This window comes from Scardinius erythrophthalmus (genome assembly GCF_964197995.2).
Source record: "Scardinius erythrophthalmus genome assembly, chromosome: 14".
Taxonomy (NCBI): domain Eukaryota; kingdom Metazoa; phylum Chordata; class Actinopteri; order Cypriniformes; family Leuciscidae; genus Scardinius; species Scardinius erythrophthalmus.
Genome location: NC_138234.1, coordinates 4293271 through 4437449, shown reverse-complemented (window position 1 = coordinate 4437449; position 144179 = coordinate 4293271). Strand labels below are relative to the sequence as shown.

General features: G+C 39.7%; 4 protein-coding genes across 11 annotated transcripts; all 4 read right to left on the bottom strand.

The window, feature by feature from the left end:
- Positions 1-74477: 74477 nt before the first annotated feature.
- LOC308701473 (uncharacterized protein) lies at positions 74478-88935 on the bottom strand. Of its 3 annotated transcripts, none has more exons than XM_081383788.1 (7): positions 88885-88935; positions 88294-88341; positions 87684-87924; positions 83902-84768; positions 79474-79521; positions 78412-78652; positions 74478-75568 (listed from the first exon to the last, which is right to left on the bottom strand). In XM_081383788.1, exons 3-5 carry the CDS (start codon positions 87730-87732, stop codon positions 79490-79492), a joined length of 948 nt encoding a protein of 315 aa, XP_081239914.1. In that variant the 5' UTR covers positions 87733-87924; positions 88294-88341; positions 88885-88935; the 3' UTR covers positions 74478-75568; positions 78412-78652; positions 79474-79489. The 3 variants fall into 3 exon arrangements, with proteins under 3 accessions (XP_081239914.1, XP_081239915.1, XP_081239916.1); XM_081383789.1 differs by having other exon boundaries at positions 88692-88902; XM_081383790.1 differs by lacking the exons at positions 74478-75568; positions 78412-78652; positions 79474-79521 and having other exon boundaries at positions 83825-84768.
- Positions 88936-97580: 8645 nt separating this feature from the next.
- Positions 97581-101721, bottom strand: LOC308701470 (uncharacterized protein). Its single transcript, XM_081383784.1, has 4 exons — positions 101650-101721; positions 99841-100701; positions 98681-99379; positions 97581-98399 (listed from the first exon to the last, which is right to left on the bottom strand). The coding sequence occupies exons 2-4, from the start codon at positions 99971-99973 to the stop codon at positions 97777-97779; spliced, it is 1455 nt and encodes a 484-aa protein (XP_081239910.1). The 5' UTR covers positions 99974-100701; positions 101650-101721; the 3' UTR covers positions 97581-97776.
- Positions 101722-102137: 416 nt separating this feature from the next.
- LOC308701479 (uncharacterized protein) lies at positions 102138-117044 on the bottom strand. Of its 5 annotated transcripts, XM_081383798.1 has the most exons (6): positions 116951-117001; positions 116822-116863; positions 114775-114960; positions 104617-106030; positions 104000-104095; positions 102138-103637 (listed from the first exon to the last, which is right to left on the bottom strand). In XM_081383798.1, the coding sequence occupies exons 3-4, from the start codon at positions 114821-114823 to the stop codon at positions 105486-105488; spliced, it is 594 nt and encodes a 197-aa protein (XP_081239924.1). In that variant the 5' UTR covers positions 114824-114960; positions 116822-116863; positions 116951-117001; the 3' UTR covers positions 102138-103637; positions 104000-104095; positions 104617-105485. The 5 variants fall into 5 exon arrangements, with proteins under 5 accessions (XP_081239924.1, XP_081239923.1, XP_081239922.1 ...); XM_081383797.1 differs by lacking the exon at positions 116822-116863 and having other exon boundaries at positions 116976-117025; XM_081383796.1 differs by having other exon boundaries at positions 116822-116997.
- A 275-nt stretch (positions 117045-117319) lies between these two features.
- LOC308701471 (uncharacterized protein) lies at positions 117320-124067 on the bottom strand. 2 transcript variants are annotated; one of them, XM_081383786.1, is made up of 4 exons: positions 123915-124067; positions 121991-122050; positions 121790-121918; positions 117320-119951 (listed from the first exon to the last, which is right to left on the bottom strand). In XM_081383786.1, the coding sequence occupies exons 3-4, from the start codon at positions 121836-121838 to the stop codon at positions 118828-118830; spliced, it is 1173 nt and encodes a 390-aa protein (XP_081239912.1). In that variant the 5' UTR covers positions 121839-121918; positions 121991-122050; positions 123915-124067; the 3' UTR covers positions 117320-118827. The 2 variants fall into 2 exon arrangements, with proteins under 2 accessions (XP_081239912.1, XP_081239911.1); XM_081383785.1 differs by having other exon boundaries at positions 121991-122093; positions 123915-124061.
- Between the last annotated feature and the right edge of the window lie 20112 nt (positions 124068-144179).

Genomic DNA, 144179 nt, shown 5'->3' with positions numbered 1-144179 from the left:
GGTTCATTCTCGTGTTACGCATCACGTTTGGGCTTCTGCAAGAACCAATGAGGTTCATTCTCGTGTTACGCAGCACGTTTGAGCTTCTGCAAGAACCAATGAGGTTCATTCTCGTGTTACGCAGCACGTTTGAGCTTCAGCAAGAACCAATGAGGTTCATTCTCGTGTTACGCAGCACGTTTGGGCTTCTGCAAGAACCAATGAGGTTCATTCTCGTGTTACGCAGCACGTTTGGGCTTCTGCAAGAACCAATGAGGTTCATTCTCGTGTTACGCAGCACGTTTGGGCTTCAGCAAGAACCAATGAGGTTCATTCTCGTGTTACGCAGCACGTTTGAGCTTCTGCAAGAACCAATGAGGTTCATTCTTGTGTTACGCAGCACGTTTGAGCTTCTGCAAGAACCAATGAGGTTCATTCTCGTGTTACGCAGCACGTTTGGGCTTCAGCAAGAACCAATGAGGTTCATTCTCATGTTACGCAGCACGTTTGGGCTTCAGCAAGAACCAATGAGGTTCATTCTCGTGTTACGCAGCACGTTTGAGCTTCTGCAAGAACCAATGAGGTTCATTCTTGTGTTACGCAGCACGTTTGGGCTTCAGCAAGAACCAATGAGGTTCATTCTCGTGTTACGCAGCACGTTTGAGCTTCTGCAAGAACCAATGAGGTTCATTCTTGTGTTACGCAGCACGTTTGGGCTTCAGCAAGAACCAATGAGGTTCATTCTCGTGTTACGCAGCACGTTTGAGCTTCTGCAAGAACCAATGAGGTTCATTCTTGTGTTACGCAGCACGTTTGAGCTTCTGCAAGAACCAATGAGGTTCATTCTCGTGTTACGCAGCACGTTTGGGCTTCAGCAAGAACCAATGAGGTTCATTCTCGTGTTACGCAGCACGTTTGGGCTTCAGCAAGAACCAATGAGGTTCATTCTCGTGTTACGCAGCACGTTTGAGCTTCTGCAAGAACCAATGAGGTTCATTCTTGTGTTACGCAGCACGTTTGGGCTTCAGCAAGAACCAATGAGGTTCATTCTCGTGTTACGCAGCACGTTTGGGCTTCTGCAAGAACCAATGAGGTTCATTCTCGTGTTACGCAGCACGTTTGAGCTTCTGCAAGAACCAATGAGGTTCATTCTTGTGTTACGCAGCACGTTTGAGCTTCTGCAAGAACCAATGAGGTTCATTCTCGTGTTACGCAGCACGTTTGAGCTTCTGCAAGAACCAATGAGGTTCATTCTCGTGTTACGCAGCACGTTTGAGCTTCTGCAAGAACCAATGAGGTTCATTCTCGTGTTATGCAGCACGTTTGAGCTTCAGCAAGAACCAGTAGAAGAAGCCTCACTAATGAAGAATCAGGAATAAACACCAACCTCTTTGTTCTTCAGTGTGTTTCATTCTGCAGTGTTCTGGATCTCTCATGTTCTCACTGTCCTTCAATAAACTCTGTATTTGCAGATTTCAGCTCTTCCTGATGGTTTGATGCTCGTCTTCACTTGTAGCTGATGGGAATATTCCAGCATGTATTGGTGAATTGCAGTGAGCATTAGTAAAAGAATGATAAAAATCTGCCAAAATCAGTTAGTGGGTTTGTTTTTATAACAATTTACATATTTTAAGTATTTATGTTCACCTTTCCATCTAGTAAAGTAACTTAAGTAAACGAATTGCAAAGTGTTTTATACTAATTCACAAACTATCTCGTTTTATTTCTAAGAATTTCATCCACATATTTAAATTCTTACATTAATCTTACCTCTCATTAATATATAGGCAAATGAAAAAACAATGAAAAAATACCAAATGTAAACAATGTAAGAATAAAAATGAAAGAATAAATAGAAATAAAATTGTACAAATTTGCAAGAACCACTAAATAAATCACCAACAAGACAACTTTTTTGGTTTATTGTCTTAGTTTTTGTGTTTTATGTGAAACATGGTTTATCACAGATGAATGAAATAAACGCTGTTAAGAAACTTACCTATATCTTGCAGATGTCACAACAGCTGATCGTGTCGTTTGCTCAAATCTGTTGACAATAAAATGAGCTTAATGTGTGAATTTACAGATCTGAAGACATCAGCATAATGAATGAGGAGAAAACAGGATCTATTGACATGAAATAAAGAGGCTTTTCAGCTGCTCTGATAATAGCGATGAGCCATAGACTATCAATACTCATTCAACAAGCCATTCAGGATCAGCAGATCATCTCACTTTATTATAAGTATTTGCTGCTAGAAACAGATTGTTTGAGTCAGAATATCTGCTGAAAAAGCCTATACAAGTGCTCTAATATTAGATTATAGATAAAAAAGCAGCAATACACTTACTTCGGACTTCGCTAGAATCCTACCGTTTTGTATGTGAAGAGAAATACATATAATAAAAACTTCTTCTTTGAGTGTTTTAGTCAGCAGACAAAAATAGCGACGAACCCGATGAAAACCATCAGGAAATGTCACCGTAAAATGATATTTAAACTGTATAAAGAGTATTTTAGAATTACGTGAAATAGCGTGAACAGTTTACCTCAGAAGTCTCGACAGTGACGGAGCGCGCGCGTGATGACGTCATCACCGCAAGGCGAAATCACTAGCAGATTATATATATATAAAATACACAGACAGCATGTTTCTAGGAGACATTGACATTCTGAAACACAGTTGTACTAATAAATTTAAAATTTTAAGAATATAGCCTAAGCTGGAATCATAAAAGCTAAATTGTGGCCCAGTGTATTTAGAAATATTAAACAGGAATAAAGCTTGGTGTATTTGTGAAGCATACTGTTTAAATAATAAAATAAAAGAGGTTACATTACATACAAATTGTACAAAGTATATATCCAGCTAAAAGTGTGTTAGAGAGGTTTAATTTAGAAATTGATTATTTATGTAATTTTTATTCAATAGAAATCATATTAGAATGATTTCTGGAAGATCATGTGACATTGAAGAATGGAGTAATGATGCTGAAAATTCAGCTTTCATCTGAGGAATAAATTAAAATATTTGAAGTTGGAATATTTCATAATATTACCTTTTACTGTATATTAAATATATAAATGCACCCTTGTTGAACAAGAGACGTTCAAAAAACAAAAATCTTACATCACAAACACAAGGGCGGAAGAGGTCTTGAAAATATTTTTCTCTACAAAACGGGGTCTGGCAGAAAAAGTTTGGGAACCACTGCTATAGACTATCAATACTCATGAAACAAGCCATTCAGGATCAGCAGCAGATCATCTAACTTTATTAGAAGTATTTGCTTGTAGAATAAATGCTGAAAGCCTATAAAAGTGCTCTAGTATTACTATTATTTCTCAAATGAAGTAATATGAAGACAGACACTAATGTCACCCATCTTTATCAATCACTGTTATTTGTTCATATGAATATAAATTTAACATAACAATTAAGAAATTAGTTCGCTAGCATCTTACTGTTTAGTTTGTAAAGAGAAACAGACAAAACTTAAAAACTTCTTTAAATGTTTTAGATAGCAGAAACACAAATAGCGGCAAATCCGAAGAAAACCATTCAGATTTTTATTTTATTATTTGATTTAAACTGTGTAAAGAGAACTGCTCACCTCAGAAGACTAGACACTGAGGACGCTTCTCATTTCTTATTTGTGAATCCTCGTTTCCTTCCCTCGTGTCTCAGCTCCACCCCAGTAGGACGCGAGGGAAGGATGCAAGGATATAAATTGAGGACGGAGAAATCAAAGAAAATCTTTTTTGTATATTGGAATATTCTTGATCACTCGAGCGTCACTTCAACGCTTCATCAGCGGCGCTCAAAGGATCTGCTCTTGTGTTGTTAAAGTTTGGTTATTTAAGAACTGTATCAATAATAATAATAAAGCAAGATGCCCTGTTAAAATATGTGTGATATATGGTTTATTTAAACTGCAAAGGTAAAGCATGAATATAAATGATTGTGACAGATGTGAAGGAGGAGAAGAATTTATACGTGCGTCAGGTTTCTGGCCAAGAAACACTTCCACATAAGAGACACCTGTGCATCCTCGCTCATAACTCCTCATTCCTCGCGGCGCAATTACAGGATTGAGATGTCCTTCAAGATGGCTGAATTCCATCGGTTTCCGGGTCACATGCTGGAGGACGGAGGAGTGAGGAAACGAGGAAGCATCAATTTGAGTATTGAGACGCACCCTGACTGAAGGAAGAGTGCGCTAGTGATGACGTCATCGCCGTGAGACGAAATCAAAGGCAGATTATCAAAAACGTGCAAAACATCAATAAAACCAAAAATATGGGTATTTCATGGATTTTATATGTAACAAATAAAAAAAAATGCATTTCTACATTTATATATATTTATAAATAACTTTTATGATGTCAGTTAAATGTCAGTTGCAAACCTGCATTACAGTATATCTTTACATCTGTTTTCTAAACACACGACAAGAGGAAGAACTAGTTAATTTAAAAACAACAACCAAGAACAAGTTAAAAGAAGATGAAGATGATCTACTTGCTGTGATTGTTTTTTGTGTGACTGTGTAGATGAGATAACTGAGTGAAGCTCTTCCCACATGCAGTGCAGTGATACGGTTTCTCTCCAGTGTGGATCCTCTCGTGTGTTTTCAGGTTTACCGAATGACTGAATCTCTTGTCGCAGTGTGAACACTTGTAAGGTTTCTCTCCAGTGTGGATCCTCTGGTGCAGTTTTAAATGTTCAGCTCTAATAAAAGTCTTCTCACACTCAAAGCACATGTGATTTCTTACACCAGTGTGTATTTTCTGATGAACTTTTAAATCCTGCAGACGTGAAAACCTCTTTCCACACAAAGAACATGAATGTGGTTTCTCCTGTGAATGAACTGTCAGGTGTCTCTTCAGGCCTGTAGCCCTCAAAAATGTTTTACCACATTGATCACATTCGTGCAGTTTCTCTCCAGTGTGGATGTTCATGTGAGACTTAAGGCTTCCTTTTTGTGTGAAACTCTTCCCACACTGCTCACATGTGAACGGTTTCTCTCCAGTGTGGATCCTCATGTGAACCTTGAGATTCTGTTTGCGTGTGAAACTATTTCCACACTGACGGCAAGTGAAACATTTCTTGTCTCTTCTTTTCAGTAAAGAAATACTTTCAGTCTGTGAGCGAGTTTTAGCTCCAGTTTTGACCTGATGATGTTTCTCCTCCTCTTCACTCTCCTCATTCTCCAGCATCACGTCTGAAATGACAGTAAAAAAAAGTTATATTTTAAATAATCATCAAAAATCAGAGAGAATTGTGGCATCTGCAGTCAGGAGACGTCATAAGCGTTCCTGCTGCAAGGGCTGCACGATATATCGTTTTAGCATCGATATCGCAATAGTCACATCGCGAGATGTGCAATGTCAAGTATAGGGATTGTAGTTTGTTAGTGATCCACAGCCGGTTCAGAACACATGTGATACGCGGATTGACTGCAATTATTTATTTTATTTTATTACAGGGACAGTGCATATTAATAAACATTTGTGTCAATATGCCAGAGTTAGCCAGAAGGCTATTTTCATCTGCAGCCCCTCGACAGATGGTAAAAGTCACCCTAAAAAGAGAATAAAATGACATATACACATAACAATATAAAGATTACAATACAGTTAGTAAAAAATACTATTATGTTAAAATGTAAAAGTCGAAACACAGCAAACCAACAATCAAACAAACATCACACAAAAACATGACACATACACACACACAAGGCAAGAAGCCAGCAGTGGGCAGCGAGAGCAGGTCTAGAAGTAAGTTCATGTTGACAGCTCTGATAATCAATGAGCCATTTCTTTAACTGGATCTTAAATGTACTATATGTGTTTAATTTCTGATGGTTAAGGGGGTGAGGTTCCACTCAGTAGCAGCTCGCACAGAAAAAGCAGTTTGACCAAATACACTTTTCCTAAAGGGAATGATGAAGACACTCTGTCTTAATCATTTCAGTTAATCTAGAGCAGGGGTCGGCAACCTTTTTGTCATAAAGTGCCATTTTTAAGTTTCCGAGTTCATCACTGTGCCACAACACACACATAGCCTATATATATATATATATACACACACACACACACACACACACACACACACTTATATAAATACACAAACAAATGGCTTAAACAGAAATAGTACAGAAATTTAAATATTTCTCTTGAAATTTGTTTTAGATTAAGATAGACAATTTAATAGTATTTATAACTCCTAACTAGAGATGCACCGATTACAATTTTCTAGGCTGATTCCGATTTCCGATTTTTCATTGAGTTTGACCTGCCGATACCGATTTTTTAGCCGATTCCGATTTAATTTTTTCTAACCACTTTACAGCACACACAAATATTTATTTTCTATATATATATATATTTTTTTTTTAATAAAATACCATATCCTTTTACCCAAACTGAATAATAAAAAACAAGTTTAAATGGGTAGATTTTATATAAATATTTTTGAGTCTTAAATTTCTTTTCTGACATAACCTAATCCAGTTCTTGTTAAAACACACTAGACATGCACATTCTGTGCATTTTGGGCACTTTTGTTTGGAATCATATTTATTTTGTCCATCAAAAGTGTGCTTTCACTTTAGCCCCTTTCACACTGCGCTTTGAACCCGGCAAATTGCCAGAGTGCCTTCTGTGTGAACGCAAACACGACCCGGGATTGGTGCCGGGTTGGGGACCAACATTGCCGTGTTCAGTCCCGGAACGTGCGCTGTGTGAACAAAAGCCGTAATAATGCCGTGTCGTAGTGATGACGCTGAAGTGCGGGATCATTCGCCAGCTGTGAAACGGTACTTAATGCGCAAGTTTATGATCGAATCAGAGAAAAAAATGCACAAGCGTGGTTTCTTGAGAGAGAGATCACAGCTCATAAGCAAACTTAAGACTTAAGAATCTCTGTGTGAAAGGGGCTATAAACTGAGTGTGAGCAGCGCAGACAAAATAGACTTGGCGTCGAAACCCCTGCTTCACTGCTGCTCACGCGCTGCTCCTGCTCCCGGTGTGAATTAACATGCAAGCCGAAAAAAATATGCGTGAAACGGCCGTAATTCTTTCATGTGCGTTCCGTGTGCACGTGTGATGCTGAGCGATGTTAATCATGGGGAGCCCGAGTGCATTTGACCGGCATAAAACTAGACTACTTTATCTGAATGAAATACATACACTTCTCTCGCATTTGTGTGCCAGCGATTAACCCTCCACGCGTGCCTTAGGTTGCCGACCCCTGATCTAGAGTGATGAATTGACACTCTATGAAGTTCAACCATCATAGAGTGAAAGTTTCTCATTTCAAGCACAAGAAGACTGGAACTCAAGCAGTATTTTCTGTGCGGGCAAGACAACAAGACTGGAACTCAAGCAGTATTTTCTGTGCGGGCAAGACAACAGGCAAACACCAAATTCAGTTCTCTTTCTCTTCATTTTCAGATTGAACGTGCACACAAAATTACGTCAAAATGCCTGTTGCGGCGAGTCTCCTTGTAAACACAGCCGGTTATGTGTTGTAAACAATTGTGAAAGAAAACGAATGTGTATCATTATATTGGATCCGCTAATTCTTCTTAAAGTAACAGCAGCCTAATATCAAACAACTAAAGAGAAAATTAATTTTGTAGCTTTAACCAAGATAAATTGAATTAATTATATTACATTTATACAGTGAAGTCTATGCAGTGTTATTTTACATTTGATTATTCAATATATATATACCTGAATAGTTAGATTCCCCTAAAACAACATAAAGCACTTCTTATCGTATTTATCTATGCTTTAATTTATGAATTATTTTATATGCAGATTCACTCCTCAACAAGTTCAACCCAATCAACCTAGAATGATTAATTTTTTACAACTAGAGCTACTCTAATCAGCTGGTGATCTGGTGGTAATTGTTTTCATATCCAGTGTTGGGGAAAGTTACTTTTAAAAGTACTGTATTACAATATTAACACTATTCATTACTTGTTTACTATTTCTCACCTGGGCTGGGCTTGCTTGTTTTTAATAACAAAAAAAAGTTCTATTTTTGTCAAACTTAAAGGCCCTTTCACACCAAGGGCCCTATTTTAACATTTTTCCAAAAAAGCGCCAAGCAACAAATCTAGCGACTTTTTGGACAAACTTTAGTAAGCTTCAAATGTTGCCAGTACTGTCCTGCGAGCGCAAGGTCTTTCTTTCTCTCTGCCGTCACTCTCTCTAGCTGCGTCTACTAGGGCTGACACTTTGAGAAAAATCTCATTCGAACGGATATCAAATATCAAGCAATGTATTAGAATATATTCGTATATCTACGAGTAAAATGTAAAATGAAGTTAACGAACAACCTCGATCCATCAGGAAACGCCACATGGTCGCTGAATTTCACTGCGCTTCATGAAGAGTTTTTCTTTTGCGTGAAGAAGCCGTTTGCCGGAGATGTGTTAAGAGATAGCGGAGTGCATTCATGATTAGGCGACCGGTATAATAATCCTCCTGGCGCCGGGTCTGAGTGAGTAATTTACTCTCTTACCTTTGCTCTTTGATTAACATTAATGACACTTTAAGACCAGCCGCTGCGGACAGAGACGCGATCTGACACGCGTCTCATTTTCTCACAAATCTCTACGTTCATTTAAGACTTTATGTAAATAATTTAAGACGGCTCTTATGAGGACACTCGACAAAACGGACATTTGGCATAATTTGTGTGTTATGGTTTGTTCAAGCACGAAAGAGAACTCGATACTAACACGCGTCTTTTCTGTGGGCTGTGTGTGTGTGTGTGTGTGTGTGTAATAGGCAGGAATTACAGCGCGGTCTCTTTAGTCTTGTCGTTATCTTCCATTTTCAAAACAAGCTGGCTATTGGCTATTATTCACTTGATCTGGTCATGGGCCTACGCTACAATACGTTTAGAGCGGCCGCTACTGGATGAGATGGCAAACAATAAAATAACGGTCTAATCATAGACTGTAAAAAATGCGCAAAACATGGCACTTTAAAAACCGGATAGTTTATTTATAGTTCGATTTCGGATATTTCACGTCACGTTTGAATGCATATTCGAATATCGAATAAAAAGTGACAGCCCTAGCGTCTACCCTGTTCAGTGGATGAGAGGAGAAGCGGCACATTCATCTAATGAGCGCACGGCTGCTGACAGACGTGAATGAGCAGTGTTTTTCCACAGATTATCACTTATCTGCTTCTCTTTTGTTTTATATTTAAAGAATTTAGTTTGACCATTTTAATTTCCATACTTTTCTTGTGCTTATCACTTGTAATACTCACTATCACAGAGTTTTAAAGGGCACCTTTTATGCAAAATTCACTTTTACATGGTGTTTGAACATAAATGTGTGTTGGCAGTGTGTGAGCAAAACCACCCTAGAATGATAAAAATCCACCCAGTAGTTTTTTTACTATCTCAATAAATCATAAGCACTGTCTCAGAACGCCCTGTTCTAGATTTCTCTCACTGTGACGTAGAAATGAGCTAAGCCCCACCGACGTGATTTGATTGACATCTGGTTTTGGCATAGACCCCGCCCTCGGTGATCTGCATCCTCCATTGTTTCAACGACAGCCGGTAATGTCTCCTAAGAAGTGTGTTGTGGGATGTAAGAATGGACATACTAGTCTTCACTGACATCAGAGCCACTGAAAACGCAGCGGATGGATTTTATTTATGAAGAAAAGGCACCACTTAAACTTCCTAAATACGAGATTAATTTTCTGACTGACTGTTTAGTGAACGAGGGTCAAAGTTAATCCTCAAGTGTGGATGATCGTTGCCTACAGTTCGCAATCCAACGTCACCTCCAGAAAAATTAAGTGTATTTTATGATTTTTTGAGCAAATAGTCATTTCAATCGATGTCAGCCAGTTCAACAACAACAGTCAAATGTCATTGTCGTCGTCATAGGATGTCTCAACAAACAACGTCAGACAGTTTTATGTCACGTAGGCATTTTTTTGCAGCATTTACAAATGTAAATAAATTAAGGTCTGCTCTATCTCCATAGACAGTAGGCTATATAAACGTCTATCTCCCTTTCCTTAAGAAATAAATAAAAAAATTAGTTTGTACTTCACAGTAGTGTGTGTGTGTGTGTGTAGTTTCAAAAAATTGCGCGAACGTTATCACAGTTCGTGTGTGTGTGTGTTGCACATCCATAATGGCAAAGGGGACGCGATTAAAACTTTGTAAGTACATAAATGTATCAAATAACTATTCCGAGACGTTTAGTCCATTCTCATTCGTGTTTATTCTGTGCCGGAGTCTCTTCATCATCTGGGTCCAGCAGCAGGGCGGGGATATGCAGCTCATTTACATTTAAAGTGGTACACGACAAAACAGCTCTTTTTAAAACAGGCCCCAAAAATGACATTTTCAAATGGTTATAATAAATTAACTGTGGCGTATTTTGTGCTGAAACTTCACAAATGCATTCTGGGGACACCCAAGACCAATATTACATCTTCTAAAAAGGGGCATAATAGGTGCCCTTTAATTCATCCAGTGTCCAAACTCTCTCAATTCAGATAATTTTACAGATAAAAATTTAGTCATGCACTATATACTCGTTATACTGTCTGACAATAATATATAGGAAATGAGAACAGCTTTATTGGACATTCGGCTATATCATATTATATTAAAATGCAGTATGTGAGCATGAATTTGGAGAGAAAACACATTAGGCTGGCAGAACACAAGTGTGACGTGACAACGTCATGAATATGCTAATTGACGTATGACGTCATCTAGTGACATTTAGCGACTTTCTGGGAAGGCTTTAGCTACTTTCCTTTGAAAATAGTTGGCAACACTGTTCTGATGTTGATTCAATGTGAATGTTTTTCAAATCTTGTTTCACTGACCATTTGATCAAAACAAGAAAATCAAAAAACAGTCGAGTTTCAGGTCCTATTTTGTACCCTGCACATACAAAGTGTCCCCTATATTATTTATTGGTTTAACTGTTTTTTCACAACTCTTTAAGTTTTTCCTCTACTACAAACACTAAATCTGATGAACTGCTTTATAACCTTAATGTTCTTCAGCCTCACTAATGAAGAAACAGGAATAAACACCAACCTCTTTGTTCTTCAGTGTGTTTCATTCTGCAGTGTTCTGGATCTCTCATGTTCTCACTGTCCTTCAATAAACTCTGTCTTTGCAGATTTCAGTTCTTCCTGATGGTTTGATGCTCGTCTTCACCTGTAGCTGATGGGAATATTCCAGCATTTATTGGTGAATTGCAGTGAGCATTAGTAAAAGAATGATAATTGCATTAAAAATCTGTCATCATCATAATGAATGAGGAGAAAACAGGATGTAAAAAAAAAAGCCTTGAATCACAATAAGTGTATTATGATTGTCAATTTGTGAATTAAACTGAATTTAGTGACAACATGTTAAACGTCTACATGGTACAATGACTGGTAGCTATACTGTTTTTTATTATTGCTTGACACAAATTTCTCGATTTCAATTCTAATCTTGTGATTTGATTCTGATGCTGATTCAATATCAATACGTTAATTTTTCTCAAGGAAAGAAATCTCACCTGATGCTGAGAGCCCTGTCAGCTGGTAGGCTATTATTATTAAATGTTACAAAAATAACATAATGTGGATTTTATTATATCAACAATTATATTTTACTTATATCATTCAAATAATATTTGAATGATATAAGTAAAAATATAATAAATATGTAAAAAAGTGCACATATTTGGCAAAATACTAATTTCTATAGTTAATTTTTCCAGCCAACTAACGTGCTATGGTAATTAAATGGCTTTCCTGAGGTAAATGTAAGGTTTCTTTTACCTTTCTGCGGTTGAAAAACACTTATTGATCGATTATGTATGAGGATAATGAGCTACAGTTCGGTAAGTTGTACTGTATCTTTCAACATACCTATAGTTCATTCGTGTTTATTTACTATTAACTGTTAGTAAAGAGTATAATCGGTTCACAAGCCGCTTGAACTGACGCGCTACTCCGATCTGTCACGTCACATTTATAAGCGCCAAAAAACGGTATTTATTGTTTGAGTTTCGTAATAAAATTGCTAGAATCTGAGAGCTGAGAGCTTGTCTGTCGGTGTCACTGTTTTTGCTTGATTTTTCTCTGCGTGAGAAAGTGTGAAAAGTGTCAATTGAGTGAGTCTTACGCTGGGTGAATGCGTGACAGTTGGCAGCAAAGACACTAACACCATCTTTATCATATCAACCATTATAATTTGTCTAGATAATCTAAATATAGTTCGATGTTCTAATACATTCATAACAATAAAGTAATTAGTTCACTAGCATCTTACCGGTTGATATGTGAACAGAATCGGACATAAGTGTTCTTCTCAGACACACAAATAGCGCCGAACCCGATGAAACCCTTTCAGAAATTACCCTGTAGAATGACATTTAAGCTGTGTAAAAAGGTCAATATGAAATATTACGCGAAATAGCGTGAATTGCTCATCTCAGAAGACTGACTGAAAGGGAGCTCGCGTCGCGAATGATGTCGTCATCGCCGTTGACTTTCAAAAACGCGCCAAATTCCGTTTAAAAAAACAAAAAAAAAAAAACAAAAAAAAAAACCTATAAACAAAATATCAAACAAAAATAAGGGCGTCTCATAGCTTTTAGATGGAACTAAAATTCTGGAATTATTTATTGTTGATGCAAGAATCAGTAAACAATAAAAACGGACAATAAAAGTATTTTACAAAGTAAAAGTAGCCTAAACGAACGAGACAGATCTCTCTCTTTATTGACTTACAAGATAGCAAAAGCATCTCAGGAGAAGTGAAGATGGCCATTGCAAACACACACACACACACACACACACACACACACACACACACACACACACACACACACACACACACATATATATATATATATTTATATATATATATATATACATATATATATATATACACATATATATATACACACACATACACACATAAATAAGAGATAGCTAATGAATTAATGAATTATTAAACTCATAATTAAGCATAATGAAATAATTTCAATCATGAGGCAAAATTATTTTGGCTACAAGAATAAAACTTTTCATTCACTAATAATTGCATACACTATTCATATTTATGTGCACATATGAACTTCTCACAAAAACTTAACGCCTAATTCACAAACCATGAATTTGTTCTTAACCTCGTTCTAATGTTGATGAATTCTGAGTATTCTAAATGAGAGAGGTTAGTAATTTACATAAAACACACCCACACCATGCCCATATAAGGGCTTTCCACACGCCCTTTTCGTCACTCTCAGCATGATGCTCTCTAAAGACGCGTTCTTGCTCGAGAGCAGAGCAAGATCCTCAAGCAATGCCAAGAGTGTCTTCCTCAAGACAAGTTCAAACCTTTTATACAGACATTACAGACCTTTGATTAGCCAGCTGTACATATACATCTTTATGCAGAGCTACCTCACAGCTTGAGCTATTTAAGACCTATATGTTTCAAATTTCATCTAAACATGTTATAAGGCCACCAATAGTATTTGATTTTTGCATGAGTGGTTTTAGTTGTTCCTATATTTCTTAGATACAGACAGTTGAGGTACTTTGCTCTAGTTTGTTTGCTCTTTGACTTTGAATACAAACTTCTTTTCTTTTACTTTAGCATTTTGCAAGTCAGCTACCGACACAATGTTATTTATTTAATGTGCAAATTCAAAGTGTCAAACAGTCTCATAAACTCATAAGAAACCAGCAAAAGATGTATGAATGAAGCCGATCAATAGGAAAAGTTTACGCGCTTGTTTAGCCTTTCGCTTAGCAGCATTCGAAGGATCTGTTCGCTTCGGCGCCATCATAATTCAAGTCAGTCAGCTGCAGAAAAATTGCAGTTTTGCATTTACGTACCCTATCTTGTCATACATTCAGACTTTGAAACAGTGACATGTTTTGGTTTTATTATAAGTGAGTGACAATTCAACTATATACAATGGTCAGAGAACCTTTGCGGCCCGTCTTGATTGGTGGACTAGCGTATGGGGGATTTTACGGTTATGGACGCCCCGCCCCAAAACCCGAGGCCATAGGCAATTGACCCTTCGCAGGGAGTTTGATTGACAGGCGATCTGACCAATAATAATCCGCCGAATCCGCCATTTTTGTCCGAAAAAGCAGTCAGGAGATTTAGTAGATTAACGTTGGAGGATTTGAACTTGAAAAAAGAAGTGTACCGACGTCTTTCCGCGGTTAAAACAACATTCCTTCTTATGTTCATTCATGTTTATTTGATGCTATAAATTAACTAGATGGAAGAGATGATCGGTTCACGAGCAGCTTTAACTCTAAAGGCTCTACAGCGATCTCTCAGACACATTAAAGATCCACAAAACGGTATTTATTGTTTAAATTTCTTTAAAAAATGACCAAATTTGAAAGGTGAGACTTTGTTTCATATCAACCGTGTGTGTGTGTCATCAGTTTCTCTGCTCCCCGATGTATTTTTCACTGTGAGAACATGGTGTGGCGTGAGAGGGGCGTGGCTTGTCGGACATAGCAACAGTAACTAAAGGGGGTGGGACTTTGGAAACGGTCAATTACCAACTCTGCCTAGGTAGCGCCGGCCCTGATCATAGCAAAGCATCTCAAGAGAATAAAAAAAGAAGGCCAGTTGCAAAGCAACATGATAGTATATCTTACATCTGCGTTTTCTAACTACACTATTGCTGGGTTTCCATCCAAACATGGAGCGAAACTTTTCAAAGTTAGAAAAAAAACAAATGCAAATAAGGTGCTTACAATCAATCAAGTTGTTAGAGCGGAGGACGATGATATTGGCAGCCTAGTGACCAACAGTAGATAAAACACCATCAGCGGAAACAACCGATTAGTCACATGGGTTTCATTTTTGCTACGTCACAATTTATTCAGCAAATGTGTTTCCATCTCCCATTATTCCCATTAACTCTTTTCTGCACACGTCAAACACCATCTCAAGAGAGCGTAACATTTTTTTAAAAATTAGTTTTTATTTTAAATGGGCAATTCCATCACTAGTTTCTTATGTGATGCTTCAAAATGGGCATAAAAACATGGAAACAGCAACTAAGTGGAAGAATAACTATTTGTTTTAAAAACAACAATAAAGGACAGCTCAAAGATAAATCTGTCTCTTTTAAAAGTGTTACAGAAAGAACCGTTTGTACATGGAAAAAAACTTTTACTTTTCCATATAAAATTTTAAACTAACTACTAGTGATACTTATTCAGTATAAGAAATGTAACAATTAATTTTACTTAAGATTAATTTATATCATGCAGCAAAATAAAATAACAGAATAAAACACAATGTTATTTGGGGAGGAACTCCATCTTTGATCTGAATCTCACAGTAGAAACTGCTGGACTTGAAGATGAACTTTATTCACTGCGACAAATTCAGATGATGTTTCTTTATCGTGTCACGTTTGGTGAGGATGAAGCTTCACACTTGAAAGTGCTGGATCTGAAGATGAACTACTTACTGTGATTGTTCTTTGTGTGACTGTGTAGAGAAGATGATTGAGTGAAACTCTTCCCACATGCAGTGCAGTGATACGGTTTCTCTCCAGTGTGGATCCTCTCGTGTATTTTCAGGTGTTCTGACCGACAGAATCTCTTATCGCAGTGTGAACACTTGTAAGGTTTCTCTCCAGTGTGGATCCTCTCATGATATTTCAAGCTTCCTGACTCACTGAATCTCTTGTCGCAGTGTGAACACTTGTAAGGTTTCTCTCCAGTGTGGATCCTCTCATGTGATTTCAAGTTTCGTGACTCACTGAATCTCTTGTCGCAGTGTGAACACTTGTAAGGTTTCTCTCCAGTGTGGATCCTCTGGTGCAGTTTTAAATGTTCATCTCTAATAAAAGTCTTCCCACACTCAAAGCACATGTGATTTCTTACACCAATGTGTATTTTCTGATGAACTTGTAAATTCTGCAGACGTGAAAAACTATTTCCACACAAAGAACATGAATGTGGTTTCTCCTGTGTATGAACTGTCAGGTGTCTCTTCAGGTTTGAAGCCCTCAAAAATGTTTTACCACATTGATCACATTCATGCAGTTTCTCTCCAGTGTGGATGTTCATGTGTGTCTTAAAGTTTCCTTTTTGTGTGAAACTCTTCCCACACTGATCACATGTGAACGGTTTCTCTCCAGTGTGGATCCTCATGTGAATCTTGAGATTCAGTTTGTGTGTGAAACTCTTTCCACACTGACGGCAAGTGAAACATTTCTTTTCTCTTCTTTTCAGTAAAGAAATACTTTCAGTCTGTGAGCGAGTTTTAGCTCCAGTTTTGACGTGATGTTCCTCCTCCTCCTCACTCTCTTCATTCTCCAGCATCACGTCTGAAATAATAGTTAAAAGTATCATGTTTCTGTAGCAAGGACTATTACATATATTAGACCAACTGCACAATTATCTAACATAATATTAACATTTTAAAACTATACAACAGTAATACAGTTCTGACAGTCTCTCAGATAAATAATACATTTATTTTAATAAAAACATTGTAATTACTTACTAATTTAAAATGAACAATTAATTAGCCACTGTAAATTTTTCACTCAACATTGCATCAATCAACAATTTCCTCTCTATAAAATGGTGACAACCAGGAAGTGACATCATTGGAACTCTTTCTAGAGTATGATGGGAAAATAATCTCAATCCATTGTAGTGTTGACTACATTCATAAACCCTGTTACCAAAGTTATGTGTATCAATATATGCGACTTAGGCCGGTGACACACTGGCTGCGTGGCGTGAGCGTGGCGTTCCTGTTGCGTGTCAGCTGCGTGGCGTTTTCCATGTCTTTGCACACCAGAAGCGTCTGACGCTGCTGCTGGTAGGTGACATATGATAAGCCTCATTGGTGATATATTTGACATATGGGGAGAGAGTTGTGGAAGGCCTATACTTCATGTTAAACATAAACATATAGCAGCAAAGACAATGTCGGCAGTGTTGACGGCAATATAGGCTACAGAATATTTCGTTCTGTATTGACAGGTGCAGTATTTGAAAATCAATAATATTTTTTGAAATTGCATTTATATTTGCATTTATGTCAAACCCTAGACACTTTCAAACATCAAAGTGACATTTATTAATATGTATTTGTGTCAAAATGTCATATAAACATCTTTTCCTATTCAATTTTGCTTGGAAACGCTTCCAAGACGCTTGCGTGTCGCGTGAAAAATAGGCGTCGGTTCTATTTCTAGCATGCACGCGTTTTCCACGCGGCTCAAGCCGCGCCTGAGACGCGCGTATCACGCAGGCAGTGTGCAAGCTCTAACCTGTTAACATGGGAGCCGAAATAAAAACGGACACGCCACGCAGCTGAGACGCTTACGCCACGCATCCAGTGTGTCACCGGCCTTAACCTTCGTTTCCATATCTTCTAGTTCTATTCAAAAGAACAAAATCATCACTTCCCGGGATTTCTAACAATGACTTTAATATTAATAAGATATTAACAGCCAAAAACATGTTAAAAACATGTCCAATTTCTGGGAATGACGTTGTAATAGATAAATGAAAGGTCTTTGGATTCAAGAATGAATACTTGTGGTTCATTATTATTAATTATTATATGGCTTGGTTGAATTCTAATGTAGAATGCGGTGTGTTATTTCTTGATAACAGACCACTGCGAAGTATAACACACCGTTGCCATGAAAAACAGCGCGTTGCTATGGACGCAGGATTCTAACCGTAGAGACGGAACAGACTATTTTCTTTAGCGGAAGCAATACAACCGTTTATACAAACTCCTTTTTAAATCAATATTTTGTCAAATTATTGATTTATTTGATGGGTAGCCATGTAATAAGCGGGATAATGCCCAAAAAAATGACCATATCGGCCGATATTATATCGTGCACCACTAAGTAAGTGATAATGTAGAGCGAGGCGGTTGTTATAGCGAATACAACCCCGACAGGCTGATCGCGGAGGGGTCTTGAATCAGCCTGAAGGGGTTGTATTCGCTATAACAACCGCCTCACTCTACATTATCGCTTACTTAGTGGTGTATGAAATAATATCGGCCGATATGGTCATTTTTTTTACACATCGGTATCGTTCCGATGTCAAAATAGGGCCGATAATCATTCCTGTGTATTTGACGTGTGAAGTTGAAGATGAAGTTGACGATGCTGACTCGCGATCTTCGCAGTAGTGAACGCACCTGAGAGAAATGCACATTTCATACGGATGACATAAGCACAGAACAGTCTGTTTTCTTTCGTTTTGAATTGTTCTGTTTAATAGTAGACATTTCAAGCTTTCTATATATGTCTCACGTCTGTGAGGCAATTAGGCTACCTTATACGCTGAGTTTCGGTTCATTTATGAGACGAGCTTCACGTGCCGGAGCCTCTGTGTCGTGATTAAATATTTTCTACTATGTTTACTTCTTATTTATCTATTTAAATCCAGGCAATTGGTTGATGAAACATTGATTAAAATTAAGATACAATTAATACAAAACGAAATTAAATTTAAAGACAGGCTTTGTGCTTTCTGTTTTAGGTCTCTGTGAAAGTTTTAAAGCAGTCTTTTAGTGCCGCTTTCAGAGCGCTCACGTCCGTAACGGAGAACTGTCCTGTCCGTAACATTGTTTTTTTCTTTTGTGAAATACATTTCTAAATAAATGCGACTTATAGTCCAGTGGGACTTATATGTTTTTTTTTACTTTTCGCTTTCAGAATTTTATGACTGACTCGTAGATATTCGAATATATTCGAATACATTGCTTGATATCTGATACCCGTTCGAATTAGATTTTTCTCAAAAGTGACAGCCCTAGTATCAGGCAGAATGTAGTTATATGGTCGTAATAGGAATTGCAAAGAACAGCAGTCATCTTGCCAAACAGTCCAGTTTGGCTCAATCCATATATTTGGCGACATAGTAGAAATTAAGCTAATGTCCTTCGGGCTATACACTAGGGCTGCAGCTATCGATTCTTTTTGTAATCGATTAATCTAGCACTTAATCGATCGATTAATCGGGTAATCGGATAAAAAAATTGTGTGTTTTTAAACAACCAAAACAAATAATGCATAACGAAAATTATGTGGCTGTAAAATGATCAAGCATTTGGCTTTAATTTAAAAAAAAAAAAAACAGAGGTATTTATTCCAACTCCAACATTTGGCTCCAAAACTAAGCCTATTTATTGCAATTTTTACCCATTTAGTGTTTATAAGTGCCAGTGCCAACAATTATATAACAATGTCAACTTACTGTAAAACAAGTATCTTCATTGCAGTTTGGTACGGCAGAAATACATACATTCATTTTCAATAGAACGCTGCATTTAGCTTGCATCACTTGCATTGTGGTGCATTTTAGGTGCATCAAAAAATCGAACGGATGCTTCAAATTGCATGCGTTGGAGACACCTACACATAGTGTAGCTTTGAAAAGGGGAATGTTTTATTGCAAATATGCATAGAAAAAGAACAGCATTTTGTTTTTCACTTAGGCTTACAAAAAATGCAATACAATATTTGTTCCTCCATCACGTCCCGGTGTATACAGTGAATGCATGCTGAAATTATTGTTGCGTGGCTACATAAAAGTTTAAACATATGTGATGCATTGCCGCAATTGGTCTGACTGGCGCGTGAGAGAGACGAGGGTGCATGCGTGTGTGTGTGTGAAGGGGTTCTTTTTTTTAGGCTATACTCTCTTGCAATTGAACGTGAATACGTTTACAAACATAAAAGCTAAACCTCACATCTAGTCAAACCGCATCACGACATCGCTACAAATACAGTATGGGATTAAACTCAGTGAGCATCAATAGGCTTAGGCTACGTTACCTTGTTTCAGCGACGCTTGGTGAAGCAGCAAATTTTAGACATTCTCTGCCGTTTATGGACATCTTTACTCTCCGTCTCCGCCATCGTGCCAACTAAATTCAAAATGTATCACACGCTATGGTGTGCTTCCTGAACATTGAACAACGGTCCGTCCGTGTGAAACAATCAGATCCCTGCGCGTATAGTGCGCGTCATAGGAATTTAACGAGGCTTCGAGGCAGAGTTTTTGCCTCGAGGAATTTTTGTAATCGAGTTAATCGAGTAACTCGATGAATCGTTTCAGCCCTACTATACACGTACACTTCCAGGCCGGGTCACTGGCCTATGCAGTATCGATCGGCCGCAGCTTGCTGTTACTACTGGCTCTCAAATAGTTACAAAAGAGCAGGAGAGAGTTCGACAAAAAAATGTCTAAGGGTTTAGTTTAACACAAAAGTTTACATAACCAAGATTTTCTTTATTTTCTTTTTTCTTTACTTCAAGTAAACACAACTGATGTTGACCACTGTGCTTTACATAACAAGGAAAGCATGAAAAGGAGAAACATCACAATTACACAATATAATCATACCCACATAAAACATTAAAATTAAGGAAATGCCAGTTCGAAGAGATATAACTTTAGTTTAAGTTTAAACTCATATAAGTCAACGATCTCAACGAGGAGGGGATGCTATTCCACAGCCTCGGACCGATAACAGCGAAAGCACGATCCCCTCTCGACTTTAATCGAGAATGTGGCAGGGACAAATTAAAATTACTAGAGGACCGTAGACATCTACCAGGCACATTCACAGTCAGAAGTTCGGAAAAATAAGAAGGTGCAAGACCATGTAACGATTTAAAAACAAGCAACAATAATTTCAAGTCAACCCTATAGCGCACCGGCAGCCAGTTAAGCGACAATAAAATTGGAGTGATATGTTCATGTCTGCGGACCCCAGTTAGGAATCTGGCAGCAGCGTTTTGGACCATTTGAAGCCTTATAATAGAAAACTTGGGTAATCCTGCATATAAGGAATTACAATAATCCAGGCGAGTCAGAACAAATGCGTATAGTTCTTTCAAGCTCTAATGATGATAAGAAAGACTTTACTCTGGATAGCAGCTTCAAGTGATAAAAACATGATTTAACTACTGTGTTTATATGTTTGTCAAGCTTAAGAGAGGAATCCAACGTAACTCCCAGACTCCTAACGGTAGGTTTAATATCACAAAATTGGTTCAAGATTCAACTTAAAGCAACAATTCGAACACAAAACAAAGCCGCTCTCTCCCGCCCGCCGCGCCATAACCAGGCCCTCTTTATGCCGGCGCATCCCATCAATTAAGCACAGGACCTGGCCTAGAATAGAAACAAGGCACGGAAATACATAACAGGAGAAATACATGCATTGCTGGATGTAACATGCACAGCTTGCTTTTACTCTAAAGTCTTGATGTATTGTCACCCTAGTAAACAAAACAGCCTATGTGGAGGTGGAAAAATATCTTCCTTGAGTGATAAGAAGAGTTTCGTTTCACCATTGAATGGATGAAAAGCATGCTAACAATTAAAATATCCACTGTAGCTGCAGCCCAACTTTATTCTAGCCTACACGTAGCACGTACACGTAGCAAGTGTTCAGCGTGTGTTGACGTGAACCATGGACATAATTGTGAAGAGAGACAGCGCACGACAGGTTGCATATTACTGTCTGTGTTCGCTGCGACTGTTCCCCTGCGTGCTTCAGTACCAAGTAGAGTATTCCCCTGAAAGAGCTTACATGGGTGTGAGTTGCATCTTTCTAAAGATGACATTCCACCCGTGTGTTTCTGGTTGCGGTCGTTTCCTGTCCTCACTGACGGCCACGATCACTGTCTCGCATGCCTGGGAAACATGTGAAACTCCGTTTGTGGGTGGTTCATGTTTTCGCACGGGAACATGACCACGTCGGCACGCCGGTTAACTCTTCTTTCTCCGGAAAGCTTGAGTCCCCTCTGTTGTTGGCCAGCCGCTGCTTGTGTGTAAAAGCACAGCTGCAGGTCTGCTCGACACTCTCGGAGGCCGTGGAGATCGGCGAGAGCTTCCGCCGGGTAAAACCCGACGGGTCTCTCACTCCTCAGCGTGTCGTGTGCCGTCGAGCTGCAGCGCAGGTTGTCACGGCAACCCAGCGCTCGCTCGGCGCTCTAGGTGCGCAATCTCCTTGTCTATTCTCCATTGTAGCGCCCTCCCTGGTGGCCACCAGGAGAGGTCTACTTCAGTAGAATGGCTTGGGTGATCTGAGAGCTGAGGGCTTCTCCTTCGGGGAACCAACCCCCTAGGGCCCCTCCCTCTCTAGCGCATCAAGTTGTGCAGCTTCTGGATGGGATTGCTGGTCCTTCAAAATTGGAGGAACCTAGCGTTTCATTCAGGGCTCCAGCTGAGGGCAGATGCCGATTGCTGCATCGGAGAGAGGGCCTGTTTTGTTCTGGAAATGAGGGTATGCTGAGTTCCCACTGTAATAGTGTGTGTGCTTATGCTGAATCAGATTCAGAACTCACAGCCATGCTATCCCGGGTTTTTCTCGGATGAGCATTGAAAACTTAGCAGTATGGAGCTATATTGGTGCCAAAATATGGAACGCCAAAAGTGACAAATTCTGCATAAGTTTTCACCTCTCTCGCTACCCTCGATGGTGGGGTGGCTGTGCCTCTGGCGAGCCACCTCTGCCCTGCATGCGAGGCCAAGGCACTCTTATTGCAAGAGGGTAGTTCTGAGCCGGAGTTGAGCTGCGCTTGTCGACTGACCGTGTTCAAGTCACAGCGCAGGCCCTCGGCCAGACGATGTCCACCTTTGTGGTCCAGAAGCGCCCCCTGGCTGTCCTTGCAGAGGTGCGAGACGTCGTCAAAGTACGCTTTCTCGATGCTCCCATCTCACAAGGTGGCCTTTTCGGCGACACTGTTGAGAATTGGCCCAGCAGTTCTCCGCAGTCAGCAGCAGACTAAAGCGCTTCCCCCGACGTACCACCAGAGTGCCTCGTGGGCTACCCCTCAGTCTACTCGTTGCCAAGGGTGTCATCCCCTGCAAAAAAACCCACTTCGGCACTACGGTGTCGGCTGCAGGAGGATGACACCGCCCGTCTCAGCCACTGTTTAAGTGGTCGGTGAAACAATCACCCCTGAGATGGGTGACCCAGAGATGGGTGGAGCTCTCTCTCCCGGTGGAGGGCCGGGGAACGAATCTTTTGAGTCAAAATTCTGTTCCACCATTGGAGTCACAGTGGTACCTAAATTATCAACAAAAAAAGAAAAGAAAAAAAGGAGCAGTTCTTCTATCCCTGGGTCTGAGGAGGGCCAGGAGAGCAGAGGGAGGAGAGAATCCTCACCACTCTCATCCGCCTCTTCTATCGCCAGCAGGCAACAGTGTGCGGTTCGAGAACGCAAACAAGCCGCCTCCTGCACCTCCTGCCTCGTGGAACCAGGTAAGTGTTGCACAGCACACTCAGACTCCGCTACAGGCCGCCTCCCAGAGAGAGCCTCCCGAGCCGAGCCCCTGTGTTCCACCTCGCTGCCCCACTCCGGGTACGCCTACGGTCCCTTTGGTCCCGCTTGTACGGTCTCTGCGAGCTTGGCTAGCGCTCCCCAGTCCCCAGTCCCCCAGTCCCCAGTCATGAGGTCAGGGCACTACAGTCCCTACTTCATTGTACCCAAGAAAGGTGGTGGGTTACGACCGATCTTGGACCTGCGAGTTTTGAATCGGAGCCTTCACGAGCTACCGTTCAAAATGCTCATGCAGAAACGCATTTTCAAATGCATCCGTCCCCAAGATTGGTTTGCAGCGATCGACCTGAAGGACGCGTACTTTCATGTCTCGATTCTTCCTCGACACAGGCCGTTTCTCCGCTTTGCATTCGAGGGTCGAGCATATCAGTGCAAGGTCCTGCCCTTCGGCCTGTCCCTGTCTACCCGTGTCTTCACGAAAGTCACAGAGGGGGCCCTTGTTCCCATGAGAGAACAGGGTGTTCGCATCCTCAACTATCTCGACGACTGGCTCATACTGGCACACTCTCGAGATCAGTTATGCGAACACAGGGACCTTGTGCTCAGGCACCTCAGCCAGCTGGGCCTTCAGGTCAACTGGGAAAAGAGCAAACTCGAGATCTCTTTTGTCTGTATGGAGTTGGATTCGGTCGCTCAGACAGCGCGCCTCACAGAGCAGCGCGCTCAGTCGGTGTTGAACTGCTTGAACACGTTCAAAGGCAGGGCGGCGGTCCCACTGAAATTCTTTCAGAGGCTCCTGGGACATATGGCAGCAGCAGCAGCGGTAACCCCCGCTTGGACTGCTCCATATGAGACAGCTTCAGCACTGGCTTCTCGGCCGAGAACCCGAGATGGGCGTGGCATCACGGCACTCACCGGGTGGTAATCACAGCGGAGTGCCGCCAGACCTTCAGTCCGTGGTCAGACCCCTCGTTCCTCCGGGCAGAAGTCCCCTTGGAACAGGTGTCCAGGCATGCTGTGGTATTCACAGATGCCTCTGCCACCGGCTGGGGTGCCACGTACAACGGGCATGCAGTGTCAGGGGTGTGGACGGACCACCAACTGCATTGGCACATCAACTGCCTCAATTGCTTGCAGCACATCTCGCTCTGAGCCACTTAAAAAGGCCGCTTCAGGGCAGAGACGTGCTGGTCTGTACGGACAACACTGCGACCGTTGCTTCGAGCCATGTATGTCCCCGGTGTGCTAAACCGTGTGGCCGACAAGCTATCACGAGCTGTGCTTCGGGAGAATGGCCACTCCACCCCCAGGTGGTTCAGCTGATATGGAGAGAGTTCGGGGAGGCTCAGGTAGACCTGTTTGCCTCCTCAGAGACCTCCCACTGCCAGCTGTTTTACTCCCTGACCGAGGGAACACTCGGCACGGACGCACTGGCACACAGCTGGCCCCGGGGCCTTCACAAATATGCGCTTTCCCCAGTGAGCCTACTTGCACAGACTCCGTGCAGAGTCAGGGAGGACAAGTTCTAGGTGACTTACCCTCAGAGGTACTTAACACAATCACTTCTGCGCGAGCGCCGTCTACAAGACGTGCGCACGCCTTGAAGTGGAACCTGTTCGTCGAGTGGTGTTCCTCTTGCAGAGAGGACCCCCGAAGATGTTCGATAGGGTCAGTGCTTTCCTTCTTGCAGCAAGGGTTGGAGCGAAGGCTGTCTCCCTCCACCCTCAAAGTACAAGTTGCCGCTATTTCAGCATATCATGACCACATAGATGGCAAAACAGTTGGAAAACACGACCTGGTCGTGTCAGGTTCCTTAGGGGGGCGAGACGATTAAATCCTCCTGCTCGCCCCCCTAAGGAACCTATTCGTCGTTCACCACGGCATACGTCGTAGTGACCGGACGATAGGGAACGTCTTGGTTACATATGGTAACCCTCGTTCCCTGAGGGAGGGAACGGAGACGTACGTCCCGTCGCCGCGTCTGCTGCGACCCGCCGGGGCAGCCAGCTCACCGGCTCGGCTCCTCAGCAAAAAACTGAAGTGCAATCGCACCAGCTGCTCGTTAAATACCCGCGCTGCGAGGCTGCACAGCTGATGCAAATGATTGCACGCCAATATGCATTAGCTCGTTTAGTTTCACTCAAAGTAGATTGGCCTCTCTAGCGAGATTCCTATTCGTTGTTCACCACGACGTCCGTCTCCGTTCCCTCCCTCAGGGAACGAGGGTTACCATATGTAACCGAGACGTTATCGGCCACAGTTTTCACATCGGTGCATCACTATTATTAATGAAAACACATCAACAATAGTATAATGGAAAATTTGCTTATATCAAACACATACGTCTAATATTAACTTATTAAATATTAACGATAACTGAACTCCTCATCTGAGTTGCTTCAGTGCTCCAACACCAGATTCACTGCACGAATTCCAGAGAGACACTTCATAGTCAGCATAGTCCAAAAACATTGATTCATTTAGGAAAGAAACAAGTTGCGGAAACTGACCTTTGATGCTCATACTAATTGCTCATATATGCCTCTGGACACAGAAGGATTGCATTGGCGATTGCATAACCTGGCGTTATATGCATTACATATTTTACCAATATGTATATTTTAGTCAGAATTATTGCGCTACTATTCTATTGTGCTCCGTCTGTTTAGCGGCGCTCATTCACGGAAGCTTGAATTTTAGCGGAGATTTTCGTCCTCTTCTGACAGTGAAATGGACATGTTTACTTGACTCTTTAACATTTACAGGTGGAGAATATACATGTGAAGTGTAAGTTAAGCACTGAGGAAAGCACCACATCTCAAATGCTTTAAACAGAACAAGTATTTATCTGTCAGTCAGCAACAGTATCTGTCAGAGCATCTGACAGGACAAGCTGCTTTAAACTTGTTAACTATATCTTACCAGTTATTTTGAAGTCCTTAATATAAGCTTGTGTCATGTTTAGGACAAATTGTACTATGTACTTTCAAACTACTGTATCGATATAAATGGTAGGCTATTGCCTCATTCAATATTGTTTTCAAAAAATATATATCGATATATTGTACAAACTCGATATACCGCCCAGCCCTAACATCTATGCAAAATAATCCTTGAAACATTTCTCATTTAAAGCCATTCCCGTTTCGAATAGGCTATGTGATTTTAGAACCAATGAGCTTCATTCTCATGTTACGCAGCACGTTTGAGCTTCTGCAAGAACCAATGAGGTTCATTCTTGTGTTATGCAGCACGTTTGAGCTTCTGCAAGAACCAATGAGGTTCATTCTTGTGTTACGCAGCACGTTTGAGCTTCTGCAAGAACCAATGATGTTTATTCCTTTGTTATGCAGCACGTTTAAGCTTCTGCAAGAACCAATGAGGTTCATTCTTGTGTTATGCAGCACGTTTGAGCTTCTGCAAGAACCAAGGCATAGAAAAAAAAAAAGTTTGGTTCCGGTTGGTTGTCAATTGAGGTCATGGGTCGGTAGGGAATTAAAAAAAAAAAAAAGTTATTTATTTTTTCCCAGTGGCAGCAAGCGATAGGTAGGAATAGGGGTGTGCCGGTTTCAGAATTAGTGATGACGGTTATGACATGAGTCAAATGTGACGGAGATCGATAGAGATACGCGGATGGGGTATTATTTCATCCGCAACCGCATCACAAAACTCATCATCCGCACCAACGTTTTTTTACCAAATTTCAAAGCCGCACCCGTTCGCCATCCGCTGATTGTTTTGCGGTCTATGGACGATTCAATGCTCTGCTGATGCGAGCCGCAAGAAAGCCCTTGTCTGCTCTAGAAAGGATGCAGCAAAGATATTTAATGCTAATGTATGAGGCATAGGCCTATGCTGAGTTTCATTAATTTACGATGAGATGCGCTCTAGCAATGCAATGCAAGTGAACGCGGCGCGCCGGCGCCTCCATGTCACGGTTATTATATTGTCTGCTATATTTGCTTTTTATTTATTGGTTTATTTATTGCAATTGGTTGATGAAACATTTATTAAAATGGAGATACAATTTGTACAAAACGAAATTCGCTTTAAAGAAATGCTTTCTACAAAGCAAAACTTAATGAAGTTGTAAAAATCAGGTCTGACGATTTACAAAACAAAACTTCATTAAGTGGTAAAAACCATGTCTCCCGATATATTGCACATCTTATGATCCTATCTTTTATTACAATTGTTTTTGAGCTAAAATGTAATACACATCATATAGGAGCAGCGCGACGTGACATTCTTCCACGCACACACACACACCAACATATGGGCCTTTGTGGTTCTACATGGACCTTGGTGATAAAACTACCTTAAAATGTACTGAATGTATCTCTTTTTGTATGTAGATGTCTTCACCTGTCATATTGAAGTAACTATAGTGTTTACTGTATGTTGATCAAACTCTTATGCTCATAATTATGGACAATCCTATATCTCTGTAGGCTGGACATGCAAAGTTATAGTTTGTGGTGTCTGTGTAATCGTAAAAACCCAACGGTGTCGAATCTCGACGACAAATTACCAAAAAAAATGCATTATTTCAGAAGTAACATCTTTCTGAGTATAAGTGTTCAATTTTGTTACCACCATAAATCAGATCAGTGGGTTGTACTAATTAGGGATGTGCACGAATATTCGAATTTTCGAATATTCGATCTGTAATTATTATTCGAAAAATAAAATACTATTCGAATTTTATCGAATTTATGAAGCCGTAATATTTTTTTTTTTTTTTTTTTTTTGAAGCCGTAATACTTTGCGGGTCGTAAATGCAGTGAATCCCTGATAAATCCCCAAGCAGTTATCCCTAAATAAATGCACTGGATGGCACTGTGGCGCGTGTTTAACAAGTTGTTTGTATTTGATCATAATGTCGTCGTCTGCCTCGCAAAGTTTGGAATTACTAGTCGAAAATGAGGTTACTAAATGATTTTACAAAATGGAATTACTTTTGATCAAATTAATTAATCTGGAGTTATAAGATCATCACCACAATGAGAAATCACATGAAACTCAAACAGCAGTCGACTGAGGAAAGACAGCTGTCCATCACTGCATCACTACTGCTGCAGGTAAGCGCAGATGTAGTGCGAGTGATCCGAGATGATAACTTATCTAATAGCAAAATGATTTTGAGATATATTCTTCCTTTAAGTTTCGTGCTGTTAGAACTAGAAGACCGTTATCTTTATTTCTCTGAAACGTCTGTCAGCGCAGCGCGTTTTCTCACTCGAGCAGAAATTGCTGGCGGCGCGCCTTGTGGATATTATTGTTTTTCTCAACATAAACGTGAAACAATATAAACACGATAATCATATGCTGACTCGAGTGTATGTGTAGGTTCTGTACGATAACTGGCGCAATCTGCTTTTCTCTGCTTTATTAGGCGTGTTTTTTCCGTTCGCGCTGCTTGAGCTTATATCCTTTTGTTCTTTATATTTTTTTGTTTACACATTTTCCTACTGTTTAATGTTTTCAATTAAAAGAAAACTTGTAACATATTGTAAGCTTGTTGTGTATATTGCCTAATCGTAAGCTTCTTCAGAAATGGTGGAAAAAAAACAAAAAACAAAAAAAAACTTTAAAAATAACGTCTTTTTCGTTAAACGTCATTTAAATAAACGAATATTCGAATATTCGAATTTTATGAGCCCGAATATTCGAATGCAATATTTTTGAAAAATGCCCATCCCTAGTACTAATCAGACAAAGAAAACTGTTCCCACTTCAGTTTCCCACCAGTGATTGGTTCTTTCACTGGAGATAGGTGTGACCTACCTTGTCCTTTAAAAACAAGGAAAGACCCTTACTCTTGGCATTCCACCAGAGAGAGAGAGAGGTCCCCCCATCTTCACTGCAAAACTCCGCGAGTTTTGTTTTTCTCTAATTTCGTTTTCATCTTCGTCTTTTCTTTATTTCCGTTTGATATTTGACTTTGTTCAGTTGTCTTCACGAGCAAACGAACTTAAGTCTAATCCTTTTGGCAAAGTTTACATTCGTGTTAACCATCGAGTTCTCGCATCACCTGCTCCTGAAGGGACTCCGGGGAAACGGCGCCAACGGACAATTGGAATTCAGCCATAAAACAGAGCCAGATCAAAAGCAAGAACCATTTTCTACCGAAAATTTGGTTGTCTAGGTTATTCCCGTTTGCGGGGTTATCCAACGACTTGGGGTCTCTTGCAAAGTTAACTGTTTCAAAATTGTCATCTTGAAATTGCTTTCATTCTCTGTTTCTCTCTCTCTCTTTTTATCCTCTCCCATTTAGTATTCGTTGTTCGATTATGTTGTTTTGAATTGTACTGTTAATTTGCTATATACTCATATTTACTTTGTGTGAATCGTAGTGATGTATTCTTTAGTGTACTTTTATTAAACCCAATAATCTTCATGAACTGAATCTGTACTATGACTCACCAAATCGCAGTCCCTGAAAAGAAAGATAAAGCTACAAAGCTTTTATTATTTACTACATTGAGTAGTTTGATTTTATAAACATGGGAAGATTAATGTTCATGGCAAAAAAAAAAAAATCTTTCTTGGAGTTTGTAAGAAGGGTACTTTTATTGATGTTTGATAAGGAAATCTTATATAAAGTTTGAAGGACAAACAGTATATTTAGATAACTGAAACTCATTCTGGTAAAGGTTACCCGTAAAATTTTATCATATATTCCCTTTTTGGGTAATTCAATTTGTGTAGACGATAAGACAATCATATTCATAAACTCATGAATATTCACTTCATTTGAGTTAATTATTCCCCAGCAGTTATTGTCGCTACAATACACACTGTATATGTTTCTTTTATCAAACATGTTTGGGGCCAGTCAAGGGGTAATTAAACTGCACGATCAGTTATCGGTAATGATACGTTGTTTATTATTGCAAATGTTTATTGCTAATGTTTATTATTGCAAATGTTTTTCATTTGTTTAATAAATCTCATAATGATGGTACATCACTATATCATAGTCATAGCTTTTATTTCTATCTCAAATGATTGGCGGTCGGTCAGGGGGTACTTGGCAAAGAATCAAATACAGTTGGAAACTACGTAGACCATTAATAACACAGACTGTTAACAATTGTTTTTAATTAGTATTTAAACATTCTCTATGATAAAAAATGTTTGTAAAAAATATTTTAATTACACGGTTTTGGCGGTTATAGAGTTCTAATGACTGTGTTCAACTATAACGTCGGTCTCATGGTTAGCCTACCTCTAGGTAGGAAATTATTATAATTTTTTTAATTTTACTTTACAGTAGCGATGGATACTCTATTTTTTCATAACATAGCCTACCTGTACTACATGTACTCTACCACCTTTGTGTGTCCCAGCATGTTACACACACACACACACACACACACACACACACAAACACACACATTGTTCAGCTCGTCTTTTTTGGTCTGTACAACTTTCGGCAGGGGCAAATGAGCAACGCCCGTTTCACACATACTCCGTTTGCAGTGCGTATATCCAAGTTAACAGGTTCGAGCTTTCACACCCGTTTCACACATACTCCGTGTGCAGTGCGTATGCGGTGCAGGAACAGCACGCGCTAAAGTGCTTTCACATATGCTGCGTTTGCAGTGTGTAACTGATCCACGGCTGTACCACAAACAAATACTCACTATTTGTATTTCAAATCCAGAAGTTATCAGCAAATTTTATTTCTCTTTGTACACATATAGGCCTACACTCTTTAATAGACGTATTCACGTTTAAACACAATCTAAACAAACTAGGCTAATATTCAATGCATTACTTCTATATAACTACAGTGGGGCAAAAAAGTATTTAGTCAGCCACCAATTGTGCAAGTTCTCCCACTTAAAAAGATGAGAGAGGCCTGTAATTTTCATCATAGGTACACTTCAACTTAGAGGTCTTCACGGGTCCAAAAATTCGTGCCCGAACCCGAAAGAGACCCGTAATGTGCTAAACCGAACCGACCCGGACCCGTCTATTATTTCAAAAGCTGGACCCGGACCCGTGCAGATCCGAGAAATGCCTAACTGGACCCGACCCGGATCCGTCTATTATTTGAAAGCTGGACCCGAAACCGACGGGAAGACACAGACCCGACTGGACCCGATTGTCACATATTCCACCTTAAACTGCTATTACAAGTCAATAAACCTGTTGCGAAAAATACAACTTTTTGTCTTACCTAATTTAAGCCGTGGTAGCTTAGTAGTCTCCTCTCCTTTCCTTGTAACGTTACCTGACTGGCTGTGATCATGCATTACAATCCTCCGACAAGAAAGTTATTCATGTTATTCCTCTCGTTATTCCAAGTCCAAGCTTAATCCACTCATTATTTCAGCTTCAAAAGTCCACTTGATGTCACGGTGACGGATGACAAATGCAACTTTGCACATGTAACGTTAACTTACATTCTGACTCGAGTTAACTCGCATAATAACTTTGACTGTTTGCCCTTTTGAACTAACGTTATAATAACGATTGCTCGTTCAGTGCCATGGCCGCTGCAGTATTTATTTGCTATCATCTCTGTGCTCTCTGCTCTGCATCGAGTCCTAATCTGACCACTAAAACTTTAAGATTAAACAAGACGGTTAATTTATATTGTAAAATCTAAAGCGCGGTTTGGCGGTCCCTCACTGAAGCTCTGGTAACTGGTTGCCATAGAAACATGACACGCGCTTGAGACTGCACATGCACGCTAGCTGGATCAACCTAAAATATGCTTTTTAACGCAATTTATTTTGAGTGTCCTAATTTTACAAGTTGCAAGTTACAAAAAAAACACAAGCAGTGTCTAATCACGACCGGGTTTTCTCCGAGTCTGATCTAATGACTCCGATCGCACGGGTATTACACACAATGTTAAACAGACCCGGGACCCGAAGTAATAAATTCGGACCCGACCCGGACCCGGCTGATCATTTAAAATATAGACCCGAACCCGTACGGGTCCCGGGTCGGGTCCCGGGTCAACGGGTCTCGGGTTCACTGTGTAGACCTCTACTTCAACTATGAGAGACAAAATGAGAAAAAAAATCCAGAAAATCACATTGAAGGATTTTAATGAATTAATTGGTAAATTCCTCTGTAAAATAAGTATTTGGTCACCTACAAACAAGCAAGATTTCTGGCTCTCACAGACCTGTAACTTCTTCTTTAAGATGCTCCTGTGTCCTCCACTCGTTACCTGTATTAATGGCACATGTTTGAACTCGTTATCAGTATAAAAGACACCTGTCCACAACCTTAAACAGTCACACTCCAAACTCTATGGCCAAGAGCTGTCGAAGGACACCAGAAACAAAATTGTAGACCTGCACCAGGCTGGGAAGACTGAATCTGCAATAGGTAAGCAGCTTGGTGTGAAGAAATCAACTGTGGGAGCAATTATTAGAAAATGGAAGACAAACAAGACCACTGATAATCTCCCTCGATCTGGGGCTCCACGCAAGATCTCACCCTGTGGGGTCAAAATGATCACAAGAACGGTGAGCAAAAATCCCACAACCACACGGGGGGACCTAGTGAATGACCTGCAGAGAGCTGGGACCAAAGTAACAAAGGCTACCATCAGTAACACACTACGCCGCCAGGGACTCAAATCCTGCAGTGCCAGACGTGTGCCCCTGCTTAATGTCCAGGCCCGTCTGAAGTTTGCTAGAGAGCATATAGATGATCCAGAAGAGGATTGGGAGAATGTCATATGGTCAGATGAACTTTTTGGTAAAAACTCAACTCGTTGTGTTTGGAGGAGAAAGAATGCTGAGTTGCATCCAAAGAACACAATAACTACTGTGAAGCATGGGGGTGGTTCACAGTAGCTTCACAGCTTCCTGGTCCTTTTCTTCAAAGGGACCAGGACAACTGATCCGTGTAAAGGAAAGAATGAATGGGTTTTCATTTTGAGTGAAAACCTCCTTCCATCAGCAAGGGCATTGAAGATGAAACTGTCACGGTTCATAAATCCTATGCCTCTTTCTTGTCTCGTGTTTTTGTTGTTGTATGTTGCGTGCTGATTGTGTGGGCGTGCCGGCTGATCAGCACTCATCAACAATCAAGTTCATCACTCCGTCACCAGCTGCAGCTCATCTCAGCACATATATATACTCACTCAATTCTCATCTCCTTTGTCAGATCGTTGTATGTGGTTCCCGGTGTGTGATCTCGTCTTGTTCCAGTCTCGGTGTCTCCTCGTTCCTGTTCGTGTCCCCGTGGATGTTCACCCTGGATTTGTCACGTCACGTCATCACCCTTCATCACGGCACATCTGACCATCGAAGTCCCTGCGCCACTATCCTGTTTCGCCCTGGACACTATCTATCATCAACTTGTTTACAATAAAGAGAAAAGAGTTAACTTGCATTTGCTTCCCTGTTTCTATCATGACAGAACGATCTGACCCATCGATGGAAGCAGCGAGTAGCTCCACCAGATCGCTGGAGGAATTCGTGAACAGCAGCATACTTCGAATGGACTCCCAGGAGAAGAACCTCAGCGATACAGCTCGCGCTGTTCAGGCTCTAGTGGCGCAGGTGTCCGGGCTCACCCAACAGCTTCAACATCTGCGAGGTCCCGCTGCGCCCCCCACACCGCCGGTTCCCCCACCACCACCAGAGAATCCCTCCCAGTCGGAGCCCCGCCTACCAGTTCCTGAGTCTTATGCAGGTGAACCCAACTTCTGTCGAGCTTTCTTAACACGATGCTCCATGCACTTCTCTCTTCAGCCCAGAACATTCAACAACGAGCAAACCAAGGTCGCCTTTGTGCTGACGCTGCTGACTGGGAAGGCGGCACTCTGGGGAACAGCGGTGTGGGAGAATCAAGACCCATGCTGTGCCTCGTTCCAGGAGCTCTCCGCCGAAATGAAACGAGTTTTCGACCGGGCCGTCGCTGGACGTGAGGCAGCAAGGATGCTGGCCGATTTGCGACAGGGAGAGAGATCCGTTTCAGACTTCTCCATCGAGTTTCGGACTCTAGCGGCGGAGAGCCAATGGAACGAGGAGGCGCAGTGGGATATGTTCCTGCATGGGCTGGCTGACCGCGTCCAGAAGGAGATTTATGCCATGGACCTGCCAGCTTCTCTCAACGACCTGATTGCGTTGGCATTAAGAGTGGACGCACGGTTATCACGAATGAATCGACGCACTTTGCCCAGTCGCCCCACAGGAGGGTTCGAGGGCCAACGATTCGGAGGCGGGGACGCGGTCAGCCCTGTCTGCGATCACGAGCCCATGCAGGTGGGTCGAGCCCGGCTTTCCCGGGAGGAGAAGGAGAGACGGAGATCCCAGGGCCTCTGCATGTACTGTGGAGGAGCGGGTCACTTCGCCTATAACTGCCCGTTAAAAGGCCCAGCCCGATAGTAAGTATGAGGCTACTATCGGGTGGGATCTCCGCCGAGAAGTCCTCATCCACATCTACTCTCCTTCCGGTAAGACTGAGATGGTCAACTCACCTTCACGACTGTCGAGCACTGCTGGATTCTGGGGCAGAAGGTAATTTCATGGACCATTCATTTGAACGCAAACTCCAAGTTCCCCTCAGACCCCTCACACACAAGATCTCAGTACACGCTCTCAACGGTCAGGAACTTCCCACCATCTCACTCATCACCGAAGACATCACTCTCATCACATCAGGAAATCACACAGAAATCATCTCCTTTTACATTCTGGACACTCCCCTCGCACCCATCGTCCTTGGTCACCCCTGGCTCACCCGTCACAATCCTAGAGTGGACTGGCTAACCAATTCTGTGTCTGCGTGGAGCAGTTTTTGTCATAAGTCTTGTCTTGTGTCTGCTTGTCTGTCTGTTTCTGTCCCTGTGTTACAGGAGGAGGCAGTGGATTTATCTAACGTGCCCGCGGAGTACCTGGACCTGAAGGAGGTGTTCAGTAAGTCTCGGGCTGCTTCTCTTCCCCCGCATCGTCCCTATGACTGTGCCATAGATTTACTGCCAGGTACGTCTCCGCCCAAGGGCAAGTTATATTCACTCTCTGTTCCAGAGAGGGAGGCCATGGAGAAATATATTTCTGATTCTCTAGCAACAGGGTTCATTCGTCCTTCCTCTTCTCCAGCGGGGGCGGGGTTCTTTTTTGTGGGGAAGAAGGACGGGTCTCTGCGACCTTGTATTGACTACCAGGGGCTGAACAGCATCACGGTAAAGAATACTTATCCTTTGCCGTTGATGTCTTCAGCCTTCGAGAGGTTGCAGGGAGCGTCCATCTTCACGAAATTGGATTTACGTAATGCTTATCATTTGGTCCACATCAGGGAGGGGGATGAATGGAAGACCGCTTTTAACACCCCCAGGGGGCACTTTGAATACTTGGTCATGCCCTTCGGGCTGTCCAACTCCCCAGCGGTCTTCCAAGCACTCGTCAATGACGTGTTGCGAGACATGGTCGATCAGTTCATATATGTCTACCTGGATGACATATTGATTTTTTCTTCGTCTCTCCAGGAACATGTGCAACACGTCCGACAAGTGCTCCAGAGATTGCTAGAGAATGGGCTTTTTGTCAAGGCGGAGAAATGCGATTTTCATGCACAGTCTGTTCCTTTCTTAGGTTACATCGTGTCGGTTGAGGGAATGCGCATGGATCCTGAGAAGATTAAGGCTGTGGTAGAATGGCCAAGTCCAGATTCCCGTAAGGCCCTACAGAGGTTTCTGGGGTTCGCCAATTTCTACCGGCGTTTCATTCGCAATTTCAGCCAACTAGCCGCACCTCTGACCGCCTTGACCTCCCCCAGAACGACGTTCAGGTGGTCAGACGCAGCCGAGGCTGCGTTTGCCAAACTGAAGGGTTGCTTCGTTTCAGCCCCCATTCTGATAACCCCTGATCCATCACGTCAGTTCGTGGTGGAGGTCGATGCGTCAGAGGTGGGGGTAGGTGCAGTGTTATCCCAGCGTTCTTCCTCAGACGATAAGATGCATCCTTGCGCGTTTTTGTCTCATCGTTTATCCCCTGCGGAGCGCAATTATGACATTGGCAACAGAGAGTTATTGGCAGTCAAGTTAGCATTGGAGGAATGGCGTTACTGGTTAGAAGGGTTGGGGGTACCTTTTATCGTCTGGACCGATCACAAGAACTTGGAATATATTCGGACAGCTAAAAGACTAAACTCCAGGCAGGCTCGGTGGGCTCTTTTTTTCGGTCGTTTTGATTTTACTCTCTCGTACCGCCCGGGTTCCAAAAACATCAAACCCGATTCTTTATCGCGTATTTTTGACCGTTCCGAAAGCCCGTCTACTCCCGAGTGCATTTTACCAGAGTCTCTATTCGTCTCTACACTCACATGGGAGATCGAATCGAAGGTCAAGAAGGCCTTAGAAGGGGTAACGCCTCCGACTCGTTGTCCACCGAATCGTTTATTTGTGCCTGAGGGTTTACGGTCCAGCGTGATTCAGTGGGGACATTGTTCCAATGTGGCTTGCCATCCAGGAGTTAATCGTACTAAATTTTTGGTCAAGCAACGATTCTGGTGGCCTCTCATGGCTCGTGACGTTCACAATTTTGTCTTGGCTTGCTCAGTTTGTGCCACAGGTAAGACTTCCAATCGCCATCCAGATGGGTTACTTCAACCGCTGCCGGTGCCTTCGAGACCCTGGTCCCATATCGCTCTAGATTTTGTCACCGCCCTCCCACCCTCCCAGGGTCACACGGTAGTTTTGACCGTGGTGGACCGGTTCTCGAAGGCGGCCCATTTGTGACCAGTCACGGAAAGTAAGGACACATGTCGGTTCTGGGGCATTTTGAGTTATTCACTGTGGCGAGCAGGACGAGGCCGAGGGCCGTGGGAGGACGGCGCGAGGCCGGTGGCGTAATTATGATGAGCTACACCTGTGAGACGCACCGGTCTCGCATCTCTCACGGAGGAGCGGAGGCATAAAGGAGGAGCGACGACAGTGAAGAGGGAGAGAGGACAGGCCTGTGTTTTTAGTTGATGTTTTGTTTTTGGTTTGTGTTGCCAGCAGTCGTCCGTGAGGGGCTGCTGGCTTTTACTTTCATTTTTGTATTTGTGTATTTATTTATTAAATATGTTTGAATGTCCGCCGGTTCCCGCCTCCTTCTTCCCGTAACATCTGAACCCCGTTACATTGGTGCCGAAACCCGGGAGGAAGGAGGGACGCACTGTCAGAGAGCCCTCGCTGCTGGGAGAGATCGCGGTGCTAAGGAGGTCGGGCAGCACGAGGGAGCCGTGGCCGCCGATTGCTGCCCGAGGCGATGGTGCTGGAGCGATAGAAGATCAGGAGGGACGGACGCTTCGCTGCCGTACTCCTGGGCCGAGGAGGGGTGGCTGCCGTCCGCGAGGGAGCGGAGGAGTCGCTCCCGTTCGCCGTGGGCCGGAGCCTGTTGCCGTCGGCCATGATGGGGGCGGAGCAGGGGACGGGAGGCTCGCTGCCGGCTGCCCTCGGAAGGAGGAGTCATCGCCGTCCGCCAGGAGGCGGACGAGTGTCGAGCCGTCCCCCAACGGATGTCCAGTACCATCGCATTGCACCGCGAGTGACTCTCAGCTGGTTGAGGACCGAGCGGCAGTGTGTCCGGGAACCGGATCAAGAATTTTTTTTTTTTTTTTCCTCTCTCCCCTCTCTCGTCTCTGTCGCTCCTCATGCTTCCGTCTCCTGTACTCTCGCCTCGTCTGTCCATACCCCCAGGTACCGCAGCCGCCGTGATCGGTCCCCCCGGGGAGGGGGGGGGGGAGTAGGCGCAGCCTCGGTGGTACCCCCCGGCCTGCGAGGGGCGATGGGGGTATGTGGCGAGCAGGACGAGGCCGAGGGCCGTGGGAGGACGGCGCGAGGCCGGTGGCGTAATTATGATGAGCTACACCTGTGAGACGCACCGGTCTCGCATCTCTCACGGAGGAGCGGAGGCATAAAGGAGGAGCGACGACAGTGAAGAGGGAGAGAGGACAGGCCTGTGTTTTTAGTTGATGTTTTGTTTTTGGTTTGTGTTGCCAGCAGTCGTCCGTGAGGGGCTGCTGGCTTTTACTTTCATTTTTGTATTTGTGTATTTATTTATTTATTTATTAAATATGTTTGAATGTCCGCCGGTTCCCGCCTCCTTCTTCCCGTAACATCTGAACCCCGTTACATTCACATATTCTGAAAGTGTAGTCTCCAAGCTTTCCAACGATGTGTAACACAAGGAAATCTGATAATATTTGGAGAAGTTATGGCCATTTAAAGGTAGGCACTCAAAAATGCACAAAGGGGAGAAAACAGCGTCTGAAGATTCTCACCTTTCTCCTGCTGGGAGTGACAATAGGGCTCATTTACATCTCATTTAGATAAGCCATACCCCCCTGTAAAGCTGTAAGCACGGGGGGAGCAGAAAGGCCAGGAAAATGTGCCATCAAAAAAAAAAAAAAAAAAAAAAGTTTGCAGGTAATATATAAATAAATGTCTCTTAGCATCTACCGATAAAACTGTATAGGCAACTCTTGTGTACACTGAATAAAAAATAAGATAAACTCTAGACAATGTTCAAATCAAAAACAAGATGTGCTATGTGATATATAGTATGAGTAGGCTATTAGTAGGCTATAACATTCATTTCGTTCGTTTTTTAAATAAGATACTAGCTGAAATGTGTTTTTTTAAATCAAGTGATCAAAGTGCTCGTTGCCGTGGCGATCAGTGGCGCAGATGCAGTGTTTTCTCATGTGGCTCGCGTCTTCTCGGCGCACGCTTCAATCCGTTGCGTATACTCTCTATTCGTTCTGTTTAATATCACAAAACATAATGCAAACGTTTGCGTGTCCCTGCTTGATATACAACCACTGCTGAACATAATCGTTTTGATGAGAGAAAAAAACTATACGAAAAAAAAATAAAACCTGTACGAGGGTGGGTTTGAACTCAGACCCTCTGACACGGCTGGCGAAAGCTCTACCACTGGACCATTAAGATACATGTTAAATAAGTTGGCGGATCTATATATCTATATATATACTATATATTGGCACTGACAACATGTATTAGGCTACATCTCATTACATGACAAATTAAACCCCATGTAACCTACTATTTAAATCGATTGCTGGACATTGTAATGTTATTGGCGTCCATCTTCATTGAATTTTGAAATCAGATAGAGCCGGCCAGAGCGCTGCATAATAAGTAGCCACGCCGGCTTATTCAGTATGGAAATACACACCGACAATGACACGCCCCTACTGCGTGCTAGAATCTCCGAAAAACAAGCCGATTTCAAAATCAAAATGTACGCTTTTAAATATACCAATACTGCTATCTCAAACATGCAGAGGCTTCTTCGTGATCTCAACTAACAGATTCTGCAAAAAAACTAAAATCACAAATTTTGAAAAAAAAAAAGCTTCTTTCTCATTTTGCTCGAAAGTTGTGCTGCCGACTTGAGTCCCTGGTTTCCGTGACGGGTCACATTTTATTCCCTTGCCCAAATTACCCTCAGCCAAGGAGACAGCGTTGATTGTCGTTAATCACGTCTTTCGGCTACATGGCCTCCCGATAGACGTGGTTTCTGACAGAGGACCCCAATTTGTGTCCAAATTTTGGCGAGAGTTTTGTAAATGCCTGGGTGCGACTGTCAGTCTGTCCTCTGGGTTTCATCCCCAGAGCAATGGCCAAACTGAGCGAGCCAACCAGGATTTGGAGAGAACGTTGCGATGTTTAGTGTCCAAGAATCCTTCCTCTTGGAGTCAGCAACTGTCTATGGTGGAGTACGCCCACAACACGTTGCCAGTGTCATCCACGGGCCTATCACCGTTTGAATGTAGTTTAGGGTACCAGCCACCTATTTTTCCTAGTCTGGAATCCGAAGTCGCGGTCCCCTCTGCCCACGCCTTCGTCCAGAGGTGTCGCCGCACTTGGACTAGAGCCCGTGAGACTCTACTCCAAGTGGGGGCGCGCACTAAGGCCAAAGCCGATCGCCACCGGCGTAAGCCTCCCGTGAATGTCGTCGGTTCTAAAGTGTGGCTTTCTACCAAGGACATTCCTCTCCGCTCCGTTTCTAATGAGCTTGCTCCTAAATTTATTGGCCCATTCTCTGTCACTAAAATCATTAGTCCGGTGACAGTCCGCCTCAATCTTCCTCCAGTGTACGGGAGGATTCATCCCGTCTTTCATGTGTCCAAAATTAAGCCCGTTTTTTTTGCTCGTATTAATCCGCCAGTCCCAGTTCCTCCCCCGCCGCGACTCGTAGATGGGGAACCTACTTATTCGGTCAGTCGTGTTCTGGACTCAAGGCGGAGGGGACGCGGATTTCAGTACTTGGTGGACTGGGAAGGTTACGGTCCGGAGGAGAGGAGTTGGGTACCGGCTAGAGACATCCTGGATCACTCCCTTATCGATGATTACAATCGGCAGGTAAGGGAGCCTGGGAACGCCAGGAGGCGTTCCTAGGGGAGGGGTACTGTCACGGTTCATAAATCCTATGCCTCTTTCTTGTCTCGTGTTTTTGTTGTTGTATGTTGCGTGCTGATTGTGTGGGCGTGCCGGCTGATCAGCACTCATCAACAATCAAGTTCATCACTCCGTCACCAGCTGCAGCTCATCTCAGCACATATATATACTCACTCAATTCTCATCTCCTTTGTCAGATCGTTGTATGTGGTTCCCGGTGTGTGATCTCGTCTTGTTCCAGTCTCGGTGTCTCCTCGTTCCTGTTCGTGTCCCCGTGGATGTTCACCCTGGATTTGTCACATCACGTCATCACCCTTCATCACGGCACATCTGACCATCGAAGTCCCTGCGCCACTATCCTGTTTCGCCCTGGACACTATCTATCATCAACTTGTTTACAATAAAGAGAAAAGAGTTAACTTGCATTTGCTTCCGTGTTTCTATCATGACAGAAACGTGGCTGGGTCTTTCAGCATGACAATGATCCCAAACACACCGCCCGGGCAACGAAGGAGTGGCTTCGTAAGAAGCATTTCAAGGTCCTGGAGTGGCCTAGCCAGTCTCCAGATCTCAACCCCATAGAAAATCTTTGGAGGGAGCTGAAAGTCCGTGTTGCCCAGCGACATCACTGCTCTAGAGGAGATCTGCATGGAGGAATGGGCTAAAATACCAGCAACAGTGTGTGGAAACCTTGCAAAGACTTACAGAAAACATTTGACCTCTGTCATTGCCAACAAAGGGTATATAACAAAGTATTGAGATGAACTTTTGTTATTGACCAAATACTTATTTTCCACCATAATTTGCAAATAAATTCTTTAAAAATCAGACAATGTGATTTGCTGGATTTTTTTTTTCTCATTTTGTCTCTCATAGTTGAAGTGTAGGCTACCTATGATAAAAATTACAGGCCTCTCTCATCTTTTTAAGTGGGAGAACTTCCACAATTGGTGGCTGACTAAATACTTTTTTGCCCCACTGTATATTAAGTTGCTCAAGCAAGTGGTAAAATATTTAACCATGCACTTATATTAAAATCGCATACATAAATAAATCTTGCATGTCACAAAGAACTTGTTTTTCCACTTCCACGAATGAGACGAGTGTTGTTCATTATGTTGCCTTGTTGAAGTAACGTACGTGAATAAATCCAAACACCCCGTGACAGATTTAAGTTTCACTTTCAATCCGTGACCGACAGAGGAGCATCATGGCAGCAAGGATTTAAATCTTTAACAATGTCTGGGATAAGAAAATCTAAAGTGTGGATGTACACCATCAGAAAGGATATTCTCCAAGGCTGGATTTAGCATCAGGAAAACCATGATCGAACTTCTGCTAGCCAACGTTAACATGTTTCACGTTAGAATGTATTTTATCCGCGCGCACGAAAGACTCCAACGGACACAGACAGAGTGAAAGACTGGATTCTTTCTCTCGATCAGGTAGGGTACTGAAGAGGGTGGATTGGAATCCACTGCTGCTTCAATGTATATGTAATGAGTGATTATAATTAAGGTATTAATCAATACACATGATTTCAAAACTTTTCAGCCGGTTCTAATTAGATTTTTGGATGCTGTGAACATTTTTAGCTAAAAATACTGCCACTGCAGTTTAGCATTTATTGAGTTTAGCATTTATGAAGTTGAAAATTCTGGATACTATTGCTATTTTAATAATTTCTTTATTATTATTTTATTTATTGATCCGTCAGGGTTATCTAATCTAACTATTTGTGGCTTGTGTTTTGAATGTATATGTTTCCCTGCACTTTAGGCATTTTGCACACATTTGCTCCTCATCTTGTGACTTGATTCAGATTTATTTCGTTTTGTATTTTTATTTATTAGAAAGGTATATTCTGTTCTAATTTAGCCGATTTAATTTGATTTGCATGTGAAATGCAAATCCTGTCTGCAGTGTGGCCTTTTTTATTTATGTTATTTCTTAGTTTTATTGATCCAAAATGTTTTTATACATTTTCTTCTATATCTTTGTGTGATTTTCTGTCATCGGCACTTTGAAATGTTTAAGCCCCGCCCCCTAGCCCCATCCCCACCCCCATACACATGATTCGACTATACGCAAGACTTGACGATTCTGATTCGACTATGAAATTCCATAGTCGGGGACACCCCTGACTGTGTGTTCACACCGCCGGCGGCGAGAGCGTCAAAGTGGCCGGAAGCCATTCATTTTCAATGAGAGCCGGCGGCGAGCTCCGGCGAGGGCGGCGCGGCGCGTCTTGGACGGCGAGAGCGGCGAGAAGAGTTGAAATCAAGTCAACTTTATGGTAATAAGCTATGACGCGGTTCGGCGGCAACCAGTCGGAATGTAGAAGTCCTCCGCCTGAGGGAATACGAGAGAACACAATTCTGTAAACTTTGGTTCCCACCACATTAGTTCCTAAGCAAAATGGAGGAAAAATTAATAATTTCTGTTGCGGGTTTCCCGTTATTGTACGACTTGTCATCCATGGTGTTGTCAGTTTGATTAGAAAAAGCTGCGCAACACTATTTATAGGCAACATTTTCGCGCTAGAACTTCTTTGAACTAAAAACGCTTGTTTTTTAAGCAGGAATGCAATTCATTTGCTCAAAATAATAATGATTTTGACCAATTGCAGCAACGGTTTTTGCGGCCCCTTTAAATAAAGTTTTTTATAAAATCACGCATTCTAATCTACGTCAGAGCGTCAGAGCGTCCCCGAATCTTTCTACGGCGTCGGTGACAGGGCGGCGAGAGCGAATTTTGCCGCTCTCGCCGGCGGCGGTGTGAACGTACAGTGATACACACCGCAGCGGGAATGGATTGCTGGACCGCATCTGCGTGGAGTGTGAAAGCTCGAACCTGTTAACATGGATAAGGAAAAAAATACGCACCGCATACGCACTGCAAACGGAGTAGACGCTAGGGCTGTCACTTTTTATTCGATATTCGAATATGCATTCGAACATGACGTTAAATATCCGAAATCGAACTATAAATAAACTATCCAGTTTTTAAAGTGCCATGTTTTGCGCATTTTTTCAGTCTATGATTAGACCGTTTGCTTTTTATTTTATTGTTTGCCATCTCATCCAGTAGCGGCCGCTCTAAACGTATTGTAGCGTAGGCCCATGACCAGATCAAGTGAATAATAGCCAATAGCCAGCTTGTTTTGAAAATGGAAGATAACGGCAAGACTAAAGAGACCGCGCTGTAATTCCTGCCTATTACACACACACACACACACACACACACACACACACACACACACACACAGCCCACAGAAAAGACGCGTGTCAGTATCGAGTTCTCTTTCGTGCTTGAACAAACCATAACACACAAATTATGTCAAATGTCCGTTTTGTCGAGTGTCCTCATAAGAGCCGTCTTAAATTATTTACATAAAGTCTTAAATGAACGTAGAGATTTGTGAGAAAATGAGACGCGTGTCAGATCGCGTCTCTGTCCACAGCGGCTGGTCTTAAAGTGTCATTAATGTTAATCAAAGAGCAAAGGTAAGAGAGTAAATTACTCACTCAGACCCGGCGCCAGGAGGATTATTATACCGGTCGCCTAATCATGAATGCACTCCGCTATCTCTTAACACATCTCCGGCGAACGGCTTCTTCACGCAAAAGAAAAACTCTTCATGAAGCGCAGTGAAATTCAGCGACCATGTGGCGTTTCCTGATGGATCGAGGTTGTTCGTTAACTTCATTTTACATTTTACTCGTAGATATTCGAATATACAGTGGGTGTGGAAAGTATTCAGACCCCCTTAAATTTTTCAAAATTCAAGGGTCTGAATATTTAGGACCATGTGATATTTCAGTTTTTCTTTTTTAATAAATGTGCAAAAATGTCAAAAATTCTGTGTTTTTCTGTCAATATGGGGTGCTGTGTGTACAATAATGAGGAAAAAAATGAACTTAAATGATTTTAGCAAATGGCTGCAATATAACAAAGAGTGGAAAATTTAAGGGGGTCTGAATACTTTCCGTACCTACTGTATTCAAATACATTGCTTAATATTTGATATCCGTTCGAATGTGATTTTTCTCAAAAGTGACAGCCCTACTCCACGCAGATGCGGAAAGTGTAGCCTTTTTAAGTGACGACAACGATGTGTGAACGGCCTTGTAGCTTCCTCGTTTGTTAGCACTGGTGGAGGACAACAGGCATCTTGCATCGCAAGAATGCTATACAAAAACGGTGCTGTACAAAAACGTAAATTATAGTTCGCCTCAAAGTTTTTTATTTGTGTATTTATTTCATTTGTATTCTTTCTTCCCCAAGCTCATAAAATAAATTTGGGTCGCACATAAATTGACAGGGTCCAAACTAAATTTTTTTTTAGGCCCAATGATGTTCATTCTTGTGTTACGCAGCTCGTTTGAGCTTCTGCAAGAACCAATGGGGTTCATTCTTGTGTTAAGCAGCATGTTTGAGCTTCTATCTGAACTACTTAAAGCTTCATAACCTTAATGTTCTTCTGCCTCACTAATGAAGAATCAGGAATAAACACCAACCTCTTTGTTCTTCAGTGTGTTTCATTCTGCAGTGTTCTGGATCTCTCATGTTCTCACTGTCCTTCAATAAACTCTGTCTTTGCAGATTTCAGCTCTTCCTGATGGTTTGATGCTCGTCTTCACTTGTAGCTGATGGGAATATTCCAGCATTTATTGGTGAATTGCTGTGGGAGGAGCTTCACTGAAGGAGGAGGAGCAGATCCGACAAAATCAAGAAGAAATCACTTACTGAGTTTATGTTTTCATACTAATTCACCTATTCGTCTATTAATGGAACTTTAAACTTTTATCTTACCTCTAATTAATATGTAGCCAAAGAAATACATAAAATATATTGTTTATTGTTTTTTACTTTAGTTTTGTGTTTAACTTTTATATGAAAAACGGTTTATCACAGATTAATGAAATAAATGCTCTTATGAAACTTACCTATATCTTGTAGATGTCACAATAGCTGATCGTGTAGTTTGCTCAAATCTGTTGACAATAAAATGAGCTTAATGTGTCAATTTACAGATCTGAAGACATCAGCATAATGAATGAGGAGAAAACAGGATCTATTGACATGAAATAAAGAGGCTTTTCAGCTGCTCTGATAATAGTGATGAGCCATAGACTATCAATACTCATTCAACAAGCCATTCAGGATCAGCAGATCATCTCACTTTATTATAAGTATTTGCTGCTAGAAACAGATTGTTTGTGTCAGAATATCTGCAAAAAAAGCCTATATAAGTGCTCTAATATTAGATTATTTCTCAAATGATAGAGAAAAAAGCAGCAATACAAAAGACAGACACTATAATGACACCCATCTTTATTAACCATTGTAATTTGTCTATAAAAATGTAAAAGTTATATCCTAATAACTTCGTTCATAACACTTACTTCGCTAGCATCCTACCGTTTTGTATGTGAAGAGAAATACATTTAAATATAAACATAAACATACATATAAATACATACATAATAAAAACTTCTTCTTTGAGTATTTTAGTCAGCAGACACAAATAGCGACGAACCCGATGAAAACCACCAGGAAATGTCTCCGTAAAATTATATTTAAACTGTATAAAGAGTATTTTAGAATTACGTGAAATGGCGTGAACAGTTTACCTCAGAAGTCTCGACACTGACGGAGCGCGCGCGTGATGACGTCATCGCCGCAAGGCGAAATCAACAGCAGATTATATATAATAATTCGATATAAAAATAAAAATAGATCAATATTAATATATCTCTTCATATTAGTTAGACAACGTTTAAACTGTAATTGATTATCTAATATTGAATTCTTGGATAATTTTGGGTTTCCAGTTACACTGAAAGAGTATGCTGAGCAATATATGCTGAAGACAGCATGCTTCTAGGAGACTTTGATATTCTGAAACACAGTTGTACTAATAAACTTACAATTTTAAGAATATAAGCTGGAATCATAAAAGCTAAATTGTGGCCCAGTGTATTTAGAAATATAAACTGGAATAAAGCTTGGTGTATTTGTGAAGCATACTGTTTAAATAATAAAATAAAAGTGGTTACATTACATACAAATTGTACAAAGTATATATCCAGCTAAAAGTGTTAGAGAGGTTTAATTTAGAAATTGATTATTTATGTAATTTTTGTTCATTAGAAAATTGAACAAATTATTTATTTGTTATCTATTGTTATCAAATTATCTATTATCCATCTGTTTTGTAATTGTATATACACAAAGATTGTTTGGGTGGATGTGGAAAATTTCATTAGAAGGAAAACAAATGTTATAATTAAATTAAATAATTTTGATATATGTATGTATTATTCCAATGAAAGTAATAATAATATCAATAATTTTACTTTTATTAACTTTTTATTATGTTGGTAAATTTTCATTTAGAAACTTTAAAATAATGGTCCAGATCACTAGTTCCTGCATAGTGACTAGGCAACACTTCAGTAATTAATGATGTATTTTATGACCAAGTTGAGAGTAAAAAAGACAATTGCTAACCTCTCAGACACTTTAAAGCTGTGATTAGTAATTAATTAGTAATTCTTTATAATTTGTCATAATTACCTATTAGTTCATAATAATGCCAATCTCATCCAGTAATTACCTACCTAATAAGGCACTATCTTAGTCCTAAATTCGATATTACTGACTGATTAGTTAAGCTTGTTTCCATATTATTTAATAGTAGTAGCTGAAGTGTTAATGTAGTGCTACTCATTAGTCCTGCATTACTTCCTGCATAATTACTTATTAATGACGGCCATTATTATGAAGTATTACCGAAACGTCTTCAGGGTGATACAAGACCCCACTGCGAAACTTGCCACATAAGTAAATAATCCAGAATATTATTTGAACATGATGTTTTTACCTCAAGATGACTCGCAGTAGCCGCTGTTATCGGTTGTTGTCCTGCAATAACAGAGCACTAGATGGCACGATTGAAGAATCAGCGCCAGTGTGTTGATGAGGCACAATGAAATTGAGTATTGCAGGAGCTGTGGAAAAATAGAATTGCTTTGTCAAGTCTAGTGGACAGCCTCAAGCTGTTGCGGTGCGGCGAAAAGACTAGAAAATATGACAAGGCATATCTCGCCCTCAGATTCACCAGTTCAATGATGGGTAATGAAGAGAGACCTCAGTGTGTTGCGTGCCTCAAAATATGAACTTCTAACCATTATGAAGTCGAACAAGTGAAGACGCCACTTAGAGACTCATATCACATACAGAAGGAGAAACTTGTTGATGTTGAGAAGTTGTAGTTGTGGGTGTATCTTTATTAATCAAAGAATACTGAAAAAACATGAAGCAGCACAACTGTTTGCAACATTAATAATCAGAAATGTTTCTTGATCATCAAATCATCATATTAGAATGATTTCTGGAGGATCATGTGACACTGAAGAATGGAGTAATGATGCTGAAAATTCAGCTTTGATCACAGGAATAAATTAAATGTAACATATTCAGATTAAAACAAATATTTGAAGTTGGAATATTTCATAATATTACCTTTTACTGTATATTAAATATATAAACGCACCCTTGTTGAGCATAAGAGACGTTCAAAAAACAGAAATCTTACATCACAAACACAAGGACGGAAGAGGTCTTAAAAATATTTTTGTCTACAAAACGGGGTCTGGCAGAAAAAGTTTGGGAACCACTGCCATAGACTATCAATACTCATGAAACAAGCCATTCAGGATCAGCAGCAGATCATCTCACTTTATTAGAAGTATTTGCTTGTAGAATAAATGCTGAAAGCCTATAAAAGTGCTCTAGTATTACTATTATTTCTCAAATGACACAGAAAATAGAAAATAGCAGTAATATAAAGACAGACACTAATGTCACCCATCTTTATCAATCACTGTTATTTGTTCATATGAATCTAAATGTCCTAATAACTACATTCATAACAATAATTAGTTTGTTAGCATCTTACAATTTATGCAAGGATGTAAACTGAGGATGGAGAAATCAAAGAAAATCTTTTTGTATATTGGAATATTCTTGATCACTCGAGCGTCACTTCAACGCTTCATCAGCGGCGCTCAAAGGATCTGCTCTTGTGTTGTTAAAGTTTGGTTATTTAATAAAATTATAAATTATAGCAATAAAGCAAGATGCCGATGTGTAAGAGGAAGAACTAATTAATTTAAAAACAACAATGAAGAACAAGTTAAAAAATAAATCATCCTCTTCTTCAGCTTTATGAACAAGAACAGTTTGAACATGTTATTTATATAGTATAATAGTATTGAATATTATAATGGTATAATTTATATCAAGAAGCAAAATGATATGCAAGAATAAAACTATTAGATATTGTCCATCTTTGAGTTGATCTGAATCTCAGTAGAAACTGCTGGTCTTTAAGATGAACTTTATTCAATGTGACAAATTTAGAAGATGTTTCTTTTGTTCTGTCGCTGTTGCTGGTTAGGACGTATAAGATATTTTATCACTCAGATCATTACTCACAGCATTTAATTCATCTTTTGTAACATTATAAAAAAAAAAAAATCAAGTCTTACTGACCTTACTTTACGTATTAAAAGCAGGCTACTTAAACGTTAAACTGATCACAACGCCAAAATGCAAGAAATCTTTATTGCAAAACATACAATAACTGCTTTTACCCAGAGGCTAGACAACAGTAAAAGAGAGATTTTGCTCAAGGACGGGGAACCTGACCTTTCTCTCCCAGCACATTTCAAATCAGACTACAATCTCAGACACCAAAAGTATCTCAAATCAAAACCCCAAAAACATACAGTAGTAATGTGCAGATACTCCTGGACAAAATTTTATAACAAAATTACCAAAAATGTAAACTGAAAAAGATAATTCAAAACATTAATGAAACTATAATGGTAAATAATACAAAAATAACACTGATATGCCCCAATATAATGATATCCTACATAATGAACAGCAATATTACCTATATGCTCAAGGACAGTCACCTCTGTGAACTTTTTTGAACAGTAACACAATCACTGAGAATCAGTGTTTTAAACCAATCAAAACACACTGGTCGAAAAAACATTCAAGTTTAAATCAGAAAAATCAGGACAAATCAGGATGGAGAAAGTCAAAAAGGACAATGGAATCAGTATTCAGTTCTGTGAATGGTTTTTCAATGCTCTATGCTAAATTAGTCTTGTTTTGTACAATGACCATATCTCTCAAGTTCCAAAAAAAGTATCAAAGTGTGACTGCAGGGAGGAGCAGACAGAAATTTAAAGCTTTATTTACTCATGTTGCCCTCTACCAAAGGGGCTTTTGCACCGGAGGAACATTCAAAGTGCTGGATCTGAAGATGATCTACTTACAGTGATTTTTTTTTGTGTGACTCTGTAGAGAAGATGATTGAGTGAAGCTCTTCCCACATGCAGTGCAGTGATACGGTTTCTCTCCAGTGTGGATCCTCTCGTGTGTTTTCAGGTTTACTGACCGACTGAAAGTCTTGTCGCAGTGTGAACACTTGTAAGGTTTCTCTCCAGTGTGGATTCTCTGGTGCCGTTTCAAATCTACAGCTCTAATAAAAGTCTTCCCACACTCAAAGCACATATGATTTCTTACACCAGTGTGTATTTTCTGATGAACTTTTAAACTCTGCAGATGTGAAAAACTCTTTCCACACACAGAACATGAATGTGGTTTCTCCTGTGAATGAACTGTCATGTGGTTCTTCAGGCCTGTAGCCCTCGAAAACATTCTACCACATTGATCACATTCGTGCAGTTTCTCTCCAGTGTGGATGTTCATGTGTCTCTTAAAGGAACCTTTATGTGCAAAACTATTTCCACACTCATCACATGTGAACGGTTTCTCTCCAGTGTGGATGATCATGTGTATCTTAAGGTGTCCTTGTCGTTTAAAATCTTGTCCGCACTGATCACATGTGAACGGTTTCTCTCCAGTGTGGATCCTCATGTGAATCTCGAGACTCTGTTTGTGTGTGAAACTTTTCCCACACTGACGGCAAGTGAAACATTTCTTGTCTTTTCTTTTCAGTAAAGAAATACTTTCACTCTGTGAGTGAGTTTTAGCTCCAGTTTTGACATGATGATGTTTCTCCTCCTCTTCACTCTCCTCATTCTCCAGCATCACGTCTGAAATGATAGTTAAAAGTATCATGTTTCTGTAGCAAGGACTATTACATATTAGATCAACTGCACAATTATCTAACATAATATTAAAGGGGTCATATAATGGTACATGCACTTTTACAAGTTGATTGTACTGAAATGTGTGTTGGCAGTGCCTGTACACAACCATCATAAAATGATAAAAAGCCATCAAGTGTTTTTTTTTTAATCTTCTTATATGTTTCCCCCTCTCCTGAATCAAGCTGTTCGATTTTGTGACATCACAAAATCGACGCCCCTCCCACAATGGTTGATTGACAGCAGCGTTTAAACACAGACCCGCCCTCGCGCCCCCGTGAGCGAGCTGTCAATCATAGCACGCGCCAGCTGGAGCACTGAGTAGAATGGCGTCTCGATTTTGGTGTTCTGTTCTTGGGTGTAGTAACGAACACAGCATCATTTTGATGTTCCTAAATCCGAACCGCTGAAGATGCAGTGGCTGAGTTTGTTTTCGAAGGGAATATTCCCAACGATCAACGTCAATGCTTTCATGTTTGCGTGAATCATTTCACACCACGTTCTCAATATAATTCATAATCCCATGTTTATAATAAACAACGCGTTATGGTTATTGTGTTACTGTATTACAAACGGTGTACGCGCAGAACAGAGGGGCGGGGTCAGCAAAGCTCATTATCATTTAAAGACATATGCACTCAAACGGCGTGCTGAAAACAGAGCTGTTTTTGACCAGGTAAAATTAGTGTTTTCTTACAATACTAATGAGAATTTTTAATTAAAGTATATTACAAACTTTTAATTTAGACCCTAAAGAATCATATTAGCTTGTACAAAAATGACATTATATGACCCCTTTAACATTTTAAAACTATACAACAGTAATACATTTCTGACAGTCTCTCAGATAAATATTAAAGTCATTTAAGATATTGATACACATAACTTTGGTAACAGGGTTTATGAATGTAGTCAACACTACAATGGAGTGAGATTATTTTCCCATCATACTCTAGAAAGAGTTAAAATGATGTCACTTCCTGGTTGTCGCCATTTTATAAGGAGGAAATTGTTGATTGATTCATTGTGAGTGAAAAATTAAATTAGGTTTTATTAACAAAGTTCGGGAGGAGCTCGTTCAGATAATTAACACAAGTGGAGAGCACTCAGCAATCAATGGTAAGAGGTGTATATACACTCAGCAGTCTCACCTCAATCCATTGACAGTTTTGCAGCATCCCCCCACCACCCCTTCTCCACACTTCTAGTCCTAAACACTTACATACGGGGGGAGTACTCTGGGTTCAGGCCGAACTCCGAGCTCGGAGCCCTCCCTCCGGACAGCACGCCACATACGCATTAAACTTTACCCCCTCAAATTGTATGTAAGTGTGAACTCGTGAAACATGTTAAAAACATATCCAATTTCTGGGAATAACGTTGTAATAGATAAATGAAAGGTCTTTGGATTTAAGAATGAATACTTCTGGTTCATTACTATTAATGAAAACACATCAACAATAGTATAATGGAAAATTCGCTTATATCAAACACATACATCTAATATTAACTTATTAAATATTAACGATAACGACCTCCTCATCTGAGGTGCTTCAGTGCTCCAACACCAGATTCACTGCTGAGCGCGAATTCCAGAGAGACACTTCATAGTCAGCATAGCCCAAAAACATTGATTCATTTAGGAAAGAAACAAGTTGCGGAAACTTTGATGCTCATACTAATTGCTCAAATGTGCCTCTGGACACAGAAGGATTGCATTGGCGATTGCATAACCTGGAGTAATACTGTATGCATTACATATTTTAGCAATATGTATATTTTAGTCAGAATTATTGCGCTACTATTCTATTGTGCTCCGTCTGTTTAGCGGCGCTCATTCACAGAAGCTTCTGACAGTGAAATGGACGTGTTTGTTTGACTTGAAATACCGTGAAAAATAATAGATCAGAATTTATATTTATAGAACGCGCATTAGCTTATTTTCCATCAACCGTTCAAACAAACACTGCGTATATGCTGCGCGAAACACGTGCGCACTCTGATGTAAACAATCCCCACATAAAGCACTGTCTGCATGCGGCGCAGTGCGCACTCTAGTCTAATGTAATGAATGCTCACATGGAGAAGAAGCACGGCGGAAGGAGGAACGCTGCCGACGATTTATCCCCCTTCTAAAAGCAGGGCTGCCAACTCTACGCATTCAGACTCACGCAATTTACACTTTTCACACGCTCTCGTGCCACACATCCATTTTCTCACACAGAGAAAAATCACGGAGCAAAGAGGACACGGAGACCGACAGACAAGACAGAGCAGGTTACTTTTGATATGAAAACAATTCTCAGCTCTCATGTTCTGTCCATTTTATTACGAAATTCAGACAATAAATACCGTTTTGGCGCTTGTAAATGTGACGTGACCGATCGCTGTAGCGCATCAGTTCAAGTGAACCGATCATCTGTTACTTTTAGGGATGGCGAAAACTAAAAATTTTCTTGACCGACCACCGGGCCTCATTAGCCGGTTGAAACCGGTTAACCGATTAGTTTAAAATATGCTGCGCTATTTGAACTAACAGCCATTTCGAGCCGCGCCTGCAATTTCGCAACTCTGTCGCATCTCTCTGCCGCTCTGCCTCCCGCTCACACACACACTGCCGCCCTTCCACTCACGTCACTTTTTTTAAATCCCCTACAGCGCGAAACATGAGTCCCGCAAACGCGGCGCCGAGGAGCTTGTATGTAATCGGAGAACAAATGGCTCCTTAGTTTCGAAATGGTTTGGGTACAAGGTGATCGCGTTGAAAATAAAGGCGTTTGTCTAGCGTTAGAAGCTCATTTGAAACATTGCCGCGACTCATTAAGAAAATGACAGCTCCGAAGAGACGCCGCTTTAGTTTGAGGTAGTGCTAACAATAATAAAGAAAGATGATGATCATCATCACCTTATTACCACTGAAATGTAGATGTAATGTATTTCCAAATCTAAGCCCATCTTATGCGGAATGTTGCCTAATGTTGCCAGTAAAAGACCTGGGTGTTATATTAGATTGTAACTTGTCTTTTGAAAATCATATTTCATATGTTACAAGAACAGCCTTTTTCCACCTTAGAAACATTGCTAAGTTACGTAATATGCTATCAGTTTCTGATGCAGAAAAGTTAGTTCATGCATTCATGACCTCGAGACTAGATTACTGTAATGCTTTATTAGCTGGTTGTCCTGCATCCTCAATAAACAAGCTACAGTTAGTCCAAAATGCCGACCGCTAGAGTTCTTACTAGATCAAGAAAATTTGACCATATAACACCAATTTTATCATCACTACATTGGTTACCTATAAAGTTCCGTATTAATTACAAGGTATTGCTACTGACTTATAAAGCCCTAAACGGCTTAGCTCCAGTTTATTTAACGGATCTTCTATCGCCCTATAATCCATCGCGCTCTTTAAGATCACTAAATTCGAGGCTTTTGGTCATACCTAGGATATCCAGATCCACCAAAGGAGGGAGAGCATTTTCACATTTAGCTCCAAAACTCTGGAATAGTCTTCCTGATACTGTTCGTTGCTCAGACTCGCTCTCCCAGTTTAAAACTAGATTAAAGACGCATCTCTTCAGCCAGGCATTCATATAATATTTTAATCTTACAGTTAAATCCGGTCTCTACTTCATAAACGCCAGAGGAGAACTGGCCCCCGACTGAGCCTGGGTTCTCCCAAGGTTTTTTTTTTTCTCCATTAGGTCACCTGATGGAGTTTTTCGGTTCCTTGCCACTGTTGCCTTTGGCTTGCTCAGTTGGGGATACTTAATTTGATTAATCGATTCAACAGTGCTATTGATCAGCATTACCAAACGTGGATGTTTTACACCAGAAACAAACACTGATGTACTATTTTATTTAATACTGTGAAGCTGCTTTGATACAATCTGTATTGTGAAAAGCGCTATATAAATAAAGTTGACTTGACTTGACTTAATAGACTGCAACACGATAAAACCAATGGATAAAACAGGCACCTTCAGAATGCGTAAAAGACGCACTGGCCAAGGCAGGTCTAACTCACTGTGTGCCTTCTAATAACGGACAGAACAACTCTTTTGTACTACTCTATTGCTACTGTACTGTTAAGCACTGTATCACACAAGTTGCAACTTACATCTGTGTCATTCTTTTTGGTGAAATGGTCCCACACACTACTTTTCTTTAAACACTTCATCCTGTCGTCTGCCCTGGCTCTAACCTCGAGTGTTTTAGCCTGTAGCCTTTACTTTTCGCAAACCTTGTGAGCGCGCGAACCCAAACGCAGTGACCTCGCGCCAAATGTTTTTATTGGTTTATTAAGTAACGTTGCAAACAGGCAAGTTATGAAAAATTGAGTGTGAGGGATTTGTTCACTTCACACAAAAAGATCTTGGAATGAGATGGCAATTAAAATATTGTGATAATACCGTATACCGTGATAAAAGCACGAGTCTTTAGAGAGCATGAAAATTTGATACCGGCACATGCCTAATGCAAAATAATCCTTGAAACAGTTCTCATTTAAGGCCATTCCCGTTTCGAATAGGCTATGTGATTTTAGAACCAATGAGCTTCATTCTTGTGTTATGCAGCACATTTATCAGCAAATTTTATTTCTCTTTGTACATATAGGCCTACACTCTTTAATAGACGTATTCACGTTTAAACACAATCTAAACAAACTATTATTCAAATGCATTACTTCTATATAACTATATATTAAGTTGCTCAAGTAAGTGGTAAAATATTTAACCATGCACTTATATTAAAATCGCATACATAAATAAATCTTGCATGTCACAAAGAACTTGTTTTTCCACCTCCACGAATGAGACGAGTGTTGTTCATTACGTTTGAGCTTCTGCAAGAACCAATGAGGTTCATTCTCGTGTTACGCAGCACGTTTGAGCTTCTATCTGAACTACTTAAAGCTTCATAACCTTAATGTTCTTCAGCCTCACTAATGAAGAATCAGGAATAAACACCAACCTCTTTGTTCTTCAGTGTGTTTCATTCTGCAGTGTTCTGGATCTCCCATGTTCTCACTGTCCTTCAATAAACTCTGTCTTTGCAGATTTCAGCTCTTCCTGATGGTTTGATGCTCGTCTTCACTTGTAGCTGATGGAAATATTCCAGCATTTATTGGTGAATTGCAGTGAGCATTAGTAAAAGAATGATAATTGCATTAAAAATCTGTCATCATCATAATGAATGAGGTGAAAACAGGATGTAAAAAAAGCCTTGAATCACAATAAGTGTATTATGATTGTCAATTTGTGAATTAAACTGAATTTAGTGACAACATGTTAAACGTTTACATGGTACAATGACTGGTAGCTATACTGTTTTTTATTATTGCTTGACACAAATTTCACGATTTCAATTCTAATCTTGTGATTTGATTCTGATGCTGATTCAATATCAATACGAATATCAAGGAAAAAAATCTCACCTAATGCTGAGAGCCCTGTCAGCTGGTATTATTAAAGGTTGTCTAAGCGATGTCAGGCCAAAACATTTTTTGTCACATACAGCAAACATCTCCTCACTATCCGCTAGCTGCCTGTCCCCTGAACACACTGTAAAAAAACGCGGTCTCTGTAGACACCACAGGCTCCACAAACGGCAACAAAAACAAACTGTGCTCACCCGCACCCCGAAACATAACAAACAGAGCTCCAGCCAATAACCGACAAGAAGTGTTGAAGGGTGGGGTTTGCGCGTTTGCGGGGTTAGTGCGCGTGCACATGAGGTGGGTGTGTGGAGGAGAGAGATGAAGAGGGAAGTTTGAATTATGGCCGACACACGACCAAATAGACGACGTTCCGATGAACAGAACAACTTGCAAGAGGGACAAGGATAAGGAACGCGCGAAGTCCCGAATTTACATCGGAAAAACCTTTGAAATGTGGCGAGACCTCCGCCGGCAGAAGGGATTAGCTAGCAGCTACTATCCGACATTCAGTTGCTCTGTTTTTGCAGAACAGGTAAATCCACTTTTCTTTCTAAACTGACGTTCATGTTCGCCAAACCAACACAAGGATGTAATTAGCTAGATTTATGCAGTCAGCGTTAACTTTGGTGAATACAACATGTATGTTTCTAGCAGCGATCAATCTCTATTGTAAATGATCAAGCAAATTCACAGTAGGGCGACAATTTGTGTAAGTTAAGGGTTGTTTTCACCCACGGTTTGTCGTGAATTTGAATGTTCATTTATAGGCTATTGACAACTTTGACTAAATTGGTTTACAACGCCGCCGTTGTTTATGCTCACTGGGAAACGCGAAGCTAAACGTTATCTTGCTATCATTGCGTCCTTGTATGGGAGCTATTTATAACCTCAGGTGGCAAAACGATTTTAAGATAATTTTTCTCTTTTTCTGCATTCTGTTCTGCAATATATAAAAGCATTTATCTAACTTGGCGACATTACACATTGAATGAAGTATCAGTAAAACTTAACTTTGTAGTGACTATTTTGACTTTCCTTTATGTCGGAAGGGAGGGGAGGAGGGAGGAGACGGGATGAGGAGGAGGGAGGGTCTAGCCAGCCTCCGTTTTGTTTGACAATAATTCGAATGTCAACAAGAAGAAACGTCTCCCGGGATCGCTTAGACAACCTTTAAATGTTACAAAAATAACATAATGTGGAATTTATTATATCAACAATTATATTTTACTTATATCATTCAAATAATATTTGAATGATATAAGTAAAAATATAATAAATATGTAATAAAGTGCACATATTTGGCAAAATACTCATTTCTATAGTTAATTTTTCCAGCCAACTAACGTGCTATGGTAATTAAATGGCTTTCCTGAGGTAAATGTAATGTGGGATGTTAACGCTGGTTTCTTTTACCTTTCTGCTGTTGAAAAACACTGATTGATCGATTATGTATGAGGATAACGAGCTACAGTTCGGTAAGTTGTACTGTATCTTTCAACATATATAGTTCATTCGTGTTTATTTACTATTAACTGTTAGTAAAGAGTATAATCGGTTCACAAGCCGCTTGAACTGACGCGCTACACCGTTCTGCATTTACAAGCGCCAAAAAACGGTATTTATTGTTTGAGTTTCGTAATAAAATTGCTAGAATCTGAGAGCTGAGAGCTTATCTGTCGGTGTCACTGTTTTTGCTTGATTTTTCTCTGCGTGAGAAAGTGTGAAAAGTGTCAATTGAGTGAGTCTTACGCTGGGTGAATGCGTGACAGTTGGCAGGAAAGACACTAATAACACCATCTTTATCATATCAACCATTATAATTTGTCTAGATAATCTAAATATAGTTCGATGTTCTAACGTTAATACATTCATAACAATAAAGTAATTAGTTCACTAGCATCTTACCGGTTGATATGTGAACAGAATCGGACATCGAGTGTTCTTCTCAGACACACAAATAGCGCCGAACCCGATGAAACCCTTTCATAATGACCCTGTAGAATGATATTTAAGCTGAGTAAAAAGGTGAATATGAAATATTACTCGAAATAGCGTGAATTGCTCATCTCAGAAGACTGACTGAAAAGTGAGCGCGCGTCGCGAATGATGTCGTCATCGCTGTTGACTTTCAAAAATGCGCCAAATTCCGTAAAAAAAAAAAAAAAAAAACTATTAACAAAATATCAAACAAAAATAAGGGCGTCTCATAGCTTTTAGATGGAACTAAAATTCTGGAATTATTTATTGTTGATGCAAGAATCAGTAGACAATAAAAGTATTTTACAAAGTAAAAGTAGCCTATACGAACGAGACATCTCTCTCTTTATTGACTAAGATAGCAAAAGCATCTCATGAGAAGTGAAGATGGCCAGTTGCAAACACACACACACACACACACACACACACACACACATATATATATACATACACACATACATAAGAGATAGCTTAAATATGAATTAATTAATTATTAGACTCATAATTAAGCATAATGAAATAATGTTGATGAATTCTGAGTATTCTAAATAGATACAGACAGTTCACCCCCGGGAACGTCCCGTCACGTGATGTGAATTTAGCCTTTTGGGGGAAAACATTGCCTTGGCGCTCATTGAAATACACGGGACAATCATGCCGAATAGTTGCTGTGTCGTTTTCTGTACCGCCAATAAACAAACAAATTATGAATTGAAGTTCTACATCCTTCCTAATAAACACACAGAACCGGAAAGGAGGACAAAATGGCTTTTGAGCTTTCTTTTTTGAGATTACTGTGTGAGTAGATCCCTGTGTGATATAGTAGTGGGTGTTAAACTCGTATTAGCCAGATTTGTCTACATCCCTTACGAAAAAGAACTAGGCCTATAATCCTATAAGATTTCTATAGTAGTGCATAATACTTAATTCTGTGATGTTCTGTAATACCTCTATAGTAACGTTACTTCTATAGTATCCCAAAATACTATAGTATTCCTATAGGATTACTATAATATTTTGTCCCAAAACACTATAGTATTCCTATAGTTGTTTTTCATAAGGGATGTCTCATTCACATTAGCGTTATCAGCTGAAGGCTCATGACGCGAGCCGTGAAACTATGGAGTAGTAGACTGCAGTCTGTGAGTTACTAGAGGACTTTAGGGATAACTGTCAGTACGTTACAGTCCCTCTGCAACTTCGTACTACTGATCACCGTTTTACAAAAGGATTAATAGTTTGGAGTGAAGCATACGTACAATTGGTAAGTGACAAGGTTTTATGGAGTTATAGTATGCAACATAAGTTGATTGAGTTATAGGCTAATGTTACCGCTACAGCTGCCGCGATGTCTTGGAGATTCAACCATAACAAAATATGCCTGGAAACGACACCTCCGGGCATTTGGTTGGGTCATTGACCCTGTTTTTTTAATTAAATAAGGGCAATCATAACCTATTGCAGTTAATTTTACTATGTACCGTTGCCGGTCGGCAGGCGTCAATAACTCGCAATAAGACATTTTTGTCATTCAAATACACTCAATGTTTGCTGTGTTTTCCCCCACGCCGACTCCACCCTCGCCACGCCCCCAACTATGACTAGATGCCGACTGTATGTATGAGAGGTTAGTAATTTACATAAAACACCCCCACACCATACCCATATAAGGGCTTTCCACACGCCCTTTTCGCCACTTTCAGCATGATGCTCGCTAAAGTAGAGTGCGGATCGGGCCGAATTTTTCTGTCCGAGCCCGGCCCGCGTCCGACAGAGCAGTAACCGAACCCGACCCGAGCCCGACAGGCATAAAGATATTTATGTCCGAGCCCGACCCGAGACCGACAGTTAAAATCCCATTTTTTTCTCATACTAATGACACATGTACGTTTGTTTGTGTGGAAAGCCCACTTTTATTAAGCAACTGTAGGAAGGCATTCGGTAATGTCAACAGGATGAGTGCATCAGCGCGCACAGAGAAACAAGCGCACTAAACATAGGCGTGCATACACGTGTTTGATTGTCACGGCTACATAAACAAATTTGAAATTTGCGCACACAGGAAGACAGATGTTATGGTAAAATTTTACATGCATTTTAATCACAAAAACGAACGTTTGCATCAAATGAAAGCATCAGGCACATTGGCTAACGTTACCTACATAATAAGCTGTTTTAAATTTAAAATGTTCAATGCCTTATCGCGCTGATGTGACCGAGCCCGACCCGAACCCGAACATAATTTCTAAATATCTGTCCGAACCCGGCCCGGCCCGTCGGGTACCGACGGGTCCCGTCGGGCTCGGGTCGGGTATCCATCCTCTACTCTAAAGACGCGTTCTTGATCGAAAACAGAGCAAGATCCTCAAGCGATGCCAAGAGTGTCTTCCTCAAGACAAGTTCAAACCTTTTATACAGACATTACAGACCTTTGATTAGCCAGCTGTACATATACATCTTTATGCAGAGCTACCTCACAGCTTGAGCTATTTAAGACCTATATCTATGTTTCAAATTTCATCTAAACATGTTTATAAGGCCACCACCAATAGTATTTGATTTTTGCATGAGTGGTTTTAGTTGTTCCTATATTTCTTAGAAACAGACAGTTGAGGTACTTTGCTCTAGTTTGTTTGCTCTTTGACTTTGAATACAAACTTCTTTTCTTTTACTTAAGTATTTTGCAAGTTAGCTACCGACACAATGTTATGTATTTATCACAATGTTATGCAAATTCAAAGTGTCAAACAGTCTCATAAACTCATAAGAAACCAGCAAAAGATGTATGAATGAAGCCGATCAATAGGAAAAGTTTATGCGCTTGTTTAGCCTTTCGCTTAGCAGCATTCGAAGGATCTGTTCGCTTCGGCGCCATCATAATTCAAGTCAGTCAGCTGCAGAAAAATTGCAGTTTTGCATTTACGTACCCTATCTTGTCATACATTCAGACTTAGAAACAGTGACATGTTTTGGATTTATTATAAGTGAGTGACAATTCAACTATATACAATGGTCAGAGAACCTTTGCGGCCCGTCTTGATTGGTGGACTAGCGTATGGGGGATGTTACGGTTATGGAGGCCCCGCCTCAAAACCCGAGGCCATAGGCAATTGACCCTTCGCAGGGAGTTTGATTGACAGACGATCTGATCAATCATAATCCGCTATCTGCCAAATCCGCCATTTTTGTCTGTATAAAGCATTCAGGAGATTTAATAGATTAAAGTCTGCGTGAACGGAAGTTGCAAACGACTTTTCTCCAGTGCTGTGACGTATATCCCAGTGAAACGGAATATTGAACAGAGGGCAGGGTTTTACTCTAGCGCTCCTCCTCTCCATCTCTCGCTCATTACAGACTAACGATTTGAGGGGAGTGGTTAAGCGTTTCCCAACCCAAGTCCTCAAACCTACGTCATCAGAGAAGGGACGCCATTCCAGACCGGAAGTAACTTTTCAGACTTTGATTAAAGATTACGACGGCAAACAATTTTTTTCTGTGTTTTAACTTGCACGGATTAATTGTTCACCACAAGACTAGTAATATGCGCTAACAAAGTAAATAGGGTCAATTTTGATTTCAGTTGGACTTTAACGTTGGAGGATTTGAACTTGAAAAAAGAAGTGTACCAACGTCTTTCCGCGGTTAAAACAACATTCCTTCTGATGTTCATTCATGTTTAATAATGCTATAAATGAACTAGAAGGAAGAGATGATCAGTTCACGAGCAGCTTTAACTCTAAAGGCTCTACAGCGATCTCTCAGACACATTAAAGAGCCACAAAACGGTATTTATTGTTTAAATTTCTTTAAAAAATGACCAAATTTGAAAGGTGAGACTTTGTTTCATATCAACCGTAACCTGGTCTGTCCTGTCTGTCAGTGTTTTGTCAGTGTTCTCTCTGCTCCGCGATGTGTTTTTCACTGTAAGAACATGGTGTGGCGTGAGAGGGGCGTGGCTTGTCGGACATAGCAACAGTAACTAAAGGGGGTGGGTCTTTGGAAACGGTCAATAACCAACTCTGCCTAGGTAGCGCCGGCCCTGATCATAGCAAAGCATCTCAAGAGAATAAAAAGAAGGCCAGTTGCAAAGCAACATGATAGTATATCTTACATCTGCATTTTCTAACTACACTATTGCTGGGTTTCCATCCAAACATGAAGCGAAACTTTTCAAAGTTAGAAAAAAAACAAATGCAAATAAGGTGCTTACAATCAATCAAGTTGTTAGAGAGTAACCTAGTGACCAAGTCAAGTCAAGTCAAGTCAAGTTTATTTATATAGCGCTTTTCACAATACAGATTGTATCAAAGGGCAATTCCACGCAAAACTGTCACATCCATAACACCAACTCAATACCATGGCATTGAGTTGGCGTTATGGATGTGATCGTTTTGCGTGGAATTGCCCCAAAGCAGCTTCACAGTATTAAATTAAAATAATACATAAATGTTTGTTTCTAGTGGAAAACGTCCACGTTTGGTAATGCTGATCAATAGTATTGTTGATTGATTAATTCAATTAAATATCCCCAACTGAGCAAGCCAAAGGCAACAGTGGCAAGGAACCAAAAAACTCCATCAGGTGACCTAATGGAGAAAAAAAAAAAAACTTGGGAGAACCCAGGCTCAGTCGGGGGCCAGTTCTCCTCTGGCGTTTATGAACTAGAGGTCGGATTTAACTGTAAGATTAAAAGTATTATATGAATGCCTGGCTGAAGAGATGCGTCTTTAATCTAGTTTTAAACTGGGAGAGCGAGTCTGAACAACAAACAGTATCTGGAAGACTATTCCAGAGTTTTGGAGCTAAATGTGAAAATGCTCTCCCTCCTTTGGTGGATCTGGATATCCTAGGAATGACCAGAAGCCTAGAATTTAGTGATCTTAAAGAGCGCAATGGATTATAAGGTGATAGAAGATCTGTTAAATAGACTGGAGCTAAGCCGTTTAGGACTTTATAAGTCAGTAGCAATACCTTGTAATTAAAACAGAACTTTATAGGTAACTAATGTAGTGATGATAAAATCGGTGTTATATGATCATATTTTCTTGATCTAGTAAGAACTCTAGTGGCGGCATTTTGGACTAACTGTAGCTTGTTTATTAAAGGAGAACTCCGGTCAATTTTAACATTGAGCTCATTTTTTTGTACATTTGGAGTGCTGTCAATACAGAGAACAACGACAAAAATTGGTGTTGCCTACACCGAGTTATTCTATTTTTAAAATTTGCACCGTTGACTTCAATAGGGCAAGTACTAAACCTGCTTTTAGCCTCTAAACATCCTTGATGTGTCATTACAAGTGCACAGAAAATGTGAGTGATTCCTTCTGAGTGAACACGAGTGGATCTGACTGCAGTAGATGTGAAAGAAATGTATAAAAATGATGTTATTTAAGCCAGCGCAAATACCTTTGTTTACATCCTGTTTTCGGGTGAAGTCCAAAGTAGTCGATTGCCGAGTTCACGCGCGTGATCATAGGTACTAAACCTATGCGCGTGAACTCGGCAATCGACTACTTTGGACTTCACCCGAAAACAGGATGTAAACAAAGGTATTTGCGCAGGTATTTGTTATTTAAGCCAGCGAGTTTTTTCTTCAAAATGATGTGAAAATCATCCTGCCTAATCATTCACATAAAATGATACATTGATTTAAGTTTTGTGAAACACTTTTAGTTTGGAAAGCCAATATGCAGATGGGGCGTAAAAGCTCCAACAGCATCATGCATATTTAGTAGTTCACACCTGATGAGACAATGTCCCTGCATACTTACATTTTCATTTACAGTTACAGTTCATTTTCGGACACGTTTCAGAATTGGCTTCACTGACGGAGAGTAGGCAGAACTCGCATCATGTTTATTTTTCTTTATTTGGCGAAAAGCACAACACTTTGTTTTTATTGTGAGTATACCCAAAAATAATACACACTAAACGGGATCGATTGATGTATAACACAAGCATATAAGATAAAAATTAATATTTTTATTTTTTTGCACTCATAAGGAAAAAAACGAGCCTATCGCACCGGCGCGATAGCCGACCCCAGGGGGTTAAGGATGCAGGACAACCGGCTAATAAAGCATTACAGTAATCTATTCTCGAGGTCATGAATGCATGAACTAACTTTTCTGCATCAGAAACTGATAGCCTATTACGTAGCTTACCAATGTTTCTAAAGACAGGTTGCAATCTAGTATAACACCCAGGTCTTTTACTGTAGAGGATAACGTAACAGGACATCCTACTATGTTAAAGTTGTATTGTGAGAGGTTTTGTTGGCGGTTTTTTGAACTGATGATTAGTACCTCTGTCTTGTCTGGATTTAATAAAAGAAAATTGCGTGTCATGTAATCTTTTATATCTTTAACACACTCTGTCATGGCGGACATGGCGCCGAGTATGGCTGCCGTGTCTCTCGCGCCTCCACGACCACGCAGCTTTTTAGTTATTTTATTATATTTTTGTTTAACATATGTATGTAAAGTTGTTAGCCTGCTAGCTTATGACAGAGATACTTTATTAAAAATTCGAGACTCAACGATTAACCGCCCCATTCCAGAGTATATTTATATTGACCCACTGGTTGCATCAACAGAGGATTATCCATATACTAATTCAGCAGCGAGACCAAGGCAAAGACGCAACAAACGCCGGAAAAGAGGACGCAGAGCCGGGATACTTGTGAGACTCAGGCGGCGAGCAACCCGATCTCCACTCCCCAGTATATTGCTGGCAAACGTTCAGTCTCTGGATAACAAGCTGAGTGAACTCTGGGCTAGAACATCTTTTCAACGCGAGACAAGAGACTGTAATGTTATTTGCCTAACAGAAACTTGGCTAACACCGAGCGTGCCCGATCACACAGTTGCACCTCATGGCTTCTCCGTGTTTCGGGCGGACAGATCAGCCGACCTCTCGGGGAAGAAGAAAGGCGGTGGAGTCTGTTTCCTTACCAACAATGTGTGGTGTAACCCGGACAGTATACATACCATAAAGAAATTTTGCTCACCTGATGTGGAATACTTAATGCTGCTGTGTAGACCATTCTGGCTGCCGAGGGAGTTTACGGCCGTCATTTTAACAGCGGTCTATATTCCACCGCAGGCAAGCACGGAGAGCGCACTGAGGGAACTGTATAACTCCGTCGCTTACGTTGAAGATAAATATCCGGAGGCAGCTTCCATATTGCTTGGAGATTTTAATCAAGCTTCTTTGAGCAAGGTACTGCCGAAATATTTGCAGCATATTCATTTCAAAACTCGCGGCAGAAAAACTTTAGATCACTGCTATTCTCCCTTCCGCAATGCTTACAAGCCCCTCCTCCGGCCACCGTTCGGGAAGTCAGACCACGCCTCTATTTTGCTGCTGCCAGCCTATAAGCATAAGTTAAAGCAGACAGCGCCCACCATGAGGTTAATCCCTCGCTGGTCCGACCAATCGGATGCTGAGCTCCAGGACTGTTTTGAGACTGTCGATTGGGAGGTGTTTTGGGAGGCGACTGCTGATATTCATGAATATGCCGACGTAGTGATATGTTTTATACTGACGTGCTTTGAAGACATTGTCCCTATGCAATCAGTCCGTGTTTTTCCCAATCAAAAAGCATGGCTTGATCACTCTGTAAGATTAGCCCTCACTGCTAGAGACAAAGCCTATTCTTCTGGGAATTTGGAGGAGAAGAAAATAGCTCAATACAACCTCCGCAAGGCAATTAAGCTGGCAAAGAGGCAATATAAGGAAAAAATTGAGAGACAGCTGAGTGAAAACGACACACGCAGGGTATGGCAGGGTATACATTCTATATCGGACTTTAAGGCAAGACCTAGTTATACAACTAATGTCTTGCCTACACTGCCAGATGAGCTGAATCTTTTTTATGCCCGGTTTGAAAACACCAACACGACCCCTCAGAGTAGTCCCTTAAGCAGTGCAAACACTCCCAACAACACACCAAGGAAATTCCACATCACAGAGGGTGATGTGCGACGTGTGTTTGAACGGGTGAACATCCGAAAAGCTGCTGGGCCGGATGGGATTCCTGGCCGGGTGATTAGAACCTGCGCATCACAACTTGCAGGTGTGTTTGCGGACATTTTTAACCGCTGTCTGTCTCTCTCTGTATTTCCTTCTTGCTTTAAATCCTCTGTAATAGTTCCAATTCCCAAGAAGAGAAAAATCATGTGTCTAAATGATTGGCGGCCTGTTGCTCTCACTCCTATAGTGAGCAAATGCTTTGAACGGCTTATAAGAGATTACATCAGCACTCTTGTCCCAAAAACTCTGGATCACCATCAGTTTGCCTATCGAGAAAATAGATCCACAGAGGATGCTATATCTACAGTACTCCACAAAACACTCACGCACCTGGAAAATGGAAACTCTTATGTCAGAATTCTTTTTATTGACTACAGCTCGGCATTTAATACAATAATCCCCTCTAGACTGGTTACAAAACTTAGCAGCCTTGGTTTTCCACCTGACACCTGCAATCTCATCCTGGACTTCCTAAGTAACCGCCGTCAGGTGGTTAGGATGGGGTCCATCACCTCCGCTCCTCTAACCGTGAGTACCGGAGCGCCCCAAGGCTGTGTACTTAGTCCTCTTCTTTACTCACTGTACACATATGACTGTACACCATTACACTCATCAAACCTCATCATAAAGTATGCTGATGATACCACGGTAGTGGGTCTGATTAGAGGTGACAACGAGTTATTGTACAAAGAGGAAGTTGGGAATCTGGTACAATGGTGTCAGGATAACAATTTGACACTAAATGTGGCAAAAACGAAAGAGCTGGTGGTGGACTTCAGGAAGAGGAAGAGAGCTGAATTGACTCCTTTGATGATTCAGGGGAATGCTGTGGAAAGGGTGAGCAGTTTTAAGTTCCTGGGGATCAACATCACCAATAACCTCACCTGGGACCTACACACTACAGGAATAGTGGGGAAGGCCCAGCAACGCCTATTCCACCTTAGGCGTTTGAGGAAATTTGGCATGGGCACCAATGTTCTCTGTGCCTTCTATCGGGGCACAATTGAAAGTGTCCTCACAGGGGCTATCACCTCCTGGTATGGTAACTGCACTACAAACAGCCGCAGAGCAATACAAAGAGTGGTTAAAACTGCTCAGAAAATATGCGGCTGTGAGCTTACACCTATAGCAGACCTGTATCAGGAGAGGTGCAAGAAGAAGGCCCAAAAGATTGTCAGGGACCCCAGTCACCCTAACAGCGACCTTTTCCAGCAGCTTCCCTCTGGCAGGCGCTACTGCAGTCTGAGAGCAAAAACCTGCAGACTTAGAGACTCTTTTTTTTCACCAAGCTATTAGGCTTCTTAACAGTAGATAGACCATTATTTATTATGGAGATGTAATATACTGTATTTTATTGTGACTCTATTATTGTGTTTATTATACATTTTTATCATTGTGCTTATCATAGTTGTTGGAGTGTGTGTGTGTGTGTGTTCTTAAAATATGGATATAGGCACTTAAAGCTGCTGTTGGTCAGGAGGAGGGGAGACCTAAGATTTTTGCTCTTGCATTGTATGTAAATATGATATAAGATGCAACTTCAATAAACTGAACTGAACTGTCAATTTGGATAATTTAGCGTTTTCAGCTGGCCGTGATGAAATATAGATTTGAGTGTCATCAGCATAACAATGGAAACTAATTCCATGTTTTCTTATAATATTTCCAAGTGGCAGCATATATATTGAGAATAACAGAAGGCCTAACACAGATCCCTGCGGCACTCCATAGTTTACTGGAGTTATGATCGATTTTTCTCCATTTAAATAGACAAAATGGTAGCAGTCAGATAAGTATGATCTGAACCAGCTTTATGCTTGTCCTTGAACACCAGTATAATTTTGTAGTCGATCTAAGAGTATTGTGTGATCTATAGTGTCGAACGCAGCACTAAGATCAAGTAAAACTAGTATTGAGATACAGCTTGGTCAGAAGCTAAAAGTAAATCATTTGTGATTTAAACAACAGTAGATAAAACACCATCAGCGGAAACAACAGATTAGTCCCATGGGTTTCATTTTTGCTACGTCAGAATTTATTCAGCAAATGTGTTTCCATCTCCCATTATTCCCATTAACTCTTTTCTGCACACGTCAGACACCATCTCAAGAGAGCGTTACAACTTTTTTTTAAATTAGTTTTTATTTTATTTTAAATTGCCAATTCCATCACTCGTTTCTGATGTGATGCTTCAAAATGCGCATAAAAACATGGAAACATAGCAACTAAGTGGAAGAATAACTATTTGTTTTAAAAACAACAATAAAGGACAGCTTAAAGGAGAACTCCGGTCAATTTTAACATTGAGCTCATTTTTTTGTACATTTGGAGTGCTGTCAATACAGAGAACAACGACAAAAATCGGTGTTGCCTACACCGTTATTCTATTTTTAAAATTTGCACCCTGTTGACTTCAATGGGGCAAGTACTAAACCTGCTTTTAGCCTCTTAACATCCTTGATGTGTCATTACAAGTGCACAGAAAATGTGAGTGATTCCTTCTGAGTGAACACGAGTGGATCTGACTGCAGTAGATGTGAAAGAAATGTATAAAACTGATGTTATTTAAGCCAGCGCAAATACCTGTGTTTACATCCTGTTTTCGGGTGAAGTCCAAAGTCAAGTCAAGTCAAGTCATCTTCATTTATATAGCGCTTTTAACAATGTAGATTGTCTCAAAGCAGCTTTACAGAGATAAGCGTATAATTTAAGGTAACAGAGATTGTTTCGGCTTTACAGCAGAGTTAAGTTATTTCCATCTAAAGTTAGTTTTAATTGATTTGGTTCCGTCGCAATGATCATTTGTTATTAAATTAGGGGCCGCTAAGACGACACCATTCTCTCTACACAGACTTTAAACGCGAACCTGTGAGAAACGCTGATGGCGGTCACATGCGCATTTAGAATGGGTTCTATAGTTATGTGCGTAAGAATATACGCAGGTTTGGAATTCCCTACAAGCCAAGCCTAAACAAAATACTTGTCTTTCCTTATAAATTTTGATAAGGAATTTTATTTTATTTGTTGCTTTGGGGTAGGACCGCAAGACGAATTTTCCCGACAACGCCTTATCTGTAGAGTGGTAGTGGGATCCTCCATAGGGAGAGACTAGTTGGCACTTCAGCACTGCGTTGTCATCGGTCCAGGTGAAGGTCCTTCGTCAGATCTGGATCCGGCAGGCTGCAGGAAAAACCTTGGGATAAACACAGACACTAAAATTAGCGTAGATGCCATTCTTCTCGTGATGTAACGAGTACATCAGGATTTTTGGGAAGTGTTCCCGGTTCCGGCTGACCTAATCTATGCAGCATAACATTAAATTATAGAAGTCTATAATGTATTATGTGAAAGCTAGGTCAAAGAGATGTGTCTTTAATCTGGCTTTGAACTGACAGAGTGTGTCTGCTTCCCGGACAATGGTAGGAAGACTGTTCCAGAGTTTTGGTGCTAAATAGGAAAAGGATCTACCGCCAGCAGTCGATTTTGATATTCTAGGTATAATCAACTGGCCGGAATTTTGAGATCGTAATAGACGTGACGGACTATAATGCGTTAAGAGCTCGCTCAAGTACTGCGGAGCTAAACCATTCAGTGCTTTGTAAGTAATCAGCAATATTTTAAAATTTATGCGATGTTTAATAGGGAGCCAGTGCAGTTTTGACAGAACCGGGCTAATATGGTCATACTTCCTGGTTCTGGTAAGAACTCGAGCTGCTGCGTTTTGGACCAGCTGTAGTTTGTTTATTAAGCGTGCAGGGCAACCACCCAGTAGAGCATTACAATAATCTAGCCTTGAGGTCATGAACGCATGAACTAATTGTTCCGCATTTGTCAATGAGAGCATATGACGTAATTTAGATATATTTTTAAGATGGAAAAATGCAGTTTTACAGATACAAGACACGTGACTTTCAAATGAAAGATTGGTATCAAAGAGCACACCCAGGTTCCTAACCGACGACGAAGACTTAACAGAGCAGCCATCAAGTGTTAGACAGTATTCTAGATTATTACGTGAGGAAGTTTTTTGTCCAATAATTAGAAACTCTGTTTTTTCAGAATTTAGAAGTAGGAAATTACAAGTCATCCAATTTTTTATATCCGCTATGCATTCCGTTAATTTTGTGAATTGATAAGTTTCGTTAGGTTTTGAAGAAATATAGAGCTGAGTATCGTCAGCATAACAGTGAAAGCTAATTCCATGTTTCCTAATGATATCTCCTAATGGTAGCATGTACAGAGTGAACAGCAGCGGTCCTAATACTGAGCCTTGTGGTACGCCATACTTAACCTGTGATCGATGAGACATCTCATCATTTACTGCTACAAACTGATAACGGTCAGATAAGTATGATTTAAACCATGCTAGTGCATTTCCTGTAATGCCAACATAATGTTCTAATTTATTTAAAAGAACGTTGTGGTCGATGGTGTCAAATGCAGCGCTAAGATCGAGTAACACTAATAGAGAGATACAACCACGATCGGATGATAAGAGCAAATCATTTGTGACTCTAACGAGAGCTGTTTCGGTACTATGGTACGGTCTAAATCCGGACTGGAAATCCTCGCAGATATCATTTCTTTCAAGAAAGGAACACAGTTGTGAGGATACTGCCTTTTCTAATATCTTTGACAGAAAAGGTAGATTCGAGATCGGCCTGTAATTGACTAATTCTGAAGGATCAAGTTGCGTTTTTTTAACAAGCGGTTTAATCAAAGCCAGCTTAAAGTTTTTTGGTACGTATCCTAGAGACAAAGACGAATTAATGATATTAAGAAGAGGATCTATGACCTCTGGAAGTATTTCTTTCAGTAGCTTAGTCGGTATAGGGTCTAACATACATGTTGTAGATTTAGATGATTTAATGAGTTTAGTAAATTCTTCCTCTCCTATAGCAACGAATGAATCAAATTTTTCCTCAGGGAGACTACAATGCACTGCCTGATGCGATACTGTAGTAGACGGTTGCATAGTTATAATTTTGTCCCTGATATTATCAATCTTATAAGTGAAGAAGTTCATAAAGTCATTACTGCTGTGTTGCTTGGAAACTTCGGTGCTTGAAGCTTTATTTTTCGTTAGTTTAGCCACCGTTTCAAATAAATACCTAGGATTATGTTTATTTTCTTCTAATAGGGTTGAAAAATAAGCAGATCTAGCAGCTTTTAAAGCCTCTCTGTAAGTAATTGAGCTCTCTTTCCATGAAATGCGAAATACCTCTAGTTTTGTTTTCTTCCAGTTGCGCTCCATTTTTCTGGCTGCTCTCTTAAGGGCCCGAGTGTGCTCGTTGTACCACGGCGTTGGACTATTTTCTTTAATCTTCTTTAAGCGCAACGGAGCAACTGTGTCTAAAGTGCTGGAAAAGAGAGAGTTAAACGTTTCTGTTGTAATATCTAGTTCTTCTAAGCTATCTGAGATGCTGAGATGATGAAACTGATTAGGAAGATTATTAATAAAGCAATCTTTAGTAGCAGAAGTGATAGGTCTCACATATTTGAAACACGGAGTCGGCTTTGCAGCCTTGGCTAAATGCAAATTACACGAGACTAGATAATGATCTGAGATGTCATCGCTCTGCTGCAGAATTTCAACGGCATCCACATCTATTCCGTGTGATAATATTAGATCTAGAGTATGATTACGACGATGAGTAGGTCCTGACACGTGTTGTCTAACTCCAATTGAATTTACAATGTCTTTAAATGCCAATCCCAATGCATCTTTTTCATTATCGATGTGTATATTAAAATCACCAACAATTAGTACTTTATCTGCAGTCAATATTAATTCTGATAGAAAGTCCGCAAATTCTTTGATAAAGTCTGTATGGTGCCCTGGTGGCCTGTATACAGTAGCCAGCACAAATCTCAAACGTGATTTATCGTTTACACTATATATTTTTACATTAAGCACCAATGCTTCAAAAGAATTATATTTAAAACTTGATTTCTTAGTGGTTTTGAAACTATTACTATAGATTACAGCAACACCACCCCCTTTGCGTTTCAGACGAGGCTCATGTTTATAACAGTAATCTTGCGGGGTTGATTCATTTAAAGTAATGTAATCGTTTGGTTTTAGCCAGGTTTCTGTCAAACACAGCACATCTAGGTTATTATCTGAAATCATATCATTAACAATGAGTGCTTTTGAAGTAAGCGATCGAATATTCAGCAACCCAAGCTTTAGCATTTGCTCATCTGTATTATAGCTGTTTTTTATTTGTTGAACATCAATTAAATTAACCTTAGTTGGGTTTAAACGTTTTTTGGATTTCCAAATTCGGGGAACAGACACAGTCTCTATATGATGATATCTAGGTGAAAGAGGCTCTATGTGATGGGATTTATCTGACCTTGGTGACGAGAGGCCGCTAGCAGACAGTCGGTTTAGCCAGTCTGTCTGCTTCCTGACCTGAGCCCCAGATTGTCATGTTTGAGCTCTAAGACTATGAGCCATATTACTAGAGAGAAGAGCAGCACCATCCCAGGAGGGATGAATACCATCTCTTTTCAACAGGTCAGGTTTGCCCCAAAAACTTTTCCAATTGTCTATGAATTCTATATTATTAAGCGGACACCACTTAGACAGCCAACCGTTAAGCGAACACAATCTACTAACTATCTCATCACTCCTGCGAACAGGAAGGGGGCCAGAGCAAATTACAGTCCTTGACATCGTACTTGCAAGTTCACACACCTCTTTAATATTAATTTTGGTGATCTCCGACTGGCGGAGTCGAACATCATTAGTGCCGACATGAATAATGATCTTAGAGAATTTACGATTAGCATTAGCCAGCACTTTTAAATTTGCTTTGATGTCAGGCGCTCTGGCTCCCGGCAAACATGTGACTATGGTGGTTGGTGTCTCTATTTTCACGTTCCGTGTAATAGAATCGCCAATAACTAGGGCACAATCATTCTCAGTGGGTGTTAACTGAGCGGGGCAAATCGATTTGTTATGGTAATCGGAACGGAAGAGTGGTTTTTAGATCCGCGACTAGAGCGATCCCTCACTGTCACCCATTTGCCCGGCTGCACGGGCTCTACTTCAGCCGGAACCGACTCATGTAAAGTGTGCACTATTCTATGCGCATCCAAAACATCTAAAGCACTAGCACTCTTACTATCCTCAATTAAAGTTTGGATGCGTGTTTCTAATTCTGAAATCTTCTCTGTCAACCTAACTGTCTCCTTACATTTATCACATATAAATCCTATATTGTCGACAGAGAAGCCTATACTAAACATGTGACATGAAGTGCAAGTGACAATAACAGGACAAGACATTACTCACCGTGTTTGTTGAGTGATTCTTACTCACCTGAGCTTTTTATGAACTCAAAGGCGCGGACGCGCGAGAGAAAAATAAATAAATAAAATAGCTGAGCGCACGGGTGGCGCGTTAACAGGCTAGCGAATTACTAGCGTTTTGTGCTAGTAGTACTAATAACAAAAGCTAGCGATGTCAGGTTAATCTGAGATGTTGGGTAAAATGTAGTAGTATAAACAACTAGAAATGGTAGTAAAATGATGGTTCAAAACAAAGAAATATATGGCTAAGACGGAGCTTATCGCACCGAATCAAACAAACACACTCACAGCAGGCAGCGAGGCAGACAGGAGCAATCGATCAGACAGGAGCAATCGAGAGTTCACGCGCATAGGTTTGGTACCTATGATCACGCGTGTGAACTCGGCAATCGACTACTTTGGACTTCACCCGAAAACAGGATGTAAACACAGGTATTATTCACTCGTGTTCACTCTGAAGGAATCACTCACATTTTCTGTGCACTTGTAATGACACATTAAGGATGTTAAGGATGTTAGGCTAAAAGCAGGTTTAGTACTTGCCCCATTGAAGTCAACAGGGTGCAAATTTTAAAAATAGAATAACTCGGTGTAGGCAACACCGATTTTTGTCGTTGTTCTCTGTATTGACAGCACTCCAAATGTACAAAAAAATGAGCTCAATGTTAAAATTGACCGGAGTTCTCCTTTAAAGATAAATCGGTCTCTTTTAAAAGTGTTACAGAAAGAACCGTTTGTACATGGAAAAAAACTTAAACATTTTAAAACAAACTACTAGTGATACTTGTGTAGTATAAGAAATGTAACAATTTATTTGACTAAAGATTAATTTATATCATGCAGCAAAATAATATAACAGAATAAAACACAATATTATTTGGGGAGGAACTCCATCTTTGATCTGAATCTCACAGTAGAAACTGCTGGTCTTGAAGATGAACTTTATTCACTGTGACAAATTCAGATGATGTTTCTTTGCCTTGTTAATTGTTGTCGCTCGTTAGGACAATTTTATTGCTTGACCCGTAATTTTTCACGTTTGGTGAGGATGAAGCTTCACACTTGAAATTGCTGGATCTGAAGATGATCTACTTGCTGTGATTGTTCTTTGTGTGACTGTGTAGAGCAGATTTTTGAGTGAAACTCTTCCCACATGCAGTGCAGTGATACGGTTTCTCTCCAGTGTGGATCCTCTCGTGTGATTTCAGGATTACTGACTGATTGAATCTCTTATCACAGTGTGAACACTTGTAAGGTTTCTCTCCAGTGTGGATCCTCTCATGTTTTTTCAGGGTTCCTGACTCACTGAATCTCTTGTCACAGTGTGAACACTTGTAAGGTTTCTCTCCAGTGTGGATCCTCTGGTGCAGTTTTAAAGTTTCAGCACTAATAAAAGTCTTCCCACACTCAAAGCACATGTGATTTTTTACACCAGTGTGTATTTTCTGATGAACTTTTAAATTATGCAGAAGTGAAAAACTCTTTCCACACAAAGAACATGAATGTGGTTTCTCCTGTGAATGAACTGTCATGTGTCTCTTCAGGTCTGAAGCCCTCAAAAATGTTTTACCACATTGATCACATTCATGCAGTTTCTCTCCAGTGTGGATGACCATGTGTGTCTTAAGGTTTCCTTTATGTTTAAAACTCTTCCCACACTGATCACATGTGAATGGTTTCTCTCCAGTGTGGATCCTCATGTGAACCTTGAGACTCTGTTTGTGTGTGAAACTCTTTCCACACTGATGGCAAGTGAAACATTTCTTGTCTCTTCTTTTCAGTAACGAAATACTTTCAGTCTCTGAGTGAGTTTTAGCTCCAGTTTTGACATGATGATGTTTCTCCTCCTCTTCACTCTCCTCATTCTCCTCCACCAGGTCTGAAATGACAGTAAAAAAAGTTCTATTTTAAATAATCATCAGAAATCAGGGAGAATTGTGCCATCTGCAGTCAGGAGACGTCATAAGCGTTCCTGCTAGAAGGGCTGCACGATATATCGTTTTAGCATCGATATCACAATGTGCGATGTCAAGTATAGGGAACACATGTGATTCGCGGATTGACTGCAAAGTTGTGGCGAGTCTCCTTGTGAAGACAGCCGGTTATGTGTTGTAAACAATCGTGAAATAAAACGAATGCACACATTACACACTAACTAAAGTTAGAAAAGTGAAATCATAATCAACCACCCCTTTAAATTTATACAGTGAAGTCTATGCAGTGTTATTTTATATTTGATTATTCAATATCTATACCTGAATAGTTAGATTCCCCAAAACAACATAAAGCACTTCTTATCGTATTTATCTATGCTTTCATTTATTAATTATTTTTAATTCTACAAAATCACCCCAAACAGCCTAGAATGATTAGTTCTTTACAAATATTAATTTGTAAAGCTACTGTTATTGAGCTGCTCTAATCAGCTGGTGATCTGGTGGCACATTTTTTTTCACATCCACTGTTGGGGAAAGTTACTTTTAAAAGTAATGCATTACAATATTGCGTTACTTCCTAAAAAAGTAACTAATTGCATCACTTAATTACTTTTGCATTACTTTTTCTCACCTGGGCTGGTTTAAAAAAAAAAAAAAAAAATGTTGTCAAATGTGGCCCTTTCACACCAAAAATGTAATGTAAATTCACATCTGTACATCCAACAAACCTTTCAGCTGCTGCTGTTCTGGATTGCAGAAGAATAGGACACAGGAAAAGAAAGTTTAACCCTTCAGCAATTAATACAATAAAATGAAACAAATGTGATTTTTATCTAGTCTGAATAGGATCATCGAAGGTCAGTAGCAAATACATTGGTTAATTAATTGAGATTTAGGGCCCTATCTTGCACCCAGCGCAATTGACTTTGTACACCGACGCATGTATCATTCCTATTTTGCACCCGCGCAAAGCGCACTTTTCCCTCCACAGAAGCACGTCGCTAAACTAGGGAATGAACTTGCGCTCCCTGGGCGGTTCAGCGCAAAAAAGGAGGCGTGTTCCGGCGCAAACGTTCCTTCATGCTATTTTGCAGGTTTAGAAAACAATTGCGCCACTAACCAGGAAAAAATAGTTTAAAGTCAGTGGCGCGTTGCGCATGTTATTCATATGCTATTTTAAGGGCGCATGCTTGGCCATAATCAATGTAGCGTGTGCACAACGCGCATACACTTTGATTCTCTCATCTACACAGAAGCAGCAGTTTTCATTTTTGCAAATCATACATTATTATGATAGATAGATAGACAGATAGATAGATAGACAATTTATTATAAAAGCATACATCTAGCTTACACATTTACCCAAATTATCATACGCCTTTTTAACCGAAGTTAATTTGGGTGGGTTTCTCCATCCCCAACGTCCCTGACGAGAGCGTTGCTCTCCTTGGCTGTGAACCGCTCCTGGTGCGCGCCTGGCAAATCCGCCGTTATAATAGGAATCCGCTTTAGAATGTGAGATGTCACTCTGATTGGTTTATTTCACGTTACGCCCAAACCACACCTATGAATAATGAAGCTGCTTCAGACCAACCCATTTTAGATTTGCGCCTGGCGCAAGAGTCATTTATCCCGCCGGGAAAATAGCAACAGCGCCAAGACCCGCCCACAAAGTTACTTGCGATTTGCGCTTTGACATTTGCGTTTCAGATCGCTAAAATAGGGCCCTTAAAGTACCCCTGTAGTCAATAATTGTTTCCCTTAAAACTCATCTTTGATCACCAAAATTACATATTTAAAAGTTTTTTCCTGTGAAAAAAACTCTTCATGCCTTAAAGAAACTTGAATGCACCTCTACAACCTTGCTTCATTTAGTATACGCGGTTCTATGAATATGCAAATGAGCCCCGCCTCCACTCACTCACACTAGCTCAGAGATTCACTCGGCCAACTTATTGAGGTAAACGCTGCACAATGGTATCGCTTAACACGTCAGACACATAATGGTAATTACTATGATTAGCCTTTTGCTTGACTATGTTATCAAACAGCTAATGATGTGTTGCTAATGTTACACAAACCAATGGTGTTGGCATGAATTTGCACATGTGTTGAAGCACATTAAAAACACCACATGGACGTATAAACAACATTAAAAACTTGATTTTCACCACATGGCGACTTTAATACATAAAGTATATTGATGTAACAATTAATTACTGCACTTTTTTTCCACAATTACTGAATACTGAATCTGTTGAATTAGAAAATAAGCATCATGTTCACACACAGTGCACACAACACAAGTGCTATCGGAAATGTCCCAATTCTGAAGTCGTGATTACGAGCTCATTGTATTCAAATTTTGACTTGAGAGGGTAAAAAATTCATGTCCAAATTTTTAACTAGATAATTCCGGTAGCACATGAACTTATAGATGGATAGTATCAGTAGTGATGATGCATTACTACCAATTTCTCTGCCTGGTAAGGGTGAGACAAAATATCAATATGGCGATATATCTGCGATGACCGATACGCTGGCAGTAGCACTTAACACATGAATGTGGGAAAATTGAACATGAGTTAACTAAAATAGGTTTTTAATTTCTCATATTTAATAATGAGAAAGTGTTTCTTAAAATGCCAGCAAAAAATCCTAGAGGAAACACTAAACTCTTAAGATTTTTCCCTACTACAAACACTAAATCTGATGAACCACTTAAAGCTTTATAACCTTAATGTTCTTCAGCCTCACTAATGAAGGATCAGGAATAAACACCAACCTCTTTGTTCTTCAGTGTGTTTCATTCTGCAGTGTTCTGGATCTCTCATGTTCTCACTGTCCTTCAATAAACTCTGTCTTTGCAGATTTCAGCTCTTCCTGATGGTTTGATGCTCGTCTTCACTTGTAGCTGATGGGAATATTCCAGCATTTATTGGTGAATTGCAGTGAGAGGAGCTTCACTGGATGAGGAGGAGCTTCACTGAAGGAGGAGGAGATTCACTGAAGGAGGAGGAGATTCACTGAAGGAGGAGGAGCAGATCCGACAAAATCAAGAAGAAATCACTTACTGGGTTTATGTTTTCATACTAATTTGCACATTTTATATTTATGTTCACCTATCACCTGTATATTAATGAAACTTTTAACTTTTATCTTACCTCTAACTTATATATAGGCAAAGATGTATTGAAAAAAAACACAATTAAAAAATACCAAATATAAACAATGCAAGAATAAAAAAATGAAATTACAAACATTTTTAGATATTGCCAAGAAATAAATAGCCCAACTGTTTAACAACTTGTTTTTGTTTACACTGCAAAAAATGCTTTCTTAATTAGTATTTTTGTTTTGTTTTCAGTCCAAATATCTAAAAATTCTTAAATCAAGAAGCGTTTACTAGAGAAGTAAAGTGACATAAGAAATTCTATTTTGTTTTAAGATAAAAAGAAAGTAATTTAAGTAATTTTTGCTTAAAACAAGCAAAATTATCTGCCAATGGGGTAAGAAAAATAATCTTGTTTTCCATTTGAATTAAGATTTTTTTTCTTGTTTTCCATTTGAATTCACATTTTTTTCTTACCCGATTGGCAGTAATTTTGCTTGTTTTAAGCAAAAATTACTTAAATGACTTAAAACAAAATAGAATTTCTTATGTCATTTTACTTCTCTAGTAAATGCTTCCTGATTTAAGAATTTTTAGATATTTGGACTGGAAACAAAACAAAAATACTAAGTAAGAAAAGCATTTTTTGCAGGGTATGTACTTTTGTGTGTTTAACTTTTATATGAAACATGGTTTATCACAGATTAATGAAATAAATGCTCTTATGAAACTTACCTATATCTTGCAGATGTCACAATAGCTGATCGTGTCGTTTGCTCAAATCTGTTGACAATAAAATGAGCTTAATATGTCAATTTACAGATCTGAAGACATCAGCATAATGAATGAGGAGAAAACCGGATCTATTGACATGAAATAAAGAGGCTTTTCAGCTGCTCTGATAATAGTGATGAGCCATAGACTATCAATACTCATAATAAAGTGAGATGATCTGCTGCTAATCCTGAATGGCTTTTTGAATAAGTTAGTGTTGTCACGATACCAAAATTATGACTTCGATACGATACCAGACCAAAATACCTCGATACCGATACTGAATCGATACCATGGCAAAAAAACTAAAACAGTAAAAGTAATTGAAAAATATGACAGAACTTACAAATCATTGTTTTATAAATTAATTTTAAAAAGCTAAAAACTCACATGACCAGCATGTTCCTGCCCTGCTTTATGACATTCCCTCCCCTTTATTAAAAATAATAATAATAATAATTGCATGTCAGTGTGAACGTCCTTACCGAGATGTTTGCAACAATCACACTATTATCAGTCATGCTAACATTTGCAAACCTTTCACAACTCTGAACAGGTTGGGATGACCAAAATCTTATTTCATGATATGAGTCATTAGTACTTTTTAAATATAATTTTATAATTATAATATAGATATTTAATTTATTGTATCTTTGTTATTAAAAATAAGCAAAAAAGCAAATTACAAACAATATGACAAATACTATAAGAGACAAATACAATAAACAGTGCTTAATTTCTTTTTTGAAAGCTAAATACCTTCTGTAGCTGAAAAAATAAGGTCTTCACTCTATAAATTAACTATAGACTGATTTTAAATAAATAGATTAAATTTATTCAGTCAAGCATTGGGTGACTGTCTATTTTCTTTTGTTGTTGGATTAACATTAATCACAGAATATTACGCTGCCGGTCCGGCCCTTTAATACGTATCCAATACATTGGAACATATACGATTTATTTTTACAAATGGTTTACGTTCACTAAAGACATAGCCGACTGTGTTTACGTGAATACTCGCCAGGACGTGCATTTTTACATATCATTTTGACTATTCAAACCTAATAATCCGCGAACTGTTCCGTTGTTTAGTGAATGCATACGTCCTGACTCCTGCTGTCACACAGCTATGCAAATTAAGAAATACTGCTCTTATTCAGAGACGTGCACAGGGGGGGTTGCTCAGGTTGCCCGGGCAACTGCCCATATGCCCTTCTCGACTCACGTTGCCATTCTGAGAAAAAAAAAAAAAAAAAGTACAATGGATGCAGAATTTCATGTAGGCCTAGATAAAAAAAAAATTCGCAAAGCCTCATTCACTTCCATTCGGGCACCGAAAGTTAAAGTCAGTAGGGGAAGGGCAAACTCTGTTTACGTGGCTGCAGCGCTGCACGAGCCAAGCGAAAGTGTAAACAAGACTTCACCGTCTCCAAACTAAGCGCTGTCTTGCTCTCTCTCCCTCCCTCACAGATATTAATCAAAATAAATCGACACGGTGGTAAAAGGTCGGAGGACCAAAAGTTTAATGTGGAGCATTCTGAGATTTTTTTTCCTGAATTACCGCTCGGCTGGGTGTGAATTGTGCTACATAAGTTGCCTTATCTTCTCTGAAAAGCGTTCCGGACATTCAGCTGACATAAAACAACACTTTAATTAAACGCAAAAAACTATCCAGTGATGAAATGTTTTCTGTGTTGACACAAATCTTGGATGTGTCCATGTCCTAACTGCTGGGATAATCACACAACGCGCATGACACGTCCAATTCGCGAACTAATGACTCCTTTGAACCAAAAGGTTAAAACAACTGATCTTTCCAACAGTGAACTCAGGAGACGTCTGAATCGGTGTATAACTAATCAGTAACACTTTACAATAAGGTTCTATTTATTACATAAATTACATAAAAAGTACAGTTTGCTTACTCAAGCATAAACTTTAAAATAAATAAAACCACTTGTTTTTTTGAAAAGCATATGACTACATTTTTCCACACAGTGCTATCAAGAAGAATCGTTAAAGAATCGGATCGATAATCAGAATTGTCAGTGGCATTATTATTGATAAAATCTGTGTTATTATTAGTAGTAGTTAAGGTGATTGAGTGTTGTATTTCAGTGTTTTACTTCTTTGAGTTGTAATGGTTCACGATTAATATCGTTCAATTATTCCAAAATCCTCCTCAGAGTTTATAGAAATAATCTCTCGGTAACTAGCCTATCCTTTAGTCGTGCCCTTAAGGAGTTAGACGATCAGTCTATACAAGTTAATATTCTACTATGAAAATAATAGATATATCACAAGTATTATAAGTCTGTCTTTTGAGGTACTCCTTAAACCTTTTTTGCAATATAACATCACCCTGTTACATGCTGCCTCTTTGGCTAGGCTATATGATCAAATCAACATACATGGTAATAATTCTTTTAACAAAAAGAATTGGGGGGGGGGTGCCCTTTGTTCAGGTCAGAGCAACAGCCCCTCAAAATTCCTGTGCACGTCCCTGCTCTTATTATTTAGAGTAGCCTACTCCCAGCAAACACAAAACGTTTTTACAACGTTTCACAACGTTGTTTTTTGGTTGCAATTAGGTAATGTTGCAGTGCAACGTTTTAAAAACCTTTAAGAAACCACACCTAAAATAAAAAAAATTATGTAACCAAAATAAAATGTTTTAGAAACGTTGTGAAAATACCAACCAGGTATGTTTTCTTTAGGTAGTCAAAAAAAAAAAAAACGTTAATATCACCCGTGTCTACTACGAAAACAAAAACGTTGAAATAGGTTTTAAAAGAAACGTGACGACAGTAATAATACAACCATGCCAAATCTCCAATGGTACGTTCTGTTTGTGTATAAAATATAACAGTATAACATTTTAACATTAAAGCGATTCTTCATTGACCGAGTAGCCTAACACGAGACCGCTGTAGGCAGCCTGATTATCAAATATCAAAAGGACTTTAGAGGTGATATGTGAATGCTTACTCTCAGTTGTCTCTTCTCATTTAATAGCCTATAAATTTTTTGATAACATATTTACGCTAACCATCACTGAACATGTCATACACACTTTTGGAAAAATGTTAATGTCCTTGCATGCAGCCTGAGGGTGACGCTCTAATGATGATTGACGTACTTTATATGAAAATATGTTCATAATTATATCATGTAGGTTTTGCTATTTTATTTCTACACCTCGTTTACCATTTCTAAAGGTAGACCTATATATTATGTTATAACCTAGCCTATTATATATAGAAATGACTTAAAACATTGTTTTACATTTTCAATGCTTTCATATTTTCATTCAATTTACAGTTTGCGATGGCCACAGGCCCACTATCCACTTAATAATATATCAAGTTTCATGATATTTTAGCTGAGCATTATTTTGTTTTTAGATTGTAATGTTAGAATGTAATGTGATTTGACCCCTTTTTTGGATAGACTGCAGATAGACAGCAAGGTTAAACTATGTTTGTTTTTATAACCTTCAATATGAACATTGTTTGCAGGACAATCTTGATCAGGATATTAATTTTTTTTTTTTAAATTAAATAGTTTTTTTATTCAAATAGAAAAATTATAATGAAATACTCAGATTATACCATACATCGCCATTTAGCCCAAAAATTCAGATTTATTTGGCAATTGGCTATTTCCCAACCCTACCGGCTGAAGTTTTAGCTAAACTTTAGGCTTATGATAGCTACATTATTATCACTGTTAAATTGTTATTTAACAATTAGCCTACATTCAGTCCTGGATTAATAATTCAGTTTGTTGCGCTATATATATTTATCTATATCTATATATATTTATAAATTACTCCGTGAAGCAAAAACAAGAAAGTAAAAGTAAAAATGAACAAATTTAAAAGATATCAAAGCATATCCAGATAATAAAAGTGAACGTCAGTTGCAAACCTACATTACAGTATATCTTTACATCTGTTTTCTAAATACACGACAAGTGGAAGAATTAGTTAATTTAAAAACAACAATGAAGAACAAGTTAAAAATAAATCAGCCTCTTCTTCAGCTTTTTGAACAAGAACAGTTTGAACCTGTTATATATATAGTATAATAGTATTGAATATTATAATAGTATTATTTATATCATGAAGCAAAATGATATGCAAGAATAAAACTAATAGATATTGTCCATCTTTGAGTTGATCTGAATCTCAGTAGAAACTGCTGGTCTTTAAGATGAACTTTATTCAATGTGACAAATTTAGATGAAGTTTCTTTTGTTCTGCCGCTGTTGCTGGTTAGGACGTATTTATATTGAAGATATTCTATTACTTAACAGTATTATTGTGTCACGTTTGGTGAGGATGCGGCATCAGACTTCAAATGCTGGATCTGAAGATGAACTACTTACAGTGATTGTTTTTTGTGTGACTGTGTAGATTAGATGAACGAGTGAAACTCTTCCCACATGCAGTGCAGTGATACGGTTTCTCTCCAGTGTGGATCCTCTCGTGTGTGTTCAGATGTTCTGACCGACGGAATCTCTTGTCACAGTGTGAACACTTGTAAGGTTTCTCTCCAGTGTGGATCCTCTGGTGCTGTTTTAAATGTCCAGCGCTAATAAAAGTCTTCCCACACTCAAAGCACATGTGATTTCTTACACCAGTGTGTATTTTATGATGAACTTGTAAATTCTGCAGATGTGAAAAACTCTTTCCACACAAAGAACATACATGTGGTTTCTCCTGTGAATGAACTGTCAGGTGGCTCTTCAGGCCTGAAGCCCTCAAAAATGTTTTACTACATTGATCACATTCGTGCAGTTTCTCTCCAGTGTGGATGATCATGTGAGACTTAAGGTGTCCTTCATGTGTAAAACTCTTCCCACACTGATCACATGTGAACGATTTCTCTCCAGTGTGGATCCTCATGTGTATCTTAAGGTGACCATTTTGGTTAAAATCTTTTCCGCACTGATCACATGTGAACAGTTTCTCTCCAGTGTGGATCCTCATGTGTGTCTTAAGGTTTCCTTGTTGTGTAAAACTCTTCCCACACTGATCACATGTGAACGGTTTCTCTCCAGTGTGGATCCTCATGTGAATCCTGAGATTCAGTTTGTGTGTGAAACTCTTTCCACACTGACGGCAAGTGAAACATTTCTTCTCTTTTCTTTTCAGTAAAGAAATACTTTCAGTCTGTGAGCGAGTTTTAGCTCCAGTTTTGACATGATGATGTTTCTCCTCCTCTTCACTCTCCTCATTCTCCAGCATCACGTCTGAAATGATAGTTAAAAAAAGTTGTATTTTAAATAATCATCAAAATTCAGAGAGAATTGTGCCATCTGCAGTCAGGAGACGTCATAAGCGTTCCTGCTGGAAGGGCTGCACGATATATCGTTTTAGCTTCGATATCACGATGTGCGATGTCAAGTATAGGGAACACATGTGATTCGCGGATTGACTGCAAAGTTGTGGCGAGTCTCCTTGTAAACACAGCCGGTTATGTGTTGTAAACAATCGTGAAATAAAACGAATGCACACATTACACACCAACTAAAGTTAGAAAAGTGAAATCATAATCAACCACCCCTTTAAATTTATACAGTGAAGTCTATGCAGTGTTATTTTACATTTGATTATTCAATATATATATACCTGAATTGTTAGATTCCCCTAAAAAAAATAAAGCACTTCTTATTGTATTTATCTATGCTTTCATTTATTAATTATTTTTTAATTCTACAAAATCACCCAAACAGCCTAGAATGATTAGTTCTTTACAAATATTAATTTGTAAAGCTACTGTTATTGAGCTGCTCTAATCAGCTGGTGATCTGGTGGCACATTTTTTTTCACATCCACTGTTGGGGAAAGTTACTTTTAAAAGTAATGCATTACAATATTGTGTTACTTCCTAAAAAAGAAACTAATTGCATTATTTACTTTTGCATTACTTTTTCTCACCTGGGCTGGTAAAAAAAAAAAAAAAAAAAAAAGTTGTCAAACGTAAAGGCCCTTTCACACCAAAAATGTAATGTAAATTCACATCTGTACTAGGGATGTTGCGGTGACGGATTTTTTCCACCGGTTAATCGACGTGTAAAAAAAACGGTAATCCCGGTGTCACCGGGGTTGCGTGTCGGGGATTTCGGGTGGCCGAAAATGCGGACGTTCACACGTCTCAATTTACTTTCACTTTAATTAGCGGCAATTCAGTAGCATTTGTTTGAATTAATCATGGGTTAATTTATTTTATTCTTAATAAAAATACACAAAACAATAAGACACTCGCTTGTATTAGCTACACACAACTTTATTTCAAAATGAATAATAACTTAACACACCATGTAAAAACTAAACAAAAGCACTTATGAAACACCTTTAAAGTGCATTTATTAACAAAACGAACCACTGCACACATCGTGCAAGTATCAAACAAGAAATTATATTAAAAAAATCACTATTCGTTAAATAAAGTGCCTGCCTTTTTCAGAAAAAAAAAAAAAAGACACCGCACAACCATCGAATATGAAACGAACGAACATCAAAAACTTCGTTAAATAAGGTAGCCTACCCGAATAATCACTGGACACTTAAGTGCAAAAAAAACCTAATATAAAAATTAAACTCACGTTTGCTTTTCTTTTTGAAACCAGATCTTCCGCCATCCTTTGACAGTTAGCTCGCCTCACTCTCCTCAAATGATAAATGAAATCGGACACCTGCTGCTTTACTGCGGCGCTCGTTCCGCTTACGCTAAATTACGAAGGCACGTAGTCACTAACTGAATTAAGTGCTTTATTACTATAGGCTAAAACTTCAACACGATGGGGACGGTGCCGGTGGTCAAGTGCTATGACCGGTATAGGTGGGTTAAACACCGTGCATCACCGGTAACATCGACTATCGCAACAAGCCTAATCTGTACATCAAACAAACCTTTCAGCTGCTGCTGTTCTGGATTGCAGAAGAATAGGACACAGGAAATGAAAGTTTAACCCTTCAGCAATTAAAACAATAAAATGAAAAATCTGATTTTTATCTGAATTGGATCATCGAAGGTCAGTAGCAAATACATTGGTTAATTGATTGAGATTTAAAGTCCCCCTGTAGTCAATAATTGTTTCCCTTAAAACTCACCTTTGATCACCAAAATTACATTTAAAAAAAAAAATTCAAGTGAAAAAAAAAAAAAAACTCTTCATGCCTTAAAGAAACTTGAATGCACCTCTACAACCTTGCTTCATTTAGTATACGCGGTTCTATGAATATGCAAATGAGCCCCGCCTCCACTCACTCACGCTAGCTCAGAGATTCACTTGGCCAACTTATTGAGGTAAACGCTGCACAATGGTGTCGCTCTTTACAACGTCGGACACATAATGGTAATTAATATGATTAGCCTATTGCTTGACTATGTTATCAAACAGCTAATAATGTGTTGCTAATGTTACACAAACCAATGGTGTTGGCATGAATTTGCACATGTGTTGAAGCACATTAAAAACACCACATGGATGTATAAACAACATTAAAAACTTGATTTTCACCACATGGCGACTTTAATACATAAGTATACTGGTGTAACAATTAATTACTGCACTTTTTTTCCACAATTACTGAATACTGAATCTGTTGAATTAGAAAATAAGCATCATGTTCACACACAGTGCACACAACACAAGTGCTATCGGAAGTGTCCCACTTCTGAAGTCGTGATTACGAGCTCATTGTATTCAAATTTTGACTTGAGAGGGTCAAAAATTCATGTCCAAATTTTTAACTAGAAAATTCCGGTAGCACATGAACTTATAGATGGATAGTATCAGTAGTGATGATGCATTACTACCAATTTCTCTGCCTGGTAAGGGTGAGACAAAATATCAATATGGTGATATATCGTTGTTCTTCTCCCAGCGAAGACCGATACGCTGGCAGTAGCACTTAACATGAATGAGGGAAACTTGAACATGAGTTAACTAGCCTAAGAAAAATAGGTTTTTAATTTCTCATATTTAATAATGAGAATTAGTGTTTACTTAAATACCAGCAAAGCTGGAAAAAATCCTAGAGAAAACACTTAACTCTTAAGATTTTTCCATACTACAAACACTAAATCTGAACTATTTAAAGCTTTTTAACCTTAATGTTCTTTGGCCTCACTAATGAAGAATCAGGAATAAACACCAACCTCTTTGTTCTTCAGTGTGTTTCATTCTGCAGTGTTCTGGATCTCTCATGTTCTCACTGTCCTTCAATAAACTCTGTCTTTGCAGATTTCAGCTCTTCCTGATGGTTTGATACTCGTCTGCACTTGTAGCTGATGGGAATATTCCAGCATTTATTGGAGAATTGCAGTGGGAGGAGCTTCACTGGATGAGGAGGAGCTTCACTGAAGGAGGAGGAGCTTCACTGAAGGAGGAGGGGATTCACTTGAGGAGGAGGAGCAGATCCGACAAAATCAAGAAGAAATCACTTACTGAGTTTATGTTTTTATACTAATTTGCACATTTTATATTTATGTTCACCTATCACCTATCTATTAATGAAACTTTTAACTTTTATCTTACCTCTAATTTATATATAGGGAAAGATGTATTGAAAAAACACAATTAAAAAATACCAAATATAAACAAAGCAAGAATAAAAAATGAAATTACAAACATTTTTAGATATTGCCAAGAAATAAATAGCCCATATGTTTAACAGCTTAGTTTTGTTTATGTACTTTATTTTTGTGTTTAACTTTTATATGAAACACTGTTAATCACAGATTCATTAAATGCTCTTATGAAACTTACCTATATCCTGCAGATGTCACAATAGCTGATCATGTCTTTTGCTCAAATCTGTTGACAATAAAATTAGCTTAATGTGTCAATTTACAGATCTGAAGACATCAGCATAATGAATGAGGAGAAAACAGGATCTATTGACATGAAATAAAGAGGCTTTTCAGATGCTCTGATAATAGTGATGAGCCATAGACTATCAATACTCATTCAACAAGCCATTCAGGATTAGCAGATCATCTCACTTTATAATTGCTGCTAGAAACAGATCGTTTGAGTCAGAATATCTGCTAAAAAGCCTATAAATACAAAAGACAGACACTATGACACCCATCTTTATCAACTATTATAATTTGTCTATATAAATATAATTATAGTTTTATCCTAATAACGTTCATAACACTTACTTAGCCCTTCGCTAGCATCCTAGCGTTTTGTGTGTGAAGAGAAATACATATAAAAACTTCTTTGAGTGTTTTAGTCAGCAGACACAAATAGCGACGAACCCGATGAAAACCATCAGGAAATGTCGCCGTAAAATGATATTTAAACTGTATAAAGAGTATTTTACAATTACGTGAAATAGCGTGAACAGTTTACCTCAGAAGTCTCGACACTGACGGGGCGCGCGCGTGATGACGTCATCACCGCAAGGCGAAATCAACAGCAGCAAATATTATATTATTTCAAAGTTTGTGTATATACACACACACACATACATACATATACATATATATATATATAGACAACCTTTAAACTCAAATGTAATTGATTATATTAGTGAATTTTTGGATAAATTTGGGTTTCCAGTTACACCGAAAGAGTATATGCTGTTGTATTTGATGTCATACCTCAATACATTTTGTAAGAACTTGTGGAAGGGATTTTTCTGAGGCAATATATGTTAAATACAGCATTGACAGACATTGATATTCTGAAATACAGTTGTACTAATAAACATATTAGGATTATAAGCTGGAATCATAAAAGCTAAACTGTTGGCCAGTGCATTTAGAAATATATGAATAAATATTTATTTATGAATAAATAAAATAGTTTTGATATGTATTATTCCAATGAAAGTAATAATAATAATAATTGTACTTTTATTAACTTTTTATTATGTTGGGAAATTTTCATTTAGAGAAGTAGAAATGATCAGGATCCAAGCCAAATTGTATTCATTTTCAGCGTGAATGCCACGAAAAACACATAAAACACATCTAAAATGGGAAAGAGCTGTAAGATTGACTGTACAAAATAGATTTTAGAAGAAATCGGAGGTATTTTTTTACAGACTGCTGTAACAGAACAGAGAAGCAAATGAGTCGTTGCAATTCACAGAAACAACTGGATCCAAGCAGAGAAAGGTGGATTTGCAGTTGTCACACATGCTGAACTATGTTACTGCGCCATTTTAGGGTTGTGTTCTTCCCTTTCTGTTTCAGTTATTCAAAAAATATGTAAAATGATATACAAGAATAAAACATTTAGGCTGCTTTCAGACTTTCAGTCCAAATCCGATTTTTGTGCATTTCCGATTGAAATCTGATCAGATTAAGTGTGTAAAAAAATAATATATATATATATATATATATATATATATATATATATATAAAATATAATATATATATATATATATATATATATATATATATAAACACACATGAAATTTGATTTTAAAGTCGGCATGAAACGGAAGTTGAGATTGTAATTTTTTCCTTGTTGTGACGCATATCCGAGTGAAACGGCTTCTGAAATTAGAAAAAAATGTAGGGCGGGGATTGATTTCGTCCTTCGGGAATTGATTGGATCGTTGGAGGTTTGGCGTTGCAAACAAAATCGAGGCAGATTTGAATGTCAGTTTACGTTCAGTTGTGGAGGATTTCTCTCCACCAGACTCCCCACCGTTACCCTCCCCTTCCATTTTTTATTTTATTTTATTATTCCCGCGAACCAAGATGAGTCAAGTCAAGTTATCAGCCTTATTAGACATTCTCTGTTATCAGTCAAGTTCACCCTCGAGAGCATCTCGATTATAGCCGCACCCTCATCGGCTCTGGCCGCACCCTTTCGCCATGGCACGTGACCGAAAGAGAAGAGAGGTCGTTTCGAGGGGGGAGGGAAGGGTAATGTATTTGATTAAAGATTATAAGGGTACATGAATTTTAAAAAAATAATGAAGTGCACAGATAAATCATTTATAATAAACACTACAATATTACATATAAGAAGAAGATTTGTCAAATTTGATTTCATGCCGACTTTAACAAATCCGTTTCAAGCTACTTTAAATGTGTGATTTGAAATCCTATTCAAATCGCATTTGGGAAATCTGTCTCAGTCTGACTGCTTTGGTCAGATTTCGAGTGGCTTATGTGACTTTCTCACACTGTGTAAAATGTAAACGTCAGACGTTGTTAAAGGAAACATCTCTGCAGAAACAAGGTTGTGTTGTTGCAAAGTGGAAAATGACAATATAACAGACATGTTTTGAAACCGGCTAAGATGACAGCAGAGAATAAAGCCGCTAGGACAAATTTGGTCAGTATCGCTCTGGATCAAACTGAATAAAGGTTTGGTTCGTTTCTAGTGTGAATGCATTTTCTGCATGGCTCGTAGTTTCAGACCATTTACAGGAAGTTCTGGTGATTCCCACAGGATTGCTTGCAGTCTTCTCCTCCTTTCCTGCCAGCAACGATCAAATGTCCGCACAACGAGGACGTCCATTTGGCGAATGTGAACTAGCCTCGGGTATAGCTGGTGCTGCAGGGAGTAATGCCGTAATAATAACAGTATAGTTGCAACGATATGCGTCTGTTCATTCATTCCTGTCAAAGTTACCCACCGAATTGACAACACGCTGACGTCAGACGCACGTCCGTTTACAAACCAATCAGTGTCAAAATGCAGCCCACATAAGCCCCTTTCACACAGCACGATGATCCCGGCAAATTGCCGGGAAATTGCCAGAACGCCTTGTGTGTGAATGCAAACATTACCCGGGATTGATGCCGGGTTGGGGAACTAGTAACATTAGCGTGTTCAGTCCCGGAAAGTGCACTGTGTGAACAAAAGCCGTAATAATGCCGTGTCGTAGTGATGACGCTGAAGCCGGGATCATTCTCCAGCTGTGAAACGGTACGTTAAAGGGTCATGAAACCCCCCTCTTTCAGCTCAAGTCTAGCTCATAATCTTTTTGAAAAATGCAACTTAAATGGCCGTGGTGGCTGTGAAAAGAAGGGAGGGGGAGTTGGTGTGGTCAAAGCCAGTGGCCAATGCATATCGACCGTCACTGTCAGTGGTAAAACATGAGGAAATGCTAGATTTTTTATAGCTGGCAAAGTTAAAGTCTAATGAAATACACTGACACCTTATTTTTGTCCTTAAAAAGTAACTGAATGCCCTGCTACACATATTAGCCTACTACAGTAATCATTCTATTTAAAACATATACATGTACATGCATATCGGCCATTATAAAATATATATTTGTTTATATACACTAACACTATAAATGCATATATTTGAAAATAATAAATTTTCTGCCATGTGTCATGTCTGGCAAAAAAAATCAAGTCATACTCCACATTCCATACCAGATGGGGGCAGTATACCTCCAGAAAGTGAATTGGTCTACTCTAGAGTAACAAACGAGAAACGGCATAGTCTCTATGCTCCGCCCCTACATTCTTAGCTGCACATATACAAGTGAAAATAGGGACAACATCTATTTAGAGGGTTACGTTATGCTGCCCGCCTGAAGCTAATTTAGCCGCATATATCAAGTTTGATTTTCATTAGCAATACCACTTCTAGCAGTTATCATTAGTCACCAAAAAACATTCGGTCTCATTACACCTTGCAATGGTTTCCGTTACGTTTCGTGCGTCCAAGGTGTGTAAAGCAGAAGCAGCCTGGCCAGCGGCGGAGTATGCGCGATCCGTGAGTGCTGAAGACGTTCTGCATGGCTTTGATGGGTGCGCAGGAGGACACAAATGAGCGGCGACAGCTTCTTCCAGTGGCGGGAGCTTTTTCCTCAGCGCCGTCAACAGATAGAGCGTTACTAAAACTGTATACACCGCCGCCGACTTGAGCTGCAAAGAAGCTCTGGCCGCCCTGTCAAGGACGCTTTTCAAAAAGTATGGGGAAACTTGACCGCTCTGAATATAGTGAGTGAGTTAGTGAGTGTGCGCGCGCGGCCGGGGCTCGCTCTCGCTCTCTCTGCTAGTTCATAGAGGCAGAAGAGCGCTTGTGCGCTTAAAATGTCATATTTTGGCATGAACGTTCACCCGCCAGTGTGGCGGATAGCCTTTTGAGATTTACTCGCCAAACAGAAAATCTACCCGCATATGGCGCTTGGCGGGTGTTAGTTTTGGACCCTGCGTGCGTCTATTTGGGGTTCATTATCATCGAAGACATTTCAAGCTTCTTGGGTAATGTTACATTTTAGCATCAGCTTGGTAGAGACGGGCTCTGGTAGATAACAGGTGAAAAACGGATCGGATCTGTGGGTAAGTTAGAGCTAATTATCAAACGCAGCTACGGTTAGCCATCGCTAACATTAGCACGTTTATCGAACAGCCTTCAATACATTTCTATGTTAACTTCCCGAAGAAACTACACAAACATATAAAACAAACTTCTAGCGAAATACTAACAGCATCTTACTTGCCAATCCAAAAGAAATGTTGCAAGTTCGGAGTCGAACCTAATTTCTTTCATGTCCATCAGTTGTCTCCAGCGATGGAAAGCAGTGCCGATGTTTACTCGGGTTCGGCTCCTTTTCTTATCGGATTTTATTTGTGCTTGTATTTTATTTGTGTGGTGGTAGGGGTCTCTTGCCAAGGGCTTCAGCCATCCTTCCGCTCTCTTCCCTGAACTGAAATGTAGTAGTGGGCTGTACTTTCCACACGATTGACATCAGGTTCAAGTACGTCCACAAACCGTGCGAGTTATTCGTGTATTGCATGTTTGGCTGGTGGTTATGTTGCCCGTATACCGCCTCCCATGGCCGAAACTGGTATTACGACACCTGTCGGGCCGTGGCTAGTAATGCTAATGCTAATTAAGGTTGATATCTCTGCAACACTATAGCTTGACATTTTTTTAATGACATCATCGCCCTTATTTCTTCTCATTCTTTTGATCTGTGTAGCTCATTTTTGGGATATTTTTACCTCAATTTTTACACATGGCCCCTGTAGCGAATACGACTTTGGGTAAATTTGAATTAGCTCAAGAATATAGGGAATTTTGGAAATATTAATAATTATGACTCATGGTCATAATTCATAAGTCGCATGTACATTTATTTTATCAATTATAGAGATTAACTGGTTCTGTAACTGATCTAATCGTTATTCGTCCAGCGAATAAAGGTGAGATTATCACAGTTAAGAAGGGTTATCTCTTTACAAACTCCAAGAAAGTTTGATCTCCTGGCCACGGACATCGAACCTTCTGAGTTTATTAATTAAAACTACTGAATGTAGTCTAATATCGAGCTTGTAGCTTAAGATCTTTTGTTTCATTGACTTTAGAATGGTGGGTTTTCAAACACAGAGACAGTGAAAAGTATAAATGGATTTTAATAAATGTGACTAAAGATTATATGAGCTACGAATAGAAACGTACATAAAAATGCAAACAATAAACACAAACAAACATTTAAACAATAATAACATACGTGATAAGAATAAAATGAAATGAAAGAAAGAAAGAGAGAAATAGAGAGAAGGGAAAAGCTAGTAATTGTTTCATACAGAAACCTAAACGACGGACCCCAGAAAAGCAGCTTTTATCAGATAAATATACTTGCACGTCTGTTCTCTGTTTGGTTGATGCTGAAAGCGCGGACGAGGTCCTGTTTCGACTGCGTCTTCCGGTGTCGCGGGAAGCTTGAAAAGGCTCACTGAAATGTAACGTTACCGAGAAAGTTCGTCTTCATCTTCCGTGAAGGAAGAGGCAAATATAACTTAGTTGCAAAAGAACGGCTGCTACGACTCGAACATGTGTTTGTCCGAGGCCTTCCGGGATGTTCCTCGGGGAAGCGTCGCGCCGGTAGAAGAGGAGGAAGGATGAGAGCGAGGTGAGAGAGCGAGGTGAGAGAGAGAGAGGTGAGAGAGCCCGCTGTGTTTTGAAGGAGCTCAAGTCACGCCCCCTTGCGTGCGTGACCCAATCGCCTGGGAGGACGTATTGTGGTCATGTCCTTTCATTTGGAAAGGTACACGCCTCTTCTAACTAATGCTGGCGGAATAAACTTCGTTCATAAACATTTATAAAACTGGTATTAATCAAATAATGCATCCTCTAATATTCTGTGCTAAATATTCAACACCGTTGTGTTCTTCTGAACAAAACAATACCGCGAATGACAATTCTGTTAGTCAACAACACAAAGAAACAGGATTTCTCGTGATTACATGCATATTAAACTGATTACATATCAATAAAGCTTATAGATATCGTATTTCGGGTATAAGGATCATAAGCACAGCAAGAAATACATTTTAAACATTTTAAAAAGGTAATTTTGACCACAAGTGGTCGGGCATGATAAGGAGTCTGTGTTTTGTGTGTGTGTATGCAGAGTCGTGCACACGTGGAACCGCGTGGCGAACTTTGTCCTTCCTTTTCAGTGTGAATATCTTCTTGAGTTGATGAGATTAACTCAGGGGACCTGACCGAGCATCTGCTAACACTGTTGTTTTGTTTTGAGGGGTTAATCAGTACCTTTTGTTTGTTGATTAGATTTGATTAATCAACACAAAGGCAGACCTGATCATCTGCTTTCCGTTACACCCCTTTAAAAAAAAAAAAAAAAAAACGTTGCGTAAATAGCCTAGACTACGCGCCCCCTAAACCCACTAAAGATGGACAATGAATGTGACAAACACATTTAGACACAAACACAAACACACACCTCTGAAGCGATAGAAAAGTCCTCGGGACCGCATCACTAGCAAGACGAAACCTGCATTGGTGTACAAGGCTGAAGTCCACCATTCTCCAGTTGAATGGTTGCTACACACACATAGTTTAGATGTGCCCGTGGTTGATGGCCAACCAACCGCCCGCAGTCAGAGTCCAGCCCTGGCAGCATCGCAGGGTAAGATGCACTGGAACTTTTGCACCATGAAAACAAACGCGCGTCCCATCATTGCCTCTCTCATCTACTACGCGATATCACAGTTTGACTGTCTGTCTTTGGAAAGATCCACGTGGTATCATGATTAATTCAGTGAAGTGTCTTCTCATTGGATATGAAGGCTCAGCCTCATTAATAATTATGAGAGAACGATGAGTCATCACCGGATGATCCGTACAGAAAAACGTCACATCCTGTGACGTGGACTCGATGAGGATTTCAAACCCGGAAGATGAAAATAGCCAATACAAACTCAAATTTAACCATTTATATCCTATTATTAAATTTTACAGATTATAACATTGTCTTCTATGGTGTTCAACACACCTACCTCTGTTAAAATCTCAGAAAAATTGGTTTAGGGTTTCATGACCCTTTAATGCGCAAGTTTATGATCAAATCAGAGAGAAAAATGCACAAGCGTGGTTTCTCGAGAGAGAAATCGCAGCTCATAAGCAAACTGAAGACGCTGCTGAGACATTACAAGTCACATCGATGTCACGTGTCTTTACGAGATTTTTACGGGTTGTGTGTGAACGCACTCTCTGATTCTGGAAAATCACTGGCAGTGTGAATGAACTAAAATCAAATCCCGGGTCAAATTATCTGTGTATTTTCCAGAATCTCTGTGAGAAAGGGGCTATGGATGATGACAGGACGCAAACATGTCATGTAAAGTTCTTTAGTGCGAATGTATACAATGTATCAAAACATGAACTTTGGTTCGGACCTTGTTGCAGACTCTCAGGTGTGAAAACGGCCATAGGGTGCTCCCACACTGGCAGTTTAGTTCGGAACGGGGTGCGGTTCGCATGAAAAATCGCTAATGTGAACGCTGTCATGCGGACCGTGGTGCGCACTGGGGTACCGAACCCGAGACTCCCTGGAGGAGGCGCTCCGAGTTTGGTCGCTCCCGAACCGTGCCGCGGTTCGCGTGAATGTGAACGCAACAGGGACTCGGGTGCGCACGTGTTCAGGAAGTAAAGTATCCTGCGCATGCGTTTTAGCTGATCATGAAGTATTTAGTTAAATAAAACACATGTAAGAGATGATAGTGTTGATGATTTACCTTGGATACGAGCGAGAGCGAGTCTATTCAAAAGAGTCGTTTGCAAGCAGTTGAAAGCCACCTTATACGAGACACACACACACACACACACACACAGTACATCTGCGTTGTTTACTCAGCTGCGCATAATAGCACTGAATTAAAGGAGAACTCCGGTCAAATTTAGTTTTAAACCTGCTTTTAGCCTCTTAACATCCTAGAATGATGTTTATTCAGCCAGCGCACATACCTGTATTTAATTCCTGTTTTCGGTCGAAGTCCACAGTAGTCGATTGTCGAGTTCACGCGCATAGGTTTAGTACCGGGTTTAGTTCCTAGTATCAGGAAATGTTAAGAGGCTAAAAGAAGGTTTAAAACTTGCCCAACTGAAGTCAACAAGGTGCAAATTTTAACAAGAGGAAAACACGGTGTTGGCAACACCGATTTTTGTCATTGTTCTCTGTACTGACAGCACTCCAAATTTACAAAAAAATTAGCTCAATGTTAAAATTGACCGGAGTTCTCCTTTAATAAAAAACACAATATGTTGACCCGCGTTCTGTTTTTTATCATGCGCCTTGCACGTTTGTGATGACGTAAGATGCCCGCAAACGCACCAGGGTTCACGTAGGTCTGGGTTCATCAAGTTGCGTGTGAAACCGGACCTACGCTGCGGGGGAATCGGTAACAAACGCGCCCGAGTTCGGACCGCAGCAAACGAGACCAGTGTGAAAGCACCCATGAAGATTAACTTTATTCACTGTGACAAAGTTAAATGATGTTTCTTTGTCCTGTCGATCGCTGTGGCTGGTTAGGACAGATTTAGGGGTCGTTACAGACACGATACCATTGCAACTAAAAACGGAAAGTATTTTTGTTGTTTTGGCCTGAAAGCGCGCATTTTTTCAAACGGGTTTCAAAGTGCAAGTTTTTGAAAATAATGCTGTTATTATCACAGTGTAAACTACAAAAACGTAAATGTGTATTACCTGTTCAATCTATAGGCGCATAGTGTTTCTTTACAAAGTGACATCGCCCACTACTGGCCTGGCAGCAGAATACAGCGTTTTTAGCCGCTTTCACAGATACGAGTGAACTGGGATCATTTTGACAACATTGTCATCTCAATGCACAAAAGCTAAATTTGCACATTTGTTTTTATTTTTTATTTTAGTGCATTGTTGTCTTCTAAATGTACCTTCAATATTGAAGATATTTTATTGCTCTGCTGTGTTAATGTCACGTTTGATGAGGATGCAGTTTCACACTTGAAAGTGCTGGATCTGAGGATGATCTATTTCCTGTGATTGTTTTTCGTATGCCTGCGTAGAGCAGATGAATGAGTGAAGCTCTTCCCACATGCAGTGCAGTGATACGGTTTCTCTCCAGTGTGGATCCTCTCGTGTGTTTTCAGGTGTTCTGACCGACAGAATCTCTTGTCGCAGTGTGAACACTTGTAAGGTTTCTCTCCAGTGTGAGTCCCCTCGTGCCGTTTCAAACATGCAGTTGTAATAAAACTCTTCCCACACTCAAAGCACACATGAACTTTTTCACCAGTGTGTATTTTCTGATGAACTTTTAAATTCTGCGGATGTGAAAAACTCTTTCCACACAAAGAACATGAATGTGGTTTCTCCTGTGAATGAACTAACATGTGGCTCTTCAGATGTGAAGCCCTCAAAAATGTTTTGCCACACTGATCACATGTGAACGGTTTCTCTCCAGTGTGGATCCTCATGTGAACCTTGAGATTTGGTTTGTGTGTGAAACTCTTTCCACACTGACGGCAAGTGAAACATTTCTTGTCTCTTCTTTTCAGTAAAGAAATACTTTCAGTCTGTGAGTGAGGTTTTTCTTCAGTTTTGACATGATGATGTTTCTCCTCCTCTTCACTCTCCTCATTCTTCAACATCAGGCCTGAAATGAAAAGTAAAAGAGTTGCATTTTAAATAAATCATAAATCAGAGAGAAATGTAAAATGAAAGTAGAGAACAGCTACACAAATAATTTTAACGACAGGATCGTTTTTAGAGCATTGTCACCTGTACGCACAAAGACGCTTACATTTTAGTACATCGTTGTCGTAAACGTACCCTTATATTGAAGAGATTTTATTGCTCAACAATACTACTGTATCAAGTTAAGTGAGGATGCAGTTTCACACTTGAAAGTGCTGGATCTGAAGATGGTCTACTTACAGGGATTGTTTTTTGTATGTCTGCGTAGAGAAGATGCTTGACTGAAGCTCTTCCCACATGCAGTGCAGTGATACGGTTTCTCTCCAGTGTGGATCCTCTCGTGTGTTTTCAGGGATTCTGAATCTTTGAATCTCTTGTTGCAGTGTAAACACTTGTAAGGTTTCTCTCCAGTGTGAATTCTCTGGTGCCGTTTCAAACATGCAGTTGTAATAAATCTCTTCCCACACTCAAAGCACACATGAACTTTTTCACCAGAATGTATTTTCTGATGAACTTGTAAATTCTGCAGACGTGAAAAACTCTTTCCACACAAAGAACATGAATGTGGTTTCTCCTGTGAATGAACTGTCCGGTGGATCTTCAGGTTTGAAGCCCTCAAAAACGTTTTACTACATCGATCACATTTATGCAGTTTCTCTCCAGTGTGGACGATCATGTGTGACTTTAGGTTTCCTTTATGTGTGAAACTCTTCCCGCACTGATCACATGAGAACGGATTCTCTCCAGTGTGGATCCTCATGTGTACCTTGAGACTCTGTTTGTATGTGAAACTCTTTCCACACTGAGTGCAAGTGAAACATTTCTTGTCTTTTCTTTTCAGTAAAGAAATACTTTCAGTCTGTGAGCGAGTTTTAGCTCCAGTTTTGACAGGATGATGTTTCTCCTCCTCTTCACTCTCCTCATCCTCCAGCATCACATCTGAAACAAAAGTAAATTGTAGGGCTGTCAAGCAGTTACATTTTTTAATATAATTATTTGAAAATCAAATTTGGCTTAGAAATTACATCCAAAAGATCATTTAAAGTCATTATTGTGTTGGATTTGTCAGCATGCATAATTCAGCACTGAACAAAAACTCAGTTTTGAGCTGTGAATAGTGTAGTATTCACACCCAGAGTAATTGCCACAAGAAAGTAAATACTCAGTAAGACAAGAAATAGATGCAAAAGTGCCAGTGTTATTTTGTTATCAATATTAAATTGCATAATATTTGCAAAGTCTATGAATCGCCACGTTTTGGGTGATACAAAAAGCCTAATATTTTAATTAAATTTTATATTTTGCTTGTGAATAGGTTGACAACGCTACAACGGTATTAGCCGAATAATTACGTTGCAGCGTTGCTAATGCTAATCATTACTAGACCTATCTCTCTTTACCTGTTGCCACTTGTGTTTGTCCTCTTGAATATAAATCTGTAAGCTTGGCACATTTGGCAGCATCCTCTTCCAACGCCTTTCTTTTTTTCAACCTGGCTTTTTCAGCCCCTCCTGGCCTCTTCCTCCCATCCATCCTCCCTGACGCGTACCGTTACGGTATGACACGCTGCGGTGTCAGAATGCGGAACTTGTGTAGCCTAATGTAACTAACGTGACAAATGTGAACAAAAAAAATAAAAATCCTCGACCGTCCCAAAAGTGAAGCGGCCCACCAGGAATTCTCCCGATTACCCACCCCGGGCATGAGCATCTGGAGCGAGTGATTTCAATGTTAAGTCAATGCAAAGACACACTGACGTGTCTGGAGGTCCTGCGGCGCGATAGACGCGTTTAGCGCGGCATGATTGACTGATTTCGCCTCAATCAAGCGTCCAGTTCATAGAATTGAGCATCACGTGAACTAACCCCTTAAGAGCGAACGATAGGAAGAAACATTAATGGCGAAAATGGGTGAGACGTGAGTGAAGATTTGGGAAAATAAATACAGTGGAATAACTAATGGAGTATTGTTAAATTCTTAGAAAATTGGGTGACCAGATTGCAAAGCAGAATACAAAGCTTAAATGTATGGGCTCACGTACTTTTCTCATTCAACAGAAATCCAAATGTTTCCATGACTGCGATTTTCAAATTTGCGATTTTCCATGCAACATTTTATTGAGCTTCACTGAAGGAGGAGGAGCTTTGATGGAGGAGGAGCTTCACTGAAGGAGGAGCTTTGATGAAGGAGGAGGAGGAGCTTCACTGAAGGAGGAGCTTTGATGAAGGAGGAGGAGCTTCACTGAAGAAGGTGAAGCAAATCTGACAAAATCAAGAAAAAATCACTTACTGAGTTTTTATTCTAATTCACACATTTTAAGTATTAAATGTAAATCTATCTAAAGTAAAATAACTTTTACGTAAATTAATTGCAAAGTGTTTTATACTTATTCATATTTTTACTTCTAAGAATTTCATCCACATACTTTATATACATTTATCTTACCTCTCATTAACATATAGGCAAATATATATGAAAAAAACAGAGTACAACAATTAACAGATATTGTAAAAATAAAAAGACAAAATAAACATAGAAAATTAAATATACAAATTTGCAAGAAACAAATAACCCACCAGTTGATTTTGACTAAACTACTTGTTTTTATATGGAGCATGGTTTTTCACAGATTCATTAAATGCTGTTATGAAACTGATCATACTGATCAACTGATCAGATGTCACAATAGCTGATCGTGTCGTTTGCTTAAATCTGTTGACAATAAAATGAGCTTAATGTGTGAATTTACAGATCTGAAGACATCAGCATAATGAATGAGGAGAAAACAGGATCTATTGACATGAAATAAAGAGGCTTTTCAGCTGCTCTGATAATAGTGATGAGCCATCGACTATCAATACTCATTCAACAAGCCATTCAGAATCAGCAGATCATCTCACTTTATTATTAGTATTTGCTGCTAGAAACAGATTGTTTGAGTCAGAATATCTGCTGAAAGCCTATAAAAGTGCTCTAATATTACTATTATTTCTCAAACGATGGTTCGATTGCCTAATAACTGCATTCATAACAAAAAAAGTATACAGTTCAGTAACATCTTACCGATGTATGTGATGAGAAAATAGGCAAATCATAAAATCGTTTTAGTTAGCAGACAAACAAAAAGCGCCGAACCCAAAGAAAACATTTTATAAATGACCATTTAAATGTTGCTTTAACTGTCTTACGACATATCGTGATTTATTTACCTCACAGAAGACTCCAGTCCACACTGACTGAACGAGGAGCGCGCGGTCGTCATGACATCATCACCACGCGACGAGATAAATTAAATTTTTTTTGCTTCCACAACACAAACAAACAAGGTACATAATCAAACCTCTGAATATAACAGCAATTGTTCAGCCTTAGGTTGAGCATATTTACTTACAAAACAGAAAAATCACAATAAAACAAACACAAATAATTAAATAAACCAAATAAATTTAATAATATGTATATTTATATGTATCCAAAAGAGAAATCAATTTAAGGGCTTTCTGGTTTTTAACCAATTGTAAAGATTTGCACAAGAGTTTAACCTCATTCATCTACTGATTTAAGTTGGGTTTAGTTTTACCAAACCCAATGAACTTCACAGTGAGGGGTGTGAGTTAAACCTCCATAGACCTTTACCAGTTCTGGACAGCTCTCCAAAAGGGTTGCACCACATCACAACAAAAGAAAACAAGCTCTACATATTCAACATTTATTTAACAATAAAACGCATCAAAATTATTCACATCAAAATTAAATTTCAATCTTAAAAAAATCATTGGTAGGATAAATGTAATATAAAATTTTGAAGTTCACCACCTAAGCTTTAGAAGGGAAGGGAAAATACTTCTTTTTTTTTTTAACTGTATTAAAATCTTTAAGCTCATATTCCCATCTAATAGGGTTTGGGTAATAAGCCTGTAAAATAAAATTTCTAATGACTCTATTTGTAAAAACAAATTATCACAAAAATCACAACCTTCTAATGAGAGCTGTCTCAGTTCTGGGGAGACTGGAGCACAAAATGTCTTCTTTAACCATTAATCTAAAAAGGCTAAAATTAGCCCAAATCCCTTTAGATTTCCATTCCTCGAAATATAAAGAGTCTCTGCCAAACTTTATATTTATATATATTATCCCAAACTGGAGTGTTGGGAGGCGTGAAGTTATGTTTGAACACTAGTTTCCAATAGAGCGGCACTTGCTGATGTAAGTTTGACTGGTAACAAGATACACTCAAAGTCACAACATAGCAAAAGTTTATTCCCCCCAGTTTTTTAAAGATTGCACTGGGGACAATAAACCAAAAAGAGTGGCACTTCTGAATGAAGGATTTTACAAGACCAATGATAGATGATCAAAAACGAGACAATTATGGTTTAAAACCGCAAAACAACTATAAAACAACCTTAAAAAAATAAGGGTAAAACAGTTAATGATGAGGACAGACAGTCGTCTCATTCCCTCTGTCATGTGTGAGGTGAAATATATTAGGCATTTATAGAGAAATTTAAACCATGGAAATCCCCAAACACAATGATATTTGATACGGAAGCCCTGAACCGCAACGTAAAAAAAAAAAACAATGCTATAATTTCCAGATTAAAGTTGAAATGTTCCGCGAATAAAGTTGAAATGTTTCGAGATTAAAGTCGAAATGTTTCGAGAATAAAGTCGAAATGTTTCGAGAATAAAGTTGAAATGTTCCGAGAATAAATTTGAAATGTTTCGAGATTAAAGTCGAAATGTTTCGAGAATAAAGTCGAAATGTTCCGAGAATAAATTTGAAATGTTTCGAGATTAAAGTCGAAATGTTTCGAGATTAAAGTCGAAATGTTTCGAGAATAAATTTGAAATGTTTCGAGATTAAAGTCGAAACATGAATTTTAAAGTCGAAACAGATTTTTTTTTTTTACGTTACGGTTCAGGGTTTCCGATAATTTCATGGGTTTAAGATGTGACGAAAATTGTTAAATGATTTATTCTCGATGCAAGAAGAATCAGCACACAATAAAACGGGACAATGTTTTTTTTTATAAAATTATTAATACTTGAAGCAAATAAAAAAACGAAAACAAATTAGACACGTTTCTCTCTTCATAGAGGTTATGCATTGACGTCACTTTCCCGCAGGAACACACTCCCCTTAGCCGGACTGAGTGTCGAAGAGCTTCTGCAGGACTGGATTTAATAGAGGAAACTGTGAAAACAAGAGTGAAACAAACGATTATCAGTTTAAACTAAAGGGAATAAAAGTGAAGGAGGCCAGTTGCAAAGCTTCATATCTTACACACAGTAGACAATATAAGACAGAATATCTTACATCTGCGCTTTCTAACTACACTAAGAATAACTAGTTGTTTTAAAAACAGCAAAGAACAAGTTAAAAAATAATCATAAATGTAACTTAAATGTAAAAGTGTGAACAAACAACAAGTAGTACATATGCAGTTTAAGAAAACTGAACATAAAACGAAACTCATAATAAAGCATAATGATATAATTTATATCAAGAATAAAACGTTTAGATATGCTCCATCTTTGAGTTGATGTGAATCTCACCGTTGAAAGAAACTGCTGGTCTTGAAGATGAACTTTATTCACCGTGACAAACTGAGATGATGTTTCTTCGTCCTTTTGCTCTCTGTGGCTGCCCAGCTGAAACAAACAAACCATCACAGAAGTTCTAATTGGTTTCCACCAAAAATTAGAGAATGTAGACCTGTATGATGCTTCTGATATAAGTCATTTGTAAATTTGTTAGTATGACTTTTCTTATACATCACGTAGCCTACAGTCTGTATAAGTGTATGATTTAAAGTCCCTGTAAAGTCAAAATTAAGTATGTGTTCGGAGTTTGTCACACCACAGGAAAAATGTGTTATTAGTCACCCAGCCAAATTTGAATGATAAAAAAGCTGGCAAGTACATAAAATAAGCGATCAAAATCTTGAAAAAAATGAGCATTAGTCTCTGCTCTCAAACGCTGGGGGCGTGTCCGCTGGCTGCGCTGAAACCACGCCCACTCGCGGGAAAGCTCGCTGCCGTTGCCACACTCAACTGTCACAGCTACAGCCGGAAAGGATGCTCCTAGCAGCTTAATTGGTTTTACAAAGCCATACATGTTCGAGCCTGGACTACCTACTATAATTATAACATAAGCACAAAAGGCAACTTACACTCATTGCACTGCCGATGATGGCACCAGTTGTCGGCACGACGGGAGGATGAACGCCGAGGCGGGAGATAGTCAGTTTGGCCCCATTCACCAGTAACAGCGGATTATCAGTAAATCCCAGTTGTCTCCGACGAAAGTTTATAAAACTATATCCCGTGTAAAATGATCACTACAGAGGCGGGTGTTGGCGGTGATCCTCAGCTCTCCATCAAGGTGGCTCTTCACAAAATTTATCCACCTCTTCTTGATGTGATAGTTTTTCGGAAATTTAAATAAGGACACCGATCTGTTTTGTACGTGATCGCATCCAGGTAGTACGCATTTCCGTGACGAAGGCATAGCAAGCAAAGTGTAGTAACTAATAGTACTAACAGTAACTCGCGATTGAGCGGCGAACTGATGTGAATGTGTTTTATTTATATTGTTAGGGGAGGGGCCAGCGTCAGGGGCTCCAGTGCGTCATCAAGTAGGGGCGTGTCCAGGAGCTCAGGGGCCCCGCCCAAAAAATCCGGAACACAGCAATGGTGAAAAACACTTTAATGGTCTAACTCCACAGTTCAGCACTTCACAGTTCACAGTCTTTGTAATATGTTTTAGCAATACATTTCTAATGTACATTTATAATGTCTTTAGATTTTTTTTTTTTTAGAATTGCCTTTACAGGGACTTTAACTTTTTCCGATGGTCTAGTGTAAAAAAAAAAAAGAAAAATTGCAATATCGATTCACAATACTTGTAGAATCGCAAATCTAAAAATAAAAAATAAATAAATAAAAATTGCAATACATATTGTATCGGCACCCAAGGATCGTGATAATATCAAATCGGGAGATAGGTGTATCGTTCCAGCCCTACTGTTTATGATTCCAACTAGTCATGCAGTTTCTCTCCAGTGTGGATCTTCACGTGATTCTTAAGGTGTCCTTGTTGTGCAAAACTCTTCCCACACTGATCACATGTGAAGGGTCTCTCTCCAGTGTGGATCCTCATGTGAACCGTGAAATGATGTTTGTGTGCGAAACTATTCCCACACTGATCACATGTGAACGGTTTCTCTCCAGTGTGGATCCTCATGTGAACCGTGAAATTATGTTTGCGTGTGAAACACTTTCCACACTGAACACATGTGAACAGATCCTTTCTAGTGTGGATCCTCATGTGAACCGTGAAATTATGTCTGCGTGTGAAACTCTTCCCACACTGATCACATGTGAACGGTTTCTCTCCAGTGTGGATCCTCATGTGAACCTTGAGACTCTGTTTGTGTGTGAAACTCTTTCCACACTGAGTGCAAGTGAAACATTTCTTGTCTCTTTTCAGTAAAGGAATACTCTCAGTCTGTGGGCAAGTTTCTTCTTCTGTTTTGACATGATATTTCTCCTCCTCTTCACTCTCCTCATTTTTCAGTATCACATCTGAAACGAAAGATTAAAAAATTACACTTTAATTAAACAAACCATCAACAGCTACACAAAATTATGATCATTTGATGCATTTTTTATTTTTTTTTGCATTGATCTTCTATTTATATTACTTTTAAAATGAAAATCCCATGTCTCTGTATTGAGAACTATTAAATATTAGATCAACTCCACAATTATCTAACATAATATTACCATTAAAAAGCTATACAATAATGCTACAGCTCTGACAGTCTCTCAGATGGATATTACATTTATTTTACTAAACTTAAATGTTGAAGTTAGCTAGGAAAGATGGTGCAGGTGTGCTTAGCTGGGCATCTGCTCCTTGACCTGTTTATTTGGTTTTTATTCCCTTTTGTTCTCTCAGAATATTTTTTTCTTTGATTCTTTATGACCGTCAAATGCTTTTGAATAAAGGGTCTGATGATAAGGGTCTGAATCTGTTGATGTTTCAAACATTCATGCATAGAAGGGGAATATAAAGGGAAAATAAAATTGGACCCAAGATAGAACCCTGAGGAACCCCACACACAAGAGGGGCAACAGTAGAAGAACAATCCCCTAAACTTGACTGAAAAAGTCCTATCTTTCAAATAGGAAGAGAACCATTTCAGGGCTAATTTATCATTTAGACTCTAGAATACTTTGGTTCATGGTCGACTCACTCTGGTCTAGTCTGTCCAAAGGACATTGTTCTAGGAGTCTTGTGGTTGGTTCAGATGCAACTTTGCAAACCAAAGCTGTGCTTCTTTTTAGAGAGAAGAGGCTTTCTCCTGGCAACCCTCCCAAAGAAGCCATACTTAAGTTTTTTTTCATTATACTGTCATGAACTTTAAAGGGATAGTTCACCCAAAAATGAAAATTCTGTCATCATTTACTCTACCTCAAGTTGTTCCAAACCTGTATGACTTACTTTCTTCTGCTGAACACAAAAGAAGATATTTTAAAGAAGGTTGGTAATTAAACAGTTGCTGGTCCCCATTGACATCCATAGTATTCATGACATCCACACTTCTTTTGTGTTCAGCAGAAGAAAGAAAGTCATACAGGTTTGGAACAACTTGAGGGTGAGTATATGATGACAGAATTTTCATTTTTGGGTGAACTATCCCTTTAACATGCTAACGATGGACTTTAAATTGTTTAGAAATGGTCTTGTAACCCTTCCTAGATTGATGGGCACACACAATTGCTTCTCTAAGGTCACTGACTAATTGCTGATGTCTTTAGTCTTTGGCATTGTTTTAACACAAACCTGAAGGCTCCCGACAAGCAAACTACCAAAAAATTTATTTGGTCACGCTGGCTGATGATCAATTAATCAAAAGCATTTGATTAGCAGGGCCTAACTGCTTCTTACCCTCTTATTTCCAATGGAAGCAGTAGGGCTGGGAGAGACAAAAACAATTGATTCACCTAGCTATCGCGATTTTTTTTTTTTTTTTTTTTTTACAATTCTAAAATCGTTTTTATTACAGAATCAATATTAATTCAAATTCAATTGCTTTATTTTTGTCCTTGCTTGTAGATGAGGTTGACAGAACTTAGCCACTTTCGTTCCAACAGAGGATGAAATGTGTCATTATCTTTGAGTGTTGAGTGACTTAAAGGAGAACTTGGTAACTTTTTTAACTTAATAAAACTGTCTAGAATTCATTTGGATGGTTAAACAACCTGTTCTGGTGATATTGGTGACTTTCCCCGCTCCCCCCAGCGTTCCCAGGCGGAAAACCAACCTTGCAACTTGGGGACTACCATCCCGGCAAGATAGAAATTGGAAGTCTCGTGAGAAGCGAGAACGAGAACGAGCGTGAAACACGAATTGCTTTACGGCAATTCGACATAAACACACACGCATGTATGATGTATTAACAGATTACCCACCTCGGTAGACATAGCTCAGAAGCTATGCGACATTTTTATCCGACACGTTTGTAGCTGCAGCTGTGGTAACTAGAGCAGAGCTGGCAACCCGGATGCCGAAACACTACTGACTTCGTGATTGGTAGATAGGTGGAGGGTGGGGCATCAGGCCAAAACACAACATCAACATCAGTTGAGGGCTGCAACTTCACTATTATAATGACAATATCCTGGCCGGACTACTGTTGTCAGTGATATAAGTATTTGACATGAACATGATTTATTAATGTCTAGTGACATATCAGGGCCATTTTATGATTAATTGAAATACATTTCTTACATACAGCTCCTTTAAGCAAAACAAAACGAATGGGCCGCCGATGTACGAGTTTTATGGGCCGTTAAGACAAAAAACAAAACAAAAAAGTATGAGATGTATCGGCCCAAAAAGCACTCCGGGAATCTCCCGGTAGTCCCGATGGCATTAGCCTACATGCCTGGATGTCACACAAAACAAAATCCTACCTGTAGCTTTTCACCATCCACTTATTTAGCTGCTGGCGCATCAATTGACATGCCATCTCCTTTCCCCTCTTTTTCTATTTTTAGCCCCCGACAGCTTTTTTGTGTGATCCATCTTTTTCGACGACAACTCACTTGTTCCTGCTCGCTCAGCGCTCAGGGTGCCCGCGCTCTTCATCTTCTATCATCCCGCCCCCTTCTATGTCAGAATAATGCCACTGGCAACATCGCTGTCTGTATCTGACAGGACAGTTAACATTGTAAGCTAACTTACCTCAGGCTTGCTTTCCGACGCGCGGTTCTTTGTTCTGCAGTGTGTCCAGTTGTCAGACTCACGGTGTAAAAGACTTTAAAAACAATTCTGTATGGGATGATTATAGTCTCAAAAAGATTAACACGTGTAAGCACACTTATCAATGAACTTGATACATGTTGCAGAAATGTTTTATCCATGCCTTTCAACTTGCGTTTGCAAAATTCAAAATTGAATGAATGTGAAGCAATTTGTACAAATAGAGACATTTTTGTGAATACAAATGTTTTCCTTTGTATTAGTGTATCATAGTTTGCGCATGCAACACAGAAGATGTGCATGTGTGGATCAGGTGACACGCGTGCATTCATTGACGTCTTTTCTGAGTCGATCTCATTTGATTCATTTGGATTTTGAGACTTTCTTTTCGCGGTTTTTAAGCATTTCACAACCCACACACAAACAACTACAAATGAATAGGCCTGGTGCTAATTATTAATGTGTGCACAACTATCCATCTATTTGACAAATTCACAAATGTGCGTCGCTACATTTAAACTAATACAATACAACTTGTGTGTGCAAAATCCAAAACCACATGAATGTGCAGCATTTTGTACAAATAGAGACATATTTGTTAATACAAAACCTCGATTTTGTATTAATGTGGGCCAGAATTTGTGCATGCAACAAGTAAGATGTGCATTTGTGGATCAGGTGACACGCGTGCATTCATTGACTCGTTTCTGAGTCGATCCTATTTGATTCATTTGGATTTTGAGACTTTCATTCCGCAGGTTTCGCCTTGCAAGATCCACACACAGCTGTCTGAGAAAACCTGCTACCACTAGATGGCAGTATTCTGCTAAAACAGACAACGGCAGCATAAAGCGTTCTTCACCATTTAAGACGCTTAATGAGAGTGATATTGAAGCACCAAATTTAGTACACAATATAGTCCTACCTTATTAATAAAGCATACTTTATAGAGGCAAACAGATTACATCAGATTATGAACAACACCCATAGAAAACCATTATAAAACGCTTAACGTGCAATCGCGCGTTGCATGTTCAATAAGGTGTAGGCCTATAGGCTACTGAGTTTAAATATCACCGTCTCACTGCATTGACGTTAAGCTTTTTCTTTATAATATGCTCTATGGGAGGAAAACTATAGAGCCTACAGACAAGAGCCTATGAACGCGACGCGCGGCGTTTCATGTTAATGGCATTTCCCTTCCTGTAAAAAAAAAAACAAAAAAAAAATGTTTAGCAGTTGCGTTCATATTATATGCTTATTTTTATCTGACTACACATAATATACATATTATACAAGCTTTGGAATTTGAAAATGTCTGTTTTTAAATGTTAAAGACGATTTTCACAGTACATTTGTTTTCCCTTGACCCTTAAGCCATTGTTATAGGCTAGTCTATAGCACGATTAGTTTTAACTATATGCAACCATTGTATATCGACATGAAATATTAATTGAAAATCAACTGGCCCTACGTGTGTATAGCTGCATATTTGTACATGAGAATGCTTTGACGCGCTAACCACGGCTCATGATGCACAAGGGAACGTCTGCCAATTCCACTGCGTTAAAACATATCATTTGTTTTCATTCAAATTACTTTTAATATTTAAAAACAGACATTTTCAAATTCCAAAGCTCGTAGAAGGTTCCTGTAAGACTGATTTACAAGTAAAATTTGGACAATACTTCCCTTAATTGCTATTTTTAAATCTAAATTGAAAACTTATTTTTATTCCCTGGCATTTTAATTATCTCCTGATGCTGTTTCTGCCTGTTCTGTTTGGTTGTTTCTATGTTTTATTCTATTTGTTTTTACTTTGTTCAGCACTTTCAGCACTTTGGATAGCCCTGCTATGTTTAAATGTGCTTTATAAATAAAATGTACTTAATTACTTTCTTACTTAACTTCATGTACTGTATGTAGCCTGTATTCTGCAGAAAAATACTGTAATTCACTAAAAGGGTTTTTTCATGTTCAAAATGGTTGTAGTATGTTCCTAGTGACTAGACTGGCTTACTACAGGTGAAATTGTCCAAATACCTCCCTTGCCTATTTACAGTAAACAATATTTTTTTTAAACAAAAATTACTGTAATTAACCAAACAGGTTTTTGGTGACTTACTACAGGTGAATAATGCAACATTTCACCTGACTATCACTAGGAACGTATACTACAACCTTTGGAACATGAATAGAAAAACAATTTACAGTAGGCTAATTTGAAAAATCGTACTGTTCAATCGGGATATTGGCTGGACATACACTAGGCTAAGTCAGTCTGCACACTAGGTATTTACCACAACCTTGGAAGTATTCATTTGAATGTATGACTGGACGTTTATATTTTTTGACTGTGAGTGGAATTTGCAGATGGTCCCTTTAGAAAATGCGGCGAATATCAAACCTAAAACTTACTTCACTGAGCTCTCGGACGGTTTCTCTCATACACATGCAAAGTTAAAAGCAACTGCATAATTTCATGTTAAGCTTTTTCTTTTTAACAGGCTCAGGAAGGGAAATGCCATTAACATGAAACGCCGCGCGTCGCGTTCATAGGCTCTTGTCTGTAGGCTCTATAGTTTTCCTCCCATAGAGCATATTATAAAGAAAAAGCTTAACGTCAATGCAGTGAGACGGTGATATTTAAACTCAGTAGCCTATAGGCCTACACCTTATTGAACATGCAACGCGCGATTGCACGTTAAGCGTTTTATAGTGGTTTTCTATGGGTGTTGTTCATAATCTGATGTAATCTGTTTGCCTCTATAAAGTATGCTTTATTAATAAGGTAGGACTATATTGTGTACTAAATTTGGTGCTTCAATATCACTCTCATTAAGCGTCTTAAATGGTGAAGAACGCTTTATTATGCTGCCGTTGTCTGTTTTAGCAGAATACTGCCATCTAGTGGTAGCAGGTTTTCTCAGACAGCTGTGTGTGGATCTTGCAAGGCGAAACCTGCGGAATGAAAGTCTCAAAATCCAAATGAATCAAATAGGATCGACTCAGAAACGAGTCAATGAATGCACGCGTGTCACCTGATCCACAAATGCACATCTTACTTGTTGCATGCACAAATTCTGGCCCACATTAATACAAAATCGAGGTTTTGTATTAACAAATATGTCTCTATTTGTACAAAATGCTGCACATTCATGTGGTTTTGGATTTTGCACACACAAGTTGTATTGTATTAGTTTAAATGTAGCGACGCACATTTGTGAATTTGTCAAATAGATGGATAGTTGTGCACACATTAATAATTAGCACCAGGCCTATTCATTTGTAGTTGTTTGTGTGTGGGTTGTGAAATGCTTAAAAACCGCGAAAAGAAAGTCTCAAAATCCAAATGAATCAAATGAGATCGACTCAGAGGAGACGTCAATGAATGCACGCATGTCACCTGATCCACACATGCACATCTTCTGTGTTGCATGCGCAAACTATGATACACTAATACAAAGGAAAACATTTGTATTCACAAAAATGTCTCTATTTGTACAAATTGCTTCACATTCATTCAATTTTGAATTTTGCACACGCAAGTTGAAAGGCATGGATAAAACATTTCTGCAACATGTATCAAGTTCATTGATAAGTGTGCTTACACGTGTTAATCTTTTTGAGACTATAATCATCCCATAATTCTGCCCTACTCTGACTCGGATTGGCTGTCAGGTTTCGGCATTAGGAATGATGATTGTTTTTTTAAAGTTGCGAAGATTATGGTAACTATTAGGTCTGGGCGATAAAACGATAACGATATGTATCGCGATAGACACGAAATCAATATCAATAAAAAATGCATTCGATAAAACGTTAGATAATTTTTTTTTTTTTTCGTCGGAAGAAACCAGCAAAGCAAGTTTGATTGCATGAACAAAGGCACTCACTCTCTATTAACCTAGCAACGTAGGAAGTGACACGCTAACAGCCAGTCAGTATGGTTGTGCAATATTGTCGTCTCGTGTTGGATTCTTCAGTAACAGAACCGGCGTTGAGTGATAAGTGGAAAATGAGTGCCGCAGCGATTGTTGATAAAACAGGTAGTCAGCTCGCCTGACTTAAAGTCTGACCGTAGTCAGACCAATGTCGTCTGCAGATCATGCAAGACCGTCGTCAGTTTCTCTGTTATTCGCGTGCTGATGCGCTGTTCTAGCGTGTGCGTTTCTCAGCGTGTACATGTGAAGATCACATGCACTAAAAGCCTGTCTACCAGCGCCTGGATACTGGACTAAGGTATCTTTCGAGTCTTATTGTGCTAATACTGTTATATACACACAAGGTTTACATAAACTAGTCGGATATGTCTAAAGTGAAAGCAAACTTGAGAAAATCTGCTTGTCAAATGCGTGTATAATAGACGCGTCGTGCGCAGCTCTTAAAGAGACAGTAGTAATAGTAAACACGCTGCCGCTTGTCCTTAAAGGGATAGTTCACCCAAAAATAAAAATTCTCATTATTTACGCACTCTAATGTTGTTCCAAACCTGTATTCATTTCCTTCTAATATTTTCTAATATTAATATTTTGAAGAATGTGGGTATCCAAACAGTAGCTGGTCCCCATTGACTTCCATAGGAGAAAAATATACTATGGAAGTCACTGGGGTACATCAACTCTGTTTGGTTACCCACATTCTTCCAAATAACTTTTATTTTCAACAGAAAAAAGAAACTTATTCGAGTTTAAAACAACGTGAGAGAGTAAATTCTGAAAATTAGAATTTTTAGGAGAACTATCCCTTTAATGTTAATAAAACAACAAAATGTAAAGAGAAAATCACTCACTGCTCTTGACTGATAACTTTATTAAAAGCTTTAATAAGTATCAATGTATAATTTATACAGTGAAGTCTGTTTTGTTTTATTTTCATATTTGTTCATTTAGTTACTTTCTGCAATGCTACTGTTAAACACACCTACTGTAGCTGAAAACATAAAGCACTGTTTATTTAATTTGTATATTAAGTTGTGTATGTGTAATGTGTATCTTTGATCTTAATATTTAATAACAAAGAAAATACTGAGAACATTTTATCTTCGCCCCTATCTGCCATTCTTTTTTATTTTATATTTTGTTACCTAAGGCTTTGTTTTTAAAATATGGACATTAGTTTGGCTGTAATGCTCAGTCACAAAATAGTAAAACCAACATAAAAAAGAATTGTGATAAAATCGTGAATCGTGATTTTCCTGAAAAAAATCGTAATATTATATTTTTGCCATATCGCCCACCCCTTTATAAAGCATTTCTTACGTATTCTTTAATTTTGCACCTTAATGTTAAGAGATAATTGTTAAGTGTTCATTGTGATTTTAGACTTTTGAGTTTTCCATGGTCGTGTTGACATTTCTGCCTTTATAACTCATGGGATTATAATCAGTGGTAGGTTAAGTTTAAAATAAAAAATCTTTAAATGTAATATATTTGTCTCCTGGACTGGTCCTTATTTTAAATGTCATAAAAAATATCAATAATTATCGATATCGACCGATATGAAACACTTATATCGTAATACAGTTTTCAGCCATATCTCCCAGCCCTAGTAACTATACAGATATAGCGGGTAAATGCTGGCCACGACCACAACCCCCCCACCCCCCAATGAATATTTTCTCATCGGATCTGCACAAATCACATAGGTGACCCATTTTGGTTTTAAAACGGCGAGTTTCGCCGAAAGGTGAGGAGTTTTAATGCCTGATATTGTATCGCCACCGACGTATCGTGATAGTATCGAATCGTAAGAGAGGTGTATCGTCCCAGCCCTGGGAAGCAGTAAGGGTGTACTAAGTTTTTCACTCATGGCTTCTCCATGTTGGCCTAGTTTTTGTTAAATAATGACCTACCTAATTTTAAGACCTGAAAAATCGATATATTTTTTATATACCGATATGTAAAACCATAGATTTCAAAAGGGTGTAACTTCTTTTTCACATGACTGTAGAAAAAGTCTATGTTTTGTCCTACTACATGCACAAAATCTGATGAACTGCTTTATAACCTTAATGTTCTTCAGCCTCACTAATGAAGAATCAGGAATAAACACCAACCTCTTTGTTCTTCAGTGTGTTTCATTCTGCAGTGTTCTGGATCTCTCATGTTCTCACTGTCCTTCAATAAACTCTGTCTTTGCAGATTTCAGCTCTTCCTGATGGTTTGATGCTCGTCTTCACTTGTAGCTGATGGGAATATTCCAGCATTTATTGGTGAATTGCAGCTTCACTGAAGGAGGAGATCTGGCAAAATCAAGAATAAATCAGTTTTTATACTATAGTATTAAAAATATTTAAGTATTTATGTTCATCTATCCATCTAGTAAAGTAACCTTTAAGTAAATAAAAGGCTAAGTATTTTATACATTTTTATTTCTAAGAATATAATCCACATACTTTATTCCTACATTTATCTAAGGGGACAATAAAGTATTTTGTATTGTATTGTATTGTATTGTATTTAAAGGAGAACTCGGCAACTCTAGCGAACTCTAGTCACTTCTTCGCTGATTTTCCCTTTTGTTGTCGCATGTTTTCCCCACGAGCTCCCCCTACAGCTGTGGTGGGGCGTATATTTCACAACACAGTCGTAAAAAACTCACTTGCGGCAGCCTCCTCCCCCTCTCTACCGCTGCTCATGTGCGTTTGTTTTGATCGGAGCAAGCCAACTGTATCGCGTGGAGCTATGTCTACTGAGGTGGGTAATCTGGTAATACATCATAAATGCGTGTGTGTTTATGTCGAATTGCCGTAAAGCAATTTGTGTTTCGCGCTCGTTCTCGTTCTCGCTTTCGCTTCTCACGAGACTTCCAATTTCTATCTTGCCGGGACGGTAGTGAACAAGTTGCAAGGTTGGTTTTCCGCCTGGGAACGCTGGGGGGAGCGGGGAAAGTCACCAATATCACCAGAACAGGTTGTTTAACCATCCAAATGATTTCTATGCTGCGTTCCAGTCCACTTTTAGACACGCACTTGCGAACTTCCCTAAGCACTTCCCCTCGGGGGAATCCCTGCCGCCATTTTGAAGTGCGTTCCACTTCGTGAAGTGGACGAGGGAAGTTTATATGGACAGACCCTCGTTCCCTCGATTTTGACCGAGGGAGCGAGTCTGCTTCAAATGTACACTTCAGGCACCTATATGTCCCACAATGCAACACGATTGTGACGTCACCGCATATCTCGTCTAATCACCACCACACAAACAACTCTATGATATATTAATTATAATTTTTTTTAAATTTAAAACAACCCAAACACACCTATAAACATTTGGATGCTGCATTAAACAAATTCTTAAAGGGAAAAAAATGTAAATAATAAATCAACTCCACAGCTGATTCCAAGTGATCAAGGGCTTAGGACGTTCCAGTTCAGCCCATTGCAGTTTCCGCCAGTAGTGGGCACTCGCAATGACGTACATCCGAGTGAACGAGACGAAGGGAAGTTAGCAAGTGAAGGGCATGACAATTTTGGACTGGAACGCAGCCCTAGACAGTTTTATTAAGTTAAAAAAGCTACCAAGTTCTCCTTTAACCTCTCATTAACATAAATGTTGTAGACAGAAAAGAGGGTACAACAATTAACAGATGCCAAATAAAAATGTATGAATAAATAAAATAAAAAATTTGAAAACAAACTTAGAAAAAAATGTGAACTTAGAAAAAATAATGCAGACTGAATTTAACTTGTTTTGGTTTTATTTGACACACGGTTTATCACAGATTAATTAAATAAATGATGTTATGAAACGTATTTATATCGCCAAAAGTGTAAGCGCGGAAAAATGGAAGTCATAAGAATACAGATCCTATTTATTTTGCGTTTCAGTTTCACAATACATGAATTACACTTACGAATAACAGTAAAATGCTGCAAATATTTTTTTTCCTATCTAATAAAAGTACATGGCGTCTCAAGTCGTGTCCATGTTTTAGTTCAATTCTCATTTCATCCCAAAGTCTGCTTGCCATGGTTCATAATGTTTGAACGAAACAACAACAGCGTAATGAGACCCATTAACCATAGTAACTTGTCCATATGAATCTAAATAACGTTATAGTTCCTAAAACTGCATTCATAACAAAGTAGATTGCTAATTTCTTACCATTTTTGTATATGAAGAGAAACGGGCAAATCATACAACCACCTTTAAAAATAACTATTTTAGTTAGCAGAGACACAAATAGCTCCTGTGAAAACCAGTCGTAAATGTTGCTTTAACAAACGGTCTTACCAACGAACTATCGAGAAATATTTACCTCAGAAGACTCGCTCTGACTGAACTGAAGGAGGAGCGCGCGCTGGTGATGTCGTCATCACCGCGAGACGAGAGCAAAACGCGCGAAATACTGTTTAAAACGGCAGAACATCTGTAGTATAAAACAACATGTAAACCAAAAATAAGGGTAAAATAGTTACTGGTGAAGACAGACTGTCTTATTCCCTCTGTCATGTGTGGCATTTTTCAAGAAATTAAAACATGGAAAGCTCCAACACAATGATTAATATTCCATGGCTTTTAGAAGTAACTACAATTATGAGATGATTTATTCTTGATGTAAGTAGCAGCAGCAGACAATAAAAAGGGCGAATGAATGTTTTTGATACAATTATTTATTGGCTACTTGAAGCAAAAAAAAAAAAAAAAATGAAAACGAATGAATTAATTTCTGTATTTATTGACTAACAAGATAGCAAAGCATCTCAAGAGAATAAAAGTGAAGGTCAGTTGCAAAGCTACATGACAGTATATCTTACATCTGTGTTTTTTAAAGGGGTCATATAATGGTACATGCACTTTTACAAATTGATTGTACTGAAATGTGTGTTGGCAGTGCCTGTACACAACCATCATAAAATGATAAAAATCCATCCAGTGTTTTTTTTTATTTCCTTATATGTTTGACCCTCTCTGAAATCAAGCCGTTTGATTTTGTGACGTCACAAAATCGACGCCCCTCCTACGATTGTTGAGTGCATTTGCTGGAGCAGAATGGCGTCTAAGCGATTGTGGTGTTCTGTTCTTGGGTGCAATAAGGAACACAGCAGTCATTTTGATGTTCCTAAATCCGAACCGCTGAAGATGCAGAGTTTTGTTTTCGAAGGGAATATTCCCAAAACATTGACGCGGGGATTCCCAACGATCAACGTTCATGCTTTCATGTTTGCGTGAATCATTTCACACCAGACAGCTTTCTGCTCCTGAAAAAAGGATCGGTACCAACTATTCGTGTCCCTGCTGCACCTCAAGGAGAACTGAAGTGAGTGTAACGTTTTATTAACCTTTATATTAATATTTATCTTTGCAAATCGCTTGCTGCACTATTCGCGATGAATGCGGCTGTTTACACTCAGGGTACATTACGGCATGTTTTCTATGTAAGACGTTCTCAATATAATTCATAATCCCACGTTTATAATAAATTAGTGTTTTCTTACAATACTAATGAGAATTTTTAATTAAAGTATATTACAAACTTTTAATTTAGACCCTAAAGAATCATATTAGCTTGTACAAAAATGCCATTATATGACCCCTTTAAATACACCAAGTGGAAGAATAATTAGTTCCCTAACCCCTACTTTTTTTTATATAAAAGTGTAAACAAACTACAAGTGAAAGTACAAGAAAACTGGACATGAAATTAAATTCATAATAAAGCATAATGATAAAATGTATATCATGAAGCAAATAGATATATAAGAATACAACTTTTAGATACTGTCCATCTTTGAGGTGATCTGAGTCTCACAGTTAAAGGAACCGTATGTAAGATTGTGGCCAAAACTGGTACTGCACTGCGGTGTAGCATTTTGGCTGTTCATTTACATGACAATGGTGTTTTGGGTGCCTTAAAACGTAAACTTTAGAAAACAGGTTTCAAAGTTCAAGTTCTTGAAAACAATACAGTTAGGCATATCTTATTGTAAACTATAAAAACGTGAATTTGTGAAAACCATGGATTGTAAATATACATGTTTACATTTTTAGTACATCTTTGTCGTGTAAACGTACCCTCATATTGAAGAGATTTTATTGCTCGACAGTACTATTGTCACATTTGGTGCAGATACGGCTTCACACTTGAAAGTGCTGGATCTGTAGATGATCTACTTGCTGTGATTGTTTTTTGTGTGACTGTGTAGAGAAAATGCTTGACTGAAGCTCTTTCCACATGCAGTGCAGTGATACGGTTTCTCTCCAGTGTGGATCCTCTCGTGTTGTTTCAGATGTCCTGACTGATTGAATCTCTTGTCGCAGTGTGAACACTTGTAAGGTTTCTCTCCAGTGTGAATTCTCTGGTGCCGTTTCAAATCTGCCGTTGTTATAAAACACTTCCCACATTCAAAGCACACATGTACTTTTTCACCAGTGTGTATTTTCTGATGAACCTTAAAATTTTGCAGATCATAAAAACTCTTTCCACACAAAGAACATGAATGTGGTTTCTCCTGTGAATGAACTGTCAGGTGTCTCTTTAGGGCTGAAGTCCTCAGAAATGTTTTGCCACATTGATCACATTTATGCAGTTTCTTTCCAGTGTGGATGATCATGTGTGTCTTAAGGGTTCCCTTTTCTACAAAACTCTTCCCGCACTGATCACATGTGAACGGTTTCTCTCCAGTGTGAATCCTCATGTGAACCTTGAAATTCTTTTGGTGTGTGAAACTCTTCCCACACTGATTACATGTGAAAGGTTTCTCACCAGTGTGGATCCTCATGTGAATTTTGAGACTCTTTTGGTGTGCAAAACTCTTCCCACACTGATCACATGTGAACGGTTTCTCTCCAGTGTGAATCCTCATGTGAACCTCGAGACTTTGTTTATATTTAAAACTCTTTCCACACAAAGAACATGAATGTGGTTTCTCCTGTGAATGAACTAACATGTGGCTCGACAGGCCTGTAGCCCTCGAAAATATTCTGCCACATTGATCACAATCGTACGGTTTCTCTCCAGTGTGGATCTTCATGTGTTCCTTAAGGTGCACCTGTTGTGTGAAACTCTTCCCACACTGATCACATGTGAACGGTTTCTCTCCAGTGTGGATCCTCATGTGAACCTTCAGACTCTTTTTGAATGTGAAACTCTTTCCACACTGATGGCAGGTGAAACATTTATTTTCTCTTTTCAGTAAAGAAATACTTTCAGCCTGTGGCCAAGTTTTTTCTTCAGTTTTGACATGATGATATTTCTCCTCCTCTTCGCTCTCCTCATTCTTCAGCATCACGACTGAAATGAAAGCAAAAAGTTACATTTTAAAGTCATGTCACATGTTCTTAACTATTTTCATGAAGTTTTGAGTTGTTTCCAAATGATAGGCTTTTGGGTGGACTTGTCCATGCCTATTTTCTAAATGGCCCAGCTATAGCTATCCAAAGGCCAAAGTTAATTTTTCTTTGATAATTATTGACCAAGAGAGTCCAGAGAATTGTGCCGCAGTGGCTTTATTGAGGTTGAGAGCTAAAATCTAGAGCTAGTTTGCGAAAGTTGCTTTTTGAAATACTCTCCAATATTTAACAAACGATTTGATTGACAGCGGCAGCTCTAAAGGCAAAGTCGCTCAGAATGAAGAGTTCAACCATGCGGTATGAATGTTGTGGGCGTGTGCCAAAAATCGTTTGGTATACAATCCTTTACGTACATGTAAAATGTGACTGGTTTGGTTCCGATTGGGCCAAAAACCTAGGTCTAGTTTGCAAAAGTAGGTTTTCCAAAAAATCACAAATACCCCAAAAATTTAGATTGTATCCAAGGCAACGATATAAAGACACTTGAGCCTACGCCTGACACTTTAGGAGTTTTGACGCTGTAGCGCCCCCGTCAGGCCGATCGGGGTGAGCATTGGTGACGTTATAGACGGTGTGAGTACTACCAGCCCTCAAAGTTTCAAGTCTCTATGACTTACGGTTTGGTCTGACCGATCAGTTTTAGGTGAAAATGCTGATCGTTGGAAATTTTAACAATTACAGTCGGGTTTCAGCGCTACGTAGGGCTGTGCCGGTAAACTTGACAACCACATCACCGTCAAAACACTTTTCTTTTTTTATGTGAATGCTCTTTTACATGAATATTATGACAGGAGTGACGCAGAAAGCTTTGTTTACAAAAGAAATAATAGGTTAGCGATTAAATGTTACAACGCAGCCATGGAAACGTTTGGATCCATGACGAATGAGTTGTGCGTGAGTCCATAATTTAAGCTTTGTCGGCTTTGTATTCTGTTTTGCGATCTGGTCACCCGATTATCAGCGAATTTAACAATATTCCATTAGTTATTCCATTGGACATGGACTCTCTCGTTTCTTTTCTTAGGCCTATTATATTCCCGTTCTTTACGTTCTTTGTTCTTTTAAGTAGAAAAACGCTGTAGGACAGATAGCCTACCTTTTTACTTGCACGTCAAATTCTTTTTAGCACGCTTTGTGCTTGTTATTATACTTGGTAAGGCGCGTGAAGTTTATTTTTAAAGCGTTTCACATGCGTGGGTGATTTTTAGTTTGGCTTTCTCTGGCAGCGCAAAATCAAACATAGCTAAAATGTCTGTGGAACATAAAATTCGCTCTTCAGACCTTTTACAACAAGTAGAAAACCTGAAGATATTAGAAAAGGGATGGTCTTTCTGCTCGTGTCCCACATCCCTGATCCCTCTCAAAGCGCAGAGTGGTAGGTTATATCACGCGTCGTTGCAAATGTTTTTTTAAATATTTAACTTTATTATATTATTTAAGCTCTACCGCCGGTGGTTGGCCCATTACCACCGCAGTAAAAAAAAAAAACACGCGCTACGCCCCTAATAAATCATAAGTGAAAGTAGACAAGAAATTATAATAATTTTCATGCATTTTCATGAACAAAGTACACTGACCTTCCAGTTATTACTTTTAGAAAACATTATCAGCACAAATCCCATGTTTCTTTAGTGAGAACTATTATTATTACTACTATTAGTACATTATTTATTGGTTTAACTATGTTTTTTCCTACTACAAACACTAAAACTGATAAACTGCTTTCTATCCGTATTGTTCCTCATCCTCACTAATGAAGAATCAGGAATAAACACCAACCTCTTTGTTCTTCAGTGTGTTTCATTCTGCAGTGTTCTGGATCTCTCATGTTCTCACTGTCCTTCAATAAACTCTGTCTTTGCAGATTTCAGCTCTTCCTGATGGTTTGATGCTCGTCTTCACGTGTAGCTGATGGGAATATTCCAGCATTTATTGGAGAATTGCAGTGGGAGGAGTTTCACTGAAGGAGGAGGAGCTTACCTGAAGGAGGAGGAGCGTCACCAAAGGAGGAGGAGCTTCACTGACGGAGGAGGAGCAGATCTAACAAAATCAATAAGAAAACTATTACTGAGTTTATGTTCGTCTGCAAAAAAAGATAAAAAAAGGCAAGATTAGGGGCTTTTGCATCAGAGGAATCTTTTCATAGTTCCAAAAACTTTTTGCGGAAGTTCCCCAGATTTTGGCTTGTTCGTGCCGCAGGAACTAGGAACGATTTTAGTTCTAGGAACTCCTTTTGGATGAACTAATTTACTCCTACTTCAGAGTCGGTCTAAACCAGCACTACAGGAACTATCCGTGACGTTAGTGTTCGCTGATTGGCCGAACGCACGCGAAACACCAGCACCCGCCATTTTAACACACAGATTATAGCCTATATATTAACTCCAGAACATGTAAAACAGTGATAGATGAAGCTCTCAACCTTTACACTGAGGAGAAAATCCAATGTGACTCTAAGGGGACCAAGAGAAACATTATAATGTATTTCTGCTGAGCAACACTGGACATCAAAGACACACTAATACTTTTCATATACAATTCACTTTCTTTGTATAACAGTTTCGCAATTTCAATCATCATACAATAACCAGCCACAAACCCACCAAAATGTATATCAGATTCACAGCAGTGTGGAGAATAGAAGTGTTTGTTATGATTATTAATATTGATTAGATAATCATCAAGTAGGGGGATTATCGTTATATTGAGATATTACAATATAAAAATGTGACAATACGTAGCGTTGATGTAAACGAGATGATTTGTAAAATAGAATTAGTTTTATTCAAGGCTCAGCTTACTGTATAAGGTATATTTCAACTAAAAATGTAAATCATGCCATGTACTCACCCTCATGTCGTTTCAAACTTCCAAAAACAAATAAAAAAAATAATGTATGAAACCTTAAGGATTTCTGTCCCTCCATTTAAAGTCCATTCCTCTAAAACTTGTATAATGTTGAATATAATGTATAATAATGGAATGGGGTGATATGTGTGTATCCTGATAATAATATAAAATAACAATAATATTATTTTAATAAAAAGTAATTAAAAAAAACTCTTTATTTTGGCTTAAAATAAGTATTGTGAGTTCTGTATCACATTTTGTATCGAATCGTGACACAAGTGTATTGTTACAACCCTATCATCAAGTGTTCGAAAATAAAAACAAATAAAGTGTAAGAGTATACATACAATATATGTGCCTTTGTGTAGACTAAAGATGGCAATCTTTAAACATGACTGTTTGGATCATTTGTTAATTTCAACATTTACTACTACATTACATTTTAAAGATTTATCAATTAGCCTAACATTAATGAATGGACTATGAAACATGAAGGATCAAGGTATAATTAATATTTAAAAAGTACAGTACATTTTCATGGTTCAGTATACTGTTTGGCAATTTTTGTAATAAAGTTTAGCAATATTTTATGCGTCATGTTTGTTTTCATTCAGTGTGCATTTTGGAAACTATTTAAAAATCCAATATAGGTCGACCTCTAATAAACGCTGTTATGAAGCTTACAATATCCTGCAGATGTCACAACACCGAATTGTGTCGTTTGCTCAAATCTGTTGACAATAAAATGAGCTTAATGTGTGAATTTACAGATCTGAAGACATCAGCATAATGAATGAGAAACAGGATCTATTGAGATGAAATAAAGAGGCTTTTCAGCTGCTCTGATAATAGTGATGAGCCATAGACTATCAATTCTCATTCAACAATATAGAGAATACAATAATGATACAGAAAATATATAACACCAGTATAACACAATATAAATGTAAATATAAAGACAGCAACTTATGACATTATCAACCCTTGTAATTTGTCCATTGAATCCGATTCCCTAATAACTTCATAACAACAAAGTAGTTCGCTAACATCTTACCGTTTTGTATGGGAAAAGAAACAGACACACGATGAAAACCTTTCTGAAAAGACCCCGTAAAATGTTCAGTAAACCGTGTAAACTTTATAGTGCAGTTACGGGATTTAACGTGTGAACTGTTTACCTCAAAAGACTCAGGAGACGCGCGACGGTGAGAGTGGTGACGTCATCACCGCGAGACGAAATAAATGATAGATTATCAAAAACTAATTTTTAAGCATAACTTTTCTCCACTCAACTCTGTGATTTGGAACCAAAAATATGCATATTACGACGTTTAAAAATAAATACTTATTTTACAGAAACTGGTACAATAACGGTATAATTTTGGTCAGATAGTTATTTAAGAATAATGAACATCTCTTTACTGTGAATTCCTTAATCATTATAGGATCGCTGTAACTACTAAAGAGTTTGCTGTAGTATTTAATGCCATTCACAGTGGCCTTATTCAACTTTTATCAGGCATGATTTTAAAAGTCTCTTCTGCTCACAAAGGCTGCATTAAAAGAAAAAACAGTAATGTTGTGAAATGTTATTACAATTTAAAAAAAAAAAAATATATATATATATAGTAAAGTATAATTTGTTCCTGTGACCAAAGCTGAATTTGAGCATCATTACTCCAGTCTTCAGTGTCACATGATCCTTCAGAAATCATTCTAATATGATGATTTGATGCTCAAAAAAACAAAACATGGCCCACACCGGACCGAACTCTATCAATTCAGCAGCTCGCCGCGTCGTTCAAGGAGGGCTCCAGTGTGCCCCACCGGACGTTTCAGAGGGTCTTGGGCCTTATGGCTTCGGCATCTTCAGTACTCCAACTAGACCTACTGCGTATGCGACCTCTTCAGCTGTGGCTATCACCTCAAGTACCACCCCATGCGTGGCGCTCGGGCCGCGTAAACATCAGGGTGGACCAGTGCTGTATCAGAGCCCTGGACCCCTGGAAAGACACCAGCTGGTACCAGCAGAGTGAGAGCATGGGTCTGGTTTCAGAAATGAGGGTTATCTCAACAGACGCTTCCAACTTCGGTTGGGGAGCCCTGTGCGAGGGCAGGCCTGCCTCTGACCTCTGGTCGAGCTCGGAGAAACGCCAAGACATCAACTGCCTCGAGATGAGAGCAGGTTTTCCAGCCCTAAAAAAACATCTCCCATATCTGGCGGGACACCATGTCTTGGTCTGTACGAACAACATGTCGGTGGTCTCCTACATAAATTGCCAGGGCGGCCTCAGGTCTCCCATAGCCACACAGATACTGTTATGGGCTCAGGCCAGCCTGCACTCACTCAGGGCAGCTCACGTGCCGGGCACGATGAACCTAGGGGCAGACATGCTATCTCAGGGCAACGTTCCCCCAGAGGAATGGTCGCTCCACTCCCGGACGGTTCACTTGTTGTGGAAAGTCTTAGGCAAGGCAGAGGTCGATCTCTTCGCCTCAGAAGACAACTGTCATTGTCCTATCTTCTTTTCAAAGAGCAGGGTTGCGCTGGCCCACAAATGGCCCAGCCTTCCCCTTTATGCGTTCCCCCCAGTCTCGATGCTCCCCCAGGCCATCGAACGGATCAGGAACGCTAAACGAGCAGTCCTTCTTGTGGCCCCCCTCTGGCGAACCCAGATTTGGTTCCCAGAGATGATGTCTACGACAGCTCTGTGGCCGATTCCGCATTTGCAAGATTTTAGAACCTAGAGCAGTGGTTCTCAAACTTTTTTGGTCGCGCCCCCCTTTAAACCTTTAAAAAAAATCTGACGCCCCCCCCCTCCCAAAAAAATGTAATAATATATATATATGCGGAATAATAAACCAGAACTTTAACTTTTAATTTATAATTAAAAGTTAATATATAGCAGCTTTGGAGAGTGCCTCACGAGCTCAGCTTCTGGTTGGTCTTCTCACCAGAGCGCGCACAACAGCGGAGTGCCGCGTTCACTATAGCAGCTCGTGATTCGGTCCGCTGAAGAGGTTTTTTTCTTTGGCGAGCAACTTCTATGTTGTGCTTGTTCCAACGGTCTGAAGAAGAACAATTCATTGCCGTTCGTTGCCGCTTTATAAAAGAAGAGCGCTATCACTACCGCTTTCACGCACTTGAACGTCGTAGTAATGTAACGGCTGTATTTTTATTTATTTATTTATTGCTGATCTCCCGCGCCCCCCCTGCAGTAACCTTGCGCCCCCCCTGGGGGGTGCGCCCCACACTTTGAGAACCACTGACCTAGAGGTTCCCGCTCTGCAGGCAGGAGTTCTCTCTATCTGAGATCCTGGCTCTTCGGACCCAGGCCCGTGTATGACTCAGACGCATCCTGCAGTGGCTTCGCACTTTCTATGTGTGTATGATATTCTAGGTCCCTGGCTCTGTCGACCGAGGCCTATGTATGACCCTTGTGCCATACTGAACTTGTGATTGATAAGACATCTCTTCATTTACTGCTACAAACTGATAACGGTCAGATAAGTATGATTTAAACCATGATAATGCAATTCCACTAATGCCAACATAATTTGAGTCTATTTAAAAGAACGTTGTGGTCGATTGTGTCAAATGCAGCACTTAGATCGAGTAACACTAATAGAGAGACACAACCACGATCGGATGATAAGAGCAAATCATTTGTGACTCTAATGAGAGCTGTCTCAGTACTATGGTACGGTCTAAATCCTGACTGAAAATCCTCGCAGATATCATTTCTTTCTAAAAATGAACATAGTTGTGAAGATACTGCCTTTTCTAGTATCTTCGACAGAAAAGGTAGATTCGAGATCGGCCTGTAATTGACCTTTCGCCGGCCCCTCCCCCAAAACGGCCATTGTCCAATCACACATCATAGCAACTGTTACTATGTGAGCAGGTCCGACAAACATTAGCAAGATGGTGAAGCGTGTGCCCATGGCGTTTGTAAATCGGACACTACAAACCCAGAGAGATTGTCTGGAGGAGTTGTGTTCTTTCCATTCCCAAAGCCGAAAACACAACGTGAGCGGTGCCTATGGATAAAACAGTGTGGACGGCCCCAATCCCAGTTAAATGTGTCGAACATTACGAGGCATAAATACGTCTGCTGGCTGTGGTATCGATGGCTAAGTTACTTAAAGTTTTTTTTGTTTTGTTTTTCTGATCTGAAAAACTCCTATCTGTAACTCAAAAAACATAATATTGTCTGAACCGCGAGTTTTATGACCCGTTGCCCCACTAATAAATATTATGGTCTCAACCGCGATTTTTGTGATCTGTTGTCCCCCTAATAAATATTATGGTAAGTGCATTATGAAAGACAATCAATGAAAGTTATTTAGATGCAAATTAAGGCTATGTCTGGTTAAACAGTTATTGTGTGATTTCGTTTATTGTGCTTTGTCAACTTGAAGCATGAATTTGAGAAAGAAAATCATTTTTGGAAGAAAATGCACCACATACTTTTGTCAATGACATAAGTTATAGCTAAAAGATTGTAAAAGCTTTCAGTTCACCCTGCCTAATTGTAGTTGAAAAGTCAAATTAAGCTTGATTAATGATATACTGTGACTGATCAAATAAACTACAGCATCTGGAATATAACTCCCATGTGTTTTGCAGCATTTAAAATTTTAGTCGTGTTATGCGAAAAAACACACATAAGAAATTATTGCTGACAGCACTTTTATTTTCAGAGACATTTTTTTCTTTCACACAAAAACACTACAGTAAGTGTCTTACAATGCTTTTAAACACTTGTTTCCTTGTTCTTTTTCATAATCACAAATGATGTGTATGAACACCGGTAACGTTAAGCATTAGCCTCGATAGAGACGTAGATAGTAGTCGTGTCTCCTTCATTGCGTATTTTTATATTATAATATATCCCTCCACTGCATACTGTAACCCTTTTTGCCTCGATCTGGAGGATATCGTGGAGGTATTGCTCCAAAAAAGGTCAATGACACGCACGGGTATACCTCTTTCCGTCATGGCAATCTGTCGCGCTGGTCGTGTTTGACCATTTGTTTGTCGGACGTAGCAACAGTAACTAGGGGGGGCGGGGCTCGGCGAAAGGTCAATTGACTAATTCTGTAGGATCAGATTGCGTATTTTTTAAAAGCGGTTTAATCTTAGCCAGCTTTAAAGTTTTTGGTACGTATCCTAATGACAAAGATGAATTAATGATATTAAGAAGACGATCTATGACCTCTGGAAGCATCTCTTTCAGTAGCTTAGTCGGTATAGGGTCTAACATACGTTATTGATTTAGATGATTTAACGAGTTTAGTAAATTCTTCCTCTCCTTTAGCAAAGAATGAATCAAATTTTTCCTCCGGGAGAATACAATGCACTGCCTGATGCGATACTGTAGTAGACGGTTGAATAGTTATAATTTTCTCCCTGATATTATCAGTCTTATAAGTAGAGAAGTTCATAAAGTCATTACTGCTGTGTTGCTTGGAAACTTCTGGGGTTGAAGCTTTATTTTTCATTAATTTAGTCACTGTTTCAAATAAATACCTAGGATTATGTTTATTTTCTTCTAATAGGGTTGAAAAATAAGCAGATCTAGCAGCTTTTAAAGCCTCTCTGTATGCAATCGAGCTCTCTTTCCCTGAAATGCGAAATACCTCTAGTTTTGTTTTCTTCCAATTGCGCTCCATTTTTCTGTCTGTTCTCTTAAGGGCCTGAGTGTGCTCTTTGTACCACGGTGTCGGACTATTTTCTTGAATCTTCTTTAAAGGGACACTCCACCCATTTGCATTAAGCTTTGCATTGTTAGAAACCCAGTCATACTATTGAATGGTCGTGCAACACTCTCTCATTTTCCCTAAAATTATTCAATAAATAAATAAATTAATAAATATGCCGTGAGTTTACCCCCCCCCCAATGGTAGACCCAAAGTTACGCTCTTGTTCATCACAATAAATTATTTTAATAATCACAGATTATTGAAATAAAAGCCATTATAAAACTTACCTATATCTTGCAGATGTCACAACAGCTGATCGTGTCGTTTGCTCAAATCTGTTGACAATAAAATGAGCTTAATGTGTGAATTTACAGATCTGAAGACATCAGCATAATGAATGAGGAGAAAACAGGATCTATACATAGTTCCCACATGACGTCACAACATACGGGCATTTGCCGACCCGGCGCCATTTCTGAGGGCAGAACACAACATTCTTAAAAACATTCTGTAAAACTCATAGACAGTATGGTAAAACATTGTAAACACAGCAGCTTTTGCCCTCAAAGATGGCGTCTCCGGGGAGGTCACGTGACATTAATTGGCCTGTGGGAACTATGTATTGACATGAAATAAAGAGGCTTTTCAGCTGCTCTGATAATAGTGATGAGCCATAGACTATCAATACTCATTCAACAAGAATATAGAGAATACAAGAATGATACAGTAAAATATAACAACAGTAATATAAATGTAAATATAAAGACACCCGCTGATGACATTATCAACCCTTGTAATTTGTCGATATGAATCCGATACCCTAATAACTTCATAACAACAAAGTAGTTCGCTAACATCTTACCGTTTTGTATGGGAAAAGAAACAGACACAAGATGAAAAGCTTTCTGAAAATACCCCGTAATATGTTGTGTAAACTTTATAGTGCAGTTACGAGATTCAACGTGTGAACTGTTTACCTCAAAAGACTCAGGAGACACGCGACGGCGAAAGTTTTGACGTCATCAACGCGAGACGAATTTGCATACTATCGGTCCTAATAGTATGCAAAACTAGAATTAGTACGTCCCAAATCGTAGCATGTTGAAAAGAGTATTCCAAAGATACCCGGATGGTCTACTATTTCCGGTTAGAATTCGAAGTGCAGATCAATGCACACTCTAACGGCTAATATTGCCCACAACCCATTGCGTGCGGGAGGGAGGAGCTTTGCGGTGATGATGGTGATGTAAACCTGGCAGTCGGATGCAGCAACGGAGATGCACCCTCAGTTTTTAAGTGTAAGAATTCAAATGTTTAACCCTAATTAAAGTTATATTTTATTGTCGCGTAATATTAATGGGTTTATGTTGTGCCAAAAAAGTACCGTGTTTATCTTGTAGGGTCCGATGCAGATACTGAGCGCCTCATTGCAGGCTACAAAACAATAAATAAAAAGGCTCTAGTACAGTGTCATGCAAGTGTCTTTTTTATGTATTTATTTTGATGCTTCTGTCTGACTTATTTGTAGTAATACTGTGGCTGTACAAATATTAACTTTTGTCAGTCCAACCAAAAAAACATGGTTACTACACTTTTACTACATTTACATTTACATTTATTCATTTAGCTGACGCTTTTATCCAAAGCGACATACAATTGCTATATATGTCAGAGGTCGCACGCCTCTGGAGCAACTAGGGGTTAAGTGTCTTGCTCAGGGACACATTGGTGTCTCACAGTGGATTCGAACCCGGGTCTCTCACACCAAAGGCATGTGTCTTATCCACTGCGCCACACCACCCCCTACTATAGTAAAAGCATGGTTCATTTTCATCGGGGTATTTTTAAGTATTATACATAAGTATAATATACATTAAACAATAGTTACACTTTAAACTTTAAATATTTTAACTCAGAAAATAAGTAGCTTTCGTTACACACATTTGCACATGAACGTCAGAACCAGCCGCCTCACAAACGACCTGCGTTTGGTTGATCTACGACCACGCCCTGCTTCACTCCTCAATTTGGTAAAACACATTGTAAATGTATTGGGGAAAAAAAGATGGGAATATTAAATAAAATTATATTGGACATATAAGAATGAATGAAATGTAAAATGTTTTGTTAACAGTCGAGGTGTGCGTAACTAGGCAACCACGTTCAAGTTCACGTTGCATGACGTCATCGAAGTATGTCCCAGAACGTGCATACTCTTTTTCCTACACACTCAAAAGTATGTACTTTTTCCTCACAAAAAAAGTACATACTTTTAGGTCGTAGTATAAGTAGGCGAACTGGGACTCAGCAATAGATTATCAAATACTAATTTTTAAGCATGACATTTCTCCACTCAACTCTATTATTTGGAACAAAAAAAAATATATTACGTTTAAAAATAAATATTTACTTTACAGAAACTGGTACAATAACGGTATCATTTTGGTCAGACAGTTATTTAAGAATAATGAACATCTCTTTACTGTGAATTCCTTAATCATTATAAGATCCCTGTAACTACTAAAGAGTTTGCAGTAGTATTTGATGCCATTCCCAGTAGCAACTTTTATCAGGCATGTTTTTTAAAAGTATATTCTGCTCGCCAAGGCTGCATTTAAAAAACAGAAATATTGTGAAATTTTATTACAATAAAAAAAAAATCTATGTTATTTTATAGTAAAGTCTTATTTGTTCCTGTGACCAAAGCTGAATTTTAGCATCATTACTCCAGTCTTCAGTGTCACATGATCCTTCAGAAATCATTCAAATATGATGATTTGATGCTCAATTTTCTTTTTCTTTTTTGATTAATAGAAAGTTCAAAAGAACAGAAATATAAATCTTTTGTAATATTAATCACTACCGTTCAAAAGTTTGGGATCAGTAAGAAATTTTATTTATTTTTTGGCGGGGGAAAGAAATAAAATAAATCAATAATTTTATTCAAGGATGAATTAAATTGATCAAAAGTTACAGTAAAGACATTTCTAATATTACAAAAGATTCTGTTTCTAATAAATGCTGTTCTTTCTATTTAGATATCTAAAATGGGATCATCAACATGTGAAAAACTACTCAAACCCAAAATCGTATCAATTTATTTAGAGTTTATTTCTGTAACTTATCCAACCATACACGAAACAGATCAGACATCCAAGAAATGCATGCTTACTCAAAATGACATTGCACTAAATGTTAACATGTTATTTCCCCTTTACACTGTTCATTACGGTATAAGGTGCTTCTACACTGTTGTATACGGTACAGTGTGTTGGTGAGCGCGGAGATATGAAGTGTTGGTTGTTGTGTGATACTTTGCCGTGCACGGAATAAAGTTGGAAGAGTTAAAAACGTCGTGTTTATTTTGAGTAACATGGTAGCAGAGGATGGTTAAAGGATGGCAGCTAGTTATAAAGTTCCGCCGAAGTTTGATGAAGCCAGGCCATACGAGTGTTGGAAGAATTAATATCTGGACGCGGGTTACCGATCTCGATAAAAAGAAGCAAGCCCTTGCTGTCGCCTTGGGGCTTGAAGGGAGAGCCCGTGAAAAGGCGATGGAAATACCTGCGGAAGATTTGGACAGTGATAACGGCATGGCAACGTTGATGGCAAAGCTGGATGGCGTCTTCCTTAAAGAGGAAAAAGATTGTGCGTATGAAGCCTATTCATATTTTGATGGCATAACAAAGAATAGTTCCGTTTCCATGGAGGACTACATAATTGACTTCGAACAGCGATACAACCGGATGAAAAAGTATAATATGACACTTCCTGATGCTGTACTGGCTTTTAAGCTGTTAGACACGGCTTGTCTCGACGATAAAAGCAGACAGCTAGCATTGACGGCCTGCACCGAGTTGACGTTCTCCTCCATGAAGTCAGCTCTTAAAAGGATTTTCGGGGGGAAAACGACAGGTTCGTCGAACGGAATTCAAGTCAACCAGGACGTGGCATTTTTCAGAGAACAAAGACCACAAGGCAGAGGAAAACGGAGCACAACTTTCCAAAGTGGACAACTAAAGCAGCCATTAACAGGGACGAATCCGCTGGATAAGTTCGGTAAGAGATCCAGATGTGCTATTTGCCAGTGTACATTTCATTGGGCTAAAGACTGTCCCCATAAGAAAACTGAACAAGTAAGAGTAACTGAAGATGCAAATGTAGAGGAATGTAACATTACGTTGTTTACAAAGGCCGCCATCTCAGATGCAGAGATATTTATGACTGAATCATTGGGATCAGCGATTATTGACACTGCTTGTTCCCATACTGTGTGTGGGGAGAAATGGCTGGAAAGCTTTATTGATGATCTCACCCAAGATCAAGTGAAACTGTTGATGCAAACAGAGACTCCCAGTTGCAGACCATTTCGATTTGGAGATGGGAATGTGGTATATTCCACCCTACCAGCTAAAATCAGATTGACAAAATGCCAAATTGAAACTGAAGTTGTCAAGGTTGACATTCCACTTCTGCTAAGTAAAACATCCCTGAAGAAGGCAGGGACCATTTTGAACATGGAAAAGGACAGTGCAGTGATGTTCAAACAATCCATTCCTCTTGAATTTACTAGTTCTGAACATTACTGTGTCGATATCAGAGACAAAGAAAACAAAAAAGGTCAAACTGAAGAGGAAGTCCTAACTGTGACAGAAAATATGTCTCCAGATGAGAAACGCAAAATTCTTCTGAAGCTCCACAAACAGTTTGGTCACGCTTCTGCAGACAGGCTACAGAGACTCATTCACAGTTCGGGAAACAACGACAAAGAATGCTTCACTATTTTACAACAAATAGTATCCGACTGTGAAATATGCCAGAAGTACAAAAAGACAAAGCCAAAGCCTGCTGTGGGGCTGCCCTTAGCTTCGGGAATATAATGAGACAGTGGTGGTGGATCTGCACGAGTTGGAGCTAGGTGTGTGGTATCTTCACATTATCGACCACTTCACACGTTTCAGCGCTGGAAACATTGTTAAAACAAAAAAGTCATCTGAAATTGTCAACTCCTTTATTCACACTTGGATAAGTGTCCATGGCGCCCCCCAGAGGCTATACAGTGACAATGGTGGAGAATTCAACAATGAAGAGATCAGAGACATGGCTGAAAACTTTTAACATTGAGACGAGAACAACAGCAGGATGCAGTCCCTGGAGCAACAGACTACTTGAGAGACATAATCAAACGCTCACTGAAATAATCCAGAAGGTCAAACGAGAAAATGGATGTGACTGGCACACTGAGATGGTCCTCAATGCAGAACATGAAATCCATGGGGAGGAGTCGGATCCAGATCCAACTCCTCCCACCTTACATACCTAAACCTACCAATCTCCACCCCCTGATCCCTAAACCCACCCCTAAACCTACCCATCTCCACCCCTAAACCTACCCATCTCCACCCCTAAACCTACCAATCTCCACCCCTTATACAAGATCCGACTCCTCCCCCCGGATCTTGTGTACTGCATTGAGGTGCTACTGGGCACACTGCCCTTGACTGGACCCTCATGGCTAAGAACAGTATGTTGAATGTTCATGGCTACAGCCCATATCAATTAGTGTTTGGACAGAATCCTAACCTTCCTTCTGTGTTAGCTGACAAACTACCTGCTCTAGAAGGCACCACTATGAGTGCTAAAGTTGGAGAACACATTTCTGCTTTACATGCTTCTAGGAAAGCATTCACTGAAGCAGAGTATTCTGAGCGGATAAGAAGGGCACTACGTAAACAGCTCAGGCCCACAGACGACATGTATGTGACAGGAGACAAGGTCTATTACAAAAGAGCAGACTGTCCTGAGTGGAAGGGACCAGGGGTAGTTATCGGTTGTATTGTATATAGCTGTTGTATTTGTAAGACATGGGGGGACTCTTGTTAGAGTGCATCAATCCAGGCTCTGCAAGATAAACACACAGGATCAGGAATCTGCTAAACAAACTGTGCAAGATAACAGCGAGACAGCAAGTGAAAAATGCATCTTAAACAATGAAGCAGAGAGCTCAGATGGTGAAGAAAACACAGTCAGCGAACAGGAAAACATCAGCGAAAAAGAGGTGAATTCAGGAGAAGTCGTTAATCCTAGAACGGCACAAACTGACAATCACAATGTTTGTGGTAACCCTGTCTCTTCTGCTGTTGTGAAACTAAGAACTGGACAGACCGTAACATTTATGAAACAGGATGGTGATGGTCTACAGAGAGCCAGGGTTTTAGGCAGAGCAGGCAAAGCCTCAGGAAAATACAAACACTGGTTTAATTTGCAACATATTGAACCTGATGAGGCAGTGATGGTCTAAAGGAGCGTGTATATGTGGTGCATATCCACAGTGTCATGTGTTGATAATCTTAACATTGAATAAATTGATAGTGAGACTGATGTACTCATAACAAAAGGCATTTCATTTGATGCAGCCAAACAGGATGAAATTTAGCCTAGAAATCTAGACACAGCCTAGCGGCAGCAAAATGTATTTCGCAGCCAGGTGGGTCTAGCAACTCTCAATAGACCCTCTAGCTGCAAAAACCTAAATTGGGTCAGGCCAATCACGTCGTGTATAGAGTAGGCGGGGGCGGGCTTAACATATGACGACAGAGTTGCGACGGCTGCCACTTGAAAACAAAGAATGGCGGCTGCTGATGGAGAACAACGGTCTTTTAAATCGGCTTTGGCCGCGACTCTGGAGGACTTGGAGTTAAGTTTTTCTTTGAGAAAAGAGCAAAGAACGGCACTTAAGTCATTCTTAAAAAAGGAAGATGTGTTTGTAGTTTTGCCGGCCAGATATGGCAAAAGTTGAACCTATCAACTAACGTTAGCTCCGCTGTTGGGAAAATGCTCTGGTTGGTTGAAGCTCTGTCCTATTGCGTGCAGAGGGAATTTGAAAGACAGTGTTTATCCCGCCCCTCGGATTAAACCGCGTCTATGGTGAGTTTCCAGACCTAACATCTTGATGTAGGTCTGGCTTGCCAGGCTAGATGAAATTATGAATTGGAACAAAAACAATGTTTTTGAGGAAGTCGATGATGTAGGTCAAACATGTGTCTCTACCAGATGGGTCTGTAGTCTCAAAGAAACTCCCTGTGGTATTGTGCCCAAAGCACGACTCGTAGCCAGAGGCTTTGAAGAGCTCAATATTCACGAGCTGCAGAAAAACTCCCCAACCTGTGCTTCCGACTCGCTGAGGCTATTATTATCAGTAATCTGTCAAAATAAGTGGCATGTCCATTCTATGGACATCAAATCTGCTTTCTTACAGGGCATGCAGTTGTCCAGAGAAATCTATGTCCGACCACCTCCTGAAGCTGGAAAAGAAGATAATCTGTGGAAACTAAATAAGTGTGTTTATGGCCTTGCAGATGCATCACTATATTGGTACAACAAGGTGAAAGAAATCATGCTGAATACAGGTGGTAGAGTGTCTCTAGTAGATCCAGCAGTGTTTTATTGGTTGGATGAACAGTGTAAGGTTACTGGAGTACTTGCATGTCATGTTGATGATTTTCTTTGGGCAGGCTCAGAAAACTTCTCAACAGGTGTGATTCCCACACTAAAGTCTGCATTCCATGTTGGACGTGAAGAACATGAAAATTTCTGCTATGTGGGAATGGACTTTGTCACTATTAATGGTGTAGTTCATGTTCATCAGCATACTTACATTGAAAGCCTACAGCCTATTCGACTGGAAGCAGCACGTGCAGTGCAGAGAGATGCCTCGCTTAATGAGACTGAAAAAGAGCAGCTCAGGTCAAAAATAGGACAGATACTGTGGGTTGCAAAACAAACAAGACCAGACATTATGTTTGATGCAAGCAGCTTAACGTCAAATATAAAAGATGCCACAGTCCAGTCTATTCACGAGACAAATAAGGTCATTAGGAAGATTAAATCTGAAAAGGTGACTCAAGTTTCAGCATTTGGGAAGCAATGATACTCTGAACTTTATCGTTTTCAGTGATGCTTCCCTTGGAAATCTCCCTGATGGGGGCACACAAGGGGGAACACTGATTGGTCTAATTGGAGAAGGAGGGCAGTTTTCTCCTCTCTGTTGGCAATCTAAGAGAATTCGACGTGTGATGAGGAGTACTCTGGCAGGGGAAACACTGGCCCTGTCAGATGGAATAGATAATGCTGTTTTTCTGGCTACCCTCTTTTCTGAGCTCACAACTGGAAATACGCCTCCCTTGATCTGTGTTACGGACAATCACTCTCTGTTTGATGCCCTTAAGGGATCAACGATACCATTGATCAGCATTACCAAACGTGGACGTTCCACTAGAAACAAACATTGATGTATTGTTTTAATTTATTACTGAGAAGCTGCTTTGATACAACCTATGTTGTGAAAAGCGCTATATAAATAAACTTGACTTGACTTAAGTCAACAAAACAGGTCTCTGAGAAACGACTTCGACTGGAAATAAGCAGTATAAAAGAGCTAATACAGAGTAAAAGGATAAAACAGGTACTCTGGTCAGACACAAAAACTCAACTCGCTGACTGTCTTACCAAAAAGAGAGCGTCTGCTCTGGTGTTATTGAAAGCACTCAGCTAAGGACTGTGGATAATAAGCTTAAATAAGGGTACATAAAAAAAAACACTTTTCAATTGCATGTGCATGTGCAACAACTGTTTTGTTTGTGATAACTGTGGACTTTGTTGTATAATATTTTTATTTATAATTTTCTTGTTTCTTTGTTTAAAGTATAGGGAGATTGTTAACATGTTATTTCCCCTTTACATTGTTCATTAAGGTATAAGGTGCTTCTACACTGTTGTATACGGTACAGTGTATTGGTGAGCGCGGAGATATGAAGTGACGGTGTTGGTTGTTGTATGATACTTTGCCGTGCACGGAATAAAGTTGGAAGAGTTAAAAACGTCGTGTTTATTTTAAATAACACTAAACATGATGCAAGTAGTTTTACATTTTGTTTACCCAGAAAACTAACATATCTAGCATGAAGTTTTGTTCTAACATTAACCTTACCTAAAGTTTTCATAGCCATACTTGCACCACTTAAATCATTGTCAAGGACACAGCCAAGATAATTAACACTATTTCTGTTTGATATTACACAATCCCCTACCTTGACACACAGGTTAGGAACCTTGTTCAGTCTACTTTTAGACTCACATAACATGATCCCGTTTCTTACCTAAATGCAATAAGAGTTTATTTTAAGAGAGCCAGTCTCCTACTTTATATAACTCCTCATATCACTTGTATTTGACTGACATCCTTGTCTGAAACCAGTAAAGCAGAGAACAAATTACATTCACAAACTGCTTGCATATCATTTATGTTTAGGAGGAATAAAAGGGGGCCTAAGACACTTCCCTGGGTAACTCCATTATTAATAATCGTTTATTCAGAGAGAAACACATCAATTTCTACACTTTGAATTCTCCCAGTTTAATAAAAGTTCAACCAGGCTGGTTAAGACAAGTTAATAGGAAAGAGAGGTGGCATCGCACTTGAAAGTGCTGGAACTGAAGATAAGCTACTTAATGTGAGTTTTTGTATGACTGTGTAGAGCAGATGAACGAGTGAAGCTCTTCCCACATGCAGTGCAGTGATACGGTTTCTCTCCAGTGTGGATCCTCTTGTGTGATTTCAGGGTTCCTGACTGACTGAATCTCTTGTCGCAGTGTGAACACTTGTAAGGTTTCTCTCCAGTGTGGATCCTCTCATGCATTTTCAAATCTGCAGCTGTAATAAAAGTCTTCTCACACTCAAAGCACATATGATTTCTTACACCAGTGTGTATTTTCTGATGAACTTTTAAATCCTGCAGAAGTGAATAACTCTTTCCACACAAAGAACATGAATGTGGTTTCTCCTGTGAATGAACTGTCAGGTGTCTCTTCAGGTCTGAAACCCTCAAAAATGTTTTACCACATTGATCACATTCATGCAGTTTCTCTCCAGTGTGGATGATCATGTGAGACTTAAGGGTTCCTTGTCGTGCAAAACTCTTTCCACATTGATCACATGTGAACGGTTTCTCTCCAGTGTGGATCTTTATGTGTTTCTGAAGGGTTCCTTGTTGTGTAAAACTCTTTCCACATTGATCACATTCGTGCAGTTTCTCTCCAGTGTGGATCTTCATGTGTTTCTGAAGGGTTCCTTGTTGTGTAAAACTCTTCCCACACTGATCACATGAGAACGGTTTCTCTCCAGTGTGGATCCTCATGTGAACCTTGAGATTCAGTTTGTATGTGAAACTCTTTCCACACTGATCACATGTGAACGGTTTCTCTCCAGTGTGGATCCTCATGTGAACCTTGAGATTCTGTTTGTATGTGAAATTCTTTCCACACTGAGTGCAAGTGAAAGATTTCTGAGATCTTCTTTGATGTTTCTCCACTTCATTCACTTCTTCATTCTCATCCATCGGGCCTGAAATTAAAGTAAAAAAAGTGCTCAGTAAATCAATTCACTAGTTCACACTTACAAATAAGTTAGATAGAATAAATGCGTATTTGGCGTGCTGTCCGAGGAGAGGGCTCCGGGCTCGGTATTCGGCCCGAACCCAGAGTACTCCCCCCGTATTCCTGGCTGTAAAGATTAAGCCAAGAGTGAGGAGTTGGGGTGGTGGAGGGATGCTGAAAAACTGTCAAGGAATATTAGGTGAGTTGACAGTGTGGATATATATATACTTCTTGTCATGCTGATTAGGGTAGACATAATTGTTTGATGACGAGTAGATTGGATTGCTTATTTGAACGTGCTCCTCCCGAACTTTGTTTATAAAACATCATTTCACTAGTTCACACTTACAAATAAGTTAGATAGAATAAATGCGTATTTGGCGTGCTGTCCGAGGAGAGGGCTCCGGGCTCGGTATTCGGCCCGAACCCAGAGTACTCCCCCCAAAAGCTGCAAATAAAGCCGGACAGCCGCCATGATGTTGGTGACCCCCCAAAACTTGCAGAGTGCAAAGCTAGCATGGCGTCGGAAGGGTGTGCCTCTAAGGTGGTAGGCTGGAGATGGTCATAAGTGATATACTTCTGCGGAAGTGGAGTAGAAAGGAATAACCGCTGCAGTGAAAGCAAGTTGATGGAGAACTAGCTCTAGAAATGACACTGCTGCGGCAGTGGATCAAATAATTTTGGCTTGCTGACCAACTAGCTGATAGCAAAGGGACGGAAGAGTAAACACTGCTACGGGGAACGGAACTTTATCTCCGAATTATCTGGACACGGAACTAAGCTCCTGCGGGAGCAGAGTAGATGGCACTGCTGCGGCAGTGGACCAAACTTGCTACGACTTGCTTTTAAATATCTGAACCAATTTGGACATAGAACTGAGCTTCTGCGGGAGCGGAGAAGATGACACTGCTGCGGCAGTGAAGCAAGTTTGGATGGAGTAATGGAGCTCCTGCGGGAGCAGAGAAGATGACACTGCTGCGGCAGTGGACCGAACTTGCTTTGACTTGCTTTTAAAAATCCAAACCGATTTTGGACATAGAAACTGAGCTCTTGTGGGAGCGGAGTAGATGACACTGCTGCGGCAGTGGAGCAAGTTTAGATGGAGTAATGTAGCTCCTGTGGGAGTGGAGTAGATGACACTGCTGCGGTAGTGGAGCAAGTTTAGATGGAGTAATGTAGCTCCTGTGGGAGCGGAGTAAATGACACTGCTGCGGCAGTGGAGCAAGTTTGGATGGAGTAATGGAGCTCCTGCGGGAGCAGAGAAGATGACACTGCTGCGGCAGTGGACCGAACTTGCTTTGACTTGCTTTTAAAAATCCGAACCGATTTTGGACATAGAAACTGAGCTCTTGTGGGAGCGGAGTAGATGACACTGCTGCGGCAGTGGAGCAAGTTTAGATGGAGTAATGTAGCTCCTGTGGGAGCGGAGTAAATGACACTGCTGCGGCAGTGGAGCAAGTTTAGATGGAGTAATGGAGCTCCTGTGGGAGTGGAGTAGATGACACTGCTGCGGTAGTGGAGCAAGTTTAGCTGGAGTAATGTAGCTCCTGTGGGAGCGGAGTAGATGACACTGCTGCGGCAGTGGAGCAAGTTTAGATGGAGTAATGGAGCTCCTGTGGGAGCGGAGTAGATGACACTGCTGCGGCAGTGGAGCAAGTTTAGATGGAGTAATGGAGCTCCTGTGGGAGCGGAGTAGATGACACTGCTGCGGCAGTGGAGCAAGTTTAGATGGAGTAATGGAGCTCCTGTGGGAGTGGAGTAGATGACACTGCTGCGGCAGTGGACCAAACTTGCTTCGACTTGCTTTTTAAATATCCAAACCGATTTTGGACATGGAGACTGTGCTCCTGCGGGAGCGAAATAGAAGACACTGCTGCAGAAGTGAAATAAGTTTGGAACGGAGTGACAGAAATTCTGCGGGAGTGAAGTAGATTAGCTGAGGTGGACTTGGTGTTTGGAAATGACTTGCTTCAAAGTGAATGAGGATTTGTAAGAATTTAGCTGATGAGGGTTCGTTGGGCTTCTTTGATATGGAAGCGGTTTGAGCGGATGTAACTTTTGAAGGCTTCCGATGACCAACGGCCAAGTGATTGGATCTGCTGCTGAGAGAGGCCTTTTTGAGCAGCTGTTGTTGCTGCGCCTATGCGAAAAGAGTGGCTGGAAAAGTGGTCTGCTGGGATGCCTGAAAGGAGCAAGACGGATTTGAGGTGTTTTTGGAACCAGAAACGTGTAACAGGGCGGTTGGAGTCGTCTACGAAAAGTGGGTCAGAAGGGGATTTAGACTGTGAATTCCTGAAGAGCAAGTAGGCTGAGAGAGTTTGGTATGGTTGGATTGGTGATGAGAGATTGAAAATATATATGAAATGGCCTTTCCTGGTTTGATCGGTCTTACTTTGCTTAATGAAGTAGGAGATGGTTTCGTTGTCTAGCACTGATAGATCTGTTGTTGTGGGGTGGATTTTTGGGTTGAAGCTGGAAGTTATAGTGAGTTCTGAGCATCTCAGAAAGCCGAAAAAAGCCAAAATGAACATTGCGTCCAGTGTGCGGGCTGTGTTGGTGGAATAGTAACCTCTGCGGAGGGTGGAGATGCATTTAGTAAGTATGTCTAAAGTTATAGGTTTCCTGGCATCTGGGCGGGTGGGTTGGGTTTTTTGAATACCTTTGATGAGCATTGATGTCTGAGAATTTGCAATCTCTGTGGAGGGTGAACCAAAAAGGAGTTTGTGGAAGAATTGGATTCCGCTTAGATAACCCTTGATGGAGCCGGCTTTGAGGTTCTTGATGCTGTCGAGATAGGTTATGAATGAAGTGATGGTGAGCAGAGAAAAATTTGGAAAAGGCAGCTTGTATGTGAAGTGAAAAGACTGAAAACACTTCCATGCGGTTAAGTAGGAGTGGAGGGTGCTGGTTGAAACGGCTTGAAGAATGGAATTAAGAGAGGCATCGAGAAGTGGTTTCAATGGGTGGTTTATGGGAATATCAACTCTGAATAGTGAGGTACTGGGGTTGGAAAAGGGTCCGCATCTGGTGCCAGCAGCCTGAATTTCTGGAAAGAAAAACGAGAGAGAGAGTCAGCTATTTGATTTCTGGAACCTGGAACATGTTTGGCAGTTAAAATGAATTGATCGCAAGCCGCGATCCAAATGAGGCGTCTTAGGAAAGGCATTAGTGCGGGGGAATTTGAGCGGCCTTTATTGATGCAATGCACAGTTGCTTCGTTATCGCAGTGCACCATTATGCTGTTAGTTGACCATTCTTTTCCCCACAGGAAAGCTGCTACCACTAGAGGATACAACTCGAACAGCGCTGAGGATGTTAGTGACTGCGGTGAGTCTGACAGCTGGGCGGGCCATGTAGACGCGAACCAACGGCCTTGGTAATACCCTCCAAAACCAATGGAGGGAGCTGCGTCAGTAAACAGTTGGATATCCTCAGGGAGAGAAATCAGATCATTATAGAAAAAAGACAGGCCGTTCCATTGTTTAAGGAAAGTTATCCATAAACTGAGCTCATTGCAACATGAAGTAGTTAGGGAGATTTGGTCCTCTAGCGCGTGCGCTGATGAAGCGAGGAAGAGGAGATGTGAGATGAAAGGGCGGCCTTGCGGGATGATGCGCATTGCAAAGTTTAGGTGGCCGAGTAGAGAAAGTAGCTCTCGTTTGGAACAATGTGGATTTTCTAGGAGGGCGGATGCAACCAGAATAATCCTGTCGATTTTCTCCTTGGGTAGTGAGGCCTGGAAGTTAACTGAGTCCAAATTAATGCCCAGAAATTCAATGGATGTGGCTGGACCCAGAGTTTTATCTTGGGCTATTGGAATCCCGAGCTCAGCGAAGACTTTTTGGACTGTGAGAAGATGCGCGGCTGGGACAAGGTCAGGCGGTGAGATGATTAGGAAATCATCTAGTAGATGGATTAAGTAGGGTATTGAGTAGTTATTGGAGAGAATCCAACAAATTGCTTCTGATAGCATGTCAAAAATCTTGGGGCTGCTTTTGCAGCCAAAAGTTAAACGGACGGCGAAGTAAAATTTTCCTTGCCAGCGTACGCCAAACAAATGCCATGAATCTGGGTGAATGGGCATTACTTTGAAAGCAGAGGTGATGTCGACTTTAGCAAGCCAAGCGCCGTAACCTGCGTCTTTAATCAAGGTTATGGCTTGGTCAATGGTGTGGTAATTAAGAGAAAATTGTTCCAGAGAAATAAGGCTGTTTATGCTTGGAAACGGGGAGTTGTGTGGGGCTGAGAGATCGATTATTAAACGTTTTTTGCCTGAAAATTTTCTGGTAGCCACCCCAATGGGGCTGATGCGGAAACACTCGAAAGGAGGATTGTTGAAAGGACCAATCATAAAGCCTGATTCGATTTCTTTTTTAATCAGGCTGTCGACTGCGTCGGGTTCGGCGAGCGCGGACTGGAGATTATCACATATGATACTTTGAGAGGGGAGGCTTTCAACGCCGGGTTTGAAACCGTGCTCGAGACCAGACAGTAAATAGTTGGTGAAATCAGTGTTGGGGTGGTGAGACAATTCAGAAGACAGACGAGAAATATTCACAGGAGTCGACAAGTAATTTTTTGACTCTTTATTTACGGACCTTTTAACAGGGCATATGGTGCGGGCATGAGCGCCGCCACAATAGCTGCACACATGCAAATAACGGCAGCGTTGACGTGAGCAGCGTCCTGAGTTGAAGTTATTGCAAACTTGACTGTTGGATGTGAAATTTCTTCTTTTGGAATCGGAGTCGTTGAAATTGGTGTTTGCTGGCCGTGGGACGTAACTGGTTGATTTTTCAGCTGGTGGTGGATCTGGGCGGGGAGGATTAATCAAGGGACAAGCTGTGGTGGAGTGAGAAACGGATCTGCAAACCGCGCAGGATATGTTACGGCAGCCTAGGAACACTCTATTGTGTAGCTCTGTGTCTAGAGCGCCCCAGTAAGGGCACTGGTTCCACTGGGCTACTCGGACGGCGCACTTTGCAGAGAACAATTTATGGTAAGTGTAAAAATGGGTTCCTCCGTATGATAGCGCGAGTTCTGCGATTATCGCGAGATAATCGTTTAACTCTCTTCTCCTGTGGGGTAGTGCGGCACAAATTATTTCACTATAACGGCTGAAAGCAATAGCAAATTCAGAGAACGAAAGAATGCGGGATGAATTATTAACCGGGTTTTT

Excerpts from the sequence above, each read along its gene's own strand:
- LOC308701473 (XM_081383788.1), bottom strand. The coding sequence starts at position 87,732 with ATGAGAGATCCAGAACACTGCAGAATGAAACACACTGAAGAACAAAGA. Across the intron at positions 84,769-87,683 it reads ACACACTGAAGAACAAAGAG|ACGTGATGCTGGAGAATGAG; the intron begins GTTGGTGTTTAT and ends CTATCATTTCAG. Across the intron at positions 79,522-83,901 it reads TCACACAAAAAACAATCACT|ATTTGAGCAAACGACACGAT; the intron begins GTAAGTAGTTCA and ends TATTGTCAACAG.
- LOC308701470 (XM_081383784.1), bottom strand. The coding sequence starts at position 99,973 with ATGGATGGGAGGAAGAGGCCAGGAGGGGCTGAAAAAGCCAGGTTGAAA. Across the intron at positions 99,380-99,840 it reads ACAAACACAAGTGGCAACAG|ATGTGATGCTGGAGGATGAG; the intron begins GTAAAGAGAGAT and ends CTTTTGTTTCAG. Across the intron at positions 98,400-98,680 it reads ACATACAAAAAACAATCCCT|GCCTGATGTTGAAGAATGAG; the intron begins GTAAGTAGACCA and ends TTTTCATTTCAG.
- LOC308701479 (XM_081383800.1), bottom strand. The coding sequence starts at position 114,823 with ATGAGAGATCCAGAACACTGCAGAATGAAACACACTGAAGAACAAAGA. Across the intron at positions 106,031-114,774 it reads ACACACTGAAGAACAAAGAG|ATGTGATACTGAAAAATGAG; the intron begins GTTGGTGTTTAT and ends CTTTCGTTTCAG.
- LOC308701471 (XM_081383786.1), bottom strand. The coding sequence starts at position 121,838 with ATGAGAGATCCAGAACACTGCAGAATGAAACACACTGAAGAACAAAGA. Across the intron at positions 119,952-121,789 it reads ACACACTGAAGAACAAAGAG|TCGTGATGCTGAAGAATGAG; the intron begins GTTGGTGTTTAT and ends CTTTCATTTCAG.